At 43.9% G+C, this 144179-nt stretch overlaps 1 protein-coding gene across 1 annotated transcript; it reads left to right on the top strand.

Annotated features, from left to right (window-relative positions):
• Positions 1 to 56231: 56231 nt before the first annotated feature.
• Positions 56232 to 111949, top strand: BOC (BOC cell adhesion associated, oncogene regulated). The gene is made up of 19 exons (XM_066599311.1): positions 56232 to 56605; positions 83430 to 83576; positions 89379 to 89648; positions 101615 to 101761; positions 103326 to 103469; positions 103581 to 103877; positions 104471 to 104743; positions 104854 to 105137; positions 105448 to 105610; positions 105698 to 105808; positions 105888 to 106094; positions 106480 to 106661; positions 106913 to 107018; positions 107225 to 107347; positions 107597 to 107809; positions 108482 to 108684; positions 109094 to 109161; positions 109384 to 109568; positions 111040 to 111949. Exons 2-19 carry the CDS (start codon positions 83462 to 83464, stop codon positions 111189 to 111191), a joined length of 3243 nt encoding a protein of 1080 aa, XP_066455408.1. The 5' UTR covers positions 56232 to 56605; positions 83430 to 83461; the 3' UTR covers positions 111192 to 111949.
• Positions 111950 to 144179: the final 32230 nt, after the last annotated feature.

Genomic DNA, 144179 nt, shown 5'->3' with positions numbered 1-144179 from the left:
GGGGGCAGTATTATAGTAGTTATATTCTTGTACATAGGGGCAGTGTTATAGTAGTCATATTCTTGTACATAGGAGGCAGTATTATAGTAGTTATATTCTTGTACATATGAGGCAGTGTTATAGTAGTTATATTCTTATACCTAGGGGGCAGTATTATAGTAGTTATACTCTTGTACATAGGAGGCAGTATTATAGTAGTTATATTCTTGTACATAGGGGGCAGGATAATAGTAGTTATATTCTTGTACATAGAAGGCAGTATTATAGTAGTTATATTCTTGTACATAGGAGGCAGTATTATAGTAGTTATATTCTTGTACCTAGGGGGCAGTATTATAGTAGTTATACTCTTGTACATAGGAGGCAGTATTATAGTAGTTATATTCTTGTACATAGGGGGAAGTATAATAGTAGTTATATTCTTGTACATAGGGGCAGTATGATAGTAGTTATATTCTTGTACATAGGGGAGAGTATTATAGTAGTAATTCTTGTACATAGGGACAATATTATAGTATTTATATTCTTGCGCAAAGGGGGCAGTATTATAGTAGTTATGTTCTGGAACATAGGAGGCAGTATTATAGTAGTTATATTCTTATACACAGGGGCAGTATTATAGTAGCTATATTCTTGTACATATGTGGTAGTATTATAGTAGTTATAGTCTTGTACATAGGGGCAGTATTATAGTAGTTATATTCTTGAACATAGGAGGCAGTATTATAGTAGTTGCATTCTTGTACATAGGGGCAATATTATAGTACATTCATATAGGCAATATTCTTGTACATAAGAGGCAGTATTATAGTAGTTATATTCTTGTACATAGGGGGCAGTATTATAGTAGTTATATTCTTGTACATAGGGGGCAGTATTATAGTAGTTATATTCTTTTACATAAGAGGCAGTATTATAGTAGTTATATTCTTGTACATAGCAGACAGTATTATAGTAGTTATATTCTTGTACATAGGGGGCAGTATCATAGTAGTTATATTCTTGGACATAGGAGGCAGTATTATAGCAGCTATATTCTTGTACATAGAAGGCAGTATAAAATAGTTATATTCTTGTACACAGGGAGCAGTATTATAGTAGTTATATTCTGATACATAGGGGGCAGTATTATAGCAGTTATATTCTTATACATAGGGGGCACTACTATAGTAGTTATATTATTGTACATAGGGAGCAGTATTATAGTAGTTATATTCGTATACATAGGGGGCAGTATTATAGTAGTTATATTCTTGTACATAGGGGGCAGTATTATAGTAGTTATATTCCGGTACAAAGGAGTAATATTACAGTAGTTATATTCTTGTACATAAGGGGCAGTATTATAGTAGTTATATTCTTGTACATAGGGGGCAGTATTATAGTAGTTATATTCTTTTACATAAGAGGCAGTATTATAGTAGTTATATTCTTGTACATAGCAGACAGTATTATAGTAGTTATATTCTTGTACATAGGGGGCAGTATCATAGTAGTTATATTCTTGTACATAGGAGGCAGTATTATAGCAGCTATATTCTTGTACATAGAAGGCAGTATAAAATAGTTATATTCTTGTACACAGGGAGCAGTATTATAGTAGTTATATTCTGATACATAGGGGGCAGTATTATAGCAGTTATATTCTTATACATAGGGGGCACTACTATAGTAGTTATATTATTGTACATAGGGAGCAGTATTATAGTAGTTATATTCGTATACATAGGGGGCAGTATTATAGTAGTTATATTCTTGTCCATAGAGGGCAGTATTATAGTAGTTATATTCTTGTACATATTGGCAGTATTATAGTAGTTATATTATTGTACATAGGAGGCAGTATTATAGTAGTTATATTCCTGTACATAGCAGTATTATAGTAGTTATATTCCTGTACATGGGAGGCAGTATTACAGTAGTTATATTCTTGCACATAGGGGCAGTATTACAATAGTTATATTATTGTACATAGGGGACAGTATTATAGTAGTTATATTCTTGTACCTAGGGGGCAGTATTATAGTAGTTATACTCTTGTACATAGGAGGCAGTATTATAGTAGTTATATTCTTGTACATAGGGGGCAGTATAATAGTAGTTATATTCTTGTACATAGGGGCAGTATGATAGTAGTTATATTCTTGTACATAGGGACAATATTATAGTATTTATATTCTTGCGCAAAGGGGGCAGTATTATAGTAGTTATGTTCTGGAACATAGGAGGCAGTATTATAGTAGTTATATTCTTATACACAGGGGCAGTATTATAGTAGCTATATTCTTGTACATATGTGGTAGTATTATAGTAGTTATAGTCTTGTACATAGGGGCAGTATTATAGTAGTTGCATTCTTGTACATAGGAGCAGTATTACAGTAGTTATTTTCGTACACATAGGGGCAGTATTACAATAGTTATATTATTGTACATAGGGGACAGTATTATAGTAGTTATATTCTTGTACATAGGGGGCAGTATTATAGTAGTTATGTTCTGGTACATAGGAGGCAGTATTATAGTACTTATATTCTTGTACATAGGGAACAGTATTATAGTAGTTATATTCTTGTACATAGGGGCAGTATTATAGTAGTTATATTCTTGTACATAGGGGCAGTATTATAGTAGTTATATTCTTGTACATAGGGGGCAGTATTATAGTAGTTATATTCTTGTACATAGGGGGCAGTATTATAGTAGTTATATTCTTGTACATAGGGGGCAGTATTATAGTAATTATGTTCTGGTACATAGGAGGCAGTATTATAGTACTTATATTCTTGTACATAGGAGGCAGTATTATAGTCATTGCATTCTTGTACATAGGAGCACTATTACAGTAGTTATATTCTTAGGGGCAGTATTACAATAGTTAGATTCTTATGCATAGGGAGCAGTATTATAGTAGATATAAGATTGCATTCTTGTACATAGGAGCACTATTACAGTAGTTATATTCTTAGGGGCAGTATTACAATAGTTAGATTCTTATGCATAGGGAGCAGTATTATAGTAGATATATTCTTGTGCATAGGTGGCAGTATTATAGTACTTATATTCTTGTACATAGGAGGCAGTATTATAGTCATTGCATTCTTGTACATAGGAGCAGTATTACAGTAGTTATTTTCGTACACATAGGGGCAGTATTACAATAGTTATATTATTGTACATAGGGGACAGTATTATAGTAGATATATTCTTGTACATAGGGGGCAGTATTATAGTTGTTATATTCTTTCACATGGGAGGCAGTATTATAGTAGTTGCATTCTTGTACATAGGGGCAATATTATAGTACTTATATTCTTGTACATAGGGGACAGTATTATAGTAGTTACATTCTTGTAGATAGGGGCAATTATAGTAGTTATATTCTTATACATAGGGGGCAGTACTATAGTAGTTATATTCTTGTACATAGGGAGCAGTATTATAGTATTTATATTCTTGTACATAGAAGGCAGTATTATAGCAGTTATATTCTTGTACATAGGGCCAGTATTATAGTAGTTGTATTCTTGTACATAGGGGACAGTATAATAGTAGTTGCATTCTTGTATATAGCAGCAATATTATAGTAGATATATTCTTGTGCATAAGAGGCACTATTATAGTACTTATATTCCTGTACATAGGGGACAGTATTATAGCAGTTATATTCTTATACATAGGGGCAGTATTATAGTAGTTATATTCTTGTACAGAGGAAACAATATTATAGTAGTTATATTCTTGTACATAGGAGGTAGTATTATACTAGTTATATTCTTGTACATAGAGGGCAGTATTACAGTAATTATATTCTTGTACATAGGAGTTGGTATTATAGTAGTTATATTCTTGCACATAGGCGGCAGTATCAGAGTAGTTACATTTTTGTACATAGGAGGCAGTATTATAGTAGTTATATTCTTGTACATAAGAGTAGTATTACAGTAGTTATATTCTTGTACATAGGGGCAGTATTATAGTAGTTTTATTCTTGTACATAGGCGGCAGTATTATAGTAGTTATATTCCTGTATATAGAAGGCAGTATTATATAGTTATATTCTTGTACACAAGGAGCAGTATTATAGTAGTTATATTCCTGTATATAGAAGGCAGTATTATGTAGTTATATTCTTGTACACAAGGAGCAGTATTATAGTAGTTATATTCTGATACATAGAGGGCAGTATTATAGTAGTTATATTCTTATTAGAGATGAGCGAGTATACTCGCTAAGGCACATTACTCGAGTGAGTAGTGCCTTAGCCGAGTATCTCCCCGCTCGTCTCTAAAGATTCGGGGGCTGGCGGCAAGCGGGGAGCGACGGGAGAGAGCGCGGAGGAACGGAGGGGAGATCTCTCTCTCCCTCTCTCCCCCCTGCTCCCCCCCGCTCCCACCGCAACTTACCTGTCACCCACGCCCGCCCCCTAATCTTTAGAGACGCGCGGAGAGATACTCGGCTAAGGCACTTCTCGCTCGAGTAATGTGCCTTAGCGAGTATAATCGCTCATCCCTAATTCTTATACATAGGGGGCACTACTATAGTAGTTATATTCTTGTACATAGGGAGCAGTATTATAGTAGTTATATTCTTATGCATAGGGGGCAGTATTATAGTAGTTATATTCTTGTACATAGGGGCAGTATTATAGTAGTTATATTCCTGTACATGGGAGGCAGTATTATAGCAGTTATATTCCTGTACACAGGAGGCTGTATTATAGCAGTTATATTCTTGTACACAGGGGACAGTATTATAGTACTTATATTCTTGTACATAGGGGACAGTATTATAGTAGTTACATTCTTGTAGATAGGGGCAATTATAGTAGTTATATTCTTATACATAGGGGGCAGTACTATAGTAGTTATATTCTTGTACATAGGGAGCAGTATTATAGTATTTATATTCTTGTACATAGAAGGCAGTATTATAGCAGTTATATTCTTGTACATAGGGCCAGTATTATAGTAGTTGTATTCTTGTACATAGGGGACAATATAATAGTAGTTGCATTCTTGTACATAGCGGCAATATTATAGTAGTTATATTCTTGTACAGAGGAAACAATATTATAGTAGTTATATTCTTGTACATAGGAGGTAGCATTATACTAGTTATATTCTTGTACATAGAGGGCAGTATTACAGTAGTTATATTCTTGTACATAGGAGTTGGTATTATAGTAGTTATATTCTTGCACATAGGCGGCAGTATCATAGTAGTTACATTTTTGTACATAGGAGGCAGTATTATAGTAGTTATATTCTTGTACATAAGAGTAGTATTACAGTAGTTATATTCTTGTACATAGGGGCAGTATTATAGTAGTTTTATTCTTGTACATAGGCGGCAGTATCATAGTAGTTATATTCTTGTACATAGGAGGCAGTATTGTAGTAGTTATATTCCTGTATATAGAAGGCAGTATTATGTAGTTATATTCTTGTACACAAGGAGCAGTATTATAGTAGTTATATTCTGATACATAGAGGGCAGTATTATAGTAGTTATATTCTTATTAGAGATGAGCGAGTATACTCGCTAAGGCACATTACTCGAGTGAGTAGTGCCTTAGCCGAGTATCTCCCCGCTCGTCTCTAAAGATTCGGGGGCTGGCGGCAAGCGGGGAGCGACGGGAGAGAGCGCGGAGGAACGGAGGGGAGATCTCTCTCTCCCTCTCTCCCCCCTGCTCCCCCCCGCTCCCACCGCAACTTACCTGTCACCCACGCCCGCCCCCTAATCTTTAGAGACGAGCGGAGAGATACTCGGCTAAGGCACTTCTCACTCGAGTAATGTGCCTTAGCGAGTATAATCGCTCATCCCTAATTCTTATACATAGGGGGCACTACTATAGTAGTTATATTCTTGTACATAGGGAGCAGTATTATAGTAGTTATATTCTTATGCATAGGGGGCAGTATTATAGTAGTTATATTCTTGTACATAGGGGCAGTATTATAGTAGTTATATTCTTGTACATACCAGTATAATAGTAGTTATATTCCTGTACATGGGAGGCAGTATTATAGCAGTTATATTCCTGTACACAGGAGGCTGTGTTATAGCAGTTATATTCTTGTACATAGGGGACACTATTATTGTAGTTATATTCTTGTACATAGGGGGCAGTATTATAGTAGTTATGTTCTGGTACATAGAAGGCAGTATTATAGTACTTATATTCTTGTACATAGGTGGCAGTATTATAGTAGTTGCATTCTTGTACATAGGGGCAATATTATAGTAGTTATATTCTTGTACATAGGAGGCAGTATTATAGTACTTATATTCTTGCACATAGGGGACAGTATTATAGTAGTTATATTCTTGTACATAGGGGCAGTATTATACTAGTTATATTCTTGTACATAGGGGGCAGTATTATAGTAGTTATATTCCTGTACATAGGGGGCAATATTATAGTAGTTATATTCTTGTACATAGGAGGAAGTATTATAGTATTTATATTCTTCGACATGGAGGTCAGTATTATAGTAGTTATATTCTTGTAGGTAGGAGGCGGTATTATAATAGTTATATTCTTGTACACAGGGGGCAGTGTTACAGTAGTTATATTCTTGTACATATGGGGCAATATTATAATAGTAGTTATATTCTTGTACATAGAAGGCAGTATTATAGTAGTTATATTCTTGTACACAGAGCGCAGTATTACAGTAGTTATAATCTTGTGCATAGGGGAAGTATTATAGTAGTTATATTCTTGTAGATTGGAGTAGCATTATAGTAGTTATATTCTTGTACATAGGGTGCAGTATTATAGTAGTTATATTCTTGAAGACAGGGGGTACTATTTTGTAGTTATATTCTTGTTCATAAATAGCAGCATTATAGTAGTTATATTCATTTACATAAGGGACAGTATTATAGTAGTTATATTCTTGTACATAGGGGGCAGTATTATAGTAGGTATATTCTTGTACATAGGGGGCAGTATTACAGTAGTTATATTCTTATGCATAGGGAGCAGTATTATAGTAGATATATTCTTGTGCATAGGTGGCAGTATTATAGAAGTCATATTCTTGTAGATATGGGGCAGGTTTATAGTAGTTATATTCTGGACAAAGGGAGAAGTATTATAATAGTTTTATTTTGGACTTAGGAGGCAGTGTTATAGTAGTTAGACCGCTCTCACACAGCCCACTTTATCTGCGATTAGCACGGTGTTTGAAACGCAGCACTAACCGTGGTACAACTCCTCCATTGATTTCAATGGGGTTTCGCAGACTAGCGTTCGATCGCGGCATTTCTAATTTCGAGTGCTGCCTTCTTTATTTTCGTGGGTTTTTAGCGCCCATTAATGCACCTCATCACCCATCACAGTGATAGGGTGCGTTAAAAAATGGTGTCAAAAGGTGTAACATTCGAGAATGCTGCAGTAAAACACCACAGTTTCGGACGTGGCAAAGGAGTAAAAGTTGTCCTGGTATGAAGAAAGCATGAGGTCTTGAGGTCTGATGGGAGTACATTTAGTATAAGGCTGGTCCAGCACATTTAACTAATTACTGGAATGACACTTTAATAGTCTGAGGTCGGTCTGATAGGTCAGTAAGAAAGATGGTCATCTTTTATTGTCTCTTATGATGTAGTTTTCTTATAATTCCGTTACTATTTTAGCAGGACATTCAGGCAACAGGTGGTCAGTGGCGACACTCTCGGCCCGGATCCCCACAGCTCTGTGATTGTTACCCTAATTATTACTGGTTAATGTGAAGGGGCTTTATTAGACAGGAAGAAAGTGTGACAGCTCCTGAAAGAGGGTGGCGGAGGAGGAAGGAGAAAGGGGTCTGTTAACGAGCTCTGGGTACCCCACTACTTAATCTCCTCACAGCTTCTTAGTCACTGGTGATTGGTTCCAGACCACCGCCGACATTGGGGGTGGGGAGAGGTGTTTGACGTGACACATGGAACCTTTTGGAGGAGAGTAAGTATAGACTTTCATCTCTTCTACTGTTAGGAGTTGGGTCACCCGAAAGAGTCTTTGCAATGCGTTTCCATCAGTCCCGGAGTCATCTATTTCTGGACAAGCTGGGTCATCCTCAATATGGCTCCCTGTCTGCTTGTACGGAGCACAGAAGAAGGCACCCTAGGGCCCCCATACACACTAGATTTTAGTGGTTTAAACCTGCCCATAGTGGCAAGACCAGATGACTTTCTGATTTGTATGAGGGCTGCTTAACTTTTATTTGACAGATGATGTCAAGAAAAAGACGGATCAGGGATGTTAAATTTCAATGCCTGATCCTTTTGTTCCTGGGGAGATAAGCCGCATCAGAGCGGTCTGGTTGTGGCTTACCTCCCTAAATACAGGAAAATTTGGCCAGCCTGAATGCTTATGTGTATGGTGCAGCCGGGAGTAAGAGCTGTCAGATGAACAGTTGTTGGAAGTGTATAGGCAGCTTTAGGAGAAACCTGAAAGGGGATTGTATGTCAGTATTATTTTGGCATTGGTTGGCAGCATTGTATGGGCACTGTTTGTAATTGCTATGTGGGTACTATACGCAGGTATTATTTAGGTATTGTATAGTAGTATTGTGTGGGCAATATATGGCCATGTGATATGTGTCCTATATTATGGCTTTATTTGGTCACGGTATGGAGGTGTTATTATTATTTAGCTATTCTATGGCAGTACTGTGAGGGCAGAGTACGGTGCTTTGTGTATAAGGTGGTTTTATTCTGCCATTTTATTCTGGCAGTATTTTATATAAGCAACTTTTGGCAAATAGTGGGGGAGTTTTGTTCTATTTTCCTTAGGGTACCTTCACACTTGCGATCACGATATCGCTGCGCTTTGTTAATACAAATGTCAATAGGTTCTAATTAGAGATGAGCAAGCGTACTTGCTAAGGCAAACAACTCGAGTGAGTAGTGCCTTATGCCAGTACCTGCCCGCTTGTCTCTAAAGATTCGGGGGCCGGCGTGGATCGGCGGGGGAGAGCGGGGAGGAACGGATTTTTGTGCGATGCTTTTTTAGCATCCTATTGACATTTGCGTTAAACAAACTGAAGCAATATCAGGATCGCAAGTGTGAAGGCACGCTTAGGCTAGCTCCATAAGGGAGAGAAAATCGCGTGATTTTCGTCTGCTGCGATAGTCAGTAAAAAAGCAGAATATGAAACCAATAATTTACAATGGTTTCATTCCCATCTGCAATGTTTTCACTGATGCGATGTTGAGGGGATAAATAGCCCCGACCCATCATAAGATGATTCCTGCTGTCAGGTTTTGCACTTAAAGGGGTTGTGCCAGAATTACAAGTTATTTACGGGATAACCCACAGGATACGGGATGACTTGTTGATCAGTAGGGATCTCACCACTAAGACCACACCAATTCTTTGAACGATGGTCCCGTGTCCTCCTCTTCTTGACACTGTTGGAGCCCTGGCTGAGCTTGCGTAGTTGGAACCCCATTCATTTCAATAAGGCTGATGGAAATCCATCTCCAACGGTCCAATTGAAAATGAACCGAGTGTCAGCGCTCTTGCATGACCGTCGCTCTCTTCAGCCTCCTCCTCACTGCAGGCTTACTGCATGGGACCCCATTCTCAGGATAGGTCAGGGTCTCAGCAGTGAGATCCCCATGATCAAGAAGTTATCCCCTATCCTGTTCCCGTTCCTCGTTAGAATTCCGCATGTGAATTCTGTACATTGACAAGGCAAAATCCGCACATCCATGCCAAAAGCAGCTCCAAAAAAGCCACAGATTTTGCCATGTTTTGTTTGAGCCAGAATTCCTGCTGGAAATTCCGCCGTGTGAACATACTCTAAGGCCGGCGATACAATCGTGCGAGATTTGTGTGTTTTGAGATGCACAAATCTGAACCCTATTAATTTGAATGGCTTCCTATACATAAGTGATGTTTTCCCACATGACACCGTGATGTGATGCAGGAAACAAATTGCACCATGTTCTATCTGGCTGTGTGATCTCTCATCGCAGCCAAGTCGATCTCAATGGGGCCGGCGGCAGCAGCACAAGCCTTACTGAAGGCAATGGATAAACCTCTGGGAATCTCTGCCGCGGCCGTGACAGCTGCGTCAGAGGATCCCTTCATCCCTGAAGTGATAAGAGGTTATGAGAGTTGTCTAAAAGAAAATCTGTCTCTGTTGCCCATAGTAACCAATCACAGTGCAGCCTTCATTTCTCATACTGTTGAGGTAAAATGAAAGCTGCGCTGTGATTGGTTGCTATGGGCAACAACGATTTTCTTTGACACAGCTTTTATAAGAGTGCGGTGCCAGGCTAAAAGAAATAGAGTGCAAGTCCACGTGCTCGACTGTCACGCCATGCATTAGGGTCATAGAGGACCTCTGTTCTAAGAATAACGGGGTGCCCAGCGGCCATTACCCGCTGGTCAGACATTTATCCCCTATACTGTGGAGAGGAGGTAAATGTTAGACTTGGCACAGCCTTTTCACCTCACTAATGCTCACCATAGACGCAGGACGTTATATTGGGGCCCAAGTGAATTTTTGGTTCTTGTAGTAGTCTGTGCCCTTATTATAGGGGTCACATTTTGAAATGGGGGCCCAGTGGACACCCCATTTTATGGAACAATGCTACAAAACAATGTGGGGGTGTTAATACTATTGCTATCAGGGATAGATACAAGGATGCCCACCCAGGTGACACTTTGTTGTTCTGTTGTCAAAGTGATGACACCTGACTGGTGTGAAAACTAACAGGTCAGCGTCCCCCCAACTGATAACACCACTGTGACAACAGGAGGCCTCAGGGGAGCAGGAGCCATAGTTTACATTCCTGTGACTGATGACCCCCAGGTTAGATCACACACCCTGCTGACCTCCCCTATAGGATCACAGCATGCCCTATATGTGCTGCTGGGTGGTTCTGTATTGCACTCCTGGTTTAGGGTCCTTTTAGACAAGCGGATTAGCGCTTAAACGAGCGAATGAGTGATGACGCCATCGCCAGCTCGTTCGCTCTTGTGCAGCCTGTTTAGACAGACAGATACATCGTTGGCGCGAGAATCGTTCAGTCTTTCACATTCGCTGTATAAGTGAATGAGAACTGAACAAGCGCTATTTAGGCCGTCTGCACACGGCCAGATTAGCATTACAGAATCCGGAGCAGACGTCCGCCTCCGGATTCCGCAGCTAATACCTGCCACAGCATGCTATGGAAAAACATTTTTTCTGCCCACGAGTGGAAATCAATTGTGATTTCCCGCTCGTCGGGGAAAAATCGCAGCATGCTCTATTTTTAGGCGGATTCTGCACAGACGACTTCCATTGAAATCAATGGAAGCCATCTGACCAGCGGCCCTTCATTATAGCGGAAAGGTCGTGGAATCCGCGTTCTCGCCTATCTACGGCGCAGCATAATCTGTACTGCCGGCTGGTACATCCGCAGTACAGAATAAGAAGAATACGGACAGGTTCGCAGAGTCACCGGCCTGGCACAGGGGCGAATTCCACTGCGGAATCCCACATGTGGAATCCGACCCAGTCGTCTGCAGCGGCCTAAACTGGACGATAAGCAAATAAGCCAGTGATGGTTTAATGCTCGCATGAAATGAACAAAAAGTGAACGATTCTCCTTCGTCATTGTCTTGCGTTTAGACCGAATGATTATTGTTCACTTTCACTCGTTTGAATGAATTTTTGAACGTTCCATCTAAAAGCACCTATAGATACATTCGCTCAGCAGACATGATAGGATTAGATACAACAGCTCAGCAGTCAGTATCACACATTATAAGATTAGATACAGCAGACAGCGTCAAATATGACAGGATTAAATATATTGGCCCAGTAGACAGTATCACGTGGCTTAGCAGGCAGTACTATATACAGTATCACACGGTAGGGTGTATTCACACAGGCGATTTTGAGATGGACAGAACTCGCACTGGAAAAGAGCCAAATCATTGAAAAGGGTTACTTCACACGAGTGATTGTTCTCTTGGACCGACAGCCCGAGTTAGAATAGTCGCCACATTTCCTATTTTTGCGTGATTCTTCCTCAAGATTTGACCATTATTTTCTATGTTAGTGTTAAAAAAACGTATCGCAGTTACATGTCATGTGATTTTAATGGGAGTACGATGCGTTTTTAATGCAGGTTACTACGGGGACCACGTGAAAAACAGAACCAGAAAGTGCAGAAATAAGCATGTGATAAAAACATTTTTCAATCACATGAAAATCACAAGAAAATAGCAGAAAAATGGCATGAAAATCGTATGAGAAACGGTCAGTTCTACATTGACCAAAAGCGCACATGCCCGTGTGAATCCAGACTTACAGAAGTGTCACTGACTCGGAAGTGATTCTGTGTGGGGGCGCTGTGTCGGCCTGTATTTTTGGGGTGCCAGGTTGTCAGTCCTCAGCACAAGGCTCTTGATGTTGTGTGTGCTGCAGACGTATTTGGCGCGGATGAGGTGACAGAGCGTGCGCTGACTATTCTGCAGCATGAATGGCCCCTCTTGAGTGCTCAGTGGAGTGCAGGATCATTGCCCCCCACCCCTGGCAGCCCACTCCTCCAGATGGATTAATCCCTGGGTGTAAAGGAAGCTAAGTGTGAGCAAGGAGATCGCCTGGAATGTGCCTCTCACAGTTTATTTAGCAGTTCAGAGGCACAAAGAGAAGCCTGGCACCTCTCACCCTGCACCACTGGACAGTAACCCCCTCCTCTCCGAACTGCACTAAATGTCAGCTGTCACCCTCATCCTAAGCAGTGCGCCTCTGTGCATCGTGTACATACATTATTTATCCTGTACTCATCCTCAGTTACAGCCTGTATTATACTCCAGAGCTGCATTCACAATTCTGCTGGTGCAATTACAGTGTATATACATTGTTTATCCTATGTTACAGCCTATATTATACTTCAGAGCTGCACTCACTATTCTGCTGGTGGAGTCACTGTGTACATACATAACTTATCCTGTACTGATCCTGAGTTACATCCTGTATTATACTCCAGAGCTGCACTCACTATTCTGCTGGTGGAGTCACTGTGTACATACATTACATTACTTATCCTGTACTGATCCTGAGTTACATCTTGTATTATACTTCAGAGCTGCATTCACTATTCTGCTGATGCAATCACTAGGTACATGCATTACATTACTTTTGCTGTGCTCATCCTGAATTACAGCTCTCCCAGCATTCCCTGCTTGTTCAGTGTCTGCAGAGATCTTGTTAGCTGATTTACATTCTGGTAGGTGTTGCCCTTATATCACACTCTGTACAGTCATCAGATGTAAAAAGTGATCTAGGAAAAGTAACTGTTCCTGCAGTCTTCTTACTGTTTTGGGATTGCTGATGGTTTTCTATAACAACCAGCAGAATATTGAATGCAGCTCTGTAGTAATATACAGGTGCTGCGGACTAGGGGTATCTGGGGCACCTTGTATATTATATACAATGTAGATATATTGCATTTGTGCTGCAGAAGACAAAGGAAAAAGATTATAGGTAAATATGACACCCCAAAGAAGAGCATGAAGCTTACACCCCTAGATAGAAGGAACATCTGTGGATGACATAGGAGGTATATCTGCATGTTATTAATCAGGAACTGATACAGGGGCCCCATGTAATGCAGCATTAGGGCCCGAGGGACTCTTAATGACCGGCGGATGATACTTTATAATTAGGCCTCCAGATCTGCAACTTATCAACCGCTGCGCTATGATGCATGGAAGGAGATCTCCAAGGAAATTAATAGCAGCTCCAGAGTCTCCTACAGACTGCAGATGTTCAGGAAGTCAGGGGTCAAAATAAAGCCGATGCTGGAGCAATTCCTGGTTTTTAAGTTTAAGCCATTCTGCAGAATATATCCATATGTATATGTCTGGATAGAGGGGGCAGTGTAATGTTCTGCAGATCTCAGAGGACAGTGGTGTAATGATCTGCAGAATATATCCATATGTATATGTCTGGATAGAGGGGGCAGTGCAATGTTCTGCAGATCTCAGAGGACAGTGGTGTAATGATCTGCAGAATATATCCATATGTATATGCCTGGATAGATGGGGCAGTGCAATGTTCTGCAGATCTCAGAGGACAGTGGTGTAATGATCTGCAGAATATATCCATATGTATATGTCTGGATAGAGGGGGCAGTGTAATGTTCTGCAGATCTCAGAGGACAGTGGTGTAATGATCTGCAGAATATATCCATATGTATATGTCTGGATAGAGGGGGCAGTGCAATGCTCTGCAGATCTCTGAGGACAGTGGTGTAATGATCTGCAGAATATATCCATATGTATATGTCTGGATAGAGGGGGCAGTGCAATGTTCTGCAGATCTCAGAGGACACTGGTGTAATGATCTGCAGAATATATCCCTATATATCTTCCAGGAGGTAAAGGATACAGAGCAATGTTCTGCAGATCTCAGAGGACAGTGGTGTAATGATCTGCAGAATATATCCATATGTATATGTCTGGATAGAGGGGGCAGTGCAATGTTCTGCAGATCTCAGAGGACAGTGGTGTAATGATCTGCAGAATATATCCATATGTATATGCCTAGATAGAGGGGGCAGTGCAATGTTCTGCAGATCTCAGAGGACAGTGGTGTAATGATCTGCAGAATATATCCATATGTATATGTCTGGATAGAGGGGGGCAGTGCAATGTTCTGCAGATCTCAGAGGACACTGGTGTAATGATCTGCAGAATATATCCCTATATATCTTCCAGGAGGTAAAGGATACAGAGCAATGTTCTGCAGATCTCAGAGGACAGTGGTGTAATGGTCTGCAGAATATATCCATATGTATATGTCTGGATAGAGGGGGGCAGTGCAATGTTCTGCAGATCTCAGAGGACAGTGGTGTAATGATCTGCAGAATATATCCCTATATATCTTCCAGGAGGTAAAGGATACAGAGCAATGTTCTGCAGATCTCAGAGGACACTGTTGTAATGATCTGCAGAATATATCCATATGTATTTGTCTGGATAGAGGGGGCAGTGTAATGTTCTGCAAATCTCAGAGGACAGTGGTGTAATGATCTGGTATAATAATTATCTGCCAGGAGGCAAAGGATACAGAGCAATGTTCTGCAGATCTTAACTCTTTCCAATCCACTGTCTGACGTCTAAAGACATTATGATTTAAGGCTGTACAGCTCCGATGTTGGAAGACGTCCGTCGGGGTTCTCTTACTGTATATTGCCAGTCTCTCTGCTGTCGGAGCCTATCCAACGTGTCAACTCATGCAGTACTGGCTTTAGCCAGCATATAGCGCCATTGTATAACAGCAGAAAAAGAGTAAGTCCCTTAGAAAAACCAGGATACAAATTGGATTGGAAAGGGTTAAAGGACAGTGGTGTAATAAGCTGCAGTATATATCCTTATACATCTGCCAGGAGGTAAAGGGGGCAGAGCAATGCTCTGCATATCTCAGAGGACAGCGGTGTAATAATCTGCGAAATATATCCCTATACAACTGTCAGGAGGGCACAGAGCAATGTTCTGCAGATCCGTGGATAAGTCAGTAATGTAGTAATAAATGCCAACCCGTGACATGTATAGAATGTTCAGAGATATGGAAGCGGTCCAGGCCACCGGACAAGTTTGTGCCCCCCTGTTATGACCAGTTGTTCACAGCTGCCCGGGCCTGTATTCTGGCCGTGGGTTTGCAGAGCTATGACCACCTATACTGGGGCCAGGTGTGATGACTTATGCAGTATGTCCTCCAGACCTCACAGGCACTGGGCAAGAACCCCTGGTGCTATCTTCGGGAGACCCCATGTAGTCTCTGCTGGATGATCGCAGTTGTAGCAGTTACATCACTCAGACAATCATCTTTTCAGCTCCAGTGACTTCCATTTTAATCTGATCTTGGGGCGGTGCTGGAGTCTGCAGAGCGTTGCAGTGGATGACTTCACAGGTGGAGGACCTAGAAGATGAATGTTCTGTAGTGGAGCAGCGTTGGACTCAATGAAATGACGGAGATGTAAAAAGCTCGTCTGCAGGAGTCGAAATAGAAATTATCACAGGAGACGCAAAACTGAAATATGACTGAGGATTCCCAGTCATAATGATCATTGTACGCTCACGTGATGTCATGTCTGATCACCCCTAACAGCCAATCAGATCACCGTATGGATGTATAATAACAGTATATTAGGGAAATGCTCATAGTACAATTCCAAAAGTCTTACATGAAGGGGGTCCAGCCCTACAGAAATAAAACTTAGGGCTCATTCACACTTGTGTTCAATCTCCGTTTTGGCTTTCCATCTCTCTGTTCCTTATCTCTGTAAAAACCACCTGTGAGGACAGCTGAAGATAGGTCACCAATACGAGGGGGTGCTGATAAGTATTGAGCCTTACCCAGAAAAAATTGAGCTGTAAATTGCAGGGTGTACTTGTCTATTTGTCTATATCTAATGATACAAATATCAGCTACCTATCATTTTAACTTGGCTTTTTTTTCTGGTCCAAAGTGAACATGGCGGCATCTCCAAAGACATTCAGAGCATAGGACCATAATCAAGTTCCTGTTTCTCCAAGGGAAAGGTGCAAATCAGATCCATGATGAAATGTCACAGACTTTGGGTGGTAGTGGCCCTTCATATGCAACAGTTCAACGTTGGGTTATAAAATTTTTTAAGTGGCCATTTCGGTGTTGAAAGTGAAAAACCCAGTGGAAGGCCTGTCTCCATCTCCTTGCCTGCAAATGTGAAAGCCATCCATGGCATAATCATGGCGGACCACCGAATATCAGCCAGAAGTGCTGCTACATATCATGGAATATCACGTGAGAGAGTTGGTGCCATTATCCATAACGACTTGGGAATGAGAAAGCTTACAGCCAAGTGGATCCCGAAACTTTTGACAACCGAACAGAAGAGGAGACGTGTGGAGACATAGGTGGGGGTTTTGGAACATTTTTCAAGAAATGAGTCAGATTTCCTGGACAAACTTGTAACTGGTGATAAGACTTGGATCTACTGTTATGGTCCAGAGACAAAGGAGCAGTCTAAGGAATGGAGGCGCAGTGGTTCCTCAAGGCCAAAGAGGTTCCGTGTGCAAAGGTCAGCGCAAAAGCAAAAGGCAACTGTTTTTTGAGATAAGAAGGGAGTTCTTCTCGTGGACCTCCCAAAGGGGTCAACCATCAATGCAACATATTACTGTTCGTTATCAAGAAAACTGAGGTAAAATTTTAAGGAAAACCGTTGAGGAAAGCTCTCCAAAGATGGCATCCTGTTGCATGACAATGCCCCATCACACACTGCAGGTGCCAGTATTGCAAATATGACCTCCTCAGGTTTTTAACTGATGCCCCATACACCCTATTCGCACGACCTGGTTCTGTCTGACTACCATCTGTTCCCCCAATTTGAAAAAGCACCTAAAGGCACAACAGTTTGGGAGGCAACTAATGCTGCAAATGAGTGGTTTGACCAACAGTCGGAAGAATTCTGTTTGCAGGGACTTAGAAAGCTGCAGGAGAGATATCGCAAGTGCATTGACACCCAGGGGGAATATGTAGAAGAGCATGGCAGTTTCGGCTTCCGAGCTCAGTTTTTTCTGGGTAAGGCCCAATACTTATCAGCACCCATTTGTAGTATTTCCCTGGAAAACCCCTTTAATACTTCTCTCCGCTGAGAATTTGCTACAATTGTATCCAGTATGCTCTGTATCTACACAGGAGAATATAGTACCCATGTCAGCCACTATGTAGGAGAGAAGGACGCTAGGACTCGTCCGTTGGGTTTCTGATTGCTTATGTTACGATGACAATGTCAAAGGCGAGGACTGTGCAGATCAATATCATCCATGGGAAAGAAAGCGTCCCCTCCTGTAGCGTCACAGTGACCGCAAGGTCTAAGACTTGCCCATGTGAATAGTATACTCTTGCTCTGATCCTGAGGCATACTGCAGACATCTGATAATTTGGAATCGTAATGGTTCAGACAATCTTATGCACCATGGGAAGATCTTGAAGGAATCCGGAGTAGGCAAGAGAAGGGTTAATGGTTTATGAGAATCCTTCACACCTGTGTGTTTACAAGCCCTCCGTCTCCCACACTTCCCAGCGGCTGGGTACGAGCCCAGTGAGGCAATCTAAAAATACCAAGCGCTGTTATTGGAAACACATGGCGGGCTGGGGGGGGCAGAGCTTCAGTTTATTTAGTTCTGGCTTCGCCTGTGATGTGAAAAACAACAGTGCCCCCCCAACCCGTGTACAAAGAGACACAACTAAGTGTTGTTTGTGTGAATATACCCCACAGCTGTCCGACTCCTGCCGAGCGGCTCTCCTGGGACATGCGCGTGTTTGTGTAATAGAGGTGCGAAGTGTCACCGACACCATCATTACCCAGAAGAAGCGTCCGAAAGGGGTGGACACCATCAGGAGGTAACCTAAATATTACCTATGTAAAATAAAAAAATAAATCAAGTTATTTGTATAGCGCTAACTTACTCCACAGCGCTTTCAGGTAACTTATTTATCACCCCCTCCCCTTTTTTTTTGCAGCAAAGGTGGAGGTGGGAGTAATGAATTGGCCAATCAATGCCACGGCTCAGCCAATTCATAAATCCCATCCTGGATGTGATGGGTTCTTTGACCACTTCTCAGGCAAGCAGTGGAGCGCTCGATGAACCAATCACAGCCATCGCATTTGTTCATCGAGCGCTGCATTGATTGGTTTTCGAGCACTGCTCAGCCAATCAGAGACATCGCTTACTTGAGGCAGGATTTATGAATTCCGTAACCAGGAAGTGATCTTCTATGAGCGGCTGAGGACTGCAATAAGCACGGCGAAGCTCCGGAGAGCAGCGGGAGGGACCAGGACTGAGCCTGCTAGCTAAGTATAATAAGACATCCTCCCTGGTGCAGAAATTAATATGAGGCAATGTCTTATTTTCGGGGAAAGGCGGTACCAGCATGGTGCATATCACTATACAGGGTGCAGTCAAAAAGAGCCATCCAGCGCTCTATCTCAATACTGGTTTCCCATGTTGAAATAACAATAGTGTACTTGAATGGGAAGGCATGGATGCACTACACGATAGTATGGCAGATGGGATCCTGGAACATGGCCCCTGTAAAATGGCCCCTGTAAGAGAGAGAACGTATTACCCAACTGCAAAATTAAAGAGTAGCATGTGAGAAGCCGAAATGCACTTTCCGCGCCTCTCTAAGTGCCGTGGGACTGCTGCTATGACTAAAATAAGGGCTCTTTTATATGGGTCGAGAAATTCTTTAGATTCCCGCGATCAGAAAAAAATCTGAACAATTATCGTTCGATCTAAAAGCATGCATGATTGAACGATGAATGATAAATTTGTTCGTCATTCAGTTTCTGCACGTATAAAAGCTGAATAACGATTGGCCTGTGTGAACAGGCAGTCATCTATGAACGACTGCCTGATTACTGTGAATGGGGGTGGGAGGTCCGGACCAATCCCCAACTCGCTCCACCTCCATTCATTAGTGATGATCGTTCCTGTGTAAAAGCATAGGAGCAATCATCACTGGGACAACCTTTTGTGAAACTATGACCAACAAGTCGTCCCGTGTAAGAGCATCCTAAAGAAACAAGTTCTGGTAGTACAGCCTATGTAAAAGGATACTGGAAGTGGCCTCCTTCTGCTACAATAGAGGCAGATCATCCAAGAAGTCATCCGCCGTTTGTAGGAGATTCACATAACAATCCATGTTGGGCTTCCTTTGAGTAGGCTTTTGCATAGGCCGTACTACAGCAACACCCCAGAGGGGTGACCCTCGGCACCTAGCTAACGTGAAGAGCTGGGAGGGCTAAGTGCTGATTTGTCACGGTGGCACTTACCATGTTCTGGTCCCTGAGGGATGACACGCAGGCAAGGCTAGAGTAGGATCGCAGACTAGCTTCGACACCCCTAGGATAGGGAATGCCAATAAATGGGATGGGGGTAGTAGTAGTACTTATCACTCGTGACGCCACCATTCCCACACACCAGTATGCTATGCGGCAGAGAAATGAACACAGAGACTTGTGTATAGTACCTCGGGTCCTCAGGAACAGTTAGGGCCCGATATAACTTTTACTGAATATAATAACTTGTATAACAGGTCATGCAGGTACAATTCACTTTAGAACATTAGCAGGCTACAGCTCAGAGGTAGGGAGGATACACATGATGAATACGGTCCTACAGTCCACCTTATCTGTATGTCACTGGTCCTGGATTGGGAGCACTCCAGAGGAGGAAGTGGGGGTAGTGGTCGCTCCGCATACGCTCTGGCAGACAATTATTAACAGGAAGGCTTAGTCAATAAACACCCCACACGGCAGTTGTGTGGGTGTCACAATAAAGTACCTCTGTGCGGTGATCCTAGCTATGGACGTCCGCACAGGAAAAGCCTGTAGTGTGAACGGATACCTGTTTGGAACTTTGTTAGGGCTCTCTCTCTCTAATAACGGGACTCACTCCTCTCACATCCACACTCCAAACGCTATGGGATGTCGCTCCTCTTCCTCCATGTTCACCTACATGGAAGCTGAAGGTGCTTCCATGTAGCTCTGTGTTAGCACTTTCTCAGGTAGACAAGATAGAAGACCTCTTCTCGCTCTCAAGCACTCACATTTATACCTTCTTACACACCACATGACAAGACAAACTGATACATCTACATGCAGGCAGCGATTTTATTACTGTTAACTTCTCAAGCAGTGCAACAAACAAACTGGATATAAGAGGACAAGCTTTGCACAGTTCATCTACATAGGACAAACATGTATGACATTTATGGGGGGGACCAGGACGGTGTTCTGTGCCACTACACTACCAGAATTTATGCTTCCTTACTTTAGTCATAGCAGTGGTCCCATGGCACTTAGACGCAATAAGCAGATTTCTGCTTCTCACATGCTACTCTTCAACTTGGGTTTTACTCTCTATCTCTTACAGGGGGCACAAGACAAAATAGAAATCTATGTTCCAGTGTCCTATCTGTCATAGCATCATGTAGCACATCCATGGCTTCCTTTTCAGGTACACTTTTCTTATTTTAATATAGGACACCAGTATTGAGATATAGCGCTGGACCAGTCTTTTTGACTACACTCTGCACAAGAAGATGTATAAAATATACCAGTTGTACAAATATAATTATATACTGATAGATACCCAGGATATACCAGAATGGTTCATATCGCTGATCTTGGATGATGTATGGACTATGATAGTTTTGAGGCTACACCCAGTTCCGATATTCATGCATGTCTCGCATTGTTCCAGATTCTGTTCAAGACATGTTTGGATTCAATTCGCTTTTATCTTCCTTGGGGGATAAGCTCCATCCATGAATCATTCCTTGGATTTTGGGAACTCCCTATACTCTAAGCCAAGCGGCTCAATCATGTGAGCTAAAGTTCTGCCAGCACCGCAGAACTCTAACGGCTCCAGGACCCCAGCTTCATATTTTTGGCTTAGTAACAAAAAGTCTTAAGAGACCTTTCACACAGGACAGAATATTCTGCAACACCGTTGTCGTATTCTCTGCAATATGCCGTCCCTGAATGCTTCACCAAAATCCTCATTGCTATCTGCAGATTTTCTATTTTCCATTCCGCACCAAAATCCACACATAAGCCATGCTGTTGCAGAATATTCCGTCATGTGTGAAAGGTCCCTAAAAGATTTGTTTTTAAGCTACATTTTAATTACAAAATCTACAAAGCAGGCTTTAATGCAGCGCATGAGTCCTGTAGATTAGTATTATGACCTACTGTAGACAATGATGTTTCTGTGACTTGTTCTATCTGATTTTTCACTGATATGTTACATTTTATTAGCCATTAACATTGTACGTCAATGAGACACAAAGCACATGATCCCCTCTACCCTGAAATGGGGCATTAAAATGGATTACTAGTTTTTTTTGGTTGCCATGTTGTCATTGTTCCTTATCCCTGTACCGTAGCTCTAAAGCGAAGATGGTCATGTTTTTGAGCTCTGGAGAGAAGACTAGTCACTGTTCCTTCAACTCGACTGAGAAGAAAGCAGTCACTCTTTCTTAGCACTAACAAGATGAAGGTGATCACTTTTTTCAGCCTGGAAAGAAGATGAAAATTCATGTTGCTCAGCCCTGGAGAGAAGAAGGTGGTTACTGCTCCTCAGCCTTGAAGAAAAGAAGAAGTTGATCACTGTACCTTATCTCTAGAGGTAGGTGGTCACTGTCGCATACTGCTAGAGAGAGATGAAGCAGTTACTGTTCCTACTCTAGACAAAAAAGGTTGTCACTATTCCTTAGCCTGGAAGAAAAGAAGGTGGTCATTTTTTCTAAGCTGTAGAGAGAAGATGGTGGCCACTGTTCCTTAGCTCTGGAGAGAAGAAGGTTGTCATTGTTCTTCAGCTCTGGAGAGAAGGTGGTCGCTGTTCCTTAAAGGGGTTCTGACATGAAAAAAAAAAAATTGTACTCACCTTGCCTGGCCTGGCCCGATCGCCAGGCATGTCCCCTCCAGCCGGCATCTTCTTCTGTGCCTTTAAAGCAGAGCAGGAGCGGTCAAAAAGACCGCTTCCTGCTCTGCTCCGTCCGTCAGGCACTTCCGAGGTCAACGGACGGACCGCCACAGCAAGCACGTCACAAGCAGTGCTTGCTGTGGGCGGCCCGTCCGTCCCGCTGAACTCCGGAGTGCTGAGCATGCGCAGTGGAGACGCGGCCCGTCCTGACTCCTGTCAGAGGGCACCTCTCCACTGCGCATGCGCGCGATCCTGGAGCGGCGCGGCTGCTGGAGGAAGAAGACTGCCTGCCGGGAGGCATACTAGCACTTTCTGCTTAGGTTAAGCAGCGCTGCTGATTAGAGCCACCTGATTGGCTCTTCGGCACCACGTGACTGCACAGCGTGCACCAATCAGGTGGCTCTAGTCAGGCTGCTTAACCTAAGCAGAAAGTGCTAATATGCTGCTGGGAGATGACCCCCCCGATGTCAACAACAACAGGAGAACCGGTAAGTATAAGATTTTTATGCTTTAGCAGCCATTAACTCATGGGTTCCCTGGGTCCATTAGGCAGACCAGGGAACAATGGCTGCTAAAGCATAAAAAAATTATTTGTGTCAGAACCCCTTTAACACTATTTGAAAAAATAAAAATGTTACTTTGATACGCAAGAAAAGTTCTTTGAAGAATTTCTGCCTGCGCTGCTCCTTCTGAAATGTTGTATTCTACTGTTCCTTAACACTAGAGAGGAGAAGGTAACTGTCTCTCAGTTCTAAAGAGTGAAAAAGATGGTCATTGTTTTCAGCTGTGGAAAGAAGAAAATGATCACTGTTGCTCAAGTGAGAAGATGGTAGTCACTGTTCCTTAGCACTAGATGGTAACTGTTCCTCATCCTGGAAGGAAGAAGATTATGATTACTGCTCCTCAGCTCTGGACAAAAAGATGGGGTTACATCTCTTTGCCCTGAAACAAAGAATGTGGTCACTGTTCCTCATTTCTGGAGAGAAGAATATGGTCTCTGTTCCTCATTTTTGGAGTGAAGAAGGTGGTCACTTTTTTAGCACTGGAGAGAAGAAGGTTGGACAAGAAGAAGGTTATCCATGTCTCTCAACTCTAGAGAGAAGGTGGTCACTGTTTTTCTGCTCTGGAGAGAAGAACGTAGTCCCTGTTCCTTAGTGTGAATAGAAGAAGATGATGATTGCTGTTCCATGGTTCTGGAGATTAGAAAGTGGTCACTGTTCCTCAAATCTAGTGGCAAGAATGTAGTCACTGTTCCTTACTAGTAATGATAAGAAAGTGGTCACTGTTCTACAACGTTGAAGAGAAGGTGGTCACTGGTCATTAGAGTAGAAAGAAGATTAGGATGACTGTTCCTCATCTTTGGATAGAAGAAGGTAGTCACTGTTTCTCTGCTCTGGAGGTTAGAAAGTGGTCAGGGTTCCTCAGCTCAGTGAGAGGTTGGTTGCTCTTCCTCAGCTCTACTGAGAAGAAGGTAGTCACTGTTCTTTAGCTCTGGAAAGAAGGTGGTCAATGCTCCTCAGCTCTGGAGAGAAGAAGGTGGTCACTGTTCTTCAGCTCTAGAGAGAAGAAGGTGGTCTCTATTCCTTAGCAGTAGAGAGAACAAAGTGGTCATTGTTCCTCAGCTCTGGAGAGAGGACAGTGGTCACTGTTGCTCAGGTTTATAGAACAAAGTGGTTACAAATCCTAGGCTTGGAAGAGAAAATTACTCCTAGGAGAAAAGTAAAAAATAAATAAAATAAGGGCAGGCTATATAGTCCATGTAGTCTTTTTCTGCCGTCAATTTTCCATGTTTCTATCATAGTGGTCACTGTTCCTCAACTCTAGAAAGAAAATGGTGATTACTCTTCCACAGCTTTAGAAAGAAGAATGTGGTCACGATTCCTAAGCTTTGGAGATAAAGTTGGTATTATTCTTCTGCTATTAAGAAAAAACAATGTCCACCACTACTGGACTCTCGAATGTAGATGACCACCTTTATTTTATTCTAGAGATGAGGATCAGTCCTCGGCTCTGGAGAGAACAGTGCAGACATAATGTTTCTATACAGTGTTCAAATAATACTGTAGTAACAGAGCTATGCTAGATAAGACAAAATAAGCCTGCCACAAAGTGCACAAATAAGCATCTTACAGTGGTTGTAACTCCTAGACATCGATGCTGGACATCAGCCCAAACCGTTACGGTGTCCATAGGTAATGACCAGCAAGTTCATTCACATAAGATTTCGGTCATTGGCATACATCCTGGGTAAAGGTTTGTGGGTCCAAATCTCTGCAAGCTCAATTTCCCACCTTGACATATATATTATTTGATCTTCTCCATTCCTCCTCCACCTTTCTGTCTCCCCCCCTCAGTCCTGGCAGCAGACAAAATGTGTTTTTATTTTCAGTTTATGACTGAATTTATCCCTTGTTTTCTCTCTCTCTTTGCCAGTTGGAGGATTCTGGGAAACAGCCGCCCGGTGTGTAATAACCTAGAGTAACTTGGCTTCAGGTACACAGCAAAGCCTGTCCGCGCACCTCACACAGCAGCCTCTCAATGTGGCAGTGTGTGCGAGGCAACGATGCCGGCTCTGCTGCTGGCGTGAGAACACGTTGCCCGCTTCAAGGTGCAATGCTTGGTGGGCGAGGAAAATAAACATGTTGTGCTGCTGAATTTATCAGTTTCTGCCTACGTTAAAAGCACAAACTGAACGCAGAGCTGTGAGTTTTACTACACAAATTCCTGAAAGGAAACATGGATTCTAATCACCTCAATATTTACCCAGAGTTCTACTCAGCAGCAGTGCAATGGCTACATCTATGAAGCAGAAAGGTCTAAAAGACTTAAGGTGCATTTAGACACAAAGATGATCACTCAAAAGATGGCTTTTGAGCGATCCTTTTTGCATAAACTACTACTTGGTAATAATGCCTATTAGTACCAATTAGTAGTGTGTAAGCTGCCGGGAGCTGTATTCAGAGAACAGAACACCCGCTGTTCTCTGAATAAATTCCCTTTGCTCTGCCACTGGGCCGACAGCTGAGACAATGTAATCAGCTGTTATCAACAATCCTCAGGCAGAACACAGAGTGTGGTCCATCTTATCAGCTGTTCTGTCAAATGATGGATTTCATGCTGAACTGAAATCTTATCGTTTGGCAGAAAAGTGAAAGATGGGCACATTTACATGCAACGATAATTGCTCAAAAGATGGCTTTTGAGCGAATTTTGAGTGATAATTGTTGTGTCTAAATGGACCTTTACACTCCGATCACATACAGAGCTGTATAAAAGGGGTTGCCCATCAATAATAAGTTCAGTTAAAGTTGTGTTGTTTCCTTGACTGATATATGTGGTTTATGTGTTATGTCACTTCAATTTAGGGCCATTTTGTGTGATGGTGGTGTTGGCTGGTGTTGGGTGTTGCCGTCAAAAAGGGCAGCCCTAGATCTATATAGTAACATAGTACCATATGTAACGCTGAAAAAAGTCATATGTCCATCCAGTTCAGCCTATTACCCCTCATCTAGGGTGCATGGGTTCCTAGGAGCAGCTAGGGCCCAGTTCCGAAGACCACTGGGCTACCCTTTATTGGGGCGATGTCACCACTCAGGTAGGTCTGTATCACCAACCCTAGTAGAAGATAGGGAGAGGTGCTAATCTATGGTAGTTTACCTGGTAGTTTACCTGGTGTTCCCTATCAATCTGGGTCACGTTCCTGTGGGCCTGGTGCTCACTTGCCCATGCGAACGTAACACATAGTATCACTGCTCTTACAGTAAAGAACCCCTTTCTATGTCAGTGTAGAGACCTTGTTTTCTCTAGATGTAGAAGGCGCCCCCTTGTTACTGTTACAGTCCTAGGTATAAACAGGAAGGGAGAGATTTCTGTATTGTCCCCTAATATTTATACATAGTTATTAGGCCGCCCCTCAGCCGTCTTTTTTCTTAACTAAATAATCCCAATTTTGATAACCTCTCTGGGTATTGTAGTCCTCAGCTATTGTAGTCCGCCCATGCCATTTATTACTTAGTTGCCCACCTTTGTACCCACTATAAAACTCTGCAGTTGAAGTCAATGATTTCTTGTGATGCGGCAAGTGAAACCTCAGGCTGAGAGGGACCCTGGTGAGAGAGACAGTGGTCAGGCATACAAGTGGCTGCAGTGAGAAAAAGACGCAGCAACCATTAAAGCCGTCCGCCATCACCAGTTGCCAATTGCTCTTGAACCATCTGGCCTGTGAGCCAAAAGCTGTGACTACTGGAAGCACCTGGCTGACGTCTGCTCATTTACTGCCCCGCTGGTTGTTGCCTAAACACCCATGTAAGCAGGACTTCTTTTTGGGTTTCGCTCAGACCCTATTGATAAAGCAGGTAGGGACTTCGGTCACTACACCTTCTTCCCTCCATGTTGACCCACCCATTTAGTCAGCTTTAGTCAAAATTTTGATAGCCCAAACTTAGGTTCCATTTCCATGAATGTTGATAACTTTTGAGAAGAGACATCAGAGAGATTTCAAGAAGCGATACATAAATTTCCAAACTATTTTCAAATGGTACAAAACTATGTAAAGTAATTAACATTAGAGAGGATGCAAGGCAGTTGCAAATGGATTTCGAGAAGTTGGGGCAGAAAAGTGGCAAACGAGGGTTAACACTGATAAATGCAAGGCTATTCACATGGGCAGAGGAAATACATGTCACCATTACACAGGCGGCCTAAGGCTGTCAGTCACACTGTCCATAGAAATATAGGCAAGGGTCCATATCTGCAGTGAATTAGGGCCACTCGGCCACATGCTGCATATCCAAGCAGATTCGTCATTTAGGACAGTAGTAAAGCTGCGTGAGAACCGCCATGTGAGCTGTACTGTATTGGTGCCTATTATACTTGTCACCAAGCTTTCCCAGAATCCTCTACAGCCAAAAAAATGGACTTATATTAGCTGAGAATTTTGGGGGTAAATGCTTGACAAGTCCCTATGAAGGCCCCAGTAGTGTATAAGACCTGCCTCACCTCCTACACAATAGTCCCGCTCCTGGAATATGCCGTCCCCAGCTGCCATTTTGCAGGCTATACAGGCAGCATTCGCACATGTTCGGTCTGCTAACTACAATTTTATTGCTCCTCGTTACTCGCAGCTGCCTGTGTCTGGAATTGTATTTCACACTCATCTCATATGACTGCAGCCAAGTTAGTGATATATTCGTGAGGTGCCTTGCAGACTGATGAGGAGGCGGCCCACTATTCCCAGTCAGCGCGGCCCCATCTGGATCCCATTACCAGCCATTGTGTCCGTCGCTCCTCGTGTTCCTATCCGCATGTTTGCATTAAGTGACTCCATGTGAGTCTCCAAACACCTTCCAAGGGAGGTGCTGCTGAATGGGTCCAATGATGTGTCCCGAGATTAGCATGGCTGCTGCACAACTTCTTCACTCATAAAGGAGTCTGTACAGTTATATATTCTATCTGTATCCTCCCCATAGAAATTCGACAAGGTGTGATGATAATATGGAGCAGAATCTCAAGTTAGACTGTTCCCAGTATGTATAACATTCTATATGGGTGTTATATGGGGGGCCAGCACTAGCAATGGTGGTCTCCAAGTGAATGCTCCTTACTGCCGTTATCTACACATTCGGGGTTCTTTACTAATATTGTGTAAGGGCGGCACAGAGAATAGAACGCATTGATATTAATGGGTTCATTCTCATTTCCCTTATTTTGCTCACGCATTTCTCGCACATGCAGAAAAATAGAACTTGCTCTATTTTGTGCGCAGACAATATGCAACGAGATGTGTGAAAAACAGCACAAAGCCGCGGGGAAAAGAAGACATCTGGACCTCATTAAGCTAAATAGCCTTTTAAATCAGAGCGGGGGGTGTCCCGTACCCATATGAACCTAGCCTGCATGCGCAAAAAATTTGCACCAGAAAACGGACACATTTGCAATAGTAAATAAGCCCAGTGTCTTCATATTAAGTATCTTGGCATGCTGAGCCACCAAGTGCCTTGTACATCACGGATACAATTGGTTCTTGTAGCTACTGTTCTCATATCTAGAGGCAAGGCTCATTTATATGGGCATATATCTCGTCCGTATATTTTAGCACAGGCACCCATTATAGCCAATTAGCCCGTGCAGACGGGCATTTTTCCACATGACCAATGGTCTGTATAGATAAAACTTGAAGCATATCTTCTGCCTGGGATCACAGACCAGAATCAGACATGCAATGTCCTCTGCCCGCGGGTATTGGGCGGCACACAGGCATCTTGAGTTGCACCCAAGAATGGGCCTGTACAGTTCCATTATTAAATACCACGTTTTAGATTACGCCATAATATTATAAAACGCGTCTGCTGATGCAGCACTGGCTGTGAAAAGAGACAGTTTTAAGGATTCTTGAAAAGGTCACATTCCAGAAGACTCAGTCTGGAAGTGGCTGGAAAACATGACTACAGGGGCCGGAAGCTCGCAGCAGGGCTGACAGTATACAGTGTATAGCACACAATGGACAAGGACATAGATTTGCGAAGACGCACAAAGCTTTGCCTATGGCACATGTAGCATGCTTGTATATGCTTCTATTGTCTGATGTGAGAGAGAGAGAAGGAGCCCCGAGAACAGGAGAATTAAAGACACCACAAAGGGGCACAAATCACCTAATATAACTCACACGTTTCACTCTAAGGCTGCTTTTGGACGGAACGATTATCGTTAAAAAAAATTGTTTAAACAAGAACGTGAATGATACAATCGTTCGATCTAAGCGTGAGCCAACGACTCAACGCCGAACAAGAATTGTTCGCTTTTCGCTCTTCATGTAATGCAGACATAAAATCGTTGATGGCTCCTTCACTTATGATTGAGTTTAAACATCGCCAATTCAGTCTTTCACATTCACTTATAGAGCAAATGTGAAAGACTGAATGAGCCAAATATATGTCAGCCTGTATAAACAGGATGAACGAGAGCGAACGAGCTAGTGGCGACATCACTCGCTCGTTCAAATGAGAATTGGCTCATCTAAAAGACCCTTATTTTTTAGGCCTCTTTATCGCAATATCGCCGTGAGAAAATCGCAGCTGTGTTCTTTGTGATATCGCTGCACTCATGGCGATATCGGGACTTTGTAGCGCTCTTTCGCTGGGAGTTTTTGGGGGGCTTGAAATATAAGCCCTACCCCGAAAAAAAGCTCTAACTGCATTAAAATAAACCCTAAAAAACAATACATTACCTAACAGGCGCTGTCCACTCTGCCGCACTTCTCCTCCGGCAGGTCTGCAGCACTTGTTTGTAGTCTTCAGCCAGTGCTTGCTGGTCATGGTTTCAATCTTGTCTCTCAGAAGCGCTGGCTCTGACTGGTTCTCGAACGCTGCGGCTCAACCAATCACTGCAGCGCTCGATGAACCAATCACAGCCATTCAATGTAATGGCTGTGATTGGTTCTTGAGCGCTGTAGCTCAGCCAATCACTGCAGCGCTTGATGAACCGATCACAGCCATCGCATTGAATGTCTGTGATTGGTTGAGCCGCAGCGCTCGAGAAGCAATCAGAGCCAGCACTTCCTGGAGGTGGGATTTTTGAACCCTCTGATCAGGAAGCGCTGGCTGAAGACTACAAACAAGTGTGGCGGAGTGGGCAGCGCCTGTTAGAGAATGTATTGCTTTTTGCTTTTTTCTTTAATGCAGCTAGGGCTTATTTTAGGGACAAACAGTAGGACTTCCTACTCTAAAAGTTGCATCGCACAGCACGAAAACTGCAATTTTGTGCGATGCGATGCAACGCAAAGGAAAGCTCCATAGGGAAACGTGGGCTACAAAACATCGTAAATTGCGTCTGTATAGAGCATGCCACGATTTTTTTTCACACAATGTAGCAGCCTACAAAACATCGCTAATGTGAACTAACCCATTGGAAAGCATGGGCTTTACATGTATGTGATTTCTAGCACTGTCGCATTGTTAGAAAATCACGTAATTTTGTTGCCCGTGTGACATTGTACATTTTTTCTCTCACCTTTGTGATTTATTTAGCTATTAGTGAGATAGTGTAAATTCTGACATTAAGCGTGGTGGCCTTGCCGCAGCCCGTTAACTTACGTGTTTTGGCCAAAATGCAAACTAACACGCGCATTTATCAGTGTTTTTTATTGGCTCCCGAAAAACACATAAATACATGTCAGTGGTCATTGACAGTCCCTGCAGGTCTTCGACAGGACACTCACCGCTTTTTCTCTGGCTGGTTTTGGTCTTTAAAGATACCCTTGCTGCTGTGGTCTTGCACTGGCTAGGCCATCAATGGAACACTTGGTGCTGCCGCCTCTCGAATTGAACACGCTTTAGTGACTATTTGGAGTAACTACTTAGACGATAGTTGTCCCATGTAAAGCCATCCTTATACTGTGTAAAGACTGGTTGGGAGGACTGGTTTGTTATGTGATGTTGATACTAGATGTGAGGACTAATGTGAAAGGTCCTTCTACACGGCCCGACCTGTCAGACGCAGATACCCAAAAGGTCATCCCAGCGATGATCGTTCCTGTGCTTCTACACAGGAAGGATCATCGTGCAGTGAATGGAGGTGGAGCGGACCAGGAATCATCCCCGCCTACTCGCCTCCACTCACAGTGAACAGGCAGTCTTTCATAGATGAGCGACTACCTGTTTACATGGGCTCATTTGTTTTTTAGGCATGCATAAACTGAACGGTGAACAAATTATCATTGGCCATTCAGTCTGTGCATGCTTTTACACTGATGGTGGGAATCTGAAGGATTTATTGGTTCGTGTAGAAGGGCCCTTACACAGTGTTTACCCTGGATGTGAGGACTGGTGTGTTGCCTGGTGTTTACTCTGGGAATAAGGACTGGACTAGAACAGCTCTGGACACAATGGTTTTAAAGAGTCTTATTTGAAGAGCTCTGTGATCAGAGACAACTAAGCAAACAGGCTTTATATCCACAAATCCTCAGAGATCAGCAGGGCCTCTCATCACTCTGTGGAGGGAGCAAGAAGAGGGAACACGATTATCACCTCATCCGGGCTGAGTAACACTTGTGTCATTGGGGGCTCCAATCTGATGGCTGATACATTCTTTTTTTCTGTTCCAAAGCAGCAAGGAATCCTGTTTGTATAGAAGATGACCCCAAAGAGCCGACCATACGTATTTAAAATGTCCCATTTTTATTGAAATGTGTGGAATGTCCATGTTTGAATATACCAAAGCTGTATCTCACACCATAGTCCCCTGATTTTTCATGAAAGAAAAAAGAATGATCAGACTGGATATATTTGAAGCGACTAGGATATACACTAAATGGCCACTTTATAAGGGACACCCATCTAGCTGCACATTGGACCTCTTTTGGCCTTCAGAATCACAGAAACGTATTGTGATGCCACTCAAAGGTATCAGAGGACGCAGGCTGTGCCAAGAAAACATTCCCCACACCATTACTCCACTTCCACCAGCCTAAACTGTTGACACCTGACAGGAAGGGTTCAACAATTCATGCTGCCTGCGCCAAATTCTACCAATCCCATCAGCATGGTCCTATCTACAAGAACATAACTACTAACACTGGTCCCTATGTACAAGAAAATAACTACTATAATACAGCCTCCTATGTACAAGAATATAACTACCATAATACTGCCCCCTATGTACAAGTATATAACTACTATAATACTGCCCCCTATGTACAAGTATATAACTACTATAATACTGCCCCCTATGTACAAGAATATAACTACTATAATACTGCCCCCTATGTACAAGAATATAACTACTATAATACTGCTCCCTATGTACAAGAATATAACTACTATAATACTGCCCCCAATATACAAGAATATAACTACTATAATACTGCCCCCTATGTACAAGAATATAACTACTATAATACTGCCCCCTATGTAGAAGAATATAACTTCTATAATACTGCCCCTATGTACAAGAATATAACTACTATAATACTGCCCCCTATGTACAAGAATATAACTACTATAATACTGCCCCTCTATGTAGAAGAATATAACTACTATAATACTCCCCCTATGTACAAGAATATAACTACTATAATACTGCCCCCTATGTACAAAAATACAACTTATCATAGTGCTCCCTATGTACAAGAATAACTACTATAATACTGCCCCCCTTTGTACAAATATATAACTACTATAATACTGCCCCCTATGTAGAAGAATATAACTTCTATAATACTGCCCCCTATGTACAAGAATATAACTACTATAATACTGCCCCCTATGTACAAGAATATAACTACTATAATACTGCCCCTATGTACAAGAATATAACTACTATAATACTGCCCCCTATGGACAACAATACAACTTATAATAGTGCCCTCTATGTACAAGCATATAACTACTATAATACTGCCCTCTATGTACAAGCATATAACTACTATAATACTGCCCCCTATGTACAAGAATATAACTTATAATACTGCCCCCTATGTACAAGAATATAGCTACTGCCCGACATGGACGTATATATGCCATGTACAGTATATGTTTGATGCTGTCATTGAGGTGATCCTCTGTAGGACATTCTTTCTCGAGATGGGAACTTTAAAATGAGTTCCTACAGTAGAGGTATCAGTCATTTTGGAAGTGGGTGATACTGTATACATTCAGCCTGTAAACATCCTAAAGTTATCTAAGCAAGAGTTAAACATCTTCTGCAGTGCGTGATGCTGCGGGTGAGGCTGTGTGGTCTCCTAGCGTGCAGCTCCATCAGATACCGGCGGTGATCAGCTGGATTTCTGCAGCATTAAAAGACAATATCCTGAATGAGCATTATACTGTTAACCCTTGTGCAGAACGGGAAAGGGGGGGGGGGGGGCTATAATCATCTTCAAATAACTGAAATGTTCACATACAGCGTCTCTTAAAGGGGTTGTCCCGAGGCAGCAAGTGGGGTTATACACTTCTGTATGGCCATAATAATGCACTTTGTAATATACATTGTGCATTAATTATGAGCCATACAGAAGTTATAAAAAGTTTTATACTTACCTGCTCCGTTGCTAGCGTCCTCGTCTCCATGGTGCCGACTAATTTTCGCCCTCCGATGGCCAAATTAGCCGCGCTTGCGCAGTCAGGGTCTTCTGCAGTCTTCTATGGAGCCGCTCGTGCCAGAGAGCGGCTCCGTGTAGCTCCGCCCCGTCACGTGCCGATTCCAGCCAATCAGGAGGCTGGAATCGGCAATGGACCGCACAGAAGAGCTGCGGTCCACGAAGACAGAGGATCCCGGCGGCCATCTTCAGCGGTAAGTATTGAAGTCACCGGAGCGCGGGGATTAAGGTAAGCGCTCCGGTAAACTTTCTTTACTTCCCTGCATCGGGGTTGTCTCGCGCCGAACGGGGGGGGGGGTTGAAAAAAAAAAAAACCCGTTTCGGCGCGGGACAACCCCTTTAAAATGTTTTCCCCCACCCCTCCCCCACTCATGGACATTTTTCTTGTTTTATTCTGGAACAGTATTAGATGTATAAAGGATTCTTTACTGTCAACACAAGGACAAATCTAATATGATCTACAGTCATTACAATTATTACATTGCAATTGAATGCCTAAATACTCACCCCCTTCTGGTTACTCTTTAGTTGCTCCTCGCTGATTTGACCAGTTTACAACATTCTCTTTGTGGTCTTTCAACCTCTCCTGTCTACCTTTGCCTCCATTTTTAAGTTAGTTGTATCAGTTCTCTTGCAGGCTGCAGCAGGTTTACCTTCAAGGCCGCCTGCAGACGAGCAGGTCGGATCCGGCGGCGAGAATTCTCGCCGCGAGACCCGACCCGAGCGCCTGCAGAGAGCAGCGCGTACTCACCCGCGCCCGGCGGCCCCGGCTCTTTCATGTGCCGGCTGCCGGGCAGCCGGCGCATGCGCAGACCGGAGCCGGCGGCCGGGTGAGTGATGTATCTCTGCGAGCCCCGCACAAAAATAGGACATGCCGCGGTTTGTTTGCCGCGCGAGATTTCGCGCTGCCAAACCGCGGCTGTCTGCATAGGAGTGCGTATTGTAATGCACTCCTACCGTGTTTCCCCGAAAATAAAGCACCCCTGAAAATAAGACACCCCTTGAAATTTGCAGAAGTCCCAAATATAAGGCACCCCCCGATAGTAAGGCATAGTAAAGTGTGCAGACAAGTCAAAAGGCCTGTCCCCCCCTGCTGCCATCCCTGTTGTCTCCTACCTCCAGATGTATAGGTACATCTGCAGACAGTCTGCTGTTATCCTGTCCCTGCTGTGCTGTACGAGTGTGCTGTTGTAAGCTCCCCTTGCTGGCTGGAAAAGTCCATACTGTACGTTCTGTTCCTGCTGTACATGTCTGCTGTGATGAGCTCCCCCTGGTGGCCGGAAGCTGCAATACCATCCCTGCTTACAAGTGGTACAGGAACTTCTGTCTGTAGACAGGTACGTTACTTTACAGCCCTTATTTTTTTATGGCTCTGTGTGTGAGTCAGGCACCCTGTGTGATTCTTAAGGCTGGGTTCTCACAGAGCGTATTTCCAGCGGAAATCTCGCAGTTTGGCCACAGTGATAAATAGCGAGATTTCCGCCGGGAAAGCGCTGCTTCAAAACCCACGGCACTCAGCCGCTTGTTTTGAAGCGACCTGGCTGCACGCTTATCCGTTTCTGTGCCCGGTGAATCCGCACCACAACGCTGGCTTCTCCCAGCTTTGCCGTGACAGATTTTCTGTCCCATGTAGATGAGATTTCTGAGAAATTTCGTCCACAAAGCTGGCCAATTGAGGGACTAGCGGCCACAGACGGATTTGCTGCGGTGAAATAAGACACTCCCTGAAAATAAGACGTAGCGCATATTTGGGAGCAAAAATTAATATAAGACGCGTCTTATTTTCGGGGAAACAGGGTATGCAGGCTTTGAGCGGCGGAAATCCCGCGGGAAATCCCGCCGCGGGATTTCCGCCCGTGTGCAGGCGGCCCAAGACTTTCATGTATTTTTAGGTTTGCTAAAGAGAAGCCTCTCTATACCGTGACATTGGTGAAGCCCCCTCTCATAAGCAGCCATCAACTTGCATATTATCTCATCTATCTCAAAAGCGTGTGCCCCTTTCCGGGTTGTCCTAGGTTTCTACATGCCCTGGTCATGCGGTCACATAGTATACTGCACTCTGCTGCTTAGTAAGCTTCATATTTTGTTATGTACATGACCAGGACTATTACAGCATGTACATAAAGGGCTATTGTCCTCTTCCGCGCAACATTTGGCTGGTTCTTATACAGGGGTTTCCCCATCCTATAAAGCAATGGCACAGGCCTAGGATATACCATCTCTTTGTGATTAGAAGGTTATTGTTTTTTTTGGAGTATCAGTTCTCTTGCAGGCTGCAGCAGGTTTTACTCCAAGACTTTCATGTCTTTTGGGGGTAGCTGAAGAGAAACTTCTCTATACCATGACTTTGGTGAAGCCCCCTCTTATCAGATGGCATATAATCCCATCCACCTCATTCACAGAAACTTTCAGGGTTGTCATAGGTTTTAGATACCCTGGCCAGAGGGTCACATAGTATACTGCATTCTGCTGGTATGCTTTTAGTAAGCTTCATAATACCTTGTGTACATTACCCGGAGTAATTATAGTATGTTAATAAGGGGCATTTACCCTTTCCCCACCCCATTTGGCTGGTTCTTAAAGGGGTTTCCCCATCATGTAAAGCAATGGCATAAGCCTAGAATACACCATATCTATATGATTAGAAGGTTGTTTTTTTCAGAGTATCAGTTCTCTTGCAGACTGCAGCAGGTTTTCCTCCAAGACTTTGATGTCTCTTGGGTGTTGCTGAAGAGAAGCTGCCCTATACTGTGCCTTTGCTATAGATTATTATTATTAACCTCTGAAATCCTGTATCATCCTCAACTCCAAGCGGAAACAGCTCTTGTGCATTGGCCATGAGTGCCGCTGAGCGAGGAAAACATAGAAGGGATGCTGCACCAAAATGACACTCATAGAAGTTGCTACCTTTATTTAGCAAGTGTGTCTAAGACGTAATGGAGACAAGCACTGCATGAATTAAGTGATGAGGCTCCTTTAAGAGAACAGGATAGGGCGCCATGTATCATTACCTTCCACCAAACACACTGTATATGGTAGATGATGTGTTGTGTTTCGCTATAAGGAGATGCATTTCGGTTCAGCAGTAGTTCATCCTCGTCATTTATGGGATGGTATTTTGATGTAATCGCTGTGTTCCCCCCCAGATCCTGATGCTACAATCAGCAAGATTGACCTCAAAGCCTGGAATTCACGTCTGGTTGTGGATACGCCAATATTACATCATGTGATCTCATTAACGGACATGATTGCACTTAAAGTGAAAGTAATGGCGGACATATGTTCCTTAACGGAGCGGGGGTGGGGGGCTCTGATTTCCCTGTCTGGGGACCAGGAAGAGAGTAGCAAGTAATGATATGTAATCTTTTTCTAAATAAACATGTTCGCTTAAATTAGTGTCTGTGATGATGACGAGGGCCAGACGCAGCGCGGGGAGGCAAGATGGGGACCCGGGTCATTAACCCTTAAACGCATCAACTCTCTGAGGCTTTGAGCATTTAAATACTCCCCCGCAACTCCCCCAATTTTTTATTGTATCCCCTGGGGATGTCCTTGTTCTGGACAAGTAATCATTTCAATATTAAGGATGAATCACACATGATGGGCTTAGATACACAGCTCAGAAGACAGTATCACTCATGCCATGATTAGGTACAGCGGCTTAGCAGACAGTAGCACACATTATAGGATTAGGTGCAGCAGCTCAGCAGACTGTATCTCACAGTAAAGAATTAGATACAATGTCTCAGGAGACAAAACCACACATAGGATTAGATACAGTAACTCAGTAGATAGTATCACAGATGATGGGGTTAGATACACAGTTCAACAGCCAGTAGTACAGACAATAGGATAAGATACAGAGCTCAGCAGATAGTACCACACATCATAGGATTAGATACATCAATGTTTGTGTTGTGTTTGCAGTGGTATTACTGAGACTACTCAGTTTGTACATTGTGGTGTATGAGTGAGATAGTCCCACCTGTTACAGGTCAGACCCAGCCAAGAGCTATCTGCAAATAGATGACTTAAAGGTGTCATCAGAAAATGACCTACAGAATATGTATCAATTCATCATGTTAGAGGGTTTTAAAGAATTTTTAGTGATTTTTTTAAACATTTTCGATGTCCTGATCTATCTTTTAAAACATTCCTAAAATCTTGCAGTTCTCACACTGACCACTAAGCCGAATAATAGTCGAATATTTCATGTTTCCTGTTCTGTTTAGAAAACTTTTCAGCAGCCATCTTCTCCATTTTATTATCATCACAAGCAGCATTACAATAAAAGGTAACACCCGAATAGATATAACACAGGATCCATTACGATAGGTGATATCACAGCTCACCTCCTTCCCCTTCCTGTACAGGCCACAGAGCATGCAACACTTTCTCATAGATGTCAATGGGTTAATTCATGCCCACTGCATGAATGAGCCATGATTTCTGCTGTAAAGTTTAAAGAATTTTTGATTTTTTCTTTTTACATTTTCGATGTCCTGATCTATATTTTAAAACATTCCTAAAATCTTGCAGTTCTCACACTGACCACTAAGTGTAATAATAGGCTAATATTTCCTGTTTCTTGTTCTGTTTAGAAAACTTTTCAGCAGCCATCTTATTATTATTATCACAGGTAAGATGTACAATGAAAGGTAACACCCATATAGATATAACACAGGATTCATGATTCACAATAGGCGATGCCACAGCTCACCTCCTTCCCCTCCCTGCACAGGCCACAGAGCATGCATATACTTTCTCATAGAAGTCAATGCGTCAGCTCTTGCCCACTGCACGAAAGGGCCCTGATTTCTGCTGTAAAGCATATATCTAAAAGCTGTTAACTGCAGCTCAAGCAATATGACCAGGCTCATAGTCATGTACAGATAATAGATTTAAAAAATTGAAAATGTTTCACTATCTGGTTTTGTAAACAATATACAGGTGATACACTGCCTTTAAGGACCTGCTTTCTAAAAAAAAAACAGTGCCACACCTGTCCACAGGTTGTGTGTGGTATTGCAGCTCAGCCCATTTATTTCTTTAGAGTTGAGCTATAAAAATACGAGCCACAACCTGAGAACAGGTCCAGCGTTGTTTCTGTCAAAAAGCATCCATGTTTTACAAAACCCAGAAAGTCCCTTTAAGACTCCCTATGAATCAGAATCAATGGTTTTCAGTGGAGTTCCCCTTTAAAAATATCTGTATGTACATAGCCCATATAGGGTGATTATGGGGGTGATCATTTGGGGAGATCTGCTCTTTAAGGCCTTCCAAACTGCAACATGTAAATATACATTGTGTGGTTGCAAAGGGTGTATAGAGCAGCCTTGGGAGCCAAGCCCGCTCCATAGCCACTCATCTAAACAGCCATCTAGAGGGGGGCCTGGTGCACCATCAGCCCCTTTAGGATGCAATTGTGGGGTAGCTATAGGTTATAATTGTGGCCCAGAGCCTGCTTAAAATTCCCATGGTTGCCATGCATGGGTGTCTATTAAACCCTGCCAATGATAGGACTTAATAGGCAACTATGAAAATTGCTATACACTGCAATAAGGAAGCAGTGCAGTATATGGCACAAGCAATGAAGTGATTTAAAGTTCAATTTCCCAATGGAAAATAAAAAAAATGTAGAAAAAGGTGTAATAACATTTTTTAAACCGTAAAAAATACCAAAAACCTTTTTGCATAAAAAATCTAAACAATGAAAAAACCCACATATTTGGTATCACTGTGCTCATACAAATCTGAACTATTAAAACATCACACTGTATATTCTGCAGGATGAAAAAGGCAAAGTACAGAGTGCTAGAATTGGGTTTTCGTGCCAAAAAAATGAAATACAAAATGATCAAAAAGATATACTGTACATACCCCCAAATGGTACTAAGAAAAACTACAGCTCCCTCCTGCAAAAAACAAGCCCTCACACAGCCTAATCGATGGAAAAATAAAAAACTTCTCAGTCCCAGAATATGGTGACGGGAAAACTAGATGGATTTGGTTGATTCTTGAGATATTGCCAGGCGCCACCTCTAGTCTTAGACAATCGATATGATGTCTTATTTGGTTATCCCTTTTTAGTATGACCATTATATTTTAGGACTGGCCCATGCCAGACTCAGACGACCATCTAAGTAGGCGATCCCTCCTGTGTTATTAGTTTTTATTATATTTCAGGAGCTGTTAAAATAGATGAAGAGACGATGTGATAAGTTTGGACAATTTATTACTTTATTGTATCTTCGCAATGTATAACTGACACAATTCTGGCTTCAATAAAAACCTTTTGAACATAAAAAACTACATAGATTTGGTATTCTAATCATACTGACCCAGAAAATGAAGTACACACAGTCACGCTGCCAAACTCCCTCCCACCTCCCTTTTCCAGCCGCTGTCATTGGCACCCATAGGAGCCCATGCGGCACCCGACGTATTCCGGCCCGAAAGATAGTTCCAGGACTATCTTTGCGGGCCGGCGTGAAAGCGATCAGCGCTATATTGGCCCGGCCGGGCACTTTCACGCCGCGGGAATACGGCCATGTGATCTGATGCATTGGCGCCCGATATACCCTCGTGTGAAAGAGGCCTCACTCTGCAGAGTGCTGCAGCCTCCTCCATCTGGGGTCTAAAGTCAGACTTCCACCTGCCATAACTTCAGGCATATAACAAGTCAAGACGACTTGCATTTGCCCCTTTAGGAATTTTCGCTAACATTTCCAGCTGCTGCAGGCTGTATTTTTCTACATATAGCCACCATTTTTTTTCTAAACACAAGCCCCTTTTTAATGTCACATGCTGCGGTGATGGCAGGCTTCTTATTTTCCACAATAGAGACAATACACAGGAAATATATTTGCAGGAGGAGGAGGGGCCAAATGTATTTCCTGGGGCTATTGATGACCCTTTAATGGGCCATAAACTGCTTCAGGAAACATCCTCTATTATCTCTCTGTTATCAGGTGTTGACATAATAGTGCCTGTCTCTTTAAATAATTTACCCTCCAGTCTGAAGGAGAACACTTAATGGTCTTCATAGTGTAACCACTTCAGCAGCCATTCATGGTGTGATATCTGTCATCAGGTAACTGGTCTGGGAATATGGCCATCATGACAGCCAAATTTATGGATGTCCACGGAAATCAGAAGCTTTCATATTTGCTTCTCAATTGCCCTACGGTATGAATTCTCCCGCGCAGACGTCTCCTGTGTTGGTTGGCAACAGCAATATGAAGCATGGGGCAGATAAGCAGCTGATAATGAGGCCATTGTGACTCATCGCTACCAAGGGGGGGGGGGGGGGGGCTGCTGTGTCATGACTGTTATTGTTATGGGGGGATTGTGACTATTATTGTCAGTGGGGGCTGTTGCTGTCATTGTTAAAGGACACTGCGGCAAACACTTGGGGCATTGTGGCATTGTGACTGTCACTGTTACAGCATATTTGGCAACTCCACTAAAATGCCCTGAAGACCTTCGGAAAAGTAGAGGTCCCCAAACTCTTGTACGAGCAAGCAACTCTCCCAAGTGCTGATTATTGCTGCTTTCAGAGCAGTGGATTTTAGACCGTATTAGGTCCATGTTTTGTGGACTGTAATATGGAGCTAATGTAAATCTATGTATCAATTCACATAGGCGTAATTGTATGGTCATGTTTTCGGAATCTGTGTTTCTGTTAGATTCTATTGATCGTAGCAACGCATTGTTGCCATTGCTCTGTAGGTGCCACTAGGTTACAGTCAATAGTATATAGTGTCTATTTAATCAAAGGTGAACATTCCATTGCTTACTTACTAATATACAATTGCTTACTTTCATCTCTTTCTTCTCAAATAAGTATTTTACGCTTTGGTTACTCCGTCTGCTGCATCGTATCCTGAGCTTTGCAACCACCATACTCCAACCTGTGACACGCTGAACAACATAGCAGCGCTGCATGCATAGGCAGCCCAACTCCTGTCTTTGTCACTGCAGTGCATTTTGCTATGAGAACTGGAGATGAGGAGGAATGTCGGAGAAAAGAGGAAGAATCGGGTCGATTTCCTTCTATAGGTGCCTCCATATTTGCAGTAATTGGTAATATTATCTATTGGACAAATACTGGTCTGCAGTAGAAAATAAGACCAATTGCAGCACATAGGGTGACAAATACAGATCAAAGGCTGATGATGAAACTGATGACATATGGTTCTAATATCATCTGTAACGTGTCAATCTTACTGAAACTGGACTATAATTACTTTTCTCCCTTCCTGCACTCCTCTTTACTTTTTGGCACCGCTGCAAACAAAGTCCTGACACTGGCCTCAACTTCAGAATAAATGAAGTAATGGATAACAGGTAGCGCTCACTGGTTGGATGCCCAAAGGTATATGTAGAGGTAAACGATGTTGATAAACTCTCTTGATTGAGGGGGTGATGGATATGCCACAAGTCACCGGGGTATCTTATGTAGTGTGAAAGAGCAGCTAGAGAAAGCTCCAATCATATGCAATGGTGGAGAGAGAAATGGATGCAAAAAATTCCTCAGCGCTCAAAGCAATATCTGGAAGTGAGATGTATTCATACAAGAGGTAAGTATGGTAACTTACTTCATGGAGGCGCCTATGCTCAGGCGCCTCCAAATCCTGGAAGATATGTCAAATATAACTGGCACCGGCAGCAGGGTTCCACGGTTTATTGGTAGTACAACGCGTTTCGGCCATACAGCAATTGGCCTTTTTTTGTCCACTCCGTGTTGATTGCTTATACTCGGCTATCGCTGGCAGTCCGATTGCAACTTAATGAAGTGGCACTGAACATACGCGACCACTGCTCCATTTATTCTACTCTTCACTGCAGGGGGGTGCAGTAAGCCCACAGTATGGAGAAGGGGGGATCCAGGACCCCCGTTCTTACTGCTGAGACCTCTACAGATCATAAGGTTATTTCCTATCTTATTGAGAGGGGCTAACTTTAGATTTTACAATAACCCCTTTAAGACAGTCTATTCTGGGGCCTCTATTCATTTAGGGGGTTTGGTCAAGGCTATGTATTTATTTTGGGGACTGGTCTGGGATGTATATAAGTTTAGGGGATCGTCATTCATTTTGGGGTGTGATGAAGGGGGTCACATGCACTATCTGGAGATTCCAATGCTATAGGTTGGAGGCATATTCTATATAAATGGGCAGAGTATGAGGCCAAAAAGTTTACATCCTCTTTCAGCTTCTCCCTTTTGTCCCTTCTCAAAAGTTGGCAACTATGTGTTAGGCTGCATTCACATGGGCAAGTGCAAATTTTACCAGCAATTTCATAGTGATTTTTTTGTAAGTACAATGTGTTTTATGTTAAAACCATGCAACTTGCATTGGATTTAGGGCTTCTTCACACATGGGTATTTTTGAGTGTATTTGCGCATGTAATATACAGAATAAAACCCATTGATTTCAATGAGATCATTCACATTTCCTTTTCATGCCCATGCATTTCTCATGTGCGCAAAAAAATAGAACATTCTCAATTTTGTGCGCATTTGCACACCAAAGAGCCCCATAGATGTCTATGGAGGGTGTGCAAATGCAATACACAAGGGGATGCGTGACATACAGCGCAAAATCGGGGGGAAAAATACACATATGGACCTTTTAAATCCGGATGGGGTGGTGTTACGCACACATATGAACAAGCACTGCATGTGCAAAAAAGCACAGTACAATGCGCAGACACACATGAAAAGCACCTTACACATAGCACAAATACATTGCGCTGAAGCGTACGCGCTCGCGTGAAGGAGACATGGCAAACACACGTGGTTCCTATAATAAATTGTGTTAAAAGCAGAACACACTCGTATGCAAATCACATGGCATGTGAGCGCAAGGCGGTTTTTTAATGCTCCAATAGAAAATAATGGCCGATTCTTGAAGAAGAATTACCCAAAAATCAAATTTGGACTCTCAGTCCAAGTGAAAAACTTCTGGTGAGAATGACCCTATTTAACTGAATGGGTTCTTTTCCCGTGTGACTTCTGTCCATCTTGTAATCGGAGATAAGCTCAACTACGTGAATGCCGCCTTTTGGGGGTCTATGGCTGTTATTGGTATGGGGGTGTTGTTGCCATCCTTGTGATAGGACACTAAATGTCGGTGACAAGCCTCGATCATCACAAGAGCATGGAGAGCTGGATGGGTCACCCCGGTGCGGCAGCGGATGTTGCTAAGCAACAGCACAAACATATAGTTCCCTTTACCCCAGGTAGAAAGCACAAATCTCATCCAGCATAAGATGGGTTAATGTGAGGGATATTGGAGCACATAAAAGAGGGTCAGTTTTATATGCGGAGGAGTGACCTGAATTCCCCAGATTCCCTGACGTAGCGTCGGCTCCTGTCTGGGCCTATAATGGAGAACACACTTCAGCCCGAGTCCTGGAAATTAATATTACACTTCAGTTAATAAGCCAGGAGGCCTAGGAATAATAATGTGCTTGTATTCGGGGTCACCATGGCGACCGGTGAGGAGGATGGTGACTAATGCGCTGTCAGTGACATTTTACAGGACGCGGCGCTGCGATCACTTTATGAAAAGTCCGAAAAAGAGCCAAGAAAAGCAGCCGCTTCTTATATGCAGAAAACTTAAGAAAGTCTATTTTCTTTCACAGCTTTAATGCAGTGAGATTAAGGAGCAGAGCTGGATGCCGTCCGAGAGTGATGTCACCGCCGACCGTGTTTGTCCAGCTGCTGTGATGTCACAGGCAAAATAGTAATTACTAGACGTGTGAGAGGGGGCACATATTAATGAGAGCGCGAGCTCCAGGTGCAGGTCGTTTAATGTGCGGAAAGTCGCTCATTTACTGCAAAACTTTTATATCAAGTCGTCAAAGGGTCTTTATTACCAGGCGAGGCCTCAGATTATGTGTGATTATGTAGAGGCACGGCACCAATTCTCATATTCTGTACGCTGGCTGTAGTTCTCAGTACCTGCTCTTATGCGAATATAAATATATATTATAGTTCATATATATATATGTTGTTAGCCGTTTAGACGTTCACACGTTGCGGAATTGCCGCAAAATTTCCGTGCAATCTTAAACTAGAGCCTAAGTAGCAAAGTGGACGAGATTTGCAAAAATCTCGTCCACATGCTGTGAACAAGCCGTGGCTTGTCAATTTTATCGACGTCTCCACTGCGGGCTTTTTCCTCTCTATGGGGATAGACGGCCACAGCGGAATACAGGCGGTGGAGTCGCTACAAAACCCATGCTGGACAGTGTGGGTTTTGAAGCTGTCTTTCTGCCACGGAAATCTCGCAGAATTTACATGCGGTCCCACTGCGGTCATTCCGCAAGATTTCAGTGGGATTTACTCCCTGTGTGACCGCAGCCAGGGGCGTAACTAAAGGCTCAGGGGCCCTGATGCAAAACGTGAGCTGGGGCCCCCCTCTATCTGTATCTGTACCCATACCTAAACTATGCTGCACAGAGACATAACTTGAAGCTTCTGGGCCCCAATGCAAAACCTGTAACAGGGCCCCCAACTATAATGCTTTATTCATAGTACTGGGCTCCCTATATGGAGAAGAGAGGCCTTATGGGCCCCCTAAGGCTCCTGGGCCCGGGTGCAACCGCATCCCCTGCACCCTCTATAGTTATGCCCCTGACCGCAGCCTATGCCCGCTTGAACACGGGCAGATTTGCATTGAGGAATCCGGAGTGGGCCTTCGGATTCCGCAGCAAATACCGCCCATAGCATGCTATGGCAAAACGTGATTTCCTCTACACGAGCGGAAATCGATTACAATTTTCTGCTCGCGGAGGACAGCATGCTTTTTGTGCGGATTCCGCGTGGATGGCTTTCATTAAAGTCAATGGAAGCCGTCCAGTCCGTGGCCCTTCCCGGAAAAAACAAGATTTCAAAAAAGAAACTGTAAAATGCACATGTCCAATGGCTTGCCGTGTGAACCATCCGCAGTACAGCCGGTGAAAGAAAAAGCAGGTACACGCGGATGCCGGTTGGGCACAGCGTTGGATTCTGCATGCGGAGTCCGACCTGCCCTTATGGAGGCTTGCCTTAGATCAGTGGCATGGCTCTAATCTAAAAAGAATGTATAAAGTAGTCGTACTGTGTAGGTTTCACTTCTATCTAGTATGCTGGGTGTAGTTCTTATGATATATTCTTTTCTGCATGTTTGGGCCCTACACAATACAACCTCTTTTAGATTAGGGCCATGGCACTCATCTTGCAGTACCCCGTCCCCCAGATCTACCCATCCTCCTGCCAGTCTCTTCCTGTCCAGTGGTGATAGAGTTAACTCATTAGTTTTGAGATTCATAATTTTCTGACGATTCTCTCCTCCTGACTTCTCAGTCACATGATGTTAAAGGAGCAAAGTTTTATGAACAAAATTAATCTTCCCAAGGATTTCTTCAAAGGGTTTCATTTAAAATGTTCTTTTTATCTGTGTTTAAATACGACACGTTTCGGCACCTTCCTAGCTCCTTCCTCAGGTTTGTAAATCTCTTTCTATCGTGTTAGCCAGTAGATAGAATAGATAAAGTGTTCCAGAGTTTGTTTGTGAGGGTGCATTCATATGGGCGAGTGCAATATCAATGACTTACTGGTATTTCCACCCTCCACTAACCGACCTCATCCTGACATCGCCATCTCAGTGTGTGGCGCCACCATAACTCCTAGACAACATGCCCGCTGCCCTGGAGTCATATTTAACTCTGATCTCTCTTTTACCCCCTACATCCAATCTCTGGCCCGAACATGTCAGCTGCACCTCAAGAACATCACAAGAATCCGCTCTTTTCTCACCGTGGACATGTTAAAAACGCTTACTGTTGCCCTCATCCACTCCCGGCTCGATTATTGCAATTCGTTGCTGATCGGCCTCCCCTGCACCAGAGTCTACCCTCTCCAATCCGTGCTAAATGCGGCAGCCAGGCTCATCTTCCTGTCCAGCCGCTACTCGGACGCCTCTGTCCTGTGCCGGTCACTGCACTGGCTGCCCATTAAATGCAGAATTCAATTTAAACTCGCTACCTTTATCCACAAAGCCCTCCACAGCGCAGCGCCCCCCTATATCGCCTCCCTCATCTCAATCCATCAACCAGCCCGGGCTCTCCGCTCTGCTAACGAAACCAAACTGAGCGCCCCGTTAGTTCTAACTTCTCATTCCCGCCTTCAAGACTTCTCCAGAGCAGCACCGATCCTCTGGAACGCACTACCAAAGGCTACCCGAGCAATCCAGGACTCGCAGAACTTCAGGCGTGCTCTAAAAACGCACCTCTTCAGGGAGGCATACCGCATTCCTTAAACAAACCCCTCTGTACGCCACCTGATAACATGCTCCCTGACCTACTGACTGCAATCCCTGCTAGCCACCATATACCGCTCCTGCAGTCATACCGATTCTGCCATCACACGGCTAAATGTTTGACCATTGTCTATGTGTATAACACCCCTCACTCTCCACCTCCCCATACAGTGCACATCTCCAGCCCCTTTAACTTCTGTATCAGCCTACTATTCGTAGTATGTAAGCTCGTTGGAGCAGGACCCTCACCCCTATTGTTTCCATCAATTGATTACTATGTAACCGGGGTTCTGTAATGTTTGTATTTTGTCTTTCTGTATTCCCCCCTGTCTATGTAAGCGCTGCGGAATATGTTGGCGCTATACAAATAAAGTTTATTATTATTATTATATCGCATTCTTAAACCTGCAATTTTTGCTAGTGATTGTACAGTGCTTTGGGAGAAAAACACATTACATTGCTACACTTGCGATTTTCACACGTGCCTTTCACGTGCATGAAAATCAAAGTTTTTTTCAATAGAAAAGTTTTTGAAAATCGCATCGCTAGAAACTTGCATTTGCACATGAAGGCAATGAGATCTTTATTGCGTGCCATAGGAAATAATGCACAATTCTTAAACAAGAATTGGCCAAATTTAGGCTATGTCACCATCTTGGCTTCAACTCGATGGGAAGGTAGGTGTATGATATATATAACTAGCCGAAAATTTCACCAGAAAAATAATGTTGTTACTTTTTAACATTACTTTATTCATTCTTATGTTAACACGTGATTTTTCTTTATTACAGGCAATGTGAATGATGGAGTTATCCCAAGCAGAACGTGTTGAGTTCATCCTTATGTCAGGTGAATGATCGCACGTGTCATTGCCGCAGACTTTAATCAATGTCACACAACCAGACTTTCCATTACCCACAGTGCAGTGGCCAAACTAGAAAAACTACATCACAAAGCTACCGCACCACTGGAAAAATTAGAGTTGAATCTAAGTTGGAGGTATTCAAAATGGCCGTCATTTTGCTGATATGGCCTAACAGGTTTCCCCCTTCCCCCACAGCTTGTATGCAAAATTGGATCACCGTCTGCAAAACTGTTTCATTCTGTATGGGTATTTTCACACTTATGAGACACTCTGTATAACCTGTTAGTCACTAGGGACTGGCACATAAAATCCACTAGAAACCAAGAACTGGGGCATATAATCCACGAGCAAGGGCTTACCTAGAAAAGGCTGGGCCCCGTGGTAAAATTTTGAATGGGGGGGCCTACTTTGAGAATGAACATTTAGAAGCCTCATGTAAACGTTCAGGGAAGGACACACTTTCCTGCCGAGTTGCACAAAAAAACTAGGCTGCCAAGTGTGCCTTTACAATTACAGTCTTGGGAACAATGTAACAAACAGCTATGTACTGATAGGTTACCTCAGACCAGACCCCAAAATAATCATCACTGCATTAGGAACACCTACTCAATAACCGGTTGGTTGACCTTTTTGGTTCATCATGGCTTTCAGACAGCAGTCAACAGATTCCACAAGGTGGTGAACATCCTCCATACTCAGCTTGACCCATGCCTGCTATTGAGGCTCCGTCAGTTGGTGCACAATTTTTCAGAGAAGTGGGAGCAAATTTCACAGCCCTTTCCAGCATGTCCCAAACATGTTCAATGGGGTTATAGTCTGGTGAATTTAGAGAATTTATTGTCATGTTCGTTCAACCACTCCCTAGTGATCCAAGCTTGATGACACGGAGCGCTGTCCTGTTGAAAGATGGTACTGTGGTCGGAGAAGACTTCCTGAAGACATGAGTAAAGACGGTCAGCTAACAGGTCCCTATAGCGTTCACCATTCAAGAACTGTGATATGACGACAAACGGTCCTAGGCGATATCAGGAAACTTCTCCCCAGACCATGACCCCTCCACCACTGGCCTGTTAAACCTCAGTGGTGCACCAGTGGGATATGGCTTCGTGATGTTATTGTCAAATGCAGATCTGGCAATCTGTATTGTTCAGCAAGAAACAAGACTCGTCACTCAAGGCATCCTTCTACCAAACATCCAATAATGTCTTTCCTGGGCCCATGCGAGGTGTCATTGCCAACAACACAGGGTCATCAGTTTTCATTTAGTGACTGTATAAGTGATTGCAGTAACATTATATCCAGTGATCACAGGTGATCTCTGACTGGAATCATTCACTTTTCCAGTTTTTTCCATCTGTCCCAGACCATCATGACAACTTTTCCTAGCCACATTTTGTGTCTGCAGAATTTGACACATATTTGGCTCCTTGCTTTTGCTGCACCCCCTTCCCTATATTTTGCACTCCTCTACACAAACTTCACATCCATGGTGCCTCATATAGTTTAATACCACCTGTAATGCCCACACGGCAATAGTATCCCCTCTTTGTGCTTCCTACATGCCCCACACAGTACCACTTTTAGTATCTCCGCTCCCACCGAGTCATAATGGCCCCTTTCATCCCCCAAATTAGATTAGGATTAGATACAGTAGTTCAACAGAATCACAAAAGACAGGTTTAGATACAGTGGCTCATCGCACGCCATCACACTCAGTAGGCTTAGATACATCGGGGCATTGGCTTAGTACCACACATGATTAGATTGGATACAGCAACTTAGCAGACAGTATTACACATAAAAGGATTAGATACAGCAGCTCAACAGGCAGTATCACACATGGTAGGCTTAGACACACTGCCTCATCAGTACAGTCCTACCACCCAGGGAGCATGTCCTGTCCCCATCCGATGGTGCATAATCTATGCTAGAGACATGTGGATGTATTCTGTGTATTACATCTCTGCTGATAATATGGGTCGGTTATTATAACCCCTCCTCGCTCTCCGCCTCCAGCTCTCTGCTGGGAGATCCTGGCGGGGGCACAGATTATAATAGTGCGGGAGACACACTGGAATCAGCCAGGAATATGATGTGCGGCTCCAGAATGCAACATTTTCTCCTTTTATGGATCTCTTCATGTCTCTCACTGTCATAATAATCAGACAAGCCATTGGCAGCGCTGGACCTCCACACTTTCTACATGATAGTTAGATCTGTCTCTGGTAAAGCTGGATGACCACCAATACGCTTGCTAGCTCCCATAATTTTGTCATCCAGCTTTTCCTGACTCCTGAAAAGCAAATCTGCCCTGACATATATAGCAATACAAGGGATGCTTAACTCCATCGATGAATCATCCACACTTCCCGTCTGACACTCAGCCTTTCAAACGGCCTGAATGGTAATTTATGCTGCTGTGTATAGCTGATGCCATCACTTTCTTGCACGTTGTACTGACTTCAGCAATTCTCTACGATGTAGGATTGTGTTTGCGTCCCCTACAGATAAACTTTTGCCTTTCACTATAATCCTGGCATTGATCTCTCGTGTGTCACTGTCAGCCGGAGCTATTCTATGAGGCACTGCCCAGACACGTTACCAGTCAGTGACTGTAATACCCCCGGGACCTTGAGAACCCGACTGAACTTCATAAGCCACAAGTCAGTATATTTATCTATCTGCTATAATGGAAATACTACACCGACCTGAGCTAGCTTATATAGTATCCATAATCCAGTATATGGTCTCAAAGACTGTCACATTGTGCTATATAGCAGGGGTCCCCAACTCCAGTCCTCAGGGACCACCAACAGGTCATGTTTTCAGGATATCCTATGGTAAGAACACCTGTGGCAATGTCTGAGGCATTCACAAGAATTACATCACCTGTGCAATACTGAGGAAATCCTGAAAACATGACCTGTTGGCGGTCCCTGAGGACTGGAGTTGGGGAACACTGCTATATAGTACTCAAATAATATCATTACAGTAAATAACAGCACTGTACATGCCTAAATACCACCATATAGTACCCAAATAATACAACTACTTAGCATTAAAATAACATATAGTCTCCAAATTACATACTGTGCCAAAATAATAGTCCATGCTAAATAACAGAACTACATAGGGTCTAAATAAAACCATCATAAGGTACCTAAAAAGTAATTTTATATAGAACTCAAATAATATGACCCTATAGTGCTCAAATAATAGTGTTACATAGTCCCCTAATAACGCCACCATACAGTGCCAAAATGACAGTGCTATATCGTTCCCAAATAATACTACCGTACAGGGCTTAAAAAATGCGCTATACAGTGCTCAAATAACACCACGGTATAATTCCCAAAAAACAGTTGTATATATCCCTTGGAACGCATCACCCATTGTTCTCAATGGGGTTGCAAAACACATCGCACGGCCGTCACATCCAGGGGTTTCCACATGTTCTCAATGGGGCCGGCGGATCTGTACTATGGATAGCGCAGTCTGCTTCCTTTGCTGTCTGCGCTAACAGCAGCACTGGGAATCAACTAATTGGTGTGGATCCTGAGCGGCGGACCATCGCCGATCGTCTACTCATGACCTATCCTATGGATATGTCATCAATAGAAAGTCCTGGACAACCCCTTTAATGACTACTGTCCCAACAGAGAGAAGGTCGGGGCAAATTTTACCTAGTAGTCTGCATGAGGGGCAGTAAAGATACGTATGCAGTGCGAGAACTTATAAGGGGTGTAGTATATGCAAATATACCCATGAAAACGTTCCACAGGTTGGGATTCAGATGTTGCACGTTATGATGGTGCAAAAGCGTAATTGTATGTCCACATTCCGTTTGACGCTGTGGGTATTTGGAACAGTACATACAGTATATTGATTTTCCGGTATGTTTGCGCCAATGTGTTATACCAGCTAACTATCTCTATGGGTCACATGACATCCCATATATGCAGTGTTGAACATATGGCGAAAAAAAAACAGGTAAAAAAGCGCACACATACACCCCTCCCTCCCCCCTGGTTTGGGACAAATGGTGGGATTTGTGCCTGGAGGTGAACTGCTAATTAACGTGGTCCTTTGTCAGTTGTGTTGAGGTAATTATGACCCTCATGCTAAACTGATAGCAGGAGATCCAGCTGACAAATGGCCCCCAGCGCTGATAACACTTCTGCCATTTGCATTTTTAGATAGTAGAGGGAAGGTGAGCCAAATTATGGGCCCAATAAATGTGTTTAGATTGCAAGCTCTTGGGATAACTATCCAAACAAATCCTCCATTCATCCCCTTTTGCGAAGATGTTACACAGTTTCCCATTATGAGGCAATTATCGCTCCAACAGGGGGGTCCCCCAGATTGCCTAGAGAGCCAGTAATGCAGATATGGAGATATAGTATGTGGCTGTATGACATTCATAGGTCAGGGAAAGCTGGGTGATGCGGGTGAATGGGACAGGCGGTCAATTCTACACCTGTCCCCCACTTCTGTTTTACTATGGAAAGTTTAGTAACTGCAAATATTTGACTTTACCAGTTTGTTTTTGAGTTATTTCTCCAGTAAGGCCGGCTGCACACAACTGGATTTGCATTGCGGAATCTGGAGTGGGCGTCCGCCTCCTGGTTCCGCAGCAAATACCTTCCATAGCATAGCCTTTTCCTGCACACAAGCGGAAATCAATTGCGATTTTGCGCTTGCAGAGGATAAAAATCGCAGCATGTTCTATTTTTGAGTGGATTCCGTGCGGATGGCTTCCATTAAAGTCAATAGAAGCCGCCCAACACGTGGCCCTTCGGCAATTGACATTGCAGAAAGGTCGCAGATTCCGCGTCATCGCTAGGTAAGGTTGCGGGAAAAGCAGTTAAAAAAAAAAATTAAAACTCTGTACTGCGCATGTCTGATGGCGAGCCGTGCGGACCCCATCCACAGTACAGAAGAGAAGACTGAATGAGAGGTATGCGCGGACGCCGGCCGGGCACAGGGACGGATTCAGCAGCGGGGTCCTGCATGCGGAATCTGACCCGGTCGTGTGCAGCCGGCCTTAGGCCAGTTTCACATGAGTGTTTATGCGCCTGTTATACAGATAAGTGTCCCGGCCCGACCTCGGGTCTACAGTCCTAAATTCAAAGCATCACAGGGATCTTGTCCGTATTATGGACTGTCATTTGCTCATGTCAAACTGGTCTTACCAAAAATTCAGCTAATTGCCTTGGAAACATAGCTACAACACTACCCAACTGTTTGTGTATGGACTCACTCACAGGGGCGTAAGCGTATTTCGGCCTTCACATGCAAAAAAACCCACATGCAATAAAGACTATTCATTTCATGCGCCAATACGCAGTGAATACCCATGTATCAGGCGTATTCACTGTATATTTGAACAGTCCCATTCACTCCAATGGCCTGCGTTGGTGCATAATACCTGACCCCCCCCCCAAAAAAATAAAAAAATCGCCTAAAAATACACACATGTGAATAACCCCATTGAAATCAATGGGTTTTATTCACTGCGTATTATGTACGTGGAATATATACGTATGTATTTATGACCCTGTGAATGAGGCCTAAGTGTGAAATGAGTTCCCTTTATGTACTGGTCTCTGTTAAATGGAAACCAGCAGTCATAATTCTACTGGTTGTTACCAGAAACAGTCAGCAAGTTTGTATATAGGCCCCCTAACAGCTTAAGGCCCTTTTACACGGGATGACCTGTCGAACGCAGAACGCCCAACAGTCGTCCCATCAATAATCACTTTTACATAGTAAGGGCCATGGGTGTTTTTTCACTGTGCATTATGCGTGCGTTGCACGGACGTATGATACGCTGTAAATGGAACCAATGAAAGTCAATGGACTGCCATTCTTGCATGCACATCAGCGTGTGGACACTGCGTATCCATACGCAAGAGAAATAAATTGCAGCATGCTCTATAGCCCTTCTATGGGTTGCGAATGATACGCTGCCCTACACAATACACTGCATTTGAGCAAAAAAAAATAATAATAATCGCGCTGCGCATGCCTGTGATGTCAGACTCCTGGGCATGCGCAGCGCCATACTCAGCCCATGCGGGGTCTCTTCTGGCTCTCTGAAGGCAGAGCATATGGTCTGCAATGTGTAAAACGCAGCAGAAGACTCGCAGCGTCGTATGCATACGCGCATGGGCATGAGCCCTAAACAGGCAACCGCTCATAGATGAATGATGCCTGCTCACACGGGCCGATCGTTTTTGTTTTTATACATGCATAAGCTGAACAGCAAACCATAAGTGAAAAAAATGTTAATTTGCTGTTTAGGTGCCGCATGCTTTTACACTAAATGATAACTGTTCAGATTGTCACTGGATCGCTGGAATCTGAACGATTATCGCCCCATGTAAAAGGGCCTTTAGCTTATCTATACGGCAGGGGCTTTTAGATTTCCTCGCATTAGATGACTGTACAGTGCTTGGGGTAAGATATCACTTTCCCAAAATGCAAATTACCGCAACAAGCTTTGTGCAAACACTCATAAAGTACTGAATACTCGATTTCAGCTGTGAAGCTTGCAGAATAGTGAGTTCAGCTCTGTAGTAAAATACAGGATGTAACTTTGCATCAGTACAGGATAAGTAATCATGAAGACAAAGGTTTGGTACCGTGTTAACTAGTAGAGCAAAATGTGATTGTACCCAGCAAGAGAAACTACGTAATGTTAGCCATTAAAAGGTATCATATCTACAGGATTACATGGTTTCTCTTGCTGGGAACAATCAGGGTAAGAAATGTAATGTATGTATATAGTGACTCCACCAGCAGAATAGTGAGTGCTGCTCTGGAGTATAATACAGGATGTAACTCAGGAGCAGTACAGGATAAGTAATGTAATGTATGTACACAGTGACTCCAACAGCAGAATAGTGAGTGCAGCTCTGGAGTATAATACAGGATGTAACTCAGGATCAGTACAGGATAAGTAATGTAATGTATGTACACAGTGACTCCACCAGCAGAATAGGGAGTTCAGCTCTGCAGTATAAGGCCTCATGTCCACGGGCTTAAAATCCGCAGCGTTTCTCCCGCACGTGGATCCGCGCCCCATAGGGATGCATTGGACACCCGCAGGTAGTTAAATACCTGCGGATGTCATTTTTCCCGTCAGGCGTAGATCCGCGTGCGGGAAAAAAAATGGACATGCTCCATCTTCGTGCGGGTCTCCCGCGGGGACGGCTCCGGCAGGCTTCTATTGAAGTGCCGAGCACATCCGCCAGGCCGAAGAAAAAAGATCCAGCCGCGAAGGAAGGAAGATCCGCATCGTCCAGAGCAGGTGAGTTTATTCTAATTTTTAGGCCTCATGTCCGCGGGGCAGGAGGGACCCGCTACGGATTCTACATGAAGAATCCGCGGCGGGCCTGATTTTCCCCGTGGACATGAGGCCTAATACAGGATGTAACTCAGGATCAGTGCAGGATAGGGCTGCCTGTCCATGGTCATAGTGATATCCCATGGCAGATCTCTGCTGCGGGAGCCGCCGCCGGGGAACAGGAGACAGCTGATGGTTCTCCGCACTGAGCCTATCTGACAGATAGGCTCACTGCGGAGAATCGCGGCAAATCACAGCATACTGCGATTTGAATCCCGTGAGCGGAGAATCACTATGAGGCACTGCAACTGTGTTTGGTCTCTACAGATTTTCAGATACAAGAATGTTTCTATTCTTCAAGAGGAACTTAATAAAACAAACCATAGTAGAAAGTTGAATAACTTTTTAAAAAATTATTCTGCAATTAAACTTTGTACTAAACCTCTAATTCTAATTCCATCAAACTACAATAAAACCTCCTTCTTTTTATTAAAGAACCCCCAGGAGTCATCATAGATCAGCCACAGAGGGTAGTGTTTTCCAGTTCTTTTTTCAGTCTCCTTTCATATACTGCAGCACTCATCAGCGCTTCATCCTGGGCTTCCTGGTTCATCAATATAATCCTAATGCTGCAGTGAAGACTGACACATTGAAAAAGCAGTCAGAGAAAACTTGTGTAACAGTATAGATTTATACACCATGACAATCTGAATGACAACTTTTTAGGCTCTGTAATGGGCGGTTAATTTTTTAAAACATTTTTTAAATGCTTTTTCACTTCTACACCCAGTTATAGCAGAGCTGGGCATCCTGAAGCCTGCGTCCTTCACTCACACAATGTCTGAACTAACTTGCTGCTGTGACCAATGAGTAAAATGTAATGTTTTTTGTCCCAAGCAGCTGCACAGACCCCTCATGAATAGTGGGCGGATTACAGGGTCTTTCAAATACCCCACAAAACACTGCTGGGGGGAGGGTCCGGCCTGCCATCTTCTGTGCTAACCCCCCCTCCACACCACTACCACAGGCTGCAGAACATCATCATCATTACTTTCCCTCCACCTCAGGCCCTTCATGTGGCTTCATCTGCAATTTACAGAAACCATAATTCTCAAGTCTTAGGAGTAAAGTGGCCACTTGCTGGATTTCTTCTCTCCTCCTCCTTACTACAGTCTGATGCAGGAGAAGAAGAAGTTGTGTGTTTTGGTACAAGCCTCCTCTCCTGCGCCTTCCCTTCCCCCTCTCTCCCCCCTGCTCTCAGAGGGGAGGCTCCTATCCTGCTAAAGAAGGGGATTGTTTTAGGAGCTAGTCATCCAAAAAGAGGCGAGATCCCATACACAGAGCAAAGCCCAGAACATGCTCACTGCTAACTTCCTATAAACTTCCCTCTAACCCGAGGAGCTCCACAATCAAACACAAGGAGGGCCTTTTAAATCTGCAAAATTCCATATATCTAAATGTATCCATAGGAGAGACGGGTTGTTACATTGCGAGGACTCCGGCTGTTACCTCCTCCGGTAAGTGCAAACTTTTCTTTACTCTTTTTCAAGTTCCCTTAGGGAAGAATTTTCCGTCTCGGAAGAGAAAACTCATAAAGGCCTTCTAGTAAATCCCTGGGATATCGGATTCCTTCATGTTTATCCCAGTTCTTGGGGTCTGGGAAGAGTTTAGCCCCTGAGCTTTTCCAGGCCGGGCCTAGTTGGCTGTGGCTGATCCCGATGTCCCGGGTTTCTTCCTAATGCTGGATCCAGAAGGTTTTCCTTCTACTGGAAAAATGTGAACATTGTAAGTGGAGAATGAAGAGAAGAAGTTGTAACTGAAGATTCTGCAATGTTCTTCCATGACATTCTGGGGTTCTGCAGGAATGTTGATGTTTGAGTTGACATTGTTTTGGGTGAGGTTGTGGGATGTTCTGTCCTAGAGTCAAGCATCCTATACCTGCTGTCATATCCTATACTATTAAAGTGCAGAAGTATATAAAATAGTTTTATGTATTTTTAGATTTTATGTTATTATTTGCTTCTCACTTTTTTTTTTTAAAGATTATTTCATTTTTAGTTATTTTTTAGTTTTTTTTTTTTTTATAATGTACTTAATTGGGAATGTCAAAAACAACATCTGTCAACACCCCAGTGGCCTGCTATGTGAGATACTGTATACAGAGTGCAGTATTTGACATATAAACTGGTAATATGTATCAAAATCTATAAGAAAATAAATATATTTACATTTACAAATACCATGTTAAAAAAATACATTCTACAGTAATATTTTTAATTTGATAATTAAATATTAATTATTTATGTAAATAAAAAAATATAGATATTAATGTTTTTATAGTTTTTATATGGGTATTTGCAAACAGGTTTAATGTTTTTTTTCTGTTAAAAAAAATTCTTGCCATGGTGAACACGTAAATGAAAAAGATTAGTAGTGTAATAATTCCCTAATGTGATGTGATGACTTTTGCCTGTATGTTGGGTTGTATTATATAAAGTTTATATATGAATATCAGCCGCTCGGAAGTTAAAAAAAAATCTGTTTGAGTCACTTGTTGATATACTAATCAATAATAATAATGAATGATAAAATAGTTTGAAAAAATAAAATAACTATTTTCGATAAGGACGTGCAGCTTTTGGAATTGTACAGAACTTTTCAATTGTTTTTAGATTTTTTTTGAAAAAACTTTTTGCACACTCTGCCTCTTCTTGGGGTGACTTCTTTTTCTGGGTCTGTGTTGACCCGTAGTCAAGTGCTGGAAACTGAGATATTATATATGATGCCCCGTTGTGGAGTTTTCATGACATTTATTATGTGTTGCATCTTAGTTGTGGGATCTTCTTGTTATGAACTACTGCTTCTTCTTGGGTTTAAGATTCTGCCATGATACCAGTATTGGGGATCTGAGTCAGTAGTATTTGCAGTGGAGGTAATCTGGGTGCCTTGTATTTTTTTTTCGTTGGTGTTTTATTGTGATTGTGTATTTTTGTTGTTTTTTTATATATGTAGGTCGCGTTGTGACTTAAGTTTGTTCATTGTAGCAGAATTAAGTTTGTCCAAAGGAGCAGAGCTGAATGTGTCCAGTGGGGAAGAGGTAGGTTTTTTAGTTGGAGATGAGAGGATTACACCTAATGAGCAGAGCTAGGTTTGTCTAATGGAGCTGAAATGAATTTGTCCAATGGAACAAAGCTTAGTTTGACAGGTGGAGAACACCTACTTACAAGATGGAGCAGAACTAGGTTACTTTGTAGGTACTGTACTGAACTTGTCTGATGGAGAAGAGCTAAGTTTGTCCAGTGGAGTAGAGCTGGGTTTGTCCAGTTGCATAAAGCTAAGTTTGATGGGTGAATAAGAGCTGTGTGCAAGATGTAGCAGAGCTTGCTTATTTGTATGGCGCAGTTCTGAGCTTCCCTGGTGGAGAAGACCTGCTTAAGGGCTCATTCACACTGGCGTAAGCTTATTTTGGTCTGTGAACATGCAACATATTCGCAGACCGAAACTCACCTATTCCCTTGTGTATTTGGGCCATGATTGCACTTTTTTTACGTGTGTATTCGCTGCATATTTATATGCGCAAAGAAATGCAAGAAAGGCCGTTCATTTTTATGCGCAGATATGCAGTGAATACACATGATACATCCATATTCACTGCATATTTATGCAGTTCCACCCCCTTCAACGCCCTATTTTGGTGTGTATAATGCACCAAAATAGGACCTGCTGCGTATTTTTTGACGTGACCGAAAATCGCATGAAAAATACGCACATTGAAATCAATGGGTTTCATGCACTGCATATCACATGGCATATTTACACCCGTGTGAATGAGCCCTAACAGATCCAGCAGAACTAGGATTATCAGAAAGACTAGAGTTGAGTTCGTCAGATGGAGCAGATAAGTTTTTCAATCGTCACATTTCATGCTGGTATCACAAATCCCTGCAGGTGAATCTACATTATCAATACTTATCGTGATACAAATCCTGAAAGAGTTAAAGGGTTACTTCAGCCCTGCTATATCTGCTATATTTGCATATACTGCATAGGCACCTCAATGTATTACACAATCCAAGAAGCTACAACTCCTCCACAAGTTGCATACTGTACCTGCCCAGACAGCGCTACATATGAATTTCCTACATTAGAGATGCAGCGGTGACAAGTGAAATCACTACTGCATACTTCCTTATAAGTCATCTATCATCTAGAAGTCATATATCATCTATCATCTGATAACATTGCCTTCTCGCAGGGGTATCAAACTTGTGGCCTGTGGGCCAAATATAATTTCTTTTCTGTCACCTGTGCGTGGTACGACGGCTTCTTGAGTCATGACAGAGGTTATTGCTATATTATAGAGCCTATATAATACACTGTATATTATAGACTATAATATAGCAACAACCTCTACCCATGACTCAAGGAGCCATTGTACCATGCAAAGAAATGATATCCGGTTGAGCTTGACAGATGTGCAAGGCTCACTCACACAAGCGTATTTGCCCTGCGTATTATGCACACATTTTTTACAACATAACACACAGTGCTAATGCATATTTCATTCGTGTAAATACGCTGCGTAGTCATGTGACCAAACTATTTGCATTTTTACCTTCTTGCATTTTTTTTGCGAAATGTAGAAATATGCCGTGATCACTGCGCATTTACAAAAAAGCGCAAAAAGACCCCATTGATTTAATGTGTAAATACGCAATGCATCACGCATATTTGCAAAATGTCATTGATTTCAATGAGCTATTTCGGTCCTTAACACGGACCACAATGGGACATTCTGCATACGTTTAAATACGCCAATACAAGTCAATGGGACTTCAGCACTGTATTACTTGCATTAAAAATAAAATGCAGGTAATACGCACGTCAATTACGCTCATGTGAGTAAGCCTTTTCTGGACCCGCACGCTGCAAGGTGTGAAACGCCATTGTAATGGAGGAGGGGCTAAAAAAAGTGAAAACTGCTTTGTTATTGTGTAGCTGGTTGTCACTTCCCTTCCCCCAGTCAGGTTAAAAGTTGTTTGAATGTCTTGACTGTCGGAATCAAGTACTTCATCTGGGGGTCATTTACGTTATTCCGTACAGTGGCGTAACTATAGGGAATGCAAGGAATGCAGTTGTACCCGGGCCCAGAAGTCTTAGAGGGCCCATCAGGCCTCTGTTCTCCATATAGGGAGCCCAGTACTATGAATAAAGCATTATAGTTGGGGCCCTGTTACAGGTTTTGCATGGGGGCCCAGGGGCTTCAAGTTACGCCTCTGCGTTAAGGCATTAAGAGAAGCTGGGGGGCCCCAAGATAAAGTTTTGCGCCCAGGCCTATGAGCCTTTAGCTACGCCCCTGATTCCGTATATATATATATATATATATATATATAGCCTGGCACCGCAGTCTTGGTACGTTCACACGCAGTGGAAATTCAACAGATAATTCCGCAGCAAATCTGCAGCATTTCCGCATCAAAAACAGAGTCAAAGCTTGCGTCGTCGATGCGGATTTGCAGCTGATTCTGGCCTGCCGTTCCATTCGCCTCACAACCAGCAGCCCCTCACTGAAGCGCACGGAGCAGCCCTCACCGTCAACCACTAGTAAGCGCTGTGGCCGCTGGTCAGGTGTCGCGGCGCTTAGTAGTGGTTACCCGGGGAGGGGTTTGAGGGCTGCTCCATGAGGTGAGAGGAGTGGCAAGGCGAAATCAGCTGATTTCAAGTCAAAATCCATACCAATGAGGCAGATTTTGACTCTGTATTTGATGCAGAAATACAGCGGATTTTGCCACGAAACCTCCTGCTGCAGAAAATCCATAGAATTTCCGCAATATGTAAACACATCCTAAAAGCAGAACTGTCTCTGTTGCCCATAGCAACCTATCACAGCGCAGCTTTCATTTCTTATACTGCTGAGGTAAAATGAAAGCTGCGCTGTGATTCGTTGCTACGGGCAACAAAGGCACTTACTTTTAGACAGTTCTCATAAGAGTGCGGTGATGGGTTACTTTTTTGTGGCCCACGCTGTATATATAATATGTTACTGGTTGTGCCCCCCGTGGCCCCCTGTAATCTAGACTGTACAATCCTGTCAGCCACGGAGGTGTGAGCAGGACGCTACCACATGTTGCTCGCTGTTGGAGCAGACCCCGGTGTGGGGACCTGCTCTATGTCAGGAGTTTATGGGGGGATTCAGAGGTGTGAGAATAGACTACAAAGCGGACAAGGTGTATGTGTGTGACCGCAGGATATGGGGGGGTAGAGACCGTAAAACACAAGGGGTTCAGCGACGAGCGTCTGCAGATTGTCCCTGACATAAAGGCCACAATGGCGGTATACATAACACCAGTTCCCAGCATGCTCTCAATGCAGGCAGGAGGAAGACAAGGCATGTAGTGCCTCCTGCCTCAACATGGTTACCACTTATGTCATCATCTGAAGTGTATATAGTATATATACAGCGTGGGCCACAAAAAAGTATCCCTCCACCGCACGCTTATGAAAGCTCCATAGAAGTGAATTTTTGTTGCCCATAGCAACCAATCACAGCGCAGCTTTCATTTTACCTCAGCAGTATAAGAAATGAAGGCTGCGCTGTGATTGGTTGCTATGGGCAACAGAGACAAATTTTCTTTTTGACAGCTCTCATAAGAGTCTGTTGCCGGGCTACTTTTTCGTGGCCCATCTTGCAGAGGCAGAAACCATTAAATGAACTATTCTTTCACACTAGCAATCGCAATATCGCCATGAGAAAATCGCGACAATATCACAACTTTTTCCCACAATTTTTGAGTGTCAGCGCTGTTTTCTTTTGCAAAAACATCACTGCCACTTGTGATTTTCTCACACTTTTTTTCATGCGATTTGGCCCGGTTTTTTAACGCGAAAGTCAATGGCGCTTTTCTAATGTTAAAAACGCATCACATCGCACGCAAACCGCAGGTTCGTGCTTTGCGATGCAATAAAAAAACATTGCGAATGTGAAGGAAAGCATTGAAAATCATTGGTTTCATGATTCTGCATTTTTACTCACTCTTGCATCGCGCGAAAATTGTGCGATTTTTCTCGTCAGTGTGAAGGCGCCCTAATGCTTCATTCCCACTGGTGTATGCAATTCTGGTGCCTATTAGGTGCTTTTTTAGAATGGCTGTGTGGAATCAGTGTTCACTGTGTTTTTCACATGCACAAAAAAACATAAGAAGGTCCAAGCGATGGCAGGTTTGTCACAAACCACAGGACGGAGGGCGTGAAAAAAATCAGCAGTGAATATGGATGGTAATGCGTATTCACTGCGCTTTTTTTTCTTATGCACCCATAGACTTCAATGGATAATTTCGGTCTGCGAATATGGACGAAAATGGGACACGCTGCAGTTTTTTGTTTTTTTTTACGCGCGGCATTGATCCATGTAAATACCCCAGTTTAAGTCAGTGCGTCCGTATTCTGTCCGAAAAATATAGAATGAATACAGACAGAAAATACACCCATGTGAATTCGCCCCAAGAAGTGACATCTTAGATTTAAGGGCAGCGATTGGCACCTATTAAGTAGGTATATTCGTACTCTCTGCCCTGTAGTGGCATGTCATTAGGGGTCCGTCCTTTAATTAATAAGCGCTGATCCAGCGCTGCAGGTCCCATGATCTTCCCAGCCTTTTTTTTAGGAACGGCTACCACCTAACTGCTGCAGCCAATCAGAGGCCACAACGGTCACATGCCGTGTTCCTTGCATCATGGCTCCCAGGATCCGAGCTGTGATGCCATGAAAACGGCACCTGACTGCTGTGGCCTCTGATTGGTTGCAGTAGTCAGGGGGTAGCTATTCCCAAACAAAGATGGCAGAAGCTGTAGCACTGGGAACAAATGGGTGAGTATCACTGATTTTATTGCTTTTACCCATCTGCATCTATGTTTTAAAAATCATCCACCCCTGGACAATCCCTTTAAACCTCACCTATGGCGGCAACAATCTTATGACTCCAGTCACAATATATGACCCAAGTCGCACACTGGCTTCAGCAGTTATGCACAACACCTATTACCTTCCATGAGATTCATCTTGTTAAGATCTCTGCTTGCTTGGTAGCACCATAGAAGTTCAGGCAACTGCTTGGAGACAAGTGGCGCCACCAGTTGAGGCCTCTTATTCTCTATAGGTGGAGATCAGTGGTGCTTATGAGGGTTTCGCTGCCAGATCTTCCTCCCCCTGCCCTGTGTCGCTCTGTTTGGGACAAGGTCACAAAAACGTTTACATTGATTTACAAAATCTATTGTTTTGACACATATCACTATTTTGTGACACAAAGTACTTTTTCAGGGACACAAACTAGTTTTTGGCTCAGAAATCATTCTGCGGCACAAGAAAAAAAACTTTCTTTGTTGGAAAAAGTTTTTGGTTTTGTTCCTTGTGAGCTTTAATCCCGCTGTCTGCACGTACTTCGTGTTCTCAAAATGCATTCTGTGCTATGAAGTATGCTAACGGGCAAATGGCTGCTTACGGATTTTAAGTTCCGCTGATTCGGTCGCTGTACTTGGCAACACATAGTAGCGGTGTTTAATCAGGGAGAAGTGGGCAGAAAAGCTTACAATCTTAACTTTTACAGAATCAAATTAAACCCCCCCTTATGGTGCTGAGAGATGCAGGTGGGTCGCAGTTCTGTTCTAATGATGTAGAAATTTCCATCGTCTCCGATCAGAATTTATGAGATGATTTCAGCCAGAAGTCAAATGAGGACAGACGTGTGATTAACTACTCGTGTGCCGGCAGCCAGCCAGGGCGCACATACAGCGCACACACCCCATTTTCTCTTCACTGGCTGAAATCTGACACTTACCCATTCGTATGTGATTATTTTTCTTTCCGTCGTTAACATCAAGATTGACAAAATCCACTTTTTTCTTATACGTTTTCTGTTTATTCAGACGTAGCAGAGTTGAGTTTGTCAGATTTAGCGGAGTTGGTTGTATGGAAAAGTATATTCCTATGCTAGGGTTGTCATTTACAAGAAGTTAAAGATAAGGGCTGCCGAAGATGTAAGGCTGCTTTAACATCCTCGTCGGGCGTTCCGTTTTCCAGCTCCATTTGCGAAGCAAGAAAGGGGAATCCCCGGGCTGAACGGGATGCATCTTATGACGGAATTGGACGGTGCTGAATGGACCCCATTGACTATAATAGGGTCCGTTTGGTTACTGCTCAGCTGTCCAGCATTGTACCGGACGATAAAGCATTGCATGTGTGCTGGATCGGCGATGGAACCTCTGAACAGAGTTTCCTCTGCACATTATCTGCAGTAAATCCATTATTTTGGTAATGCACCCGAATAGCCCCTTTACATGATTATTGTTCATAGTTGTTTAAATACCTGCACTCCTGCGGGAGTTTGACTGATAGTTGTGCCATGTAAATGCATGCAGAGACTGAACGACCGAGCGAGAGTTGTTCAGTCGTTCAGTTTCTGAATGCAGAAAACTAAACAAGGAGCTTCTCAGTGTAAACAGGAGCCGTTCATTTCTGAACGACTGTCTGCTTACAGTGAATGGAGGCGGGCAGTAGGACAGCACTCCCCAGCCGCCCCGCCTCCATGTTGGCAGCGCTTTTAGTGATACTCGCTCCTATGTAACAGCACAGGAGTGAGCATCACTGGGACCCGCTGTCGGGAATCGTTTACCCGACAGTTCGGCCCGTGTAAGGCCGAATGCACACAGAAGCTGTCTGCACAGAATCTGGCTGAAAATGGAGCATGCTACTCGTGGGCATGGAAATCCGCTTTTACATTGCATGCTATGGCCGGTACCATTTGTTGTGGCTTTATCACATACGATGACCGTGTGAATGAGACCTAAGTGTGAAATAAGCTTCCACCATGTTCTGCCAACTGGAAACCAACAGTCATGATTCTACTTTTTGATACTGGAAAGAGTCAGCAAGTTTGTATAATAGACCCCGAACAGCTTAAGGCCCTTCTACACAGGATAACATGTTGGACGCAGAACGCCCAACAGTTGCCCCATCAATATTCGCTTTTACACAGAAAGATGAATGACTGCGTACACGGGACAATCGTTTAGTTTTTAGACATGCATAAACTAAACGACGAACGAGAACTTTTCCTGTGCACAATTCACCCCCTCATTGAGAAGAGTGGAAATGGCGATACAATTGACATGCTGTGGAGCTGAATTCACATCGCATCGCAATGTCTGCACGGGTTTTGTGTGGATTATTTTCGCAGCTTTTGGATGAAATTTTCTAAATCTCATCCACTTTGCTGCTACTGTAAATGCAGCTGAATTTCCGTGCGGATGGTCCGCATGGAAATTCAGCTGCAAATCCCACCCATCATGCCCCCCCAAGGGTATGTTTACATGATGGAATCTGCCTGTAAAACTGCGGCAGAAATCTGCGGCTGTTCTGACTGTCTGTTTGCTGCGGATCCACTCACGGATTCAGCCGTCAATGGGCAGAATTTCCCATTCGTGCCCCTGCGGATCCACATGAAGAAGTGACATGTTATTTCTTTACACGGATCCACGCAGAAACGCATTGGGAATTCCATACTGGGAAATTCCGAATTCCATTGACAGCAATAAATTCGCAGTCAGATCCTTGGCAAAAACAACGGCAGAATAGCCACGGATTTCTGCCGCGGTTTTGCAGATGGATTCCGTGCTGAGAATTCTGCCTCAGAATCCGCCGTGTGAACATATCCTAACAGTCCTAAGCAAAAACGGACTGCTGTACTGTATGTTCGTATGAAGATGCTGGTTGCTCTGCTGCCTTCACATCGGGCAGAATATTTCACAGCCTGCGGAATATTCTGCTGTCAAAATCCACAGCAAAATCCGCAAGTCTAAATACGGATTTTTATACAGAATTCAGGCAGTTTACAAAAATGTAAAAAAGTACGGTGTCGGACGCTGATGGTATTTTTGTAGAATAATGAGTCATGTTGCGAAAATTATTCCAACAATTTACGGCTTAGTAGGGGGGAGGCGGTTTTATTGCGCCTGTTGCGTTCACATCAGGCGGCATTATAGGGTTTCCTGTAAGTTTCATTGTACTCCATTTTAATAATGGGATGGAGTCATTTACTGCGGCCTCCAGCTGTGGTTAATTAGAAGCCGGTGCGGGCAAAGAATAAAGGACGCGATTGTCTGCGGCGGCAGGTTATAATGTGTCGCCCAGAAGTGGCGTATATAATATCGTAGTTACAAGTCCACAATAGGATGCCCTATAAATGTAATGTCCAGAATAGAAGATCCCAAATTCCTCGGCTCGCCCCCTCCTGCTCTGGTCTGGTGACAGCTTTGGGGTTTTACAGTCTGATTTGCCTCAAGAGCTGAGATGCCACAAACCTTAAGAAAACACGACCTCAGGTCATTAATACCATCCCCGGTCACCTGAAACCTCAAACCCCAAACCCCAGTGCCTCAAACCACTCAGGAGAAAAGAGAACGACTCAAAACCTCCAGACTCCAGTGTAGCAAAGGAGAGGCAAGAGGAGCGAAGGACCGTTCTTTATAAAGTGTCCGATATCTATGTAGAATTCAGGGAAATTCCTTTTATCCGGCGTCTGATAAATGAGTTGCTCAGAACTGGAATGTCTTGAGAGAAGCAATTATGTATTCTGTGCCTTTAATTTTACCCTGCGGTTCACAACTCCTAAATATCCAGTATTGCGCAATAAGAAATGGAAAATTCAGGAGTGCGTCTCATGCTGCCAAGGATTGAAAAACCAGGGAATTTGGGCACTCTATGGTGGTATTATTTGGGCATTCTATGGTGGTATTATTTGCGCACCCTATGGAAGCATTATTTGGGCACCATGTAGTGGTATTTTTTAGCAGAGTTTCGGAGCATTATTTAGGCACTGTATGGTGGTATTGTTTGGGCACTGTATGGTGGTATTGTTTGGGCACTGTATGGGGGTATTATTTGGGTAGTACCTGAAAGCATTATTTGGGCACCATGTGGCAATGATATTTGGGCACCGTAAAGAAACATTATTTGGATGCTGTATTGCAACGTTATTTGGGCACTATGTGGTAGTATAACTTGAGCAGAGCTTAGAAGCATTACTTAGACACTTTATGAGGGGATTATTTGTGCACTGTCTAGTGCTATTATTTGGGCAGTGTCTGTAAGCATTGTTTAGTTTCTTTATGGGAACATTATTTGGGTACCATGTAGGGATATTATTTGGGCAGTCTCTGCAACCATTATTTAGGCATTTTTGGGAGGATTGTTTGGGGACAATTTGGGGGTATTATTTGGGCAGTGTATGACACTGTATGGTAGTAGTATAGTGTATGGAAGGATTATTTGTACACTGCATGGGAGTATTATTTGTGGTCCATTTGGTGTTATTATTTAGAATGCTATTGTATAAGTGTATTATTTTGCCACTCTAAGGCTTCATGCACATGGCCGGGTCGGATTCCGACTGCGAAATCTCGCAGCGGAATCAGACACTTTGCCCCCCTATACTCACCTGTCTGGATCTGCCGTGTCTCAGCCAACGAGCATGTGCAGTGCAGCACATGACGCGCCGGCGCTCGGCTATGAGGCGGATTCCCGTTATACTTCCACAGTGCTCATTACGGAAGTATCGCAGGACGGACAGCTTCCATTGCAGTCAATGGAAGCCGTCCATGCGATTTTCCGCACAGAATAGAACATGCTATGATTCTCCCACAGAAGAGGAAATTTGACGTTAATTTTCGGTTGTGGGCGGGGAGAATCTTTTAACCTAGCCTGTCTATGGACGGACATTGCTACGGAATTTGCGGCGGGTGTCTGGCCACGAATTCTACAGTGAAAATCCGTCCGTGGGCATTGGGCCTTATTTAGGAACTGTACAAAAGTGTTATTTACGCATGGTTATGGCAGTATTAATCACATGCTGTATGGTAGTATTATTTTAGCCCTGTGGCGAGTTATTTAGAGACTGATTAGTGTTAATATTTGACCACTGTATGGCTAAAGGTATCTGACACTATATGGCGGTATTATTTTGGTCACTGTATATTTTTTGACCATTGCTGTGGCTACAATTATAATTTTGCAGCTGTACTGTGCACAAGAGCTTACAATCTATCAGTGTGTATCCCTTTGGCATTAGACTTGAAACATTGACAGCCTCTCTCCTGCACATCTATTTGAATTAACTTCCAAATGTAGGCAACTTGTTAAGTTGTATATTCTAAGCCTTCACGTTGCAGTGTCGTGTCCTTGGCCGGTACATTAATAGTATAGCAATGCTCAGGGTTGTCCTATCGATCTTCCAGGATGTCAGAAGGAGAATGTGGATCAATTCTTTGTTCTCTTCCTGACTTGAAGTTCCGTAACGCATTAAACAAGGAGCCGGCTGAACTTTTAATAACTCCGAAATATTGAACTGGGAAGTGTCACAGACAGATCTTGTATATAAAGGACGGGTACACAGTTTTCAAGGACAAATACTGAGCACTTTTGCAGAAACTTTGCTTTATCTTGTACTTATCTTCAGTTACATCAGATCTTATACTCCAATCACATCCAAAGCTGTCTTCACAATTCTGCTGGTTTCCTGCTCAGACTTTTCATTCTGCAGGTTTTTATCTCACCGACGCCCCCTGCTGGTTTGGGGACTATGCAGAGTTTGTCCTACTGTGGCACATTTTGGGACAGAGACTGTTGAAGAACACTATATCTCCTATAATGCCGTGCAGAAGGATCTGTATTATTAGGACTAGATCTGGGTGAATTCCAAGTGGCAGCAGCCAGCAACAGTGGTGCAGCTATAGGGGGGGCGGTTGTTAGTAAAAATGGGACCCAACAAGTCGGTGCCTGTCGTCCTCCTCGCAAAAGCCTGATTATAAAAGGACAGTATATAAGTTCTATATAGCACTTCACCATTGTAAAACAACCATGTGATGTGATTGGCAGGTAGGTGCCAGGACCCGGAATAGTTGTGTTTGCATTGGGGTTAAGACTTCCAAACTACTCCACGGAACAACAGAATTGCTTGTGCAGCTTTGGATGTGATTAGAGCGCAAGACATGACGTTTTCCAGAATAAGTAGTGATGCAGGGTAGGAGTCTATAGGGTTATATATAATCTAATACCCTCATATCTATGCCCCCCTCTCCTGTGTTACTGGCACTGTTAGGGCACAGTGTTGGCACAACCGCTGTAATCCTAGAGTCCCCGGGTGGTTTGGTAACTGGAGATTCTCTAGGAGTTCCAGTCTTCTGCCCGAGTTTCGTAGCTTGGCTTTTATTTATGCTATGAGTCAGAAAATTCCTCGTCATCTTTCCAGTATGTGGGCACAGATAGTCACCCACATAATATAGATCACTGCCTTATTGTGCTGAGTAACCTCTTCATACCCAGCATGCCCGCGCCTGGCTCATCATTCTCATACAGATATCAGATACTCAGACTTCTGACCTGATGGAATTACGTTCGGATATAACAGTCTTAGATATAGTGGATCATCAGACAGTATCACACATGATAGGATTAGATACACAGAGGCTCAGCAGACAGTATCACACATGATGGAATTAGATACACTGGATCATCAGACAGTATCACACATGATGGAATTAGATACACTGGATCATCAGACAGGATCACACATGATAGGATTAGATACAGCGGCTCAGCAGACAGTATCACACATGATAGGATTAGATACAGCGGCTCAGCAAACAGTATCACACATGATAGGATTAGATACAGCGGCTCAGCAGACAGTATCACACATGATAGTATTAGATACAGCGGCTCAGCAGACAGTATCACACATGATAGGATTAGATACAGGGGCTCAGCAGACAGTATCACACATGATGGAATTAGATACAGGGGCTCAGCAGACAGTATCACACATGATGGAATTAGATACACTGGATCATCAGACAGTATCACACATGATGGAATTAGATACAGGGGCTCAGCAGACAGTATCACACATGATGGAATTAGATACACATCTCAGCAAACAGTATCACATATGAGAGAATTAGGCGGCCAGACAAACTGTGTTCGGCAACTAATTCTATTGCGCATAGCGGCAGTGGCCCGCAGGCGGTCATACGCAGTATAGTTTTTATTTATTTGTATTTCCTGCGCCGACGCTTAGCGATGACACGGGTACCTGCAGCCCATACGCAATGTTAAATGCGTATTGGCTGCAGGTTGGACGGCCGTCGTCGACATCAATGGAGGCCATCCGCAAGGATTCCACAGCAAAATAGAGCATACTGCGATTTTTCTTCCACTTACGGAATATGCAATTCATATCTGTGAGTGTGAATGAAGAAGCACAGATGCATGCCTTTCAATGCCCGCGTTTCATCGCAAATGGCCGTTACGGAATCTGCAATATAAATCTGTCCATGTGAGCCCGCGCTTAGAGTCCTTTTACATGGGCCGACTTAGTTTCACAATTACGCCTGCGGAAATTGAACGACGAACGATAAGCTAATGAGTTATCATTCATCGGTCAGTCACTGGCAGTGTTTACATTGAATGATGAGAATCGGAACAATAATCATTCCATGTAAAAGGGCCCTTAGAGACAAAGCTCAGCAGACCGTATCACACATAAGATTAGATACACAGCTCAGCAGACCGTATCACACATAAGATTAGATACTTTTCCTTAGAGAAAGAAGACCTGGAGCTTTAATCATCTTCATTCACACAACTTAAAGGGGTATTTCAATTGGGAAGCGAATTTTCAAAAATTCCAGATATGGAAAGTATTTACACCATTTTTATACACAGGTGCTTATGGGTATAAACCGGGCATCCGTTACCTTCTTATCCTGGTCTGTATTTCTGATGTTTACCCTCATCGTTATTTTCCAAGATGGCCACCCCATCCCTGCTGACATGCAGCTTAAAACTACATTTCCCACAATTCTCTGCTCTGAACTTCCTTCCTGTACATGGCCCAACTAAGCGCTGGCCTGTTATTGGTCAACAATCCCAAACTGGAAGCTGAAGAGCAATAAAGTTGACCCTGATTGTTCCCACTGAGTAGTGCTGGAATGCTTACTGGTCGTATCCACGGCAACCAGAATAAACACTTCTGAAGAGCCAGGAGAAACGATGGTTTCTAGAGCTACAGAGACAAAATCCAAAGCAGAACCACATTGCAAATTTTAATAATATTTGATTTGCTTTCATTTAACGACAACTTTGCCTGAGCGGAATAGGAATACCCCTTTAATGAAGTGCCAGAGCCACATCGTAATATGAAATACAGTACAGATTTCCATAGCATTCAATTGAATGGCAACATTGTGCGGAATCCAACATTGGTTTTGGTGTGACATCCGTGCTGAAAATATTCCTCACGCTTTAGGCCTCGTACACGCGAGTAAGAGTCAGATACACGTCTGATTTTTCCAACATGGATCTGACGCTTCAGTAATCTGAGTCTTGGAGTTCAGCTGTTGATTTGCATGGGCATCTGCGCGTTGATTTAGCCCCAAGCAATGGGGCAAACCTGCATGCAAATTTTGGCATGGAATCTGCAGAGAAATGTCGTCGCGTGAATTGGGTCTTATTCACTCGTAGCGGAAATGTTATGGATTTTCTGTGGGGGAATCGGCTATGGAACATCTGCAGCGTTTAACATTACCTGCAGTGTAGTCGAGGTTTTATGAAATCTCATCCAAATGCTGCGGCATAAAACGACCTGCGGTGCAAATTCTAAATCTGCAACATATCAATTTATGCAGCATGTTTTCAGCCCAGATTTCGCCTCCTCGAATGGCGAGGTGAAGTCCGCATTAAAATCTGCACCATATGCACAAAAAATTCTGCCTCTTACATGCAGATATTGATAGGAATCCACGACGGATTTTCTACTGCAGAAAGTCCACTAAGTGTGGACCTAGGATAAGGTAACTTCTACAAAGTGGAAGTGTGGGAGGGATGCCTTTTGTCTGGGTGTAGAGGGGAGGAGGGGAGAAGACATGGTCCTAAACATCTAATTGTTTGGCTGTTAAAGCCATCTCAGGACTCACGCTGAGGCGTTGGGATAAGTGCACTTGACTAGAGCAAACTTCCAGATTATGGCCGCCTTTCATTACTTTGTTTTTATGAGGGATTTAAAAGGCTTATTTAAAGAGCCATGAGCGAACACATCACCGTCATCCAGGGGTTGTTTGCGTCCTACAAGGGGAGCCCTCTGTGGTCTGAAAGCCACTTTATAAGGTGCGGTCGCTGTACGAGTGCAGGCACAGAAATAAGAATGCCACATCCTGCACGGGATCAAAATGTGTAAATTATTAGAAAACCCACTCATTAACCCTTTTATGGTTGTGTAACGCAAGATCTTAAGTAAACGGATAAACTGCATTCTCAGTGATGTCACCAATATCAAGTGAACGGATAGGCTGCATTCTCAGTGATGTCATTGCCCTCTAATGAATAAATGGGCTGTATTCACTGTGATGGAGACAGTATATAGTGGATGGTTAGGCTTCATTCTCAGTGATAGTAATATCACTATTTTCTAGTGAATGGATAGGCTGCATTCTCAATGATGTCACTACTCGCTAGTGAATGGATAAGAATAATTCTTAGTGATGTCACTGCTGCTCTCTGGTGAAGGAATAGGCTGCATTCTCAGTGATAATGATATAATTACTCTAGATCTTAAGTAAAAGGATAAACTGCATTCTCAGTGATGTCACCAATATTTAGTGAACGGATAGGCTTCATGCTCAGTGATGACACTACTCTCGGGTGTATGGATAGGCTTCATTCTCAGTGATGTCACTACTCCCTAGTGTATTGATAGGCTTCATTCTCAGTGATGACACTACGCTCAAGTGTATGGATAGGCTTGATTCTCAGTGATGACACTACTCTCGAGTGTATGGATAGGCTTCATTCTCAGTAATGTAACTACTCCCTAGTGTATTGATAGGCTTCATTCTCAGTGATGACACTACTCTCGAGTGTATGGATAGGCTTCATTCTCAGTAATGTAACTACTCCCTAGTGTATTGATAGGCTTCATTCTCAGTGATGTCACTGCTGCTCTTTGGTGAATGAATAGGCTGCATTCTCAGTGATGTAACTACTCCCTAGTGTATGGATAGGCTTCATTCTCAGTGATAGTGATATCACTACTCTCTAGTGAATGGTTAGGCTTCACTCTCAGTGATGTCACTAGTCCTTAGTGTATAGATAGGATTAATTCTAGCGAATGGATAGGTTGCATTCTCAGTGATGTTACTGCTTTCTAATGAATGAATAGGTTGCGTTCTTAGTGATGTCATCAGCGCTCTTTAGTGAAAGTATAGCCTTCAATGTCTAATATAATGGGTGTGAATTTCCTTGTACCTCTGTCTTTTGGTTCTGTGGTTTACACACGTTCTTTGGATCATTTATTTACTCAGTGGCACAAAAGAAAAAAGTCAATGACTTGTTGATGTGCAGAGCGGCAGCTTCCCGATAGTGACATCATACAGAGCTGGAGATTAGCTAAATCCACATAAACCTTTTCTCTGTTCTGTGCTTCCATGTTTGCTCTGAACACAGTTGGAAGTGTGAAGCTCTCTGCTCAAATGTGGCTGGGTGGAAGGAGGTGACACAAAGTTCCAAACACAAACATGTAGAGATGCACTAATCCCAAAGAAGAACTAGAGGATGAGCCTATTTACATAACGATGATGAGGGGGGAGATACAGCACAGACAACTAGATCATAAAAACATATGCATTTAGCTCCAGCATGTGTCCGCCAACTGTGACAAATATCATCATGGCCACTCACACTGGCTGGGATTGAGGAATTGATGAGAACCCCACCAATCCTGAGAGCGGGTGTCCCGTGTGCCCCTTTTCATCACTACAGGGATGCGTCTCCCAACTGCTCTGATGTCACACTGCATGGGGTGCTGGTCAAGCATGCAGTCAACACCCCATTGATATCAATGGGGCTGACAGAAATACCCGAGCGCTTGTACTTGGCTATCTCCACCAGTCCCATTGAAAATAAATGGAGCGGCGGCGAGTTTGCGCAAATGTCGCTCTATCTATTCTCCTCCTCACCGCGGGGTGTAAAATACGACCGCAGTTGAAAAGAAAGGGGGACACGGGATCCCTGTTCTCAAAATTGGTGGGGTTCTCACTGCTTTGGATAGGAGATAACTTGTAATTCTAGTATAACCCCTATAAGTTGTTTATGGTTCTCTTTGCAGAAGTTTAGGTGTTCATGGTTCTAAATTCTATAGTTTAACCGTTTGTTGTTCTAGGAGATGATTTCTTGGTATCTGTGGGTTTAGACACGATAGTTCAAGTGTTTATGGTTCTAGACTTTGTAGTTCAGGTGTTCATGTTACTAGACACTTAATTCAGATGTTCATGGTTCTAGGAGCTAAAGCTTAGAATTTCATGGACTCTCAAGATTACAAATGCTAAAAATTGAGTTGCACAGTCTTTCCCAACTCCAGTCCTCAAGGGACCCCAACTGGCCATGTTTTCAGGATATCCTATAGTAAGACCACCTGTGGCAATAGCTGAGGCACTGATCATAATTACATCAGCTCTGCAATACTGAGGAAATTCAGAAAACATGACCTGTTGAGGGGCCTTGAGGACTGGAGTTGGGAAACACTGTGCTATAGAAAGGTTGAACCTCTGTCGCAACGTACTTTAGGCTGTATTCACACAGGCAAGTGGGATTTTGTTCAGTGAAAAACTTGACAGTTGGTAATTTTTCATGCTTTTTCATGCTTTTTTTTGGTGTCCACATCCTGCTTCTTTTTTTTCATGTGCTCCCCATAGTAACCTGCATTAAAAATGCATTGCACTTGTATCACAGTCACATGCAAATTGCATGTTTTTTTTCATGCTCCTGTACAAAATAATGGGTGATTCTGTACAAGAATTGCCCAAAAATAGAACATGTCGTGATTTTCTTTCTAACTCAGACTTTGGGTCCAACAAAAAAAATCACTCATGTAAATTAGCCCATTCAAGCGAATGGGTTCTTTTCCTGTTCGAGTTATGTCCGGGTCAGAATCGGACAGAACTAGCGCAGGAAAATTTTCCGTGTGAGTACAGCCGTACCACTATTTTGTCTGAACATGGCGACCTAAGATGAAGCAAAGTGCAGATGAATGAAGAGGACAAGGAACAGATACAGTGACCAGATAACCCACAGATAAGGAAGGAGGAGCAGAACTGTTTATTTTGGACTTATATAATAGATGAAGTGCTGGGGACACTCCATTAAACTTCAAGGACTCTAAGCTGTGGGTGCGGGGACTTGTCGCCATTGCACGGTTGGCAGGAGTTTTTGGCCTAGGCCACGTCTTCGAGGCGGGTGGTCAGACATCACTCTCGTCTTAAGCAGCTGTTTTTTCTATTACGCATTAACCTTTTTCCATGCCAGGCCTTTGTATCTTATAAAGCCTCCTTCCCTCCAGCTATTGCAGGTTTTCTGTGGGCAGCTGGCACCTCTGCTTGCTTTTTAACTTTCACATTTTTTTTAAATTTAGTCTCCTATTTTTTGAAACCTTACCCCTCCTCAGCGCTCCCAAACTTCAGCAAAGTCTTTTCTCTGAGACCCCCGATCCTCTCCAGATTGGGACCCTTAAGCAACCTTGGTCTTTTGTCCCTTTTCAATAAAAGGAGAAAAAAAAATGAAAGGAGGGGGGTACAGATATAAAGAAAAACGACCCACGGGGCAATAGTCTCTTGAGCCAGCTTGCTGCATTACAATGAATACGGACTCTATTAAGCCTCGTTCTGCCTGTTAGTGTTTCCATGGGCAACGCAGCCCCCATATGGAAAGCATGCAATATATTAGTGGGTCTCATTGTGGACCCAATCCATGACTGGCAGTTGTAGTCCCTCCTCACACTTGACACTGCCTGTGTTTATCTAATGCATAGAGGGGGGGCTGTTAGCTAAGGTATTGTCCTATGCTATGAGAGGGGTAGAGGGAGGGGGCATCAATGTGGAAGAGAGAAGAGTTCATGAATATTCAAGAAGCATCCTCAATGGTTGTGAGGAAAAAAAAAGCAGATGGAATTCATGTTGAGAGGATCCCCCCCTACTATTAAACCAATGATTCCCCCCCAACCCCAAAGAAGAAAAAAAAACCTCTCCCACCCTAACCCATCCAGTTCTCTGGCATCCCAAGAGTGTGGGATCTGCACTTATCCAATTAGCAAGCTTGTCAAGTTGAGTTGATAGTGAGCAAAGGGACATAAATTAAAGAGAATTGGGGAAAAGGGAAAAGTAAAAAACACCCTGTTCTTCTTCTTCCCCCTCCAGGTCTTTTGTACTTTTGCTCTTTATTCGGCCTTAAATGAGGTTTAGCTAAAATAATTGTAGGGTTTAAGAATCGAAGTCTATGAGAAATTCCTCCTGCTCCGAGTGTGTGAGGGGAAAGCGCCAGGTTCTCTTGGAAGAGACCTGAGACATTTGGACCATACGTCCTTCTGCTAGGAATTTGTTTATTTTCTGTGGATTTTCTTCCAAATTCATACATACTTTTTTCCTTCTCCTTGGGATGCAGAATGATCACACGTCCTCCGACGCTCCCATCTCTTTTACTGCATTTCAAGGTGGTCTGTGTATTCTTGATTGTTGTGGTACACCTTGGCCCGCCAGAGCATATATCCCTTACAGGTCATCGTCTGGAGCTTCCTCTGCCAAGATGAAGTTGGCAAGTCTTTCGCAGTACCCATCCGATCACAACTTATTTAATCCGTTTTCCGTTTCCTCTGGCTCAGATGGACCTTTTTCCACCTCTTGACTTAGTATTATCTTACAAGTCCTGCTCCATCTCATCCTTCTAATGTTATTTCCTGCTATTTTTGGGTACAGTTATCTTCCATAGTTATCCATTACTCTATCCCTCTCTCTATGAGAGTTTTTATGAGTTTGGAAGAGTCTCAGGCTGTCAGTACGAGAATGTACTGCATTCCAGAAGATGTTCTATGTGTCCAACCTCTGATCTGGCCTCTCCACCCATACTGGGGATATAATCCTACTGACAGAAAACAGGACTGGACAGATCATGAAAAATTTTTCTCTTTGGTGGTCAACTATATAAAGCTCTGAGGAGTTTACTTTATAATGTGGTGTTATTAAATGTGTATGTACACTTAAGTCGGGATGAGAACCAAGTCTAAAAACTTTATGGCCGGCAACTTAGATTCTTAAAGGGGCTTGTCTATGAGGTTCTCAGGTGGTTGATTCAAGTTCATCATTGTTCAGTGCTGCCCAGCAAATCATAATGGTCCCAGTGGTTTACATAGAAGATAAAAGGCCCATAGCAAAAATCAAAATTAGCCACACATGGCAGGAGGTCTTGGAAGCCCTCAACTGTATCTGTAGGACAAGACCAACCTGGTCTTCTACCTCTATGGTACACCATGCATCCTTGAATAGTCCTATGTACATTCTTTGTGATTCCCGGCAGCCATCTTTGTAGATGTAGTCTACATTCAGCTTCGTTCTACATGACCCACTAGCTCATCCAGTGGTCCCCAAGAGGCCTCTAGTTACCACTTACTTATAAAGTTACAACTTTGTTGATTTTTCAGAATCTAATAGATTGGTTCAACTAAAAAAAAATATACGCCTCAGTGGGGAAGAGTTAAACATTTTTTTCTTCATGTTGCTGCTTCATTTTGGTGACAAAGGAGTTACTAGGAGTTTGGGTGGCGTAGCGTCCGCAATAATATTTCTCTATCACTTGTTTAGGCTGAACTGCCAAGTATAAGAAGGAAAAATCAAGAAAAATGAAATAATAAAAGACGTCTCACAAGACGCAGACTTTTAAGGCCAAGTTTCCACGCAGTCATAAGCGTCCAACCTCCCACTAGCAAACCCCCGTACTCCTCCGAGTGCCAGAAATAGCCAGGCTGAGATAAAACAGAGCCCAGAATGATGAGGATCTGGCCTTGCAGTTTGGGGATCTCTGCCAGGACTCTCTCCGGTGGGTATGAAATAAGGGGGAAGAGGGGGAGGCTTCAAAATCTGACTTAGTGTGCGTCCATAGACAAAAACGTTTATTTATATGAAGAGATCATCATCTTAGGTGTGGAAAGTACACGGGATTGAAAAAAAAATCTTAGATTGGCCTCAAATTCACTTTCTTGGCTTTTGCACATTAGAAGCCAAGCCTCAGGATTGGTGCATTATCTCAGATTCTCTTTGACAACCCTCTTTGAGTTCAGTGAAATGTGTTACTCTCTGTCCATAGTGTGACAGATTCAGGGCTTTTGAACTAATGTTTTCTTCAAAACTTATTAAAATGACCGCTTATATTTCTCGTTTGCAGTACCTGTTTCTGTCACAAAACCGTAATAGACACCAATGCAACAGCACCCCCACTTTTGCTCTCAGTATAGCACTTTTTAAAGTACAGCAATTTACAGTATGTAGTCTCATAGAATTAGCAGACCCCTTCAATGGTAAGGAGACATCTCAGAGTATACACACTACTGCTACAAGTCTCAGCAGCTCATCTTCTGCCAATGTACAGCTGATTACTCTGAGCCTTCTTGGTAGGGAAGGGGGTAATAATAAGATTCAGTGGTCTTGTTCAGGAACCACGACTGATTTGCTGACCTGAGATGGTTGACCACTGTGTATATTTTCTTAGCAAATATAGACTTCCATGACGTATTGGATGTTATTTCATGTAATGCACTGTGGCGCTTTACTTGCTATAGTGGAAATATCTACATATTGTTCCAATTTCAGGGGGTGGTACACATCAAGCTTCAATACCATAAGTCTGCTATTGCTACACCTTACAGTATGGAATTCATGCTGCTGTCTTAGATTTGGTTGCAGGTAACCATTATTTTTTTCCTAAGTTTGATGAAAATCGGTTCCTTAGCGCCCTCCGTTGCTAAGCACGATTGTTGTAGGAGTGCTGGTGTGCCAAGAAAACAACTTAACATGGGATAAACAAATATGGACATTTTGTGCTAAGCAGACATATAACATGAGCTGTAAATCCACAAAATTCACTCCAACTATCGCTTTTGAAGGTACAGTTCATACCTTCTGGTGTATATGCATCCAGTGGGGTCCATATCCAATAACTATAATACTGTATTAATCAAATTCCCCCCAAACCACGAGTAATACACCTTTCCTATGTATCTGTGATGACACCTTCTCAGCTCCCCCAGTACCCATGGGTGTTATTTCTCAGCACTCCTATAAATCACAGATGAAAGTGACATTGTATCCTGAGACTCATGGCTTAAAGCTGGACATGCACATGTCAGCTAGGGACAATGCTAACAATGTCTACTATTTACAATGTTGTACGTAGTAAGGTAGCTATATGAAATATTTGTGACCAGTGACCCCCATGCGTACCATGTAACAGTTGCAGGGAGGTGAGTAACTTGTTCCATAATTAAAATGACCCTTCGATTTCAGGACAAAATGCTGTCCCGGGACTGGAGGGTAGTATGTAGTTTATTCTGTCAGTCGTCGTTCGATTCTGCTATTTCGGTGTTCCATTTTTGGGAGGCCAAGATGGCCTCCACCATCTTTAGACTTCCCAATTCTCCATAGTGCATTGGTAGTGTTAGGACCACCAATGCATCTTACCTGCTCTATGATTGCCCAGCGCTATTCACCTGATCAGCAGCGGCCATCTTGGCCATCCGAAAATGGCACTTAAAACTAGTGGAACCAAACAAATGACGTCTGAAATGGTCAACTACAATTATTATAACCCCCTCGATCCTCTGGCCCAGGGCAGAATTTTGCCCTGAAACCGAAGGGTCACTTTTAGGGATGGATTAGACCTCCAGAGCAATAGTGCAGTAGATGTTGCTAAATAAATACATGATACGTGTTTCTTTTTCTTTAAATAAGGGAGATGGATCAATACTTCTGCAGCGCCATCTATTGGAAGACAGCATTTCTGCAAGTCAATGTTAGACTCTTTATACAAGCCTTGTAACAATGACTAGGAATTGGAAGCCAAGCCAGAATCCAAATCCCAGTCCTTGTTACAAGGCTTGTATAAAGAGTCTTAACATTGACTTGCAGGAATGCTGCCTTCCAATAGGTGGCGCTGCAGAGGTATTGTTCCATCTCTTTATTTGCATATTACCCAGAGGAGTGTCAATAGCCTTATAAGTCTCCTCATTCACTCACTTTCTAGGTGCTCACCCTAAGGGCTCATGTCCACGGGGAAAATAGGATTTAGGATCCGCAGCGGATCTCCCGCGCGCGGATCCGCACCCCATAGGGATGCATTGACCACCCGCGGGTACATAAATACCCGCGGATCGTCAATAAAAGTGATTTAAAAAAAAATGGAGCATGAAAAAATCTGGACCATGCTCCATTTTCATGCGGGTCTCCCGCGGGGACGGCTCCCGCGGGCTTCTATTGAAGCCTATGGAAGCCGTCCGGATCCGCGGGAGACCTAAAATAGGAATTTAAAGTATTTACCTATCCGGCGCGGGCGCGGAATGTCAGCTGTTCCTCACGGCCGCATCTTCCTTGCTTCGGCTCGGCGGATGTGCCCGGCGCATGCGCGCGGCACGTCGACGACGTGCCGGCGACGTGCCGCCGGCGTCAGGAATTCATCCGCCGGCCGAAAATGAAGATCCGGCCGTGAGGAACAGCTGACATTCCCCGCCCGCGCCGGATAGGTAAATACTTTTAAATTGCTATTTTCGGCGCTCATGTCCGCGGGGCAGGAGGGACCCGCTGCAGATTCTCCATGGAGAATCTGCAGCGGATCTGATTTTCCCCGTGGACATGAGGCTAAGGAGAAAAGATAGCGTCCCTGACCTTTTTCTGTAAGTGATGGCAGCATGTGATTTCATATTACGGTATTACTTTATTGCAAAGAGACTTTGTGATCATCACACATAACATTCTACGGACACATCGTCAATAGATCCTCAGCGTGATGTGGGGTTTCATTGGGTTAGGTGCAGATTCTAACTAGTTAACTCCAGCAGGAGAGGAGGACATCTTCCTGGCTGTCCACTCTGGAGTGGTGAAATGTGAGCTCCTACTCCCCCCCATTCCCCCTGCAGCCCCCATAGCAAAAAGGAATTGGAGTTGTGTCTTTTATACAGTTCCAGCCCTTGTTAATTTCACTCCACTAATGACTCCCCCCTGGGGTATGATTTACATGCCTATCTGAGGCCAGAGGAGGAGGTGGAGGCCAGGAGGGAGGGGTGTAAGAGAAGGGGTCTGCAGGTCAGGGGTCATCTAAACCCCCACTCACAGGAAATTGTTATTTTAACCTGGTGGGAAGAGTATTAAGATTTCCAAACAGCTGCTTTTGCCTTCATTATGAAGAGGGCACGGCCAGGACTTTATCCCCAGCAAGTAAGTCTAAGTGGCCCCTCATCTGCCCCTGGAATGTCCCATCCGTGGAGAGGCAAAGGGGAAACCTGCTGATTCCATTAGGTATTGGGAGCTGTAGACCCCATCTCCCCCGCATGGATTATTTTTGGAACTTCTTGGGTTAAAATGTTGCAACAATGTTTATTGTGCTTCCTTTGTTTTGACATCTTTTTTCTCCAGTAGTGTTTATTTCTTATTCTTGTAAGACTTTTCCTTGCACTTGGAGATTCTGTTTAGGCTGGGGCTGCTCACAGAATTCAGTAGCGCTGTTATTGTCGTAGTCATGTGACTTTGGCGTAACTTGCATGTAATGTGCATTTTGCACCCTTTTCCTTGATGGTTTTCTGAATCACATGAAAGTTGTATATGATTCTTATGTGACTCAGCTTATTCTGTAGGGTATAGAACTACAATTCCCAGCGGTTTATTCCCGGACTTGCTGCTTGGGAAAAAAAAAAGTTAAATCAACTTTTTTTAATAGTATGAATATTATGTATCACATTTCTGGCAAATATAAAGTCTGCTGTTTATAGTGTGATCTGCACCATCCGCTTAATGTGACCATTCACACTTATGACAAAATGCATTTTTATAATTTGCGCCATTTTAATACATTTATGACTCTCACTTGTATATTTCCAAGAGTTGGAAGAAGCGCATCCTATGAACTATCAGTGATAAAATGTAAAGCCTATTTTATATGATCAGCGGCTTTCTACTGTAGCTCATTGATGCCTGTGAAAGTTCTTATTGCTCCTTGTTGGCTCCTAAAGTGTCCACTGTGACTCATGATCTGCTCACTGACAGGACATAAAAAAGGAAAGCTTCACTGTAAGGTGGGAGGTGAATTCTTTACTGTAAGAGCAGTCACACTGTTGCACTCTCTGCTGTAAGAGTGGTGGCACTGGGGAGCTCTCTACTGTAAGAGCTGTGGCACTGTGGAGCTCTCTACTGTAAGAGCGGTGGCACTGTGGAGCTCTTTACTGTAAGAGTAGTCACACTGCGGAGCTTTATACTGTAAAAGAAGTCACACTGTGGAGCTCTCTACTGTAAGAGCGGTGGCACTGTGGAGCTCTCTACTGTAAGAGCAGTAGCACTGTGGAGCTCTCTACTGTAAGAGTAGTCACACTGGAGCTCTCTACTGTAATAGCAGTCACACTGTGGAGCTTACTACTGTAAGAGCAGTCACACTTTGGAGCTCTCTACTGTAAGAGCGGTGGCACTGTGGAGCTCTCTACTGTAAGAGCAGTAGCACTGTGGAGCTCTCTACTGTAAGACCGGTAGAACTGTGGAGCTCTCTTGTTATAGCGGTGGCACTGTGCAGCTCTCTACTGTAAGATCAGTCACACTGTGGCGCTCTCTACTGTAAAAGCGATGGCACGGTGCAGCTCTCTACTGTAAGATCAGTCACACTGGCGCTCTCTACTGTAAAAGCGGTGGCACTGTGAGCTCTCTACTGTAAGTGCGGTGGCACTGTGAAGCTCTCTACTGTACGAGTGCGGGCACTGTGGAGCTCTCTATTGTAAGAGGGCTGGCACTGTGGAGCTCTCTACTGTAACAGCAGTGGCACTGTGAAGCTCTTTCTACTGTAAGAGCAGTGGCACTGTGGAACTTTCTACTGTAAGAGTGGTGGCAATATGTAACTACAAATGCTGGTGGTTATTTCTGTTCATGAGTGGTTGGATACTTTCTTGCACACAGTATGACTAAGTTTCTGTAACAAGCTAGCCATAAATGAAGAGATGCTGAACTGTCGCCCTCTGTGAGATGTGTACCCACCTATTGTATCCACCTATGGTACCAGAAGAGCAGCTTGGGTCCTTGGCTCTCTTAGTGTCCTAACAGAGGTTATGTTTTACTTTTTGGATCAACCTGAGACTCGCTGGACGTCCTTGTATTGATGTTTGTTATTATTGGATGTTCTTCCTCCTGCCTTTATATTCACTGTCTGTTTTGTCTCCTTTGGTATTAGCGCCTGAGGTGGAGGGACGGGAAGCGCCTTGAATGTGTCCAGAATCCCCGGATTCTGTATATGGAATCACAATGATACTACGGATCACTGCGGTCACTACCATCTGCTGCTGCCTTCTCTCCACAGTCTCCTGCCAAGACCAATCTAGTAAGTCTCTTAAGGTGCCCATACACCTTCCATAGTTTTCAGATGAACGGTTGTGTAGCTGACAGATACTTCTGCGAACATCCCCATACATGTGAGTGCTCAGGTTGGCCAAGCGTTCATGTCTTGTCATTGGAGAGGGGAATAGGCTACTGCCAGATACCTCTGAAGGTACCTTTACATCGGACGATTACCACCCAATCATCGGTGGAAACAGAGAATTCGGGGATTAGTCATTCCATGTACAAGCGGCCACCGATAGGGCACTGAGCAAGAAATCGATCATTTGTCAGAGTAGCTAAGTTTTTAGCTCACCTAAAATCCAAGCAATAGAAACAGGCAGTCATTCATCTATGAATGACTTCTTGCTTGCAGTGAAGGGAAGCAGGCATCCTGAAGAAATCTCTGGCCACTCAACCTCAATTCTCTGAGCAACTATTGCTCCTATGTGAAAGCATAAGAGTGATAGTTTGTAGAAAGGCTGTCAGGCGCCTATGCACCCACCTGTCATACCATGTAAAGATACCTTAACTGCCAGTTTCTCTTCAAGGTGAATAAAAGGATCAGTTGTTGACATCAGGGTTAGGACAAGATGATTGGGTGCCTTAGGCAAATTGCTCCCCAGTAACCTCTAGAATCAATTAAAAGCAACCTTATTCTCCAATACAAGAGATTTAAACACATCTTAAAAGTAACCAATACAAGCAAAATAAATATTAAATCTCATGACTCACTTTACTTTTCTTCTCTATTCGGCCCAGATCATCCTGGTGATTTCTCCCAAGATGGTCTGGGCCAAATAGAGATTGCTGATGCCAAAACATCTTTAGTTAGGGGTATAGCTATAGTGGATCAAGTAGCAGTTGCACTCAGGCCCTGAAGCCTGATGTGAGGTCCAAAGGTCCCTCTGCCACAAGAGAAGACACCATTATTATAAATGTCATATGTAGCTGTGGGGGCCCATATTTAATACAGCCCCCCTAGGTAAGACCTCATAATTAATACAGACAGCTTTTAAAACCCCATGATTAAAACAGACCCCAGATCTGAATACATAATTCTTAGACACCACGGCTCAGATCAAATCCTATAATTAAAAGAGATCCTCGTCAGACCCCATAATGAATGAAGCCCCAGTCCCTTGAATTCAGAGCTCAGACCAGACCTTCTCTCTAGGTGCCGCTCCCACTGCTCTGTGCTGCTCTTGCCACCGATGCTGCTCCAGTCTTCTGGGTCCTCCTCTGCTGTGAGCTCTGTGCCATGTCCTGACGCCTATACATACTACGTCCTGATGTGGGTAACATCAGCATCTCGCGGCATAGGAGCACCAGCAGGAAGAGAGGATCGGCGAGCAATACAAAAGATGCTCACTGCTCCTAGAGACTCTTGTAACAATGAGCGCTTCCATTACTAAGTGCTCAATTCATAGAAAGTTAAATTATTTTTTACCAATAACATTTCATTTCCTCTTCCCCATACATCTGTGGCAAGGTGGCACCATAGGTGGTCACCTACTCTCGCCTACCCCTCATCCCGACCCTGGTTGACATTCAATGTGCCCAATCTTTTTTTCCCAGAACATTATCTGTTGAGGTAAAGTTGGGAGGACCTCATACATATGTCAGTCAGCCGGTCCTGCCAAAATTAGCAGGGCCACCCATCTGTTTCCTAATTTGTATGGAGTCTTCTACATTATTTTTGGTGTCCTATGTATGCAGTGACTTAATTGGCCAAACAGGAATGACCTTATTCCCAGTACATGGAATCCACAAAGTTGATGGGTTTCTGAGACCTGACACTTGAGGACCTGCTGTACAGTTCATATATTGAATCCGAGAGCTTACAATCTAAACACACCCTTGTATACAGAGAAGTTGCCTGGTTTAATAAGGCCTTAGGGAATGGGTTAATCTATAGCTGGATATGTGCCAGCCTGTGCCCAGGTGATGCCTGCCACTGTTGTTGTTGGACAGGTGTGAATATCTCGCTTGCCATTGATGCGTTACATGTCACGTAGACACTCTCCTTACTATGAGCATTAGGTATAACTAGAAGCTCTTGGGCCCCTATGCAAAATCTATAACAGGACCCCCTACCTACCATGTGCTGTTTTTAACATCAGTGTCTTCTTATGTGATGGAGGGGTCTTTGGGCCCCCTAAAGCTCCAGGGCCCGGTAGCAACTGCTTCCCCTGCACAGCCTATAGCTACACCCCTGGTTAATAAAGTATCGTTACTGTATAATGAAATGTTCCGCAGTTTCCTAATAGACTTTGAGTTTCAATTTCTCATTATTTTAAAGATGCTTGCTTACTATAAGTGAATCGAAACTCCCTTGTTTGTACACCGAAGCCGAAAACCCCTATTGACCTCCTACATCTCACAGCTGAGGATTTGTTACAACAGTATCCGGTCTAGACAATTCTAAACACTTTGCGGCATATTTAGGGTCTGCTTACACTAGTGTTTTTTGTTTCTGTCTAGCTGTTCCATTGTGGGAGAATAAACAAAAATGGAAACCGGAAGCAAATGGACAGCCTTCTGTTTGCTTCCCTTTCCATTGACGGCAATAACGGAACAGCTAGACAGAAACAAAAGACGCTAGTGTAAACTTAGCCTTAGTAAGACTTGTATGCCAGGTCTCTTACATCTGGCGTACCAAAGTCACAAACTATGGTGCATTTGGCTCTTTTAGCCAGTCTCTGGCATTTTTCTAAAAGTGGGAGGGGTCAGGAAAAGGGGGTGTGGTCTCACGAGCCAAGAGATTGACTATAATTTACACCATAAACTAGTTTGAAGCTGATAGCTGAAGCTTACATGCAACAAATGTATCAAGAGGTTGCGGCTTTTAATACATTCACCACACTTACATCAGCTCAACGTTTATAGCTTAAGACTAGGTGTACATTAGCTGTAAATACCGAGAGGCTCAGGTGCAACTCCCATCGGAGAGCACACGGATATCAGTCCATGTGCTGTCCAATTTACATGGACACAGGGCACTGACATGCATTAGCATGTCTTATTTTTCGTCCGTGATACACTGGGTTATTTCGTGTGGACCATCGGATCATTTGAAAAACCACCAATCGTACATAGCCTCGTAGCCCTGTAATAGGGATGTATGCTGTCCATGAATTAACGCAGACAGCACATGGCCCCAACTACGTTAGTATGCATAGGGATCTAAAGGTTATAGTCCCAGGAAGTGTGGAGGAGATGAGGAGCTTCATGCTGCTCCATAAAAGTTTATCTTGGGGCCCCTCAACTTCTCTTAACCCCTTAACACGGAGGCGTAACTTGAAGCTCCCGGGCCCCAATGCAAAACCTGTAACAGGGCCCCCAACTGTAATGCTTAAGTCATAGTACTGGGCTCCCGATATAGATAAGAGAGGCTTTATGGGCCTCCTAAGGCTCCTGGGCCCGCGTGCAGCCGCATCCCCTATACTTAGGCCAGTGTCATGAACCATATTTAATTCACAACAGAACATAGAATATAGATCCAAATTTGAAAGTGAGACAGTTCTCCAATTCATTCAGAAAAATTAACTCATTTAGAAATTGATGACAGCGACACATCTCACAAAAGTTGGGACAGGGGTAACAAAAGGCTAGAAAAGTAACCCGCTCTAATGAAAAACAGCTGGAAGATCAATTTTTGACTAAGTCTAAGTCCTATGCTTGTGTATAAAAAGAGCATGTTAGAGAGGCAGAATCTCTCAGAAGCAAAGATCAAAGTAGTCACAGTTGCCAGAAGCACAAACATCCAGATAATTTTGGGAGAGCGATCTTCAATACACGCCCCACAATGGGTAGCATCTAAACCCCAAACTGATGAATTTTTCAAGCTTGACAAAGACTACAGATAGTAGTCGAAACGTTGTTCTGTATGCCTGTGAAGGAATAAAAACACATCCCCAGTGGATGCTCTCTTATTTGCACCAATATTTTGCTGTCCTTCGTCTCCTTGGAAAATTCTTCAGAAGCAAAGCTGGTCAGAGGTTCACCAATCTGTGAAACACTGCGATTAAAAATTGTGGAGCAATTTCATAAAATTGCAAAGACTTTGAATATCCCCCCATCTACAGTAGATAATATCATCAAAAGATTTAGAGAATGTAGAGAAATTCATGTGCACTAGGGACAAGGTCGGTGGTCAGTATTGGATGCTTGAGATCTACGGGCCTTCAGCCGTCACTGCATTAAATACAGGTATGATTCTGTAATGCAAATCACTACATGGGCTCAGGAATACTTCCAGAAGATATTGCCTGAGAACACAGTTCGCTGTGCAATCTACAAAAGTAAGTTAAAGCTGTATCATGCAAAGAAGAAGCCAAATATCAACACAATCCACAAATGCCAACATCTTCGCTGGGCCAACGCTTATTTAAAATGCACTGAGGCAAAATGGAAAATTTTTGTGTGGTCAGATTAATCAAAATTTGAAATTCTTCTTGGAAACCACGGACGCCGTGTCCTGCAGACTCGGGAAGAGAGGAACCATCCAGCTTGTTATCAGCGCACAGTTCAAAAGCCTTCATCTCTGATGATATGGGGTGGCATTAGTGCTTATGGCATGGGCAGCTTACACATCATGAAAGGCACTATAAATGCTGAGCAGTATATAGAGGTATTAGAACAACATATGCTACAACCAGACAGCATCTCTCTCAGGGAAAGCCTTGCATATTTCAGCAAGACAATGCTAAACCACATACTGCATCCATCACAACAGCATGGCTTCCCAGAAGAAGAGTCCGGGGGCTGAACCAGCCGCCTGCAGTCCAGGCCTTCCACCAATAGAAAAAAATTGACTGTGGAGCAGCTGGAATCCTACATTAGGCAAGAACGGGACAACATTCTTCACCCAAAACTCTAGCAATTCATCTCCTCACTTCCCAGACATCTACAAACTGTTGTAAAAAGAACAGGGGATGCTACACAATGATAGACATGGCCCTGGCCCAACTTTTTTGAAATGTGTTGCTGCCATCAATTTCTAAATTGGTTATTTTTTTAATGGAAATAATGTCTCACTGTCACATTCTGATATGGGTTCTATGTTCTATGGTGAGTAAAACTTGGTTTATATGAGATTTCCAAAGCATTGCATTCTTTTTTTCATTACATTTATATATATTTTATACAGCATCCCAACTTTTTCAGAATTGGGGTTCTATAAACTTTCGATAAATGTTGACCAAATTCACTAATTTTGTATGCAATTTTGATGGGAGTGTCCCTACTCTCTCCAGTGGCAGATGTTAGGGGAGCGAAGCTGAGCCGAAAATGAATGTTTATGGTGGAGTTTGGAGAAATAGCTTGTTTGGCTAGTAGCTATCACTATTGACAGCTATAATGCTGCTCAGTAGTTAAAGCACAATGCCAAACAGTGCTCAATACTGTCGTATGCTACTTAAAGGGGCTGTCCACGTTATAAACTATATCCTCAAGATAAGTCATCAATAGTAGATTGGCGGAGGTGGGCATTGCTGGAAAACTTAGTGACTAACTGTTCACCAGGCCTGTGTGCACTGAGCTGATTTCTGTAAGAAGCAGACAACTCTGTTCCCTCCAGTGGCCTGGCGTTGTATTGCAAGCTGAACTCCCATTCATTTTAATGGGTGTCTTGTCAACATTGACATTTTAACTCTTCGCTATGCCTCCAAGCAGTGTTCATCTATCATTATGGTAAATAGTCCACTTGCTGGAATTGAAACTATTTGAAAATGAACTATAAAAATGTAATTGCGTAATCTTCGCCATTGATTTTTACTAATTTTTGGATGCTATCTTGTTTCAGTCCAAGTCCCACAGTTTGTGGTCCAGCCTGTGTCTACATTCCAGAAATATGGTGGATCAGTAACTCTTAGTTGTGTGGTGGAACCAGCCAGTGCAGCCATCTCTTGGAGACTGAATGGAGTGGAGCTGGGAGAATTCCCGGGGATTTTGGTTTCAGGAGGAACTTTGGTGATTACTGGGCTGAACAATGATACTGCAGGAAGATATCAGTGCATCGCTCAAACCCCAGCTGGAGCCATGGCCAGCGTTCCAGCAATCGTCACCTTAGCTAGTAAGTATGAATATTAATCACAAGATGACTGTAATGTGAAATGTGGAACTGTTAAAGCTGATCATTCCCTTTAAGATGCAGAACTTTAGTAGTGAAGAACAGAAATGCAAATTACAATAGTAATGGGGTCAAACCTAACCCCTTGACTTCTTTAGCTCCTTGCTTTGGGGTACTGAGACTGCAACTGTGGTATTGTGTTGCCTTATTGTATAGTCAGTGATGCTCTGTATAGGTACATGCATTGACATCCAAATCAGAGGTAGAGGAACAAGCAATAATCTATAATAATGAACAAGGGGCAAAGTTTCACCCCATTACCATCCCCTGTGGACACTGCGTGGATGCTTATCACTTATACCTGTAAGCAATATTGCCAGTGTCACACATATTATTAACACTATTGTGCAATGAACCATAAGCACCAGATTCCTAATATACTGGTCCACAAAGTTAATGTTTTTCAAATGCCTCAACTTTCCCATCACTTAAGACATAAGGCCAGAATAGGAAAATCTTCAAGACCTGAAGTACATATTTTATATTTTCATTCCTTTCAATAATCAGCCATTATGAAATCATTATGCAGATGTAGGGAACGTATTAAGGGAGCAGAGGGTCAGGAGCCTGCATGAATTGTTTCGACATCACAACTTCCTTGAAATGGAAATCAGTCTGTGGTTTTTCCCCTCTGGCAGGGAACGGGTTAGACAAAGGTGATTGAATTTTGACAATTTCATGGATTGCAGCTGTGGGACCCTTCCCCAGAGCTCAGGATCAGTAACAATGCTGTATGCAGGTGAACATACCAAGAACTATATCCCCTTGAGACAGAAGTGCATAGGGGTGGGGGTGGGGGTAAAGAGCCCCCCATCATTAATCCCTGAGAGTTTTGGGACTTGGCCCAGGCTAGGAGAGTGGGATAGAGTTTCTGAAAACACATTCCTGAGCAGAATAGGGGTAGTGTTTTTGCTTGAGAGTTGATAAATGAGCATGCAGAGGACGGGTGGGGGGGACACACATAGTTTTAATGAGAGATATGATTACACAGGAATTGATGCCTATTTCTGTTAACCCCTCCACTACCAGAGGTCTTTGTGAATCCTGCACAAATTACTATATGTACACTAGATATTTGGCTGATATAATCACTTTATACACTTTTTGTACAAAAAAAAAGACAATCAAGCCCCTAGCAGGAGTTGTCGCTTTGCTGAAAAACTCTGTTTGCAGTTACCTCTCAGACAGGTATGCAAATGATTAGAGTTCTGACGTGATTAATTGAACGGTCTTGCCACCTGAGACCCTAAAAGTGGTTCCACAGGCTACTTGTGTGTAATAGACCTCTTTTTCCGTTTGTGTAGAGCTTGTTGACCACTAGACGCCTCCATGTAGCAATCAAAGAGATTTTGCCCAGTTAACAGAGTTGGAGAGGGGCTCAGAAAGGGAATGCGAAAAGCTGGATGGTTGTATGGATGAATTGCTGCTACTTGGGCCATTCTGACCAGACTGTTAGGAGATGTTGGAATCAGGGGTTGTGTGAGGGGATGCACACAAGGTGACTGGGTTCAGGACATCCTCGACGGACCACCAGTAGAGAGGATCAGCTGACCATCCAGCAAGTACAAACGGCTCCAACTGTCTAATTATTCGCCATCCAGAAACCGGTGGCATCATCATTACACCCCTGAGTCTGTAGGGACCATTTTTAGGTGCTTGGCTGAAGGACATTTGGTCTCACAGCACCAATGCGTGTACTGCATTTCAGACCCACCCACTGTCACCTACGTTTGCAGTGGTGTAGGGAACAATGAAATTGGACTGCTATGGAATATAGCCGGGTTGTCTTCAGCAACAAATCCAGGTTTAGTTTGGGCGCTGGTGATGATCGTGTTCATGTCTGGAGACCTCAAGATGAGCGCCTCAATCCTACCTTTGCTGTGGAGTTCCAATCTGTCCCCCCTTCCTGCTGGTGTGATGGTCTGGGGGGGCCATTGCATATGACAGTCGGTCCTTCTAGTAGTGGTACGAGGGACAATGACAGCTCAGCGATATGTTCAGGACATCCTGCAGCCACATGTGTTCCTCTCATGGCGGCTTCCGAGAGGCATTTTCCAGCAGGATAATGCTCGACCGCACACACAAGGGGGTCACAGGAGCCCCCACAACATTGTTACTCTTCCATGGCTGCCCAGTCACCAGATATATCACCAATAGAACATGAAGATGGTGTCTCAGATGGTCCCATACAATAACATACACGTTTGCAGGATCTAGAGTCTCAAATACACAAAACAGGCTACTAGACCCTCCATGCCTGCCCGTATCACATCTTGTATCTAAGCTAGAGGTGGCCCAACAGGGTACTAGAGCCTCCATGCCCGTCCGTATCACATCTTGTATCCAAGCTAGAGGTGGCCCAACAGGGTACTAGAGCCTCCATGCCCGTCTGTATTACATCTTGTATCCAAGCTAGAGGCGGTACAACAGGGTACTAGAGCCTCCATGCCCACCTGTATCACATCTTGTATCCAAGCTAGAGGCGGTACAACAGGGTACTAGAGCCTCCATACCCACCTGTATCACATGTTGTATCCAAGCTAGAGGCAGTACAACGGGGTACTAGAGCTTCAAGTGTACAGTTTTTCTCAAATTTTTTTTTTGTTCCATAGAAAATAATCAGTGATATCACCCAAAAAATAAGACTTGCTGTGCGCACTCTATCACCAAGCTTTCTCAATGGTTATTACAATGCGTGAGTTCTCTGCGTCTCGCAATTGCACAGAACTCTCCCATTTTTCTCACCCATATAAATGTGGACTATGGATGGACATGTATAACGTACATTGAGATGAAATTGTCATAGCGTTGCTGTTGTAGGATGAAATAAATGGTCCATGACCATAACCTTGATTGCTGCGCCTTCTCTTGCATTGTCTATGTCCCCATGGCGGTCCCCCATAATGACTTGCAACGTCTGTTTTTCCTTGCTGTGTGCACGGCAGAAATGCTGCCTTAGGAGAGATCAAGTCTGAAGTGAAACACAAAGAGCCATTCTTCCCAGAGCAGGGCCCATCGGCTTACACACCTATCAGGTTTTTGGGGGTCGGTCTCCAGGGCCCTTAATTGAGATGAATTTGCTTAAGGTATAGTCCAATGTAAATAGCAGTTATGATGACTTTCTTCCTGGCGGCCTGGAATGCACAACCGTGCTGGGGTAACGTCCCGCTTTGCGAGGGGTTCAGTTTCTCTATGGCTAAAATATGTGCATGTTAAATAAGAAACTTTCAGCTTATGGATGTGATTAGTCTAAGAGTTTTCTTCACATTAAACCTTTCATCTAAATGAAGCAACAAATGCTTTGCCTAAAAGAACTTTTTTTGTTTTTGACCACATTTTTGAAATAGTAACATATGTGCTACAACAACTGGGGCAAGTTGTCATGGAAGAAACTTAAAGGGATATTCCTATCTCAGGAATCTTATTTCAATGTGTTCAGAGTTAGGCCGGGCTCACACGACTGGGTCGGATTCTGCATGCGAGAGGCCCACAGCAGATTCCGGCTGTGAGTCCGGCCTAAATCTGGTAGCCGGGAACTCAGGAGCGCATGCACACTAGTTTTCGGCCCAGCCACCAGCAACCGTTGTGTTCTGCTATCTCTTGCCATAGTAAAGGAGGTATATAGAGATGAGCGAGCGTACTTGTTAAGGCAAAATACTCGAGCGAGTATTGCCATTTTCGGGTACATGCCCGCTCCTGAGAAAAGGGGGTAAGCGGTGAGTTGCGGGAGTGAGCATGGGGGAGAGAGAGCGAGATCTCCCCCCCCACCGTTCCTCCCCACTCTCCCCCGCCGGACCCCGAATCTTTTGGCACGAGCGGGCATGTACTCGAAAATGGCAATACTCGCTCGAGTATTTTGCCTTAACGAGTACGCTCGCTCATCTCTAGAGGTATATTTCCCTGGCGACAATCAGTTAACAACCAGAGAAAACAAAAATCAATAGCTGCAATATCTGGAGAACGGAGCATTTTGGAAATAAACATCTTATGAGCGAACACATTGAAACAGGATTCTTGAGATGGGAATACCTCTTACAGAGGCTCTGTACATTGTCCATCTTCTATGAGACAATGGTGGAGGAGGCTGGTGAAAACATCGATCTGGTCTTTACTCTTGGTATATATCAGTGGATTCAATGGTCACATTTTTTTTTTGATGGATGCCAAGAATGTGCCCGAGCAAGGGCTTGTCTTGGTAGAAGTTTTCTGCTCTGGTTGATAAGGGTTGTCTTGTCAGGGCCCTCCCCCTCTATTACAGCTACATGATCTTAAAGGCATACTGAGGAAGTTCATCTCTATTTACAATTGTAGATATAATAACTAATGGTACAATTTGGAGCATTTTTTTCTATATTATAGTACGAGTGAGCGAAGGTCTAAGGTCCAGCGTGGAAGGGATTTATTCCAGTTCTTACCCCTCCTGATGTTCTGAATCACTAAAATTCCATTCCACGATCTCGTCAATGGCAAATGTTTTGTCGATTCACAATAGATGCAGTAAGAGATAGAACCCAGGATGGGGCAAGAGCTGGTGCTGCGAGACATTGGAAGAGAAGAGAGTATATATGGTGAACAATGGCACTTAACACTTGGGAGTACACGACAATGACATACTGAGGATTGTGCTACAGAATAGAGGCACACTGATACTTGGGGTACATTACAATGACATACTGACTCTTGGGGTACAGAACAGTGGCACACTCATGCTTGGGGTACAGGACAATGGCACACTCATGCTTGGGGTACAGGATGATGATGTACTGACACTTGGGGTATAGGACAATTACACACTGACAATTGGAGTACTGAACAATGACACACTGGCACTTGTGGTAGAGGACTATTATACTTGTGGTACAGAAAAATGACATACTGACACTTAGCCCAATATTGGAAAAATTGTTTTAAAAAACTCAGCGCTCCAAGGATCGGAGTAGACGGAAATAAATGTCCCAATAGCTAAATGGTTTAATTTACCATATTTATTACCTATATGTCATTGAGGTAAAAAGGAGGTTGCAATGCAACATGAGTGCGTTTTCTTTAATGCACTTATGCACTTTTGCATGTATTTTTATGTACTTTAACTAAACAATACAAGGCGCTGTTCATCTATTTTCTCTATACTAACACTTGAGGTGCAGAAAAATGACACACTTGGGGTACTGTACAGGGGCACACTGATACTTGGGGTACAGGACAATAACACACTGATACTTGGGGTACAGGACAATAACACACTGATACTTGGGGTACAGGACCATGATACACTGATACTTGGGGTACAGGACAATGTCACACTGACACGTGGGGTACAGGACAAACACACACTAACACTTGGGGTACAGGACAATGACACATTGCTATTGTTCTAAACTGTGGCCAAAAAGTCAAACTGACATGAGGGGTACAGAACAATGATGCACTTGGGGTACAGGACAATGACACACTGACACTTGGGGTACAGGACAATGACACACTGACACTTGGGGTACAGGACAATGACACACTGACACTTGGGGTACAGGACAAACACACACTAACACTTGGGGTACAGGACAATGACACATTGCTATTGTTCTAAACTGTGGCCAAAATGTCATACTGACACGAGGGGTACAGAACAATGATACACTTCGGGTACAGGACAATGAAACACTGAAACTTAGGGTAGAGGATAATGGCACACTGACACTTGGGGGGGGGGGGGCAGGACAAAGACACACTAACATTTGGGGTGCTGAACAATAGCAAACTGACACTAGGAGTACAGGGGAGTGATGGACTTGGGTACAGGCCAAGGCCACACTGATGCGGGATAAAGAGCAGGTTAGGGGTACATCTAAAGTGTAGACTGAGGTGCCTTGCTGTTCTTTATCTGTGTCTCCTATTACATCCCTTTATATCAGTTTATGCAGAAAGGAATCTCAGCAACGACTGAAGTAAAAGCAGAAGATTAACTTAAAAAATTCTTTGTTCGGTCAGAAATCTTTTCATTTCCTGTGCTCTAAAGACGCGGATTGTCTTATATCTCCTGCAGTTTAATAACGTTCCAGCCAGGATATTACAGTGAAATACTCAGGAGATAATATAAAATTCTTCTTCATAATTATATATTATGTAACACTGATGACAATCTATTCAAAAATGCTTTTAAAATCTTTGCTGTAAGAGCTTCGCTCTATGTTACTTTTCCTGCTCCAAATCTTAACGAATTTCATACCCATCAACTCTAAAACTCATCTTTCTTCTAGGACACCAAGAGTTAACTTCTCCTGGCGTTATATGGCTGGGTCCACCCTGTCTTAAAGGATTAATCCATCTTATTTCTTTCAGATTTTTGGCCCAGGTGTAAAAAATTCCATTAGCATTAAACATAATTGGAAGTAATTTCTAGATGTGTTATCGACTTGGGTTTGGCTGACATTTTTTATGCTTTTTTTGGTTTATAATTTACTTTTCTTGTCTCTCAAATCTCCTTCCATCCAAAATATCTGATTGCTCAAGAGATGAGTTTGTTCTGGGAAAGTCAGGAGATGAGGGAGGAGGATAATTGCTTTAATCAAGAGGTTTGAATCAAGGAGAGATTATCATTAGTAACATAAAATGCAAAAACATTCTGCATGCTGAGGCCTCCTTGTATAATGAGCAGAACAGGTTCATGTCAATGATCCTCTCATTAAAGTCATTTCCTTGCCCAACCCCGTAATTCACCAATAAGTGGTTCTATTGATTGGTCTTTCTGAGGCCATGATTATGGTACATGGTCTTCTTCCGGACTGGAGAAATTCCATGGAGTGATGTTAGAAAATAAAAAAGGGCACCCTGAATAATATTTTTTTAGCTTTACACAAGGTTGTTAAAAAATAGAGAACTAGAAAGTAGAAAAAATGCCCATTGAAGGGCAAAAATGTTACTGTACTAGCACTAGTATTAGAAATTCTTAAAGGGAATTCCAACTTAACTTATCATGTGGCTGGTCATGGAGGAGGGTTGAACAAGGCATTGTAGGTCCAGTTTGACTTTAGTGTCCCACTCCTGTGAGCCCTCGTAGATATTAATAGAAAACAGTTTAAAAACTTTGTAGGCACATTGGCAACATGGTTCCAGGATTTTGTACAATCCCTGATCTTTGAGTAGGGTCCTTCAACACTTTTCTTTGGTGCTACTATGACATTTCCACTACTCGATCTTTCATATATCCCAACCAATGTCATTTTCTGACATCTCAGTGATCCATCAGAAGATTAATTAGAATCTTAGTCTACTTTAAGCGTCTTGCAATGAAGAATTTCAGGGACAGCTAGCTGGCATCTTAGTTTTTGGGTTCTTTTTTAATATGTCTATTGAAGTTCTTCTTACCAGGGAATGGGCTTTATGAATGGGGTTTAAAATCTATAGTAAACTGTTTATCCATGGATGTTTTTGAATATTTTCTGTTTTTAGAAATCTAAACCTAATTGATATCTGGTTGAGATTTTTGGGGTCTATTGGTCATTCACTGACTTGTTGGAGAATGAATTTGACCGTGTACTTGAGTGAACTTTTTGGTTGAACCCACTTTTTTTGTTGTTGTAAACTAACATAGATCATGTTCAGGGTTATGTATGGTGTGATATTTTTTGTGGGTGCCAGCCAAATTAACACTTGACCAAATGGGTTGTTGTCAATGAGCAGGAGACTGCTTTGATGATCATGGTGCACTCTTTGTTGGACGTATTGATAGTCAGTTTTTGTATAGACTATTTAGTTATCTGGGAGCAAGCCTGGATGGGTTGGTGGAGGTTGACTTAGGTAGAACCTACTCCAGCAAGGGAATTGGTTGCTTTTTTTTCTAAATTGTGCCTTTAAGTGTACATCCCACATATGAAGTTGCCGAATATTTGTCATCTGCAGTAGATCAGAGAAGCGGCTTTTTTCCCCTCCACGTTCTGGAGAACATTGCTGAGGTTTTTCGTTAATACCAGACACTGAGAGAAGAAGCCAAATACCCAAAATAAACTATTTTCTAGCACATTTTTCCTTTTCATGTGTCAGGAGTTTCATCTGGGTTTGTTTTCCTCCCTCAGAAGAGAAAATAAAAAAAATTAGGAGAGAAAAATGAGAACTTGGAGCTATTATTTTTTATTTGCTTGATTGGAAAGTCAGAAAGCTCTTACATTCCTGCACAATGATTAAAGGTGAAGCCTGATTGACCTCCAAAAGGAGCTTTTATTTTTCCATAGATGCCTGGATTAAATGCTGCTCGCTCAAGTTATGCTAATTTTCTTGCTTTTTGAGCGAACTCTTTCTTATTGATGAACAGTTTTTTTCTTTTTCTGCTTGAGAAGTTTACAAAAATATTTTTTATATTTGTTCGTGATGAATGATTTTATGGAATGGCATTGGGTTCTTGCCCATGTCTGTATTACGGACTTGTGGGCACATGTGGTACCTCCTATATCATTTTTATATGAGGGCAAAGTGCAAAAAAATTGCTACATGCTTCAAAACTTTTTGTATTACAGAGACATTGCATTTATGCAAGGAGTTGCTGTGATCCAACACAAATGGACCATGTTAGACTTTTTGTGCTGTCATACATGGTCTGTGTACAGCTTTACGGTGTATGCATGAGCCCAGGGGCGTAACTATAGGGGATGCGGTTGCTCCCAGGCCCACGAGCCTTAGGGGGCCCCTAAAGCCTCTCTTCTGCATATAAGAAGCCCAATACTATGAATAAAACATTATAGTTGGGGGCCCCCATTACAGACTTTGCATTCAGGCCCAGAAGCTTCAAGTTACGCCTCAGCATGAGCCCCCCAAAAAAGTCAGTACCCAAATAACTTCAATCTGAACAAAATGCACAGTTTTGCAGAAATAATACTTTGGTCTGTTCACTGAGGGAAAAATACAAACAGAAATCTATTAACCCGATGTGGAAACTCAATTGTGGTTTCAATGGTATAGACAATAGATAAAATTGGTGGAGATTTAACAGCTGGGACCCCTGTCAACTCCCAGAAGGAAAGGGCCACAGTGTCTGATTTCCATAACTAGGCACCTCAAAAACGGCTCAGGAAAATGCCCACCAAGGACGAAGATACATGTCACTCATATCAGAATCTAACTTCATGTGAAATACCCATTAAGTGCTGTGCCAGCCACATAATGACCAACAGCTGATTATGCATTCCAATTGACTGAAAATGACTGTGTTTACACTATTGACGCAAACGGTTTTGCTTGGTTGTTTTTGGTTTGTCTTATTGGCTGCATGTTAATTAGAATTTACGGATAATTTTAAATTAAATTCTTCCACCTCCCTTTCATTTATTGACCAGGTTGACACTCTTCCTCCTATTCTTGCTGCAGATTCTGAAGTTTTCTAGAATATTTTTGGCCTTTTTTTGTGATGTTGTTGTAGAGCGTTGAGTTTTGGGTGATCTGTGGCTTTACAGCCTTCCAGGAACAACACCACATCACAGAATCTATAGCAGACAGTTCACAGCTGAACTTTGTTTAATAACCTCAGAAAACAGGCTTCAGTTGCAAAAACTTCCGAACCCCTTATAGGCCATACAGAGAAGGAAATGTTTAAGACAAGAGACTATGTCCAAAGAGTTGCTCAATCTATACAATAAGGAATGTATCCGAATCATTACTTCAGCTCCTGGTGACCAGATGAATAATTTCTTAAGAATGTTCTGTTTGGCTCTTCAGACTTCATGGTTCTCTTGTTCCATGTTCCTGAGGCTTATCATCTTTTTACTCTTCTTGGCCTAATTATCATCTTCTAATTTGGTTAATCTCAGTCTGGTCGTTGGTGGACAGTTTGCCTGGATTTCATCAAGGAGCCGTTTGATTGTTTTTGATGATCCTCCCAAGTCTTCTCTAAGAAGATAACATAAGAGCTTTGAGATGGTTCTTCAGTCCTCTTCCTTTTCCTTACAAGACTTCGATGTTAAGGTTGTTATTCTCTTCTTTTTTCCTGGAAGCCTTATGAGAAGACCCAACTTGGAAAAGACTGGTCAATAGATTGACCTAGAACAAGATGGATGAAGACAATGAGAATTTAATGTCTGGAGACACAAACACAATATAAAATCATCTGGATAACAACTGTGGTCACCATCTTGGCTGGAGTGGATCCCAGATCTTCTATTTCACCGAAAACTGTCCAAGTTCTTAAGTTCTTGCTCTGCTTTTGCTTTTTTTTTTCTTCTCTGGACATGAACGCTATGAACTGTTTAGTGGAGGATGTAATATGTTTGTTACAATTGACACTGTTCTGCTGTCAGACTAGTAAACACCGGCTTAGTGACGTTCCACTCGGAGCACGATCTCAGTGTTTATATTCGATGGGCAGCTGTAGAAGCCTTGGTGATCTCTCTGTCTGTGTCTTGAGGATGTGCATTCTTTTAAACCTCCAAATCTTCTAATACTCTTTATTCCAGAGTAGTTGCAGAACTGCTTACAGCTCATAGTCATAAATAACCAATGTGATTTACGACCAGGTCTTTTGTGCCCCCCCCTTTCCTCTTTTACAAAGGGAACTTTTGATTTTTTTTTTTTTTGGAATCCCTTTCTTTTTTTTTTAACATTTAATTAAAAGCAGAAAGTTTTGTTACTTGTGTCAGGTCACGGAACGATGTACGTCTAGAACTCAGATCCCACTAGGGATGTAAGAACCGTATGTTGGCCGGGAATGTTGGCCTCTCTTGAGCTCCTTGGCCTTATTTCTTGCCTGCTTTTCATCCAGGCACAGGAAGGAGAAAAAAGAAAATCTCAGCTGCCAGTTCTAGGGAGGGAGAGGGGGGATGTGACTGGAAGGGGAGACTGTTAAATTGGGGACCCGGCCAATGATGACAGAAAAAAACTGGAGTGTCTGAGATGTGTATAGGAGCGGTGGAGAACAGGCCTGTGATTGATGGGAGCTGGCTGATAGGCCCTGAGCTTGGAATGTGCGCTGGGAGATTGCTAGAAAAACAGTTCCTAATGGATTTCTCAAATGTACCAGTATGCAGACCGGCCAGAAACCAGAGCCAGCTTACCTGGATTTTTCCATTTCTAGAGACACAGAGGCCCTCATCATCGCCCCTCCCTGCAGACATTAACCACTTGTTGGCCAAGTCTTCTTCCAGGATGTCCCGTAGATTACAGTCACCGCTTGTTTTATTTTATGTAACATATTCAATATATCCAGATTTTTTTTTTTTAACAATTCTAACCTAGTTCCTTCTGAACTTCCCGGTGGTTGAGTATAATTCCAGAACTGCAGTATAGACTGACACTCAAGGCAAAACAGGAGAGATGGAATAGATCAAAGTGCTGCGGAATAAGTTGATGCTATACAAATAAAGATTATTATTATTAGATCTTATTACATGTAGCTACGATGTATTATAAAATGCCATTCAATATCTCATTTATAACCCGTCGCAGCCATTATCCAAAACTATGAATGGGTAAAAAAAAGTCATCAAACTACCTCATGAATGGAAAAAAAAAACTTTAATGAATCTGTAAGATAATTATTGTTATACAGTTTAATAGGAATAGTAGCTATTAACCCTTTCCAATCCACTGTCTGACGTCTAAAGACATTATGATTTAAGGCTGTACAGCTTCGATGTTGAAAGACGTCCGTCGGGGTTCTCTTACTTTATATTGCCAGCCTTTCTGCTATCGGAGATTATCCAACGTGTCACCTCATGCAGTACTGGCTTTAGCCAGCAGATAGCGTTGTTGAATAACAGCAGAAAAAGAGTAAGCTCCCTAGGAAAACCAGGATACAAATTGGATTGGAAAGGGTTAAATTGGCAATGATATTATTGAGTCGGGAGGCACAAAGTTGCATTCTTAGCTACACTGATGCTCATGATATAATAGTTATATTAATGCCCCTCACTCTTTTATTGCTACAGATCTGCAGGATTTCAAGTTTGATACCCAGCACGTCATTGAGGTAGATGAAGGAAACACGGCTGTCATCGCCTGTAACCTGCCAGAGAGTCACCCAAAAGCGCAAGTGCGCTACAGCGTCAAGCAGGAATGGCTAGAGACGTCCAGAGGTAAGAAAGGAATCCGGTATTTTGCTGTATCTAGTCCTATCGTGCGTGATACTTTCTGTTAAGCCCCTGTATCTAAGCCTATCATGCGTGATACTGCCTTGTGCACTTGGCTCTCTGCCGGATGTCAGTTCAGCTTGTCCCGGAGCGCAGGACACACCTCATCTACGGTGAACATGCCCAGAGCTGCACCCGCTGCGGGCCTGACAATTCTCGCTGATTTGGAAAGTCCTGATACTATAAGAGGAGAGCAGTTTGTCTTCAGGTGACTGAGATGCCCGAGGCTCCACCGTGTTCTGCTCCAACTGCAGCACCTCAGAGTGTAACCTGTCAAAATCCATCGCACTTACCCATAACCCTTACACTGCCAGGCAAACCTATATACAGATCTCTAAGGAAGGGAGAACTGCGCCGTCTGTGCAAAAGCGTTAAACTATTGGGGTCATCCATAATATCACTACAAGTATGATTTATATATTACACGGAGTCCCCAGTTATGTATTGGTTACATATGGGCAGGCATTAAGAGGTTAACATGGCACAATCTACTATGGGATTAGGAGGGCATAGACTGTCGTGTCAGGTCTCTGGATTTCTGTTCTTTCTTAATCAACTGGTGTCAAATATAAATTAAATAAAATCTGGCACAGGCAGATCCTTATCTGTTGTCACTTATGACCAATGCCAAAAACACTGTACGGGAAGATGAGGCAAGGGATCGCAGAACATAAATGTGGCACCTCACACGAGGGAACTGGTTATTTAGCAATTCCCAAGTATAATACTGTATTATTCGTTACAAAGCCATGTGCTGAACCGAGTCTTACCTTGCAACGATGATGCGTGGCGTCCAATCAGAGAAGGTAATTCGGAGCAAATGCCAGTGAGAAGATCGGTACAACTAAGCCATGCCCCTTAACACACTGGATGAAGAATAGAAGGGCAATATGTCATGGGAACCCTCTCAGCTCTATTGAATGACTAATATGGCTCCTAGTGGGTGGAGCTCATATTTTTCAGCCATTTAATTGGTGCTAAATTGGTTCCCTTTTACATGGAACGATTATCATTAAAAAAATCACTGGATCATGTGTATTTGAGCAATAATCGTGTAAAACGCGGCCAACGATCGAATGACAAACTCATTTGTTCATTTTCTGCAGACATAAAATCATCGTTCAGTCATTCGCAAGTCGTTGCATGTAAACAAAGATCGTTAAGTCGTTCACATTCACTAGGCTGAACGAGTGAATGAGCGAAGGACGAAAAAATGTACACAAATATCTACATATATAAAGTGAAGTAATGTATAAAATGAACAATTCTGCCATCGTTCGCTCGTTCACTTGTTCAAACGATTTCTTGTTCCATGTAAAAAGACCTTAAGGTGGAGTTACAGTGGGCAACATCGTCTCTACTATTCCAGCTCTGATAGGACCTTGGACTAATGCCATAATCTAACAGTCACCTTTCACTACGAGCTGGACGCCATCTGTTTCATATAATAGCCATCCTTGTATCATTGTGTTGGTTGTTGAGTTGACAGGTTATTTCCTTGTGCCCGCAGATAATTACCTCATCATGCCCTCTGGGAATCTACAAATTGTGAATGCCACTCAGGAAGATGAGGGAACATATAAGTGTGCAGCATACAACCCAGTGACCCAAGAAGTGAAGACATCGGTTTCCAGTGACCGACTTCGCGTTCGACGTAAGTAGAGATCATGATTCCAGCAAAAGGTTTCACAACCTAAATATTGCCAAACTGTAGAGCACATATGAAACTCTACTGTTCTTGATGTCCATCATCTTCTGTGTCTAGGATCCACGGCAGAGGCTGCCCGTATCATCTACCCACCAGTGGCACAAACCATCATAGTTACCAAAGGACAGAGTCTCATCCTAGAATGCGTGGCAAGCGGCATGCCACCTCCCAAAGTCTCCTGGGCAAAAGATGGGACCGATGTTGTCAGTGATGATAACAAGACACGCTTCTTGCTCACCAATCTCCTGATAGAAGCTACGAGTGAGGAGGATTCTGGGACGTATGTCTGCACGGCCTCCAACGGAATCGGGGATGCAGGATCAGCCTTCATCTTCTATAACGTACAAGTTTTTGGTGAGTTCCTTAAACATTTTCTAGAATCTGGAAGATTAGTGTAGCTCGTGTATTGTGTCGTAATAGAAATGATATTCCATGATAAATTCTTAAAGGGAATATCATCAGAAAATGACATTATATAAATCACATTTTTGTTTTAAACATGTTTTTTTAAGAATTTTTGGTGATTCATTTTTTTTTTTAATTTTCAGTCACAATCTGTATTTTTTTTAAAAAAATCCTAAAATCCTGCATTTTTTACACTGACTACAGAGCCTAATAATAGTCTGACGCTTCCTGTTCTTTAGAAAAAACGTTGTAGCAGTCATTTCACTAACATCACAGGCAGTCTCCCATACAAGTCAATGGTTCCTCCTGTCCATTGTATGAATTGCCCATGAAGCTGCTGTAAAACATATCTCTACATACATGCTGTTAAATGTAACTCGCCCCCCATAGTCATGTATACATCGTTGAATTAAAAAAATCTACATTCAGAGAATTAAAACAAATTTCAGAAATGTAATGTTACTCTCTGTTTTTAATTAAGAAAGAAATTAATTATATAGTCCCTTTTAAAATGTTTTGTAAAATTTTCCTTCTCACTCTAGAACCGCCAGAAGTAAACATGGAAAGTTCTCAGCAGATCATCACCTGGGGTCAAAGTGCTAAGTTCACTTGCAATGTTAGAGGCAATCCTCAGCCCTCCGTGGTATGGTTGAGAAATGCGATGCCTCTTCTACCCAGCTCAAGACACAGGATTTCCAGGAGAGTCCTTCGGGTGAACAGTGTGGGGCCCGAGGATGATGGCATCTACCAGTGTGTAGCAGAGAATGAGGTTGGGAGTGCACAGGCGTTGACTTTCCTAGTGACCACAAGGACAGGTGAGGAACATGTACCTAAGGTTGTCTCTAGAAATATGGTATTTAGTCTAAAATCTTGACAGGTTGGCGAAGCGTCTTCAAGTGTTGTAACCACTTTCTTTTATATTCAGGAATTTTTCCAAACCTGGCATCAGAAAATAATGCTCCTCTTCCAACTGCCCCTCCAATCCCTGATGACAAACAGCTGCTCTTAAAAGCTCAGTTGAAACCAAGACCCCCCACACCAGGGTTACCCATCCCATGTCCGCTTGACAAGACCACCATCCTCCACCCTGAGGCTCCAATAATCCTCAGTTCTCCTCGAACGTCGAAGACCGATTACTATGAACTGACCTGGAAACCCAGGCACAATGGTGGAGCCCCGATTCTGTTCTATACCATCAAACATCGCAAGGTAAGTAGAGCTAAGAAAACTCAGACACCAATTTCACCCGATCTGGTACTTTGTCTATCTATAGAACACAACGAATGAATGGCCTTGTCAAATTTAATTGAGGATGAACTGGTTTTGTAAAATAACTGGTGCTTAAGATGGGTCATCAATGTGTGTTTTCTGGAATACCACCCCAGGGAACACCAATGATCAGTAGTAGTATAGGGATGACTTACTTCTACATTCATACCCATGTGGCTGAGTGTGATGGGGGTCACCAGAGGTGGAACCTGTCTTCATACTTCCCTTCTCTTTTTGCTGAACTCTGCAGCAGGTTGTGAACGCCACAGATGATTGGACGGTATCACGTGTTCCGGGAACACAGCATCGCCTAATACTCGCCAAATTAGACCCTGGCAGCTTATATGAAGTGGAAATGGCAGCATATAACTGTGCTGGGGAAGGACAGACAGCCATGATGACCTTCCGGACAGGTAAATTACCAGCTTTTTGTCGGTCTTCTCCAGTTTCTAGAATAACCATGGACATTGAGTAATTATCCCGTTTCATCCTCCTTGTAGGACGACGTCCAAAACCAGAAATCATTGCCAGTAAAGAGGTTCAAATCCAGAAGGATGACCCCGGGACGAGCACTATAAGCAGCATCCAGTCCGATAACAACCGGTTATCTCGTAAGTAAACTGGTGAATACTAGTATTGATAAGGATCTAGTGGGAAGCTTGATTGTAATGAACTCCGTTCTGATTACAGCTCCAGAGGCTCCAGACCGACCAACCATCTCCATGGCTTCAGAGACATCAGTGTTTGTGACGTGGATCCCAAGAGGTAATGGTGGATTCCCCATCCAGTCTTTCCGTGTTGAGTACAAGAAGCTGAAGCAGCCTGGAGACTGGATTCTGGCCACCAGTGACATCCCACCATCCCGGCTGTCTGTGGAGATATCAGAACTCGAAAAAGGTAATGGCGCAGTTATATAAAAACAAGCGCTCTAATACCAGTCATGTCTATGGTGGGACTGACATACTTGGAGAGTCTTGAAGGCTTAGAAGATACCAACACTAAATCTTGTAGTTACAATGACTTGCCTAATTTTGCCTAAATTTAGCTGTGTGATACAAAAAGCACACTGCAAAACATTTCCTGTGGATTTTTGGACATGAGTTTCTATTGGAGACTGTGGACTGAACTCCTCTGGACCCAGTGACTTGGTTACAGATATTGTAGGATTGTGACAGTACGTTTCTGGGTTATTAGCAAGTGATTTCTGTGTACATGGAAGTTGTCTACTGGTCATGACAGAGAAGATGGGCAACTTATTGTCTTTATTGCGTTCTTTCTTCAGGAACCTCCTACAGATTCAGAGTCAGGGCCCTGAACATCTTAGGAGAAAGTCAACCTAGCGCTGCCTCCAGACCTTACATGGTGTCAGGACCCAGCAACCGCAACTATGAGCGTCCAGTCACAGGTCCTTATATCACCTTTACCGAAGCGGTCAATGAGACCACCATCATGCTAAAATGGATGGTAAGATGCCTTTGCCATATAGGGTGGTGATTGGGACCTGGGTAAAAACATATGTCTATAGTATCCTGGTGGGAAGGAGGTGGTATCTAATATTCTATGTTCTCATGTATGACCCGAAATGTACCATACCCCCCAAAAAGGTAAAGCATTATATGCTGCTCCCTAGTGGTTATAAAAGAGTTAGCAGACTTCTCATCCTTTATGGGAATCCTAAGCCAAGACTGTATATTCATAATATCTTCCTTCCACAGTACATACCAGCGAGTAACAACAACACCCCCATCCATGGCTTCTACATCTACTATCGTCCCACGGACAGCGACAATGATAGTGATTACAAGAAAGACATGGTAGAAGGTCAGTAGCGATCTCCTCTGCTGTACATATAAAATACCATAATCATCGCCTTCTACATTTAATGCAGTAATGTAATACATATTTTCTCCACTAGGGGCACTGTTTTGTTGCTTCTCAGGTTTTACTATTCTTAATGTACATTGATACACATCTCTTATGTCCCTGTACATATTTACATCTGTATTTATTCACTCCCTTGCATCCAGGTGACCGTTACTGGCATTCCATTACCGATCTTCAGCCTGAAACCTCCTATGATATCAAGATGCAATGTTATAACAAGGGTGGCGAAAGCGAGTTCAGTAACGTCATGATGTGTGAAACCAAAGGTGATTAGGGTTTTACTTATTATTCTAAGGGAGTTAACGTGTGCCGCATTGACATTAGTAGCTCCTACTTATAGGGCAGATAATGTGACCTTCTTATATACTTATAAGCAACTAGTTTGGTCTGTATCCACCACTTTTATTTTTATCATCGTCCCCTTCACAATTCAAGATGTTGGGGTCCATGTTGATGGAAAGGCTAAGGTACCATTGCGATGGTAGTCATCATTTTCTGGTTCTCTTTACTTGCAGCTCGAAAGTCTTCCACTCAACCAGGTTACCAACCCCAGCCTGCTGTGCCATCGCCACAACCACCACCCAACAGAAATGGACCTCTGGGAACGGCCACATTGGCAAGGTCCAGTGACTTGCCATATCTCATAGTGGGTGTGGTTTTGGGGTCGATTGTTCTCCTAATAGTCGCTTTCACACCCATCTGCTTGTGGAGGGCGCTGTCCAAGCAGAGTAAGTATCTGCAGAGGAACTCCCAAAAAGTTCAATTCTTATAATATTGTTTGTACCAATGTTGTGTAGATATTCACAGTCTGGAGCCAGATGTGTACATTTAAATGTTCTACAGCACCTTCTATACATATGAACATTCTAGAGCCTGTTGTACATATTTGGACATCCACATTGTGTAGATATGGTAGTTCTAGATCATGTTGGGAAAAGGTGAACATTCTAGAGCATGTTGGGTAGAAGTGACTGTTCTAGAGAATTTATATACGTGTATGTAGGAGTAGATATAAACATTGTAGAACGTGTTAGGTAGGTATAATTGTTTTAGAGCATGTTGGATATATGTGATGGCTCTAGAGACAGTTTGACAGATACGACCATATTAGAGCCTGCTGGGTAGATATGATTATTCTAGAGCACGCTGGATAAATAAGATTATTCTAGAGCACTCTGGGTACTTATGATTGTGCTGTAAGATGCTGGGTAGATGATTGTTCTAGAGCATGTTGGATAGATAAAGTAGTTCTAGAGCACAATGGATACACATGACTGTTCTAGAGCATGTTAGACAGATATGATTATTCTAGAGCACGTAGGCTACATGTAATTGCTTTGTAGGTAGATCATATTGCCATTTGTCACCATCATCTTTTTTTCCCTTTTTTTTTCTTGTAGAGCAAACCACAGACGTAACGTTTCCCAGTTCGGGCATCCTTAACCCCTCCTCCTGCCAGTATACCATGGTGCCACTCAGTGGGGTCCCAGCCATCAGCACCATTCCTTACTCTAATGGGTCTGTGCTAAATGGCAACTGTCCTGCTAAACTGGTATATCCCAGCGGCAAACAAAGGGATTACTGCTCCGAGACTCTGCACAAGGTAAACAATGGCGCCCACAAAATGTCTTACACTGTATAATACTCTATTTGCATCCAGAGATGCATTCACAGTGTGCACAGGCAAGGTTTCATGGGTGGCATACTGCTGACAAATTCCATGTGGCAGCCAGCACAATTTTTGTAAAGCAGCTTTGGATGTGACTGGAGTATAAGATATACTGGGTAACAATGTAATAATATGGGATGGATACATTGTATCACCACGTTATAGGAATGGTGGGTAGGTGTGAACTGATCAGTGGCTGATGCAAGGTACCAGTGAGGAGGGTCTCCTTTATACTATTCTTTGTTGTGAGACCCTCCAATACCTCCTCCCAGTGATTAGTACAGTAAGGACCTGCAGTTTGTAGACCACACTGAATGTATTCTATTCTGCTTTGTTTGAACAGGATGAGGCGAGTACACTGCTAGAGAATGACTGCGGACCCCCTGAGCACACAGACCGTCACTCTGCAGAGTAAGTGTACCCTTCCTGGTAGTCATCTGCATGGATCATTAACATACGGAAGACATAGGACTGCAGCAAACAATTCAGTGTGCCAATCAGTGATGTAAAATGTGATACTTTGTGTTGATTTCTTGATATACTGCCCCACTGATTTTCGGATGCCCTCAGTCTATCCTTTGGGGAGCCTCTTAGTGGGTGAAAGTTACTGTAACATTACTGTATCTATCTTAGGTTATATGAACGTCAGTGCAGCAACGTGACCATAATGTGTGACCTGTGTGATCGGGACACGGCTGAGAGAGCTCATCCCTATGCAGACATCTCCCCACCTGAGGACCAGATGCCAGCCCGAATACCAGATGCCAATCAGACATTCCCCATCCTGGCAGTGCCCAGTGAACACCCTATATGCCAAGGTACAGTATACATAACACATCCTACGTTACCCAGGAACAATGCTACATCTAGCTTGGATCCATTGGATTATATATGATCGATGCTGCATGATCCTGGGATCCACTGTGTTATTAGTGATCGATGCTTCATGATCCCAGGATCCACTGTGTTATTAGTGACTGATGCTGCATGATCCCAGAATCCACTGTGTTATTAGTGATCAATGCTGCATGATCCCAGGATCCACTGTGTTATTAGTGATTGGTGCTGCATGATCCCGGGATCCACTGCGTTATTATTGATCAATGCCTGCGTTATTATTGATCAATGCTGCATGATCCTGGGATCCACTGTCTTATTAGTGATCAATGCTGCATGATCCGGGGATTCATTGTGTTATTAGTGATCAATGCTGTATGATCCCGGGATCCACTGTCTTATTAGTGATGAATGCTGCATGATACCGGGATCCACTGTGTTATTAGTGATCAATGCTGCATGATCCCGGGATCCACTGTGTTATTAGTGATCAATGCTGCATGATCCCAGGATCCACTGTGTTATTAGTGATTGGTGCTGCATGATCCTGGGATCCACTGCGGTATTATTGATCAATGCTGCATGATCCCGGGATCCACTGTCTTATTAGCGATGAATGCTGCATGATACCGGGATCCACTGTTTTATTAGTAATTGATGCTACGTGGATTTTGGATTCAATGCTTCATATATGATCAATGCTGCACAGACCTACGATCTACATGATATCAGTTATGATCAATGCTACATGGACCTTGGCTCCACTGTTTCATATACTGCTAATTTTATAGAGATCAGGGATCCACTGCTTCATAAATAATCAAGGTGGCATGGATTTGGGATTCACTATTTTAGAAATGATCAATTATACCCAGTTTAAGGATCCACTGCTTCATAAATGGTCAGTTCTGAACAGATTTGGAATCCACTTCTTTATAAATGATCAATGTTGCATGGACCTTGGCTTCACTGCTTCATATATGGTCAATTATGCAGAGATCAGGGATCCACTGCTTCATAAATGATCAAAGTTGCATTTATTAAGGACCCTTGACACAGGACAGAATAAGCCACATGACGCACCGCGAGCCGCGGTTAACTCATCGCATCTTTCATGCAGACCCTAAAATCATTGTTGGTCTGTCGGTGGATCTGCCTGTGTAAACAACCATTGTTCATCTATGACCGATGGCCTATTTTCTGTGAATGGAGGCGGTTGGGTTGGAGCGATCTCGCACTCGCTCTGCCTCCATTCACTGAGCGATGATCGTTGCTGTGTAAAAGCACAGGAAGGATCATCACTGGGACGGTTGTTGGACGCCCTGTAAAAATGGTTTTATGGTCAGCCTCTCCCTAGTTTGAAATGGCTGATAACAGGGAACAATATGTTGCATCTTTATCTGCACATCAAATGGAAAAAAGGCTGACATGTTTGTGTTCTCTTTGTGGCAGACTGCTCGTACTTCCTGCCCCCGGTTGAGATAACGGAGAGTCTGGTGAAGCTGAAGTCTCTCTCGGACCCCCATTTCCATTGTAACCCAGCACAAACCAGTGATATAGAGAACTGTCCGTGCCAACACACATCCCAGAGACCGGCTACCTAATGGATGGAGGACTGAATAATGGACAATATATGGGATGATGGAGCTGAATACATAATCCTACTGAGAACCTTGCCTATGGGCTTGGTAATTTGCTGAACCCTGATGCTTTCTAGTTCAAACCTCTACAACACTACATCTCCTGCAATGCAATACAGCAGAGAAGAGTCACTGACCCATCAGGGAGCCGCATAGGCATAGCTTGAAGATCCTGGGCCCTCTCAAGAAATCTAGTCTAGGGCCCCATAACTGTCGCAAGCGGTTTATAGCACTCACACCATCTATGGCCGCCCCTCTCAGTAGTATTATGCCTCATGGCCCATTTATCCCCCCCAACCAAGAAGAGAAATAAATGGAGTTTATTTTTATACTATAGATATTTATAATATTTATGCTTATGTACATAGATTTATTTTCTTTATAAGGAAAGATTTGTATGGTCATAATCCCACGACCGCTGTATCCCACAATTCCACAGGACAGTAGATAGCCGTTGGAGCCAACATTCCCTGAGATCTAATAATGTATAGCTTGCGCTAGCATGTAAGCCCAGCGAGGCTCGAGGCAGAGTGTGCCCCGCTAATGATGCCTCCTTGTCTTCAAAGGACCAAGCGGCGTCTGCAGGGTGGCACTGCGCCTCTGGCTGATGGATGCACCTACGCATTATATATACTTTGCCTTGATGCAATATCAGACATTTGGCTGCTTTCAGTGTAATTGTAATAAATCCCAAGTGAAAATAAAATATATGTATTATAACACCCGGATTTCTTGCTGTATCTTCATTGCTTCTGAGGGATCTTTCACACCGGACAAAATTGTTCGCAGGACGCAGCGCAGATGTGGATTTTATCAATTAGTGCAGATTTTGTTGCATTTTTTTTTTGTGAACCGTCTTGTGGAATTTTTTTTACATTTTTTACATAGACTTTAGGGCTTATTCAGATGACTGTATATCGGCCGGGTTTTCACGCCCGACCGATATACGGTGTCCCTCTGTGCAGAAGGAGGGGGCTGGAAAAGCCAGGAGCAGCGCACTGAGCTCCCGCCCCCTCTCTGCCCCTCTGCCCTGTTTGCAATGGGAGGGGGCAGAGCTAAGTCTTGGAACTTAGCTTTGCCCCTCCCATTGCAAATAGTGGCAGGGGGCGGAGAGGTGGCAGGAACTCAGTGCACTGCTCCTGGCTTTTCCAGCCCCCTCCCCCTGCACAGAGGGACGCCGTATATCGGGTGGGTGTGAAGCCGATATACAGTCGTCTGAATAAGCCCTTACTTGCAGAAATACATCTTCTATATGTTAGAAATCCACTACAACCATTCTGCAAGATGTCCTAAATTCCTTACTAGAAAGCTTTTCCGCTGCAGAATTTAAACTAACAGTTTTGTAGCAAAGACGTGTGGATTTTAAGAGGTACAGAATTCAAGTCCCATAGGGATAACATTGTTCCACTCAGACTAAGTCCATCTCATGCGAAAGAGCCCTTAAAGTTAAGGCCCATTTAGACACAGCAATTATCACTGTCTCATTTACAGCTCAAGATAGCGATCACTTTGCGCTGCAAGTGGAGGATGCATTAGACAAGCAGAGTGTCCCCGCTTGTCTTCTGCCTCCAGCTGTTCTCCGCTCTGAGCGCCTGGTTGTTGTACAGCTGAGTGCTTGGAGCAGAGGATGCAGAAGACAAGCGGGTTGTCCCCACTTGTCTTCTGCATCCAGTTGTTTTCTGAACAGAGTGCCCGGCTGTTATACAGCTGAGCGCTCTGTGCGGGGTATGGACAATAGTATCAGCTGTATCCCGCTGTGAATCCCTGATACGGCTCATTGTCATCTTTCAGCATGCTAAGAGAGAACGATGAGCGACGGCTTAACGAAAACTGCACAATGTCAGCGCAGTTACACACAACGATTGTCGCTCAAAAGACGGATTTTGAGCGAATTTTGAGCGATAATCGTTGTGTCTAAATGGGCCTTTACTCTGTCTACAGGGGAGAGAGCAACACAACTTGAGAAATGTCAAAATCCAGCACTGCAATCCCATGTAAGGCCAGAAGGGGGAGTTCCAGCCCCTGCTGTCAGTGAGCAGACTGTCCACCAAGCAACATGATGACTCTCATGTGAAAACTTTTGCAAAGACATAAAAATATGGGGATCCCTGCCCTCCAAATGCTGGTGTACAGATGTAGCAAATGTATTATGATAACAAAAATCAGGGTGCCCCATCACAAGACCTAGAATAAGGTTCAGTAGTGCATTAAATCAGGGTTCAATGCCTCTACAGCGCCACCTCTTGGAAGGCAGCTTCCTATAAGTCAATGTCTGACCTTCTAACAGGCCTTGCAGCATGACTAAGAATGTAAGCAAAACAGACCCATCTACAGACAGTTGTTTCAGGGGTCCTTGCCCCTTGTTGGTGTGCTGCAGCTGGAGAGACATTGTATCATCTCCCATTGGCATACCAAATTACCCAGAGGATTATTACATGATCTATAAGCCCCTTTATAGCTACTTAACGCTCTCCACGAGGAGTAACAGTACTCCTGATCAGGGATCAACACTAGAGATGAGCGAGCGTACTCGGATAAGCACTACTCGCTCGAGTAATTGGCTTTATCCGAGTATCGCTGTGCTCGGGTCTAAAGATTCGGGTGCCGCTGCGGCTGACAGGTGAGTCGCAGCGGGGAGCAGGGGAGAGCGGGCGGGAGAGAGGGAGAGAAAGATCTCCCCTCCGTTCCTCCCCGCTCTCCCCTGCAGCTCCCCGCTCCGTGCCGGCACCCGAATCTTTAGACCCGAGCACAGCGATACTCGGATACAGCCAATTACTCGAGCGAGTAGTGCTTATCCGAGTACGCTCGCTCATCTCTAATCAACACACATGCAAATAGTAACACAAATACAAACACATGAACAGAAACATATTACTAACCTTAAAGCGGTATTCTGATTGTGAGTTTATAAAGATATAAATGAAAAGATCTCCAACTTCCTAATATACTTTGTGTGTCAATTCTTCACCATTTTCAAGATTTATATTTTTCTTCAATAATTTGCATTGCTGTTCTCAGCTGAGAAGTGAATACAATTGTATCCAGTCGAGACAATGCTCTGTGAGCTCAACACATCAGCAGCAGCTGCACAAATCTCTATTAGCGAGCTACAATGTATCAATCCATAATCTGGGCTGTTTATCATTGTGTACACTGGCTACACTTGTATCCACTTCTCAGCTTAGAGCAGGGCTAGCTATGTACAAAATTACTGGCACTGAGTGTAAACAGTGTTCTCATTCACTGACAGCAAACAAATATAGTGAAGAATTGATATGATGTATATTAGAAAATTGTAAACTGTCCCATTTAGGCCGCCTGCACATGGGCAAATTTGCATCGCGGAATCCAGAGCGGGCGTCCGCCTCCGGATTCCGCAGCAAATACTGCCCATAACATGCTAATGAAAAATGCTTTTTCCTCCGCATGTGGAAATCAATTGCAATTTTCGGTTCTCGGAGGAAAAATCGCAACATGTTCTATTTTTGCGTGGATTCCGTGCGGGCGGCTTCTATCGAAGTCAATGGAGGCTGTCCTATCCGCGGCCCTACTACAATGACATTGCGGAAAGGTCACGGATTCCGCATCATCGCTAGGCGATGATGCGAGAAAAGCCGAGGTTAAAAAAAAAAAACATGTACTGCGCATGTCTGACGGGTCGCCATGTGGAGGAAGATAGAGGATACAGAAGGCACGTGCGAATGCCGGCTGGGCACAGGGTTGGATTCCACTGTAGGCTCCCGCATGCAGAATCCGATCCGGTCATGTCCAGGCGGCCTTATGCAGAAATTAAAGAGTTTATACTAGAATTGTCGCTACTTCCAGCTCAGTTCTGACAAGTGGCTATGCGATATTGAAGCCCCTCCATTGTTGGGGATGTCATCACTGAGGGTCTCGCTGTTGGCTCATTATAATTAAGCCGCCCCCCTTTCGACAGTATCTTTGCATTGGCCATGATAGAAGGACTCTGGCTTAGGTATTATAAGGAGCCGATTACCAGACTCTCTGCAAAGATATCACGACAATGGTGGGGCCGCAATACCACATGACCGCTTGTCAGAACTCAGCTGGAAGTGGCTGATCCGTCTTCACTACTCCCGGTAAATTTTTGCAATCCCTGGATAACCTTTTTAAGCTTTATTTACTTAAAGGGGTATTCCCATCTCAGGATATGCCATAAAAAGCTGAAGTGCAGGTCCCACCTCTGGGGGCCTCACCAATCTTGAATTAGGGCCCTGGCCACTATTAATGTGGTGGTTGGGAGGATGGAAATAGGCGAGTGCCTTGAGCTATGCTGTTTGCATGACTCCCATAGAAGTGAATGGAAGTTACACAAACAGGCGCTGCAAAAACAGATTAGCTCACTGTTTGTGTAACTGAGAATGACTTCTATGGGAGGTATGATAACAGAGAAGCAGAGCTCAGCTGTATCCATCAGCCCGGCCACCTTGTAATTCACAATGTTCCCATCAGCTATGTGTGGCCAAGATAAGAACACCCCTTTAAAAGTGGAAAAGGTCTTTAAGGATGCATTTAGACAGGTGACTTTCATGCGAGTGCAATATCCGTCCAAGAAACTCAGACCGATATCACCCTTGTAAGGGTTCCTTCACACAGGCGATATGATTTTCATCTGAATGCATCGCGGCCACATGCAGGAACAAGAGTTAGCCATGACCAAGTCGTGGCTGCATCTCTTGTTTTGTCGCACACTCAGACGGCCAGGGCTGTGGTGCACGTACGCCGCAGCTCGGAATACCGTCGGGCAGCTGCCAGCAAAGGCAGAGGGCAGGAGCTAGTGTGTTAAACTCCCATCCCCTCTCCACCCCCTTGCCGACTGCCAGCAAGGGGAGGGGTGGGATGGGGCAAGAGCTAGTGGGAGAGCTTTGCAGGCGGCGAGGGGCGGAGAGGGGGAGGGAGTTTTACAGAGCCACTTCTAAACTCCCTCCCACCTCACTTTTCCAGCAGCTCTCATAGGCTCCCATAATAGTCTTATGGGATGGGCCACCGTATTCCAGCTAAAGATCGGTCCAGTGTAAAAGAGGCTGGCCAGAATAAACACCGTATGCGCCATTTTTTCCGGCCGGCCAATTTTACGCCCCCCAAAATAGTCCATCTGAACAAATGCATTGAAATCCAATGCTTCAGATTGTCACGATTTTTAGCCGGCGTTTTATCGTGGCAAAGTCGCCATGATAAAACGCCCCTGTGAATAAAGTGCCATTTTCTCATGCATGAAAATCACCCATTCCCTAGTCGAGCAAAAACACTCACATGAAGCTTGCATGTGCATGCGAGCACAATTAAATTTTTTTTAGCTCCCATTGGGAAGAATGTGTGTTTTTACACCACAGCAAATCATCTATCAACAGTGCAGAAGTGCCAGCCACAGTGCTGCTATAGCATTGTCCTCTATAGGGGCCTAATACCAATAATAGCCATTGTAGAACACGCTGCGATTTGTTTTCCCCATGTGATTTCACACGGACAAATCGCGGCCGTCTGCCTAGGATTGCGTTTTTTTAATGCAATCCTATGGCAGCTTCCACGGGCGGAAATTCTGCGCGAGATCCCGCTGCAGAATTTCCGCCCGTATGCAGGTGGCCTTACTCTTATGTCCATGCAGGAGATTTGGAACTCTGTATCAGGAAAACTGAGCTCCTACCTGTATAAAGATATACGAAGAAGCTCCTCAGCATAGACTTTAGATGAGATAGGAGTTTAGTAAATTTTTTATATATATATATATATATATATGATATATATATATGATAATTACTATATATTACATGCATGTTAGTTGGAGTCTGGCAATATAAATTTTTTACATTGGGGAGGGCTTTCTGGAAGGATCAGAAAAATGAGGCCCATGCAGGATTTTCCTTTGGACCATTTGTGGGCAGGAGAGGGTTAACGCGCTTCCCTATACATAGTCGTTGGAGCGAGCAGCTATAGAGAGTTATTAGTGCAGCTCCACATCTGCTGCAGGCGGCCATATAAATGTATAAATCTTGTGCGTCACACTTTCCGCTGTCACTGGCGTCCTGCTCTATATCATTTTATTTTACTGCTGTTTAAACTGGGCCTGGATCCCAGCGCCGGCATCTGGGGAGCGCCAGCAGCAACTAAAACACCAAGCTGAATGGGCCGCTTCTTGTGTTCAGTCCTCGTTATGAGGTCCAGAAATCCCTCTCATGGCGGCCGCCAAGGTGCAATACTTATTTTGGCTGCTGCCCTCCTGCTCGCTTTTAGGAATAAAGAAGGGGCCATTTTATAAAGAAAATCTGAAGCGCGCTGCGGAGGTTAACCCCTTCATTCACAGGACGGGGACCCCGCTGTCACCATGACCCAAGTTAGTGCAGATGTAATGATATTTGTAAGGAAATTCAGTAACTACATGGGGAATGTAGCACCTAATGGATCTCTGAAACTATCATACATGACAGGATTAGCTACAGTGGCTCAGCAGAAAGTATCAAACATGACAGGATTAGATACATCAGTGTAGCAGACATGATGCAATTAGATGCAACAGTATTACATATGGTTGGGTTAGATACAATGTCGCATATATGTAGCAGATAGCATCACACATTATATGATTAGATACACCAGTGCAGCAGACAATATCACACATGCCAGTATTATATATGGTGGTTAAACAGAAAGTAAAAGGCATGATAGGATTAGATACACAGCTCAGTAGGCAGTTATCACATGATAGGATTAGATACACGGCTCAGCAGACAGTATCACACATGATAGGATTAGATACAGCGGCTCAGCAGACAGTATCACACATGATAGGCTTAGATACACAGCTCAGCAGACAGTATCACTCATGAGAAGATTAGATACACAGCTCAGCAGACAGTATTACACATGATAGGATTAGATACACAGCTCAGCAGACAGTAATACACATGATAGGATTAGATACATAGCTCAGCAGGCAGTATCACACATAAGATTAGAGTGGATCTTTTTATTATAAAAGTAAAAAGCATAACAAGGGACAACAACAAAGATAATAGGAAAATAACTAGAAAATTGCTGAAATGACACAGAACATAATATACCAACTCAAAAAATTATCAAAATACAACAGTCAAAAGCAAAAAAGATCATATTTACAAAATATTACAGAATAACCAAGTGTCAAAAAACTTCTCATCCCCCTTTCCCTCCCCCAACCTAGTGCCTTTAACACATACACCCACCCCATAACACATAACATAATACCAACCGCCTACACAGACACACAGTATACATAGTACACAATAACATATAATACATGACCTCCAATAACCCACAGGCTATTACATCGAACAAAAACTCCCAATACCTTTGGCCTCCGACTCTAAAGCCCTGGTTCGCTCCTGTGAGCCCTCCACTCAACTTTTAAGCTAAAAAACAAAACAAAAAGCTAGGGTGAAAGAACCCAGCCCCCACAAGAAAGAGTTCTCCAGGTTAGGCCGCCAGCACACGAACGGATCTGAATAGTGGAATCCATGATCGGCAACGGCGTGGAAGACCCACTGTAATATTCACCCATTGGAAGGTCTTGATATCTGCAGCTTCAAGCAGATATGCTGATGCAAATTACGATTTTTTTTGCACAGAAAAAAAACCGCAGTATGTTCTATTTTTGCGCGGATTCCGTGCGAACTGGCTTCATTGGTCTCTTTGAGAGAGTTTGAATCACCTGCTTGCGATCTTTTTTTCACACGGATGAACCGCAGGTCTTCCACAGTGGAAATCCGCTTGCGGAATCCGACCCGTACATGTGTAGGTGGCCTTAGGGAGCCCCAAAGCAAAAACCCTTCCAAAGGAAAGACGCCCAAGGCTCACCTAATCTCTCAAACTAAAGGGAATAATAATAATAATAATCTTTATTTGTATAGCGCCAACTTATTCCGCAGGTCTACGAGAATGCTCCTACTTACCTTATCCTTGAGCAGGATTTTATGCTGCATTGATATTAAGCACCATGCGTTCCACATAGAATACATAACCATTATACTTATTAAACATAACGTGCAGCGGGCCCAACCACCCAGATCTCTGAATGCACCATAATATCGCTTAACATAGGTAAGGTCGGCTAGCCAAGGGCAACCGATGGAAGCCCCTACCCTCATGTATACCTCTATATTAAAGGGAAAATGAAGCAAGAAGTGGTTCATGCTCAACAGAGCGTTGCCACACGTCTCGCGGGAATGACCTCTTTCCTCTGTGTTCCTGTACTTCAAGTTGTCCCGTACATATAGCTTACTATGGAAGCAGCGCTAGGTCAAGTCCCAATACTTCAAGGGGACTTAATTTAAAAGAATTAGTCCTACCATCAAATCCCGACCTGGGCAATCTCTGAGGGCCAATGGACTCTGGAAGTAAGTTGCCAAAAACCTCTGGTCAAACACCCGCCTAGCCAGCATCCTGATTTCTACACAATCAGCCTCCATTGGCGTAAAACCTTCAGAACTGGCGCAGCATAAGTCGGAAGATGTCTATACTGTATGCATAAATCCTTCACATGCCCTCCTGTCTCTCATTCCTGGAAGGAGGGCTGAAACCATCCGTTACAGGAGGATACCCACGGAGGAAAGCGCTGCGGAATAAGTTGGCGCTATACAAATAAAGATTGTTATTATTATTATTCTTTTCCAGAGGCTTTTGATATTAATTTTTAAAAAGATATTCACAAGGAATACCACTGGGTAGACCATATCCAACCCACCTACTCTTCTCGTATGGTAAGTAAGTAACCTCCCTGTTGACTGGGTTCAATCTATTTCCCCATAACAGCTGGAAGAACAGACTGTGTTCCCTTGGTCAAACTCAATGCCCAAAATCTTAGTGAAAACGTGGGGTTCTGGGAATGTGTCTAGAAGATCCAAATCAGGCCAGAGACACCCACACTTTTCCCAATTGATCGTTGGTGCAAAGACATCCGAGTAGAAGTCAACTTATGACATCACCCACCTCACCTCCTCTCCAGTGGTGACAAAGTTAGTAACATCATCAGCATATGCCACTGTCCTCAAGGCCAAGCCTGGCACCTCCTGGTCCATCCTGACCCCTGCCAAGGGTCCCCCATCCACCCTTCTAAGGAAGGGATGAACAGTCAACACGTAAAGCAAGGGGCTTAAAGAGCATGCTTGGCAGACACCAGACCCAACCCCAAAAGGATGTCCAACCTAACTGTTTACAAGTGGGCAACTCTCATCCTCTCAATACAAAATTAACGATTTACAAACCCCACTGGAAGACTGTATTCAAAAGGACAGACCAAAGATACTCATGATTTACTTGATCAAAAGTTTTCAGTTGATGCAGGGAAAGTAAAAATCCCTTCCAGTGACCCGCTCCACAGCCTCCTGGAAACTCAGCATGGTGCTAAACGTGGAACTGGGGCACGAATTTCACCAACCTACTGAAAAGCACTTTCGCCAGTATTGAGGAGCTCTAGGGAACGCCAATTCTCAGTGCGGAGCTGATCTTTACCCTTTGATAGAATAATTAAAGTTGACCTCCTCATTGACTTTGGCAGAATGCCAGAAGTTAGGCACTCAGTCAGGGCTTGTTCACACATGTGCTTTTTAATGCGATCTTGTAAAAAAATACACAACATGACCTATCTTGTGCGCAAATTCAACGAAAACAATGGGCTTGTGAAAATGCACACGTCTTGCGCAGAAAGCCTGCATATGCACTGTGAATATACGGAGGAAATCAATGTGGTTTTGTGAATATTTTTTTTTTACAAACATGCTATGCATTTGCGCACATGTATACATGTGAGAGCAGGCAATATATGCGGACGCAAGTGTATTTGGTCACGCGGCCAAATGATTCATCTCTTGAGCAAGGATATCACAGTGGAGAACTTCTCCCGGCTGCCCCCAGTGGAGACCAAGTGCTCGAGTTTCCTCCTCAGGCTCTGATACATACGCCTTCTATTCAGGCTTCTGAGGTTGGAAAGCTGTCGGAAGAACCTTCTTACCCGATGTTTGAACATCTCTCACCACTGACCTGCTGCTGCATAGGCCCAGTAGTGGTTCCTGGCTCTGAAAATCCTCAAAGGACTGTCTTATTTCCACTTCTTCCAGGAGTGACGAATTCAACTTCCATAAATTATTGCCCATTCAAAGGGTTTCTGTAACACTCAGAGAAGAAAGAATCAAACAGTGATAACGATGGAGGGACGGCTTCCTCCTATAAATAAAACCTATTTATCCTAAACCTACAATTACTTCCTTTGAAGTAAGTGAACCCCATGCGCTTTGGAGTGTGCTGAACATGGACATCCACAAGACGTGCCTCACCAACTATGCTATTTAATGCAATGCTATCATCAGTGGCTAAAGGGGTCACAATTGCAACCCAGCCCCTCCACCACAATAATGGTTATCGCAGCCCCCCATGCTCATGCTCATGCGGTCTCTCATGAGGAAGTTACTTTCTTTTTTACACACACAGGTAGACGCAGGGGACCCTGTACTTCTCACTGTATAACACAGATCAGCTCCAATCTGGTACAGAGACGGGATGGAAGCCAGGGTGAAGCTGAGCCCCATGTATCGACCAGTCGCTGGCCAACTTTACCCATCACCGCCTACTGTGCAGCATTGGTCTGAACAGCAGGCGGCGCCAGGACCGGAGTGAAGCTGCTGATAATCAGGACTAGGTTGCAGCTTTATGACCACCCGAGTGCAACCAACTGTGCCCACCTACCTGACACACCAGGAGGAGGACCCAGAACTGACCGCTGGGGAGAGGTGGAGGAGACTGAATGGGGATATTTACAGGTGGGCACAGTGAGCACCAAACACATGACTCTAAACTACATAGTCATACAATAGCTCTCTATGCCCTCCTACTGTATATTGTGAGCTTCCTGTGTCACACTCCTATATACTACAGTATGCTCTTTGTGCCCTTCTCCTATATAATGTACCCTGACCCCCTGTGCATCCAATTCTATAAACCATGACCTGTTGTGCCCCTCACTTAAATATACTATGAGTTATAGTATACAGAGGTGTGGGGCTATTGTACTTTGTTTCCCCGAAAAGAAGACACTGTCTTATATTAATGTTTGCCCCAAAAGAGGCACTGGGATGCCACCGGCTGAGTGAGTATTGATGCTTTTTTTTAATCTAAGGTAACTAGGACTTATTTTTGGGGGAGGGCTTTCAAGCCCCCACTCCCCAAAATCAGGGTAGGAATTATTATCGGGGTAGGTCTTACTATTGGTGAAAGACGGTATATAGGAGGGGACACATGGGTGTCATACTGTAGCATATAGCAGGGGAATATGGGGGTTATACAGGAATGTCATAGTACATAGGAAGGGAGAAACGGGTGGTGGGGGTCATGTTATATACAACCATGTTATATAGGAGTGGGGCATTGGGGGGGTCATAGTATATAAGAGTGGGACCACAGGTAGGGTCATAGGATGCAGGCGTGTGTGTGTATAGGGGGTCATAGTATATAAAGAAGTAACACGGGGTTTCTTAGTCTACAGGAGGATATATAGGGTTCGTAGTATATAGGAGTGGGGAATACGGGGAGGTTATAGTATATAGGAGGGTCACATGGGGCTCATAGAATATTATTGGCATGGGGATGTCATAGTCTCAGTATATTGGTAATGTTCCTTACCTTATGCTTATAATTTCAGAATTGTTATTTTTTATTCCGCAATGATATGGTAATTTTATACAGTCACAGTATGATAATATTATTTAGTCATCTTGTAGGGGTATTATGCAGTCAGAGTATGGTGATATCATTTAGTCACAGTACGGTACTGCGCCAAGGGGGCCCAAGTTGAATGTTTGCACCTAGACCCATGAGCCCTTCGCTACGTCCCTAGTAGAGATGAGCGAGCATACTCGTCCGAGCTTGATGCTCGTTCGAGTATTAGGGTGCTCGAGATGCTCATTACTCGAGACGAGCACCACGCGGTACTCGTCTCGATTAAACAAGCACTGACCATTGAATTCAATGGAGCCGGCAATACAGCCGGCTCCATAGAAAGCAATGGGCTGCCGGCGATCGCGGGATGAATTGTCGGGAAGGGCTTAAATATATAAGCCCTTCCCTGCAATTCATCCAGAAATGTGTAAAAATAAAAAAAATATATACTCACCTTGTCCCGGCAGAACGATGTTAGCCCATTGAATTCAATGGGGTCGGCAATACAGCCGGCTCCATTGAAAGCAATGGGCTGCCGGTGATCGCAGGATGAATTGTCAGGAAGGGCTTAAATATATAAGCCCTTCCCTGCAATTCATCCAGAAATGTGTAAAAATAAAAAAAAATATACTCACCTTGTCCCGGCAGAACGATGTTAGCCCATCGAATTCAATGGGGCCGGCAATACAGCCGGCTCCATTGAAAGCAATGGGCTGCCGGTGATCGCAGGATGAATTGTCAGGAAGGGCTTAAATATATAAGCCCTTCCCTGCAATTCATCCAGAAATGTGTAAAAATAAAAAAATATATACTCACCTTGTCCCGGCAGAACGATGTTACAGCTGTGGCAGAGGAGAACGATCTTTACGCTGACAGTGCGGGGGGGGGGGGGGGGGTCTTCTGTCCCGCTCCAACTTGCTCGCGCCGCACAGGTCTTCTGCTCATGCGCAGACCAGCTGTGCGGCGCGAGCACGCCGCAGCGGCCCCTTCAAGAGGCAGACTGCGCAAGCGTGTCTAATCGAGGCAGAAGAAGGGTTTGGTCGGCGCCATGGAGACGGGGACGCCAACACCGGAGGGGGTAAGTATATAACTTCTGTATGGCCAATATTTAATGCACGATGTATATTACAAAGTGCATTAATATGGCCATACAGAAGTGTTTAACCCCACTTGCTTTTGCGGGACAACCCCTTTAATGGATGCAAGCGTCAACAGGTTGAGTGCCGCCCATCATTGGTGATCCAGTTGAATGGCTTTCCCCTTACTCTCCCCTTCCTCCCCATCAGAAGAAGAGATCTCCCCTTTATTTCTCCTTAAAGAAACTGAAACATCCATACTTTCTTTCTCACCCCCACTCACATCCTTACCTTCACTTTTTGGCCCTTAGGGTAGCCCTCTTCTCAGAGGAAACCAGGTCCTTCTGAGAAAAAGACCCAGCATCCTCCGGAGTTCCTTCCTTAAAGGTTTCCTCTACCACTTCTACTACCACCTCACCCTTGGCCTCTCCCCATTGCGAAGAAGAAGAGGTGTTATCTGGGGCCTGGAACTGGTTAGAGAGGTCAACCAGAGGGAAACCACTTGGGCCCTTCTTTGGTATCTGTACCAGAGTGAGTGGGACCAAATGATCCCACTCTAAAGAGGAAGAACCCCTGGTTTTCCTTTTGTTCTTCCCTTACCCTTTTTCTTCTGTTTTTGCCATCTCTCATCTCCATCATCCGCACTTCATGGGAGGATGCAGCAGAACTAGCTGCCATCTCCTCTCTCTCCATACTTCTGGTTTCCTCATCCACATCACTATCACTCAGGGTCTCAGCAGTAGGGTTTATTTGATGCTCCTCACGCTTGGGCCAGCCATGCACTCCACTGAGATCCTGTAGCTATTTGTCCCTACAAGCCTTGCCTCTAGATGGACGGACCCTCCATCTGTGCCCAACTGGCATGGGCTAAAACAGAAAGGACAGTGACTAAGTGGGTGCATTAAAGGACCACACAGGTTACATTGAATTTCTCCACAGGACAAGGGTGGATGATCTTTTTTCTGGAGACTTTTGATGGTGCCACCGGCCTCACTGCACTTCTGGGTTCTCGCAGCTATACTGGAAGCAAAGTTGCTTACATCATTCTGATGCTGCAGTGGCCCCCAGTCCTCAATAGTAGGACTGGGGTCTCCTCTAAAAGCATCTCGCCTGGCTGCAGGAGGGCCTTGGCTAGAATTCCTTGCAGCCGAGGCCCTGGAGTGCCACAGTCTCCCACCCTGGTTAGCTTGATGTTCTTCTTGAATGGCCTCCAGGAGGGGTATAGGAGATGCAGCACAATGCCTCCTGCCTGATCGCCTTAATCTTTCCTGGATAGCCAGTTACACTATGTATTCCCACACTCCATGGGCCTGGACCAGAGAGTTGGGGTAGTGGGCCTCCCTCCAACCATAGTCCAGGACTTCACCCTCCCCACATACTGTATGATAGGATTAGATACACAGCTCGGCAGATGGTATCCCATTATAGAATTGGATACAATGGTTGAGTAGACAGTATCACAAATGTTGGATTTAAATACCATGGGTCAACTAGCAGTATTACACATATTAGAATTAGATACAGCTGCTTAAGCAACATTATCACACCTACTAGGATTAGATACAGTAGCTCAGCAGACAATATTCTACAGGGTAGGATTAGATATAGCATCTCAGCAGGCAGTACCTTACATTATAGGATGAGATTCACAGCTCAGAAGACAGTATCACACATAATATAATTAGATACAGTAGCTGAGGAGACGGTATCACACATTATAAGATTAGATAAAGTGACTCAGCAGACAGTATCACACATTATAGGCTTAGATACACCAGCACATCAAGCGGTCCCACACTGTCACTTGATATTATCTATAATGATATTCAGTGACATTACATGATGGGGGATGTAGCCCTGTGTAGTTCTTTGTATCACACATGATAGACCATTGTTCCTCATGAGGATGTGTAAATGGAAGGGTGAAAATCAAAGCTTTGGCCCTGCAACTATAACCAAGTTAAAGCCCCACTAGCTGATGGGTTCATACTTCTGTGCAGCCCCTGTGTGATATACCTGGAAGGTTGTTGCTCATCATTGCACAATCATCATACAGCTGGAATAGGAGGTCTCAGTGCACCACCTGGTGGTCATTAGCAAAACTGCTCTATTTGTGTTTCGCTTTTTTGTCCTACTTTTTCAAAGGATTTTTTAAAGTAATGTGGCCTCATTCCCACTGCCGCTTTTTGCTACACTTTATGGAAACTATTTTTTTTAGAAAAACATCTTCTTGTGGGAATGCTCTCCTGCTGGCTATGTACTACGACTATGCGACAACAGTCAAAATTGTACTTTTGGGGGAGAAAAACTTTCTTTAAAAACTGAACATAGAGTCAAAGGTGATTTATGTCCAGTAAGAAAAAACAAGTGCACTTTTTTTAAAGGGCCCATTTCTGTTTTGTAAAAGTGGGCAGAATATTCTATAAATAACTGAATAGAAATACAATTCTAGGAGAAATCAGGTTAGCATAAACCACAGAACCCATTTCAGATAATATAAAGTGTGATTACTGTGTGACATGCATATTTATGTAACACTACTGGCAACATGTAATATATTGCAGAGCAGCATTCACTATTCTGCTGGTAGAGTCACTGTGTACATACATTACATTACTTATCCTGTAATGATTCTGAGCTACATCCTGTATTATACTCCAGAGCTGCACTCTATATTCTGCTGGTGGAGTCACTGTGTACATACATTACATTACTTATCCTGTACTCACTCTGAGTTACATCCTGTATTATGCTCCAGAGCTGTACTCACTATTTTGCTGCCTAGAGTCACTGTGTGCATACATTACATTACTTATCCTATACTGATCCTGAGTTACATCCTGTATTATACTCCAGAGCAGCATTCACTATTCTCCTGGTGGAGTCACTGTGTACATACATTACATTACTTATCCAGTACTGATCCTGAGTTACATCATGTATTATACTCCTGAGCTGCACTCACTATTCTGCTGCTGGAGTCACTGTATACATACATTACATTACTTATCCTGTACTGATCCTGAGTTACATCCTGTATTATACTCCAGAGCTGCACTCACTATTCTGCTGCTTAGAGTCACTGTTGCATACATTACATTACTTATCCTGTACTGATTCTGAGTTACATTCTGTATTATGCTCCAGAGCTGCATTCACTATTCTGCTGCTTAGAGTCACTGTGTACATACATTACATTACTTATCCTGTACTGATCCCGAGTTATATCCTGTATTATACTCCAGAGCTGCACTCACTATTCTACTGGTGGAGTCACTATGTACATACATTACATTACTTATCCAGTACTGATCCTGAGTTACATCATGTATTATACTCCAGAGCTGCACTCACTATTCTGCTGGTGGAGTCACTGTGTACATACATTACATTACTTATCCTGTACTCACCCTGAGTTACATCCTGTATTATACTCCAGAGCTGCACTCACTATTCTGCTGGTGGAGTCACTGTGTACATACATTACATTACTTATCCTGTACTGATCCTGAGTTATATCCTGTATTATACTCCAGAGCTGTACTCACTATTCTGCTGGTGGAGTCACTATGTACATACATTATATTACTTATCCTGCACTGATCCTGAGTTATATCCTGTATTATACTCCAGAGCTGCACTCACTATTCTGCTGGTGGAGTCACTATGTACATACATTATATTACTTATCCTGCACTGATCCTGAGTTATATCCTGTATTATACTCCAGAGCTGCACTCACTATTCTGCTGGTGGAGTCACTGTGTACATACATTACATTACTTATCCTGTACTGATCCTGAGCTACATCCTGTATGATACTCCAGAGCTGCACTCACTATTCTGCTGGTGGAGTCACTGTGTACATACATTACATTACTTATCCTGCACTGATCCTGAGTTATATCCTATATTATACTCCAGAGCTGCACTCACTATTCTGCTGGGGGAGTCACTATGTACATACATTACATTACTTATCCTGCACTGATCCTGAGTTACATCCTGTAGATCTTTTATTATAAAATTAGAAAACATAACAAAATCAGCAAAACTGTAACAATTACAATAACAAACTCGCCCTTAATTTTCATAAAATCAGTTCATGTTCATATCCGAACACCCACCAACCACTGTACACACACACGACTAATATATATATAAAGGAGAACATAAAGCCATAAAACCTTAAACGTCAGATCCGACCACATCTCACAGACCACACAAAGGAATTTAAACAATAAATTAAATACCAGCATAAATAACTAAGCAAATACTAACAAAAAGTCAACTGCCAATCACAGCACCAATCACAGCTAGCGCTGGATGCACCAATCACAGCCATTCAATGAATGAATGTCTCGCGGCTCATCCAATCAGAGCAATCTCTTGCTGGAGGCGTGGTCTTGAAACCCTGTTAACGGCAAGGGAAGCTCTGCAGGCACAGACAAGTGCCTGGAAGCCTGCAGGGACGGCAGACGGCGCCTACTAGGTGAGTATTTGTTGTTGTTTTTTCAGCTTCCTTGGCTGCGTTATCAGCTGTGCTGAAAACACAGCCCAAACGCTGGAATAATGCATGCCAGCGCTGCTGAAACTGCAGTAAATGCAGTGTTAAAAAACGCTGCTTTTACTGCAAACGCCTGTGTGAGGGAGGCCTTAGATGTGCCCAGCCTCTCAAACTCCACAGAACGTACCCACACCTGGTCACCTGAGATGTTCCTATTTACCTTATCCATGGGAAAGATTTTCTGCTCCGTCAAGATTAAACACCATGCACTTCAGATGTGGGGAACCACTAGGCTAACTAGAAATTAAGTGCAGCAGTCCCAACCACCAAGACCTCTGCATGCTCCATTAGCCCACTTCACATAGGGGAGGTTTGCCAGCCAAGGCCAGCTTATGGAGACCTCTACTCTCTTTCCAGCATGTTGCTGCACTCCTGATGGGAGCAAACCCTATCAATGAGGTCTGCACTTCAGATTACCCCTTACATACAGTCTCCCATGAAAGCAGTGCCAAGCCAAGTCCCAAAACTTCAAGGGAACCCGGGTTGAATTCAGTAAACATAAACATCCCTTCAGGTCATGACTTGGGCAGTCCTTGAGTGCCAGGGGCTTCTGGAAATAGGTCAACAGGACTCTATCATCGAGGAGCCTCCTTGTCAGAGTCCTGATCTCCCACATCCCCAGACTCCACTGGTGTATCACCTTCAGAGCCAAGGTAGAGTAAGCCAGGAGATATTCATGCTGCATGCAAAGGTCCTTCACTAACCTTCCTGTGTCCCATTCCTGGAAGAAGGGCCAAAACTATCCCCTGCAGAAATAAAGCCTCTCTTGCCAGAGGTTTCCTTCTTTGATCTTTAAAAAAGGTGTTCACAAGAAACACCACAGGGTTGACTATAGATAGACTCCAAAATTATCTGGTTAGTAGGTGGTAGTATTTACCCCAGTTTAGCGTGATGGTTTTCCGGTGCTCAGGCTGACCATGAATCAAACTGCTCTAAATAGCAGCAGCAAAGGAGAAAAGCCGGCTCCTTATGCAGCTACCAAGAAACAGTCCATCAACCGGGGAGACAGCGGGGTACAAGATGGCAGAGGTTCACGGTGGCTCTACTGTCTTCTTTCCCAAAAGCTAAAGTATAGCCCAGCTCAGTCACTAGCAAGGGAGATAAGCTTTTAGCAGACTTGATTACCACAGATCAGTCCTAGATTATTGTCGTGACGCCAGTGTCCCTAGACAAGCGACAAATCACTCGCAATGAATAAATAAATCCACAAACAAAAGGGACTTTCAAAACCGGGGACACGCGGTTTTCTTTTACTCGTGATCCAACTTTGATTTTCCAATACAGGCAAATTACTTGTACTTTTCAACATGAAAATAAATGCTTCTGAACAGATTTTGAGCTCTACCTTTGCGGACACTTGGCAACAGAGAGATGTTTTTCCCAAGGCACACACATCCTCAGTCACTGTTATCTGAGGGACACTTTCTTGTGACAGCCACTCTTGTGTTACAAAGCCTTTCGAACACTCTTACTTTTGCTGCTAGCTGTAGCAGGTTTTTGCGCTTCCCCTCTGGATGCAGTTCAGCGGGGGAGCATGCAATACTTGGACTCCCACACCAACTCCTAGACGGCATCTTCTGTGCTTCCATCCCTGAAGGGGACAAGCCTCCTAACAGAAGAGACATAACCGTGGCTTAGCCCTGGCAGAAGAATAAGCCCACCTCTCCTGCGCGCACCTCCTTCTCCGACCACCAACTACTCTCTTCTTCTCCATCTCTCTCTCACAACTCCTTCCCCAATTCCCAAACTACCAATCACACCACACTAATAGGATAGGGAGACAAAACAGACTTACACAAGATTGACATCACTCACTTAAAGACAAACAGGCTTACAAATGATGGAGGGGCCCTAACTCCGGGTCACTACTCTTAAAACACTTCTTTTATTACAAAAAAATCATAAAATTATAGATGGCAGGTACCCTGTTACACCATGTCTAAGCTCAGATGCGTTTAGAAAGACACTACTTTCTTGATCACAGCTAACTTCCCCTTAAAAGCAATTGCAGACCAATCATTATACATTTAAATCATGTGTGCACATTTCCACAAGCTTGATTGCAACACCTAAAACAAAAAACAACTTTATTTTCTCTTTTCTTTTTATCTGTCCTCTTCCTTCTCCTTCCCTTCTCCTTAATAAATATACAGCAAATCATTTAAACCCACTGGCAAGCGAGTTCCCAACGTCAATATCCAAAATACCTCTCTGCTGAGGACAAATTTTCTCCAATTCCCTCCTCTTAAGGTTTTTTTTTTTACAGCTTTCATACCGCAGAATCTGAATGACTCCAAAGAGCTGCATGATGTTACAAAAAATATCTTTCCACTCCTGAAGCATTTTTGTTCTTTTTCTTTATGTCACTAATGACCTCCACGATATGTGTTTTTAACTTGCAAATAGTCAAAAGCCAACCATCTGCTTCTGAAGCCTCCCATATCACGGGCCCTTGTGACTGTATTAAAGTCACCTCCAAAGAGAACTTGATGGCTGGTAAAAAGGTAGGGCTTGATCCTCATGAAGAGACTCTTCCTGTCTTTTTTTGACTGGGACTAAAGATGTTGAAAAGTTTTAGTTCTCGTCCCTTCATGAGGACATCTAATATCAGGCGCCTTCCCATTTCTAATTTAATAACTTTTCGGCATTCAACCAAATCGGTAAAAAGGACCGCCACTCCGCTATACGGCTCGGCCCAAGAGACAAATAGGAAGGACTTGACCTCCACTCCCTTTTTGTTTTACTTATGGCTGCCAAATCAGAAAGCATGGTCTCCTGCAAAAATAAAATGTCAGCTTCAACATGGCATAGAAAATCAAATCTAGCCATATCTAACTTAATGCTGGCCACGTTAATCAATGCCAGCGTCAGAGGAGTGCGTGCTGCTATCATAAGTGATTAAATTAGATGGCTTTCTTCCTCACACTCCCTTCCTCTGGGTCAGAGGAAACCCCTTCTCCTTTTTTGGACATGGATGTGCAACACCCCAGAGGGATGACCCCAGACACTTGACTACTATGCAAAGCTGGGAGGGATAAGTATTAGCTTGTCACGGTGGCACTTACCAGGCTCTGGTCCTAAAGGGACGACACGCAGCCAAGGACAGAACAGGATCGCATGACACCTTCAAAACTCCTAGGATAGGGAATGCCAATACACGGGATGAGGGGGGTAGTAGTTATCACTCGTGAAGCCACCGTTCGCACACACCGGTCTATTACACGGTGGAGAAAAGAACACAGAGACTTTGTATATAGTACCTTGGGTCCTCAGGAACGGTTGAGGCCTGGTATAACTTTACTTCAGGAATAAACTTTGACAAAAGGGTAATAAATGCCATACAGGTACAATTCTCTTTAAGTGATCACAGGCTAGAGCTCAGAGGTAAGGGAGGATACTCAGGATGAAAACGGTTCTACAGTCCACGTTATCTGTACGGGACCACTCCTGGACTGGGGGCGCTCCAGAGGAGGAAGGGGGTAGGGGTCACTCCACAGACTCTCTGGCAGACAATTATTTACAGCGAGGCTTAGACAATAACACCCCACATGGCAGATGTGTGGGTGTGACACAGTGGTGTACCTCTGTATGGTGATCCAGACTTTGGACGGCTGCACAGGAAAAGCCTGTAGTGTGAACTGGTACCCGTACGGTGGATTTCTCTATACAGAACTATTTGGGGATGCTCTCTCTCTTTGAAGATCTTGGTGACTCACTCCATTCACATCCACACTCCAAACGCATCAGGATATCTCTCCTTTTCCTCCATCTTCACCTACATGGAAGCTGAAGGTGCTTCCATGTGGCTCTGTGTTAGCACTCTCTCCGGTGGAGAAGATGGAAGCCCTTTCTCTCTCTTAAGCACTCCTATTTATACCCTCACTTATACCACATTACATGACAAACTGATACATCTACATGCAGGCAATGGTTTTATTAGAGTTAACCTCTCAAGCGCCGAACCTGTGCAACACACACACTGAATATGACAAGACAAGCTTTGCACAGTGCATCTACATAAGACAAAGCATGTATGACATTTATGGAGGGTACCAGGATGGTGTTCTGGGCCACTACAGTTTCCCCACTTCAAACAAAGTGTATACATCTGGAGTCGGGCCATCTTAAGTGTCTGACTTTCATCCCCTTTAAGAAGACACCGCTCAGTCACGGAGTGTACAAGGCGAAACCTGTAAACACAACTCCTACCTCTGGTCACCTATACATAAGCATGTACCCACCCCCAGTGTACTCTGACGAAAGGAAGTGTCATTTCTATGTGTGTCTTTTATTTACGACGGCATGTGAAGAACTGACTTGCAAGTACATTAGAGAAAAATCTATCAGGGTGGACAGAATCCAAACCCACAGGTATTGCTATGGGGTGTCATACATAAGACTTTGCTCCAAAGACTAGTGGTGTAAGATCAGTGGAATGAACGTCACTGTTTCTTACTGTGAGGGGAAACACACTGTTACCATACACAAAAATATGAAAAGGCGACTGGCAGGAAAAAGAGAGCAAAAATATCCCTGGAGCATTCAGTAGCTTAAGTCAATACCGCTGTCTGTGATTTGAATGAGGTGAATGAAATGCCCCGCCCACTGACAGACTGAATGGGCTGCTGAACAGTGAAGACTGGACTAAGGGGTACACGAGACATCTCCAGTCATACACATATAACTATTACTTCATACACGCAGTCTCAAACATATGGTGACTGTACTAAATTAGCATAAAATTGATTATATTAGACTAAACATTAATTATGCCTGAAATATTAAATGGCTTTACGCATAAAAATTACTATAGAGAGCATAAGGAAGTGACCTTTTAACTAAATACGCCTTTACTTTACTTCCTCAGGACACACTTAAACATTTTTAAATGTTGCATAATTTTTCAACATGGAAAATAGTTTGCAAGAAAAACATTACTTTGCAGTCTTTTTGCCTATAACTGAGAAAACAAGAAATGAAGGCTTGTCTCTTACGGAAAGAGTTTTAAGGAAAATGGAAGTTATTCTGCGGCAACAGCATTCTTCCAATTTCTGCCCACCGATGCTCCCTGCTTTTTACATCAGCCGCAGCTGCTGCAGCACCGTCACCTACCAGTGACTCCTCATCGTCCTCCATCCTTGCGGAGCTGGTAGAAGGAGTAGTAGATGCAGTGTCCATGCTGAGCACAGGGGACACAATGAGTCTCCTCAGTGGCGTCTGTTGGAGTAAACGGGCTGGAGTCTGTCTCTCTCCTATGAAATGGAATACGAAGTTAGCGTCCCCATAAGTGAGCACAAATGGACGCAGCAATTCTGGGATATATTCCCGGATGACTCCATTACCCCGGTGAATCATCTGTTGCCTTCCTCATTCATGCTTTCATAGTGGGAGGAATCTGCAGAGTTGGTCTCATCCTTCTCCCTCTGCAGTCCCCTGTCCTCTTCATCTAACTCGCTGTTCCTTAAAGCCTCAGCCGCAAGATTTGCTTCTGGAACAGGGGCCACTACTGACTCTCCCACCCTGTGAACTCCTGTCAGCTCCCTGCTCCATCTGCGCTTCTCCAGATGCCTCTGATGAGCAGCTAACTTTTGCCCATTCTTCCCTGGCTCCTGAGCTTCCCCACCTTTGCTAACCCCCTTTCTTCCAGAGGCCACATCATGGCCCCCATCCGTAGGGGCTGAGACCGCATTAGCAAAGAATATCACCACACAGGTTACACCTAATCTCTGCACAAGATGCAGCTAGATGGCCAACACCCCCACATAGAGCGCACTTCAAGGTCTTACAAGCGTCGCTCAAGTGCAAAGGGTTGCCACACCAATGGCAGGTCCTCGGCTGCCCCTGGTAAAAGTCCAGGATACAATCCCTGCCAAGGAAGGCTGCAAATGGTATGTGAGCCACTGAGTTGTCTGCATGTTTCAGCTTGACCATAAATGTCCAGGCCCCGGAACAGATGCCATGCTCTCTCCCTGTTCTTTTGGGCATGTCTGTCACCTCTCTATAGAGAGTGAGACACTTCATAATATAAAAGCAAGAAAGTGACTAGTTACGGGTCAAATGGTCACCTTCTTGATCTTGTTCTGGCAAGACAACACCTGGATGGCAAAGTCTTGCCAGCCGGGCTTGTATTTCACCAGCTCGTAATTCCCCCAAAAGAGTTCTGAACCATCCGGGTGAACAAAGCTGATGTCAAACTCTGATGTACCATAGGGGTGGATCAAGGTAAAGATGTCAACTGCTTAAAGCCTATTTTCAGTAGAAACTCTGCAGCATCTAAGCGGGACATGCCAATGTGGGGGAGACCACAGGTAAACTAAATGGATGTCACGGGTGGCTCTGCGATCTCTCCCTGCAATGGGCGGCAATGGTGCCTGGCTCAGTCATGTGCAGTGGTAAAAGGGTTACTACTATAGATGAGCGAGTATACTCACTAAAGGCAATTGCTCGAGCGAGCATTGCCTTTAGCGAGTATCTCCCCCACTCGAGACTGCAGGTTCGGGTGCCGGCAGCGGGCACGGAGCTGCGGGGGAGAGCGGGGCGGAATGGAGGGGAGATCTCTCTCTCCCTCTCTCCCCCCCCCCCGCTCCCTCCTACTATTCAGAACAACAAAAACAGACTTGCAGTAATGGAAGAGGTATTGCCTTGCATAAATACAGATAACATTGCTCCACAGTTCAATTCAGTACAACACAAGTTAATCTTCAGCGCTCTCTATTTGCATTTAGAGGTTACTCAGTAGAATTCTCACAGTCCTAGTTATCTAATGGGGCTTTGCTAGAAGATTATTCTGCAGATAAATGAAGTTGATCTAACATGGGCCTCTTTAACTTTTCCTGGCTTTGCTTTTAACTGGGTTTTGTGTAACTCAATGTTAAGAAGATAGGTCCCGAACTTTCACCTCAACACTGCTGTTGATTAGGAAGCTTGTTAATCCTTGCTTCCCACTCCAGGCAATGCTATTTATCTCCACACACTGCAGTAACCTCCTCCATGTCTTCCTCTGATGACTGCCTCCTCACTACCACAACTACGGCCTTTTCTTCCTGTCTAATTCCCGCACTTTCCCAACTCCTCCTCCTAACATCCTGCCTCACCCTGCCATTTTCCCGCTCTGGACTCTGACACCATCCCCCTCTACCAATCAGTGGTAGCATGACAAACAACCAATCAGCAGCCAGCTGTTGCCAAGTAGTTAGCTGAAGCTTGTGAAGAAAGGGAAAAACAGGGTTTTTCCGACATACAGCACCTTCTATGTTTCCTAGAAACACATAGCTAGGTGTTACAGGACAAGTGATTGTGTAGCCTCTCTAGAGGACCTTCTGGGCCACTACAGCTCCACTACCTTCCCCCTTGGGGGACATGCATCATTGCTCCTCCAGTGAAGACGGACTACATTCCTACAACCTATGTCCTGTTCAGCTGTCGGTAGGAACCATACGGTCTCCCCCTTTGTTCTTAGAAGGCACCTAAGCCGTGTCTCTTTATCCTGAGATAGAGGTCCACCTCTATTTCTCCAACTGTAATTGAATTCTGCCCCTTCCGTAAAGCCCCAAGGAGGCGATGTTGCAAAACAACCTCCCTAGAGCCCGGAGACAAGGAGGACCTCCTCCCTCCAGCGGCAACTCTGGCATAACTCCTGCCAGATGTTGTCGCTGCTGGAGGGGTGACTGGAACTTGTGACCCCTCTTGACTATATGTAGAAGCAGTAACTGCTTGTGCAGCAAGTGCCCTCTATTAGGAGTGCCAAGAGTTTGCTGGGTCTCTGCTGAGCATTTAATCGCAACAGAAACCTGGGCTGTACTAGAAATATTCTCATTCACACTGTAGTGACCCAGAGGGTACTACAGGGTAGTCAGATATTTAGAAGTCCTTAATACATGTTTATAAGCTACTTTGAAGAGATAGATGGTATTGGACGGGAGAGAGACTTTGTCTTTCCTCTAATTCACAGGTTAAAGTTATTCTGCCCGACAACAGCTTGCTTCGGATTGGCTGTCAGTAATTTCCCTGGTTGGTCGAGGGGAAGGAGTTGTGAAAAGCCCTAGAAAGTGAGCAGGGTGAGGAGGAGAAGTGCGGTAAAACTACAGGAAGTGATGGAGGAGTCAGTGGGAGAAGTTGTCAGGAGATGGACAAGTGAAAAGGTGCAGTGCATTGCTGCAGGACTTAACAAGTTACCAGAGTTCAGTTTGGGAGGAAAATCACCATGAATAACCACAGAGTGGAGGAGAGAAGCGGTTCACAGTCTCCACAACAATGAGTGTGACTTGCCCCTGGGAATCTCAAGTCAGTGAAAGTACAGGTGGTTGGTGTTAGGACTGGTAGGGGCAGATGGACAGGGGATCCCTACGCCAGCCCTCTCCCATTTCCCTACCTACTTGCCCCCCTGGGCTAGGCCCCAGGGCGACATCTGGGTGACGGTCCCTGTGCTGCAATAATGACAGGGACCCCAAGGAAGGAGGGACAGGGAGACTGACAGGTGAGTACCGCGTAGCTGGCTGGAAGCAAACAAGGAGCAAACTAGAGAGTAGTCGTGAACAAACTGGGTCAAACCAAAAGACAGATGCGGAGTACAGGAGGACAAAACAGAAGCAGAGTCAAATACAAGGCCGAAATCAAAACACATGTAAGTCAGGTCAGTAGATGCAGGTGTAGGCAAAAAATCAAACCAAACACTGGCAACCAGTGTCTGGGCTAGCCAGGTCTATATACAGAACTCCCCGCCCAGAGGGGCAATGTGAAGTCACATGACACCTGGAGGGGATCATAAAGCCGCTCCCAACGGTGGCGCGTACCAGCCTGAGCGCCGCACGGCTGACCAGCAAATAGGCGTGCCCGCAAACGACGCAGGACACAGCGCCGGCCGCCGCGACCAACCACTAGAGTGGGGGAACCCCGGACAGAACTGCCAGACTGGGTCCCCGCAGCACCCGGATGAGCACCCCGCACCAACCGGACCAAACCTCTGTTTTTTAGAAAAAGTCCTCTAGTCTTATAGAATGGTCTTGTTGTTTATTTTTTTTTAAATAGCTTTAAAGGTGCTTTGTGGTCTGTAAAGATAAATATTTGTATAGTATCTGGTTTTACGAGTTTTAAATGAATTAATAAAGCCTCCGGTGGCTGTGCAGTGCAATGGCACGCACTGCACGTCTCCTTTGGAACTTGCGTTGTGCCCTCGTTTAGACGTGTTGAGCGTAGGCACATGTGATACACGGAAGCCACACCTCCCACGTGATTGGAGCCGTAATAATGTGATAGATTGCGTGACTCCTGCACGTCATGTGACGCGGGCGCTCATGAAATGATGTAGATCACGTGATGCCTGAACGTCCCGAAATGCGTTGCCCGCATCTCCTGTATGTATGCCCCAAGGTGTTACAGGGATGTACAAAGAATTTCTTATGTTCGCATTGTTTGATGTTTAAATAAGCCTGTATGTGAGTACTACTGGATCCATTAGTGGACTACTTCAGGGATTGACATTCAAGGCTCCCTGGAAGGGGGCCTTCAGGGAGAAGGCCCCTACACAAGTAAGTGTGCCATCACTGTACTCTGCACAATATATCCCCCAAATAGGAGTGCAGATCTGTTTTTCCTTTTTTTTCACTCTAAGTAATGTTATACCCAGCAGGGAAAACATTTAACCATATAGACAACAAAAAATAAAATACTATCTTGGTTATGTGTCGCGACCTCCAGGCCTAATATAATTACATTAGATTGTTTATTGTAAAAATTCTATTGATTAATTAAAACCATGCAATAAACAATCTAATGTAATTATATTACGCCTGGAAGTTGCAACACATAACCAAGATAGTATTTTTTTTGGTTCATATATTACTTATGTAGTGGCCCAGAACATCATCCTGGTCCCCTTCATAAATGTCATACATGTTTGTCCCATGTGGATGCACTTTGCAAAGCTTGTCTTGTCATATCCAGTGTGTATGTTGCACAGCTGCGGCACTTGAGAGGTTAACTTTAATAAAATCACTGTATGCATGTAAATGTAACTGTCTGTCATGTCATGTGGTATGAGAGAAAGTATAAATGGGAGTCCTTGAGAGCGGGAAAAGGTCTTCATCTTGTGTACCTGAGACAGTGTTAACACAGAGCCACATAGAAGCACCTTCAGCTTCCATGTAGGTGAAGATGGAGAAAGAGGAGTGATATCCCGTATGCTAGTAAAGTCTGGATGTGAATGGAGTGAGTTACCAAAATCCAAGGAGAAAGAGCATCCCCAATAATTCTGTATAGAGGAGCCCACTATACAGGTACCAGTGTACACTACAGGCTTTTCCTGTGCGGATGTGCAATCTCAGGATCACCGCACAGAGGTACACCACTGAGTCTCACCCACACATCTGCCACGCAGGGTGTTATTGTCTAAGTCTTCTTTTAAATAGTTGTCTGCCAGAGAGTCTGCAAAGAGACCCCTACCCCCTTCCAGCAGAAACAGCGATACAATTGACATGCCACGGCTTTTAATTCTGTGCAGCATGTCCGTTTCCGCGTGGCTTGGCTGCTATGGACTGTCTGCAGCGTGTGAACGAGATTTTTGCAATCTGGTCCACTTTGCTGCTTAGTCTCGTGCTTAAGATTGCAGGCGGAATTTCCGCGTGGAACACCTGCACGGAAAATACTGCAGCAATTCCGCCCTGTGTGAACCTAGCTTTAGATGGAGCATGATAATCATCAGATAGGGGGCTGCACTGCAGGGAAGTGACTGCAATACACAGAGGAGACTTCCAGAGCGTGACAGGCAAGCAGGCGAGGGGGACAGGCGTGGAAAAAGTTATTGCAGGCAATTAAAATGCTCCATATATGTAACAAATTACTGGACAACTACAAATAAATCTACACACATTACTGCTATAATAGAAAACCAGGTGAATAGAATATACTGTAGCTTTGCATCTACATAAAGAAGAACCTGATCTTGTATTCTGTTCCTGGTCTCAGGAAGGAGGGTTAGATGGATGAACCCTACAGCAAGAAATACTGGTATAGGTAGTATATAGGTGCATATAAGTCAAATTAATGTGGGCTGTCATGTGGACGTTCTTCCTGTAGTGCAAGATTATGTTTTCCTTGTCTGCTAAGCCTAGCGAGCGCAGAGGGTGTAGAGACATGAGACATGGAGAGAGCAGAAGAGAGCGCAGAGGAGGATGACACGTCGGTGAGAGAAGTTCTGTGGAAAGTTCACAGGAAATGCAAGAAAAAAAATTAAAGTAACGCTTTCTACGCCGAGGTGTCTGCGGCACATCACCCATGCACTTTGTAATCAGAGACAGATAAAGGCAAACACAGAGCCCCCCTAAGACCGGCTGCACACAGGCCTATTTGCATGCGCAATATGCAGAGAATAGAACTCATTGATTTCAATGGACATGCAAACCAGAAACCGGCTCTTCTGCAGTCGCTCCTACGCAAAGACTGGCTGGAAACCACAACTGATGCACAGGAAAACGGAGTAAATCCAGCGTTAGGTATAAAGCGTTCATGCTTTATTAACCCCTTAGTGAACAGCTGGAGGTAGTCGAGAGCCTAGAGCTGTCATCAAGTATGCGGTCTCCAGTCACATGATTGCATAAGTTAAAAAACGTTTAAAAAAGTGAAAGTTTTATCTCCCTCACAGATGCAATCAACAGCGTTTTACCGGCGTTGTCCTCCCAGATGGGATCTTGCTGCAGGGATCTTCCCCTGCTCCTGTGCATGCGTGCTGCTGGTCAAATGGCTGTGCACATGCTCAGAAGCGGGGAAAGGGGTGGGAAATTTAAAATCCCCATGTTCCTGGCTAGCAAAGGCAGCCAAGGGCCTGGAGCTGTCACTGGGGGCGGTGGTGAGCAGTTTCCGGTCATGTGACCACCGTTATCCAATGGATAATGGTGATTGCATAAAAGTTTTTAAAAAGTTTTAAAAGTTTAAGTTTCGTCTGCTCTCACTGATTTGGTTGGTGAGGGGAGATAAAACTTCTTACTGGAGGCCTCCGGATTTGTCCCCCAATGCAAACATTCTCAATAGATCTTCCCCGTCTTCAGCTCATGTGCTCACTGGCAAAACGGCAGATGCATGAGGAGGGCTTGGGAAATGTAAAATCTCAGAGCTCCCAGCTAACAAAGGGGAGGGGGAGTTCTTTTTAGGGAGTCAATTCATTTTTTTTTTTCACAAGTGATCAATGGGGACTGGAGTTTATTCAGTTACTGTCAGAACCGGCAACTCTCGGGGCCGCCGTGCCCGCACCACCGGTCCGGCCACCCGGGGTACTGGAGCACGGCGCAGAGGTACCCCGGTTCTTGTGATCTCCCCGGGCCGCTGTAAGACTGGTCGCCGCCGGGTTGCTAGGGAGGCAGCTGGTGCTTCTAGTCGCTTGACTACCAGGCTGGCTTCCCTGGTAACTGTCTGTGCAGTGAGACTGGGGGCGTGCCCCCAGCACCGCCCTGATTAGCCCTGCTGCTGTCAGGCTCCCCGCCCCAATCAGCTTCTGGGGCGGGAGCGCTGACAGCATTTAAATAGGTGTGTTTTCCTCTCAGGCCTTGCCAGTGTTAGTTTGGTCTTCCAGCTGCACCCGCGTATTCTTTTGACTCCTGTTTGTGACCCCGGCTTTCTTGACCTCTGCTTTTGGACCTTGACTACGTTTTTGCCTGACCCCCCTGTACTGCGTACCCTCCTGTTGCCGACCCGGATTGTCTGACCGTTCTACCGTTGTTTGTCTTCAGTGTCTGTTTGTCTTCCCGTGTCCCGCTTCCCTAGTGAGGGTAGGGACCGCCGCCCAGTTGTCGCCCTGGGGGTTAGCCCAGGGGGGCAAGTAGGCAGGGACAGGGGTTGCGGGATATATCAGGGACCCCCATATCCCGGACACTGTCCTGACAGTAACACTGGCCGAAGGTAGGTCAGACTCGTGCATCCGCCCGGCTACTTTGAATCCCTCGATGGAGGCCGTGGCTGCGTTAGCGAACCAGGTCCAGGTCCTTACTAACCTTGTCCAGGACCTAACCGCCCGCATGCAGCTACAGGAACAAGTGGCGGCTGCAGGTCCCATGCAGCCCCCTTCCGCTCCCGGGACTATGTCAGAACCCCGAGCCACGCTGCCGGACTGCTTCTCTGGAGAGAGAGGTCAGTTCTTTGCATTTAGAGAGAGCTGCAAGCTCTACTTTGATCTCCGACCCCACTCCTCTGGTACTGAATATCAGAAAGTGGGAATTGTAATTACCCGCCTGAGGGGGGACCCCCAAAATTGGGCTTTCTCGCTACCAGCAGGCTCTCCAGCCCGACTATCCCTTGACGCCTTTTTTTCCGCCCTGGGTCAAATTTATGACGAACCCGACCGGGCGGGCTACGCAGTCTCCAAACTTCTGGCCCTGCGCCAGGGTTGTAAAATGGCGGAGGACTACTGTTCCCAATTCCGTCAACATTGTACGGAATCCGGGTGGAACGATGCCGCCCTAAAAGACTTATTTTTGACCGGTCTGTCTGAGGGTCTCAAGGACCTACTTGTGGCCCACCCAGAGCCTAGAACCCTGGAGCAAGCCATGACGCTTGCTATTCGGGCCGACCGACGTTTGAGGGGCCGACACGCCGCTCGGGCCACTCCACTCCCCACGCCCACTTCTTCTACTGACCTGACTCTCTCACTTCCCACCACCGAGCCCATGGAACTGGGAGCCATGAACCCCAAGCAGCGACGGGAATATCGCCTGAAGAAGAATCTTTGCTTCTACTGTGGGGAGCCGGGTCACCGCATTGCCACCTGCAATAAGAAGCCACGGCAGGAAAACTCCCGCTCCTAGGCAGTTGTCGGGAGGACTGTCTAGGAGCTAAGGTACTCCCTGTGTTATCCAAAATGTTATTGCCTTGCACCCTAGAATTTCATGCTTTCCACCGTACTGGGCAAGCCTTTGTTGATTCTGGGGCTGCGGCGAATTTCGTTAACTTTAATTTCGTTGCTCAACTGTCCGGGGTATTTTTACGTTTAGAGACCCCGATTCTGGTTTCAGGAGTGGACTCCACCCCATTGCAAGCAGGGGTGGTTCATCTGGTTACCCCTGAAGTAAGGTTTACGATAGGAGCCTTACACGTGGAAACCTGCACCTTTCTAGTGATGAGAGATTTGTCTGTGGACGTCGTCCTAGGCCTCCCCTGGCTCCGGGAGCACAACCCGGTAGTAAATTGGGACACGTTGGAACTGGTAAAGTGGGGTCCCCGCTGTGCCAACCACCTTTGTGCGGTGAAGGTGGGAATCTCCACCTGCGAGGGGACCCCCCTACCAGATTACCTCTCCGAGTTTTCTGACGTGTTCTCCAAACAATTATCTGAAGCTCTGCCCCCTCATAGGGAATGGGACTGTAAAATAGACTTGATTCCTGGGGCCAAACTTCCTAAGGGCCGCATTTATAACGTTACGGTTCCTGAGAGAGAATCCATGAGGGACTATATCCAGGACAGCCTGGCCAAGGGGCACATCCGGCCCTCAGAATCCCCGGTGGGTGCCGGGTTTTTCTTCGTTGAGAAGAAGGATGGGGGTCTCCGGCCCTGTATTGACTATAGAGAGCTAAACAAAATCACAGTCCGAAACCAGTATGCCCTTCCACTCATTCCTGACCTCCTCAACCAGGTCGCTGGTGCCCGATGGTTTTCTAAACTTGATCTCAGGGGAGCATACAACCTCATCCGCATTCGGGAGGGGGATGAGTGGAAAACCGCCTTCAATACGCCCCTCGGGCATTTTGAATACCTAGTTATGCCTTTTGGATTGTGTAACGCCCCCGCCATTTTTCAGGGGTACATGAACTCAGTGTTTCAGGATATCATGGGGGTGTTCGTGGTTGTATATCTAGACGACATTTTGATTTTTTCCTCCGACTTGCCAAGTCACCATACTCACGTTCAGACTGTACTAGCTCGACTCAGACATAACAAGCTGTTTGCTAAACTCGAGAAATGTGTGTTCGGGGTACAAAAGATATCATTTTTGGGGTATATCATCACGCCATGCGACTTCCAGATGGATCCTGAAAAGGTGAAAGCCATCACGGAGTGGGCCCAGCCAGGGTCGTTGAAAGCCCTTCAACGCTTCCTCGGCTTCGCCAACTACTATCGCAAATTCATCAAAGACTTCTCCGTGGTGGCTAAACCTCTAACGGACCTCACCAGAAAGGGGGCAGATGTGAGGACCTGGTCTTCTGAGGCTCTGAGGGCCTTCGATACCCTAAAGGCGGCGTTCTCTTCTGCACCTGTCCTAGTACAACCAGATCTGTCCAGCCCTTTTTTGGTGGAAGTAGATGCCTCTGAGTTTGGTGTGGGAGCGGTACTGTCCCAAGGTCCCTCCACTCTCACCAACCTTAGACCGTGTGCCTATTTTTCTAGGAAGTTTTCTTCCACCGAACGGAACTATGATATAGGCAACCGGGAATTGCTGGCGATTAAGTGGGCTTTCGAAGAGTGGAGGCATTTTTTGGAAGGAGCCCATCACCAGATCACGGTACTCACAGACCATAAAAACCTCACCTATCTAGATTCCGCTAAGAGGTTAAATGCTCGGCAAGCCCGCTGGGCCTTGTTCTTCTCTCGGTTCAATTTTGTTGTTACCTATAGACCCGGTTCTAA

Source organism: Eleutherodactylus coqui, chromosome 4 (assembly GCF_035609145.1).
Source record: "Eleutherodactylus coqui strain aEleCoq1 chromosome 4, aEleCoq1.hap1, whole genome shotgun sequence".
Lineage (NCBI taxonomy): Eukaryota > Metazoa > Chordata > Amphibia > Anura > Eleutherodactylidae > Eleutherodactylus > Eleutherodactylus coqui.
The sequence above is the reverse complement of the archived record's forward strand: the minus strand, read 5'-3'. Positions and strand labels throughout refer to the sequence as shown.

Coding starts and splice junctions, on each gene's coding strand:
- BOC (XM_066599311.1), top strand. CDS start 83,462: ATGTGTCCAGAATCCCCGGATTCTGTATATGGAATCACAATGATACTA. Junction 107,019..107,224: donor CAAGAAAGACATGGTAGAAG/GTCAGTAGCGAT, acceptor CCTTGCATCCAG/GTGACCGTTACTGGCATTCC. Junction 108,685..109,093: donor GCTCCGAGACTCTGCACAAG/GTAAACAATGGC, acceptor TTGTTTGAACAG/GATGAGGCGAGTACACTGCT.